The 139483-nt window shown below is 34.0% G+C and overlaps 2 protein-coding genes and 1 long non-coding RNA gene across 13 annotated transcripts; 1 reads left to right on the plus strand and 2 right to left on the minus strand.

Moving 5' to 3' along the window:
* Positions 1-257: 257 nt before the first annotated feature.
* On the minus strand, positions 258-46170 carry LOC143230542 (receptor-transporting protein 3-like). Of its 6 annotated transcripts, none has more exons than XR_013016498.1 (6): positions 46007-46170; positions 25268-25456; positions 15585-15732; positions 8968-9138; positions 4523-7271; positions 258-1145 (listed from the first exon to the last, which is right to left on the minus strand). XR_013016498.1 is itself a non-coding variant. In XM_076464292.1 (5 exons), the coding sequence occupies exons 2-5, from the start codon at positions 25411-25413 to the stop codon at positions 7116-7118; spliced, it is 621 nt and encodes a 206-aa protein (XP_076320407.1). In that variant the 5' UTR covers positions 25414-25456; positions 46007-46170; the 3' UTR covers positions 258-7115. The 6 variants fall into 6 exon arrangements, 3 of the variants coding, with proteins under 3 accessions (XP_076320407.1, XP_076320409.1, XP_076320410.1); XR_013016497.1 differs by having other exon boundaries at positions 258-3036; XR_013016496.1 differs by having other exon boundaries at positions 2880-7271.
* On the plus strand, positions 21994-79618 carry LOC143230543 (uncharacterized). The gene is made up of 2 exons (XM_076464296.1): positions 21994-24275; positions 77586-79618. Exons 1-2 carry the CDS (start codon positions 24176-24178, stop codon positions 77840-77842), a joined length of 357 nt encoding a protein of 118 aa, XP_076320411.1. The 5' UTR covers positions 21994-24175; the 3' UTR covers positions 77843-79618.
* Positions 79619-86426: 6808 nt separating this feature from the next.
* Positions 86427-97102, minus strand: LOC143230544 (uncharacterized). Of its 6 annotated transcripts, none has more exons than XR_013016500.1 (3): positions 97040-97102; positions 90727-90872; positions 86427-86700 (listed from the first exon to the last, which is right to left on the minus strand). It is a non-coding gene; the product is annotated as an uncharacterized LOC143230544 (long non-coding RNA). The 6 variants fall into 6 exon arrangements; XR_013016504.1 differs by lacking the exon at positions 97040-97102 and adding an exon at positions 92259-92274; XR_013016503.1 differs by lacking the exon at positions 97040-97102 and adding an exon at positions 91736-91753.
* Between the last annotated feature and the right edge of the window lie 42381 nt (positions 97103-139483).

Here is a 139483-nt window from a genome sequence, read left to right on the forward strand (position 1 = left end):
TTTTGAAAACGTTTCGCGTATTTTAGTTCAAAGCTGTAAGTTAGTCTTAACTGTTTTAAATACAAAATTAGGTTATAGATATAAATAAGTGTTTATTAATAGAAACTTATTTCTTAATAATATCCATTGTCGCTCCCAGGTGTCACTTATAACACTCTTTACTTGTAACACGAAATGTTACAAAAGCTATTTTCATATTTCTATAAGACATTACTTTTTTTTAATTTATAACAATAGAGAATCAAATCCCACGAAGAAAACAGTAAAGAAATAAATCTTTATTATATACAATAAATACAAAACCTGACGTCATAAGTTGCATTATATATCAATAAAATGTTTTCTATCTTTCGTTGCATTGAAGATAGTGGTTGATATCAAGACATAGGAGGAGATTGTTACGACACCTTATCTCAAAATTAGATTGAAAACAAGTAACGATCCAGTCTTTTATAACTGACTTTCCTCCAGTTTTTCACTGATAAATTAGGGACAGACAGCTCTCGGATAGCTTAGTGTAAAATTTAAAACACACTAAACCGAACATAAAAAAATCCAAGTTTTTAAAAACGTAACACTCTGTTATGTAGAACTAATTTCATGATCACCGGAACTGCCGAGGAAGAAGATAATCTTAGAAACAGAATGTGTTTTCTATCAAAATAGAATGACAGGAAAACCAACAACAACAAACTTTATTTATTTTCATTGTTGTAGCTACTCAGGCTGAGAATATAAAACAATGCTTCATTCTCAGATTATAAACAGAATCAAAAACTTTCACTATTCGTTGTTAGTTACTCTAAGAACATAGAAATTATTTGTTCTCAGATTACAAATAAAAACAAAACAAAACACTAACCGTTCTTATAATTTCACATTTATAACTATTTATTTGCAAGTAGACTAAAAACAAGGAAAAATTACAAACTAAACAAACACTTCCAACGAATACTCATCACTTATATATACATAAAAAAATTAAAGAACAAAAGATAATTTCCAGAAAGCTGGAGTACAGTTACTAATGAAGCATCTTTCAAAAAATCTCTTTGTGCATTTAAAATAAAAGGAAGGTTTTATTTTTCTCTTTTCATCAGCTCCGCTCCAGGTTGTAGTTTCATTTTTTTTTCGAGGGTAGGGAACTAAGTGGGAAGATGAGAGAGTGTTTGGTCATTTAAATAACGTGAATTGTAGTAATATAAACAGTATATTGTAATAGTATCAACAATAGATTGTAGTATTATAAACAGTATATTGTAGTAATATAAACAGTAGATTGTAATAGTATCAACAATAGATTGTAGTATTATAAACAGTATATTGTAGTAATATAAACAGTAGATTGTAATAGTATCAACAATAGATTGTAGTATTATAAACAGTATATTGTAGTAATATAAACAGTAGATTGTAATAGTATCAACAATAGATTGTAGTATTATAAACAGTAGATTATAGTAATATAAACAGTACATTATAGTAATATAAGCAGTACATTGTAGTAGTGGGATCAGTGGATTATAGTAATATAAACAGTACATTGTAGTAGTGTGATCAGTGGATTGTAGTAATATAAACAGTACATTGTAGTAGTGTGATCAGTGGATTGTAGTAATATAAACAGTACATTGTAGTAGTGTGATCAGTGGATTGTAGTAATATAAGCAGTACATTGTAGTAGTGGGATCAGTGGATTATAGTAATATAAGCAGTACATTGTAGTAGTGGGATCAGTGGATTATAGTAATATAAACAGTACATTGTAGTAGTGTGATCAGTGGATTGTAGTAATATAAACAGTACATTGTAGTAGTGTGATCAGTGGATTGTAGTAATATAAACAGTACATTGTTAAGTGTATTAACTTTCCGTGAAACAGGCGGAAATCTTGGAATTATCTTACATTAAACTGTTCAAATGTTTGTAATGTAATTTTCGCGCAAACCTACTCGTGACGTTGTTTGTTATTAAGCACAAAGCGACACCACAACAGGTATATACTATGTCGTTGAGGGGCGTAACTCATGGGCTACATGTGCATTACTATATCTAATATGAAACTGACGGACTAAAGAGAACGCAACTAGTCTATGGCACCTACCGCCAACACTTTTGATACTATTGCTCAATCGAGAAGTGAAATTTGACCTTCACCTTTAGCTATAGAGTATGCTACAACGGGACGCGAACAGTAAACCATCGGATTCAAAATCCGGCACGTTAAGCTCCAGGCCACATTCCGTCCTCGTTCGAAAAACCCTTTAGATTACAGTTACATCGATTAGTACTATCACTTTTCAAACGTCTGTTGTAGAATTATTTATCAACTTCACCATTCAGAGTGAGAAACGTACAAGAAAATAGTACAAAAAACATATTTGCTGTTTATTAGACTATACACTCGAATAGTTTGGCCAACGAGGACAGCAATATTTTAATGTTGCTTCAGGTTTCTTAGTCGTGTTGTTTTCTGACAACACAGTTACTGCCATTATCTGAATTCGAACCAGCCATGAATGATAATTTAACAGATTATGTCTGTAACAATATATTCTACCAAAGGGCGTATGGCTAAGATAAAACAGGAGAATCATCGTTTACAAAGTGTCAAAATACCCTGTCTAGCTTGTCCTCACGTAATCAGGCCCTGCCAAGATACAGAGATCAAAGCTGTTAATAAAATATATTAATATGGCTAATTAAGTGTTTATCTTTTAAGCTGTATTATCCAATCGAAAAGCACCAGACTTAAGACCATATGATCACGTTAACACTATTATCGATATATTAGGTGAGTAATGAGTATCGGAATTTTCAACCTCACTACAAGTCAGAGACACTTAGAATACAGGTATACCTTACTTATAACTAGTTACCTAAGGAAAGACGGACAACCAGCAACACGAGGACTTTGTCCAGTCGTAACAGAACCAATATGGTCAGGTGTCCATTAACAGTACGGAGACAGTTTAAAGGCCGGTACTTTGGACCTTTCGTACGTCATTTATAACGTCAACTTATGGCTTGCTTAATCTACAGATGGAAATATTAATAATTATTTAAAGTGTTTCGCAGTTCTAGTGCTATGGAATGAAACTGATACAGTATATCTGTCTATTCTAAGGCATAATTTAGCCAAAATTAGCTTTAAGTACTCACAATTTCACACTTTTTTGTCACATTCTTATTTCTACATATTATTCTGTACACCTAAAACTTAAGGACTAATTCCCACATTTTTCAGTGTTAAGCTTCCAAAAACAAAAGGTCCACTTCAGTGGCGCACAAGGCATATTATGGGCCTCACAGTAAAATATTAATATAGTACGCCACCTAGTTTATTTTGATTTTTATAGCTTCCATAAGATACAACACACGTTCTAAACGAACAATAGTTTATAAGCAAATATAAATCTATGTTTAGGAACGAATGGAAATGTTTAAAAAATAACATCAGGACACCTTGAAATGAATTGTTCGAAAAGTTCTATTTTTTTCTTTTATTTTTACTTTACTGATTACACTAAACACGTTACTACAAAATTATAAAGAAAAATCTGCAATGTTTTTGGGATAAAAATTGTTGAAAGGGAGTTAGAATTATTTTTCTACCTATATTTTAATATCTAATATGTAGGTGTGCATTCAATACCTGAAATATTTTGGCTAGTCGTAATAAAATTAAGAGGCTTAACTCTATTGTGTTGTGAAGGTATGTACGCCACTGGTTCTCTTAAAATGATCGTTTTCAGTGCATCATAGTGACTTTGCGACTTCAGTTAAACCGACTACAATTTTCTAAACGAGTAGACGCTTGCAGTATACTACGTTCTTTACAACCGAGTAAGAAAAATTTATCCGTTCTAAAGTCTGACATAAACACGTACACAAAGTCTCTCAACAAAATGTTTCAGTGTACAAGCTGGCTCCTTCATATACGCCTCCCTTTCTGGTGGCATAGCGGGCTAAAACGGTAGAATCCGGATTTCACTCGAGTAGTTTGGTCAAGGAAAAACGGTAATATTTGTACTTATCTTTAAACAAAATGTCGTATACTGCAAGCAGAGAAGAACGAGGTTTAAGTTATTTTGGTAAATTAAAATATCAGACCACTTTTAGCTACTGGGATAAAGTTTGAAAAAAAACATTTCACGTACAATATTCACAATGATTCGTTTGTTTTTGTTTGAATTTCCCGCAAAGCTACACGAGGGCTATCTGCGCTAGCCGTCCCTAATTTTACCAACGAATAGTGGGATTGACCGTCACATTATAACGTTCCCACGGCTGAAAGGGCAAACATGTTTGGTGCGACGGAGCTCGAATCCGCAACCCTCGGATTACGAGTCGAACGCCCTAACCCACCTGGCCATGCAGGGGCCTTTCACAATGAAAAGACATTAAATACTAAAAAGAACTAAAAAGAAATTGAGCAAAATAATTAATTTCAAATACATTTTAATACACTGTATTTCTATAAAATACACCACATTTAAAACTCGGGTAATTATAAACATACCTAGTTTATTTCGGAACTTTCCACAACAACAACAACAAAAAAAAACCTACACGCGGGTCACCCGCAAACAACGATCACAAAATTTAAAGTGAGACGACTGGAAAGGCAGCTAGTTAATAGTTCCCTCCACCAACTCTTGGGCGAACTGCGGAATTTAACTGCCACTCTGATAATACACTTACGTGCCCAAACTACGGAAATCGTTTTAGCAGAAAAGTGGTGTGAACCGCGGAGTCGCGGATTTACAAAGCGGGTTCCCAAACTATTCAGCCACGCGTGATTCTAGCTGGTTGGAAACAGATGCACAAAAAGGATATGAAATGGCATACTCGAGTTAACCACTGAACTACAACCACAGTTTCCTTACATATTTTAAAGGCTTAATTACGAACGTTTTGTTCAATGACACCAAGGTCGCACTTCAAAATTAAATAGAAAGATTTGTTTGAAGTTAAGCACAAAGTAACACAATGGGCTGTCTGTAATTTACTCACCACGGGCATTAGAACCCAGATTCTAGCGTTTTAAGTCCGCAGCCATGCCGCTGTTCCACTGGGGAGCAAATTGAGAGATAAAAGAAATATTGATAACCAATTAATATTTTAGGTACTAAGACTGTTTGTTTGGTTTGAAGTTTGCGTAAAGCTACACGAGGGCTTTACTGCGCTAGCAATCCCTAATTTAACACTGTAAGACTAGAGGGAAGGCAACTAGTTATCACCACCATCTGCTAATTCTTGGGACGCTCTTTACGAATGAATAGTGAGACCGACTCGTTACACTATAATGCCCTCACGACTGAAAGGGTGAGCATGTTTGGTGTGATGAGGATTCGAATCTGCAACCTTCAGATTACGAGTCAATTACGCTCTTAACCACGAAGGTTTCTAGAAGTATATGTCCGCAGACGTACTGTAGTGGTAGTAGGAGGTAGCCAAAAGGAATAACTAGTAGTGTTAGTACGATCGTAAAGGAAAAGACGAAACATGTCCTAGACTGAATTTTCTGAACGAAGAAAACTGGAAAAACACCTTGGAACGAAAACACCATCAACAATAGTTTCAGTTGTGCGGTTTTACTATCTAAGTATTGTTACTGTGAATTACGTAATGTTTCTTCTGGATTATTAGCGTCAGTGGTTAACTGCTGGTTATCATAAAACTTAAAACTGATTGAACGTTTTATATATATAAACTTAAATTTAAATTTAGTTAAGATAAACCTTGCGAGATACAGGGGCATAAAAGTGATTTGAGTAACACGATTGTGAAATTGTGTATTCTTTTTCTGAAAGCAGCTTACGTATCCCAGCAGGATTACGCACATTATAGCCGTGACGAAGCAATTTTAACAAACAAGGCCTTTGATAACAGTCTTACATTTTATGCAGAATTATGTTTTTTTTGCACCGAAAGATGAGTTAACATTATTCCTCGAAAATTTTAATGAGCGATGACGTTGGTGTGAGAATTTAGTTTTAAGTAGCAATGAAATTGCCGACACAAAATATATGGATTAAATTTCTCATTATGAAAGACTAAGACTATGTAATGCCATCTAATAGCAAATTTTAGTACTAGAATTGTCTGCCCAGACAAAGTGGGAAAAAGAGGATTACCGGAAGTAGTTTCCTTTTTCTCTCTTTTTTTTTTTAAATTATGTATTATTTTATATTTATTACCATTTATAATTTACTATATTTTCATTCCATTCTTTCGTTTCAATTTTAAGTGGTATATAATTAAGTGAAAAACAGAAAATTCTGTACATATAATGAGGTTTATACATTTTCAAAAATGATCAATTTAGGTTACATTAAGATAAATAAAGAGTGTAGAAGTTCAATGGTTGTTTAATTAAACTATGCAATACATTTAATTTAATAACCAAGTTAAATATGAAATTAAAAGAAAAGCGAAACACTATTTTCTTTAATTGCTTCCGATTAATCAAGCCATGCGAATATATGTATATTAAGTTACAATTTATTTAGTAATGATTAATATCAATGAGCAAATATCACAAACTACATGCACTTTCTACATAATTGTCACTCACCGTTCACTGCATACACTTATCTTTTTCTATGTTTAAACAATCATCAGTGGTTCACTAACAATTGTCTTTTTTTCCTTCAATAACTTGCCTATCGAAGTGCATGCTGGTTAATGCAGCACTTATAACAGTGAACACATCGTCGCACATTTTCTGTTTGTCAAAAACAGAATAACGCATCTTCGAGTTAGAATTGTGGATCGCTTTATCCCACTCTAGTAAATAGTAATGATGAATCAAAATAAGTTTAATAAAAATAAAAGCTATATATTTCTGTCAACAATAAACCCAAAACAATCACTGTACATGCTATGTATGTATATATATATATCAAAATAGTTATAAAACTAAAAGCATTTGAAAAATATATTCAGTACTTTTTTAACCACAGAACTAGAGGCACACGTGAAACATAACCCTAACGTGATCAATATGGCTGCCGGTTTAGAAGAGAAATTATTACTCAAAGATTTCGTTGTTGAAAGATAGTTTTACACTTTTGTTGTTGAACAGGTGACAAATGACATTTTTTTAAAGATCATCTACGTTCAGTACAGACTCCATCTTTACAAGCTTGGCAGAGGTCGCTGTTGTGTGGGGTGCGAGGTTTTCCTTGCCGGCGGCTTCTGTGGATTGGAGGTTGATAAAAGCCATAGTAAACCTGCCCAATTCTGTTGTAAACATTTGCCAAAACCTGTGAAAATATATATATTCTCATAAGTAAGTGGATAAGTTATACAAATAAAAAAGCATTTGAGTGAGGACTATTTTTTGTATGTTTATTGTTGTTAAGTGCAAGGCTACACAATAGACTATCTGTGCTGTATCTCCACCACAAGTATCAAAAGCTGACTTCAAACTTATCACTGAGCTACGTGGAAGAAGGGGGTATTTTTGTTAAGCCGTGAACTTTACAAGACATTTTGTTTGTGCGATTACTGTTATGGGCAATATTGACCATGAAAAGTGGATCTAAAAGCTTCTTAGCCTTTCTTTCCAGGCATTTGGGATTTATTAATGTATAACTTCATACTGGATCTCTAACCGAATTCTACTTCCGCTAAGACTAGTTTTTCTCATTACAACAAAGCTAGGTTGACTTGCATCATTGGAGAAATTTCGACAGACATATAACCCGTTCTTTACAAAGCGGAATTCTTCTACAACTTGGAAGGATGCCCAGTATCAGTTTTTAGCTTCATTCCCTGCTCAAAATACGCGTACAATTTCAGGTTTATTCATGTAGGTCATACGTAAACAATATATACAATGACATCAGTAAATTTCAAGTTAAAAATACCTTTTTTTTAATAAATTGATATCACCAAAGCAAAATTTTTGGTGTTAAAACGTCCTCTTAAAGCAAGCAGATTACATGCAATTAACTACACGTTTATTCATAAAAACTGAAACACAACGTCATAATCACCGATTTACATTTTCTAAAATTGTACACATCTAACCAACGTAAGTAGAGAACCACAAGAAGAGTCTGAATTTGAAAACTCTCCTATAAGGGCACATGTGGTGTTTTTGACTTTTCCAACACGACGACGCTCATGTTTACGGAACTACAGCAGTGCCAACTAATTATCGAACCCGACATGGCCAGGTGGTTAAGGCACTAGACTCATAATCTGAGGGTCGCGGGTGTGAATCCCCGCCACACCAAACATACTCGCCCTTTCAGCCGTGAGAGCGTTATAATTGACAATCCATTCCACTATTCATTAATAATAGAGTAGCTCAAGAATTTGTGGTAGATGGTGATGACTTGTTGCCTTCACTCTAACCTTACACTGTTAAATTATGGACGTATAGTGCAGATAGCCGTGGTGTAGTTTTGCGCGAAATTAAAAACAAAAAACAAACCAAATTAATTGTTATTTTGTTGTTGTTTCTTTAATTTCGCGCAAAGCTACAAGGGAGCTATCTGCGCTAGACGTCCTTAACTTAGTAGCAATAGATAGAGAGCTAGTCAACATCATTCACCGCCAATTCTTAGGCTACTTTCTTACCAACTAATAATGGAATTAGCTGCACATTATAACGCCCCCACAGCTGAAAGGGCGAGGATGTTCAGTAGGATTCGAACCTGCTATCCGCCCTAATCACCAACACATGCCAGGCCCAGAAAATAATGTGACTCTTCGTAAGGAAAATTTGTTAAGCTAGCTTATAGTTTGTAACTTTGAATAATAATAATTATAACTTAGGAACTTCCAGTACGCATATCGTACCCTGGTTCTAACCTTTTATTTTAATATATTTTGTTTTGTTAATTTATGGTTCAATTAAAAGACACGAGATAAAAGTTGATGGGTTCTTAGGGTGACCTTGATGTGACACAGTTGGTAAAATTGTAGAAATAGCAATTTTTAAAATCTGACCTTTATGACCTCCTCTGGGTACCACATAGCGGGTTCGTAGCGATCAAGCTTACATCGGTCACACTGTTGGCCAAAAAGTTTAAAAAGCACGAAACCCTCACCGACCATAAGGTTCAGAGTGAACCAAAAGGCCACTCTTCCCTTCATAGAAGTCCATCCGTGGCCACATTCCTGAAATAAAGAAAATAAAAAACGAATGAGAGTTGTATTCTTTTAAAACTAACTGGAACAAATTAAACACCAATCATCAACAACTGCTTCAACTACTCCAATAACTTGTTTGTTTTAGATTTTCGCTCAAGCTAACTCAGGCCATCTGCGCTAACCGAACCTAAGTTAGTGGTGTAAGAATAGAAGGAAGACATCAAGTCATCACCACTCTCAGCCAACGCTTGTCTTTAAGGGTGGATATTATTTACGGAACATCCCACAGGGCTACTATCAACAAAGTAGTAATTAACAGCAAATGACAATGTGGCCTAAATTAAATATTTAACGGTTTCAAAGGATGGTTTGTTTGTTTGTTTGTTTGTTTGTTTTAAATTTCGCGCAAAGGTATACGAGAAATATCTGCGCTAACCGTCCCTAATTTAGTAGTGTAAGACAAGAGAGAAGGTAGCAAGTCATGACCACCCACCGTCAACTCTTGGGCTACTCTTTTACCAACGAATAGTGGGATTGATCATCACATTATAACGCCCTCACGGCTGAAAGGGCGAGCATGTTTAGTGTGACGGGGATTCGAATCTGTGACCCTCAGATTACGAGTAGAGTGCCTTAACCACCGGGTCATCCCGGGCCAGTAAGAGGGTTTCAATACCCATGATGGCCAGAGCACAGATAGCCCATTGTGTAGCTTTGTGCTTAATTCAAAACAAACAAATAAAATCCTTGGCGTCGAATTGATGAACATACTTTTCTTTTTTCTTTGTTTTTGAATTTCGCGCAAAGCTACACGAGGGCTATCTGTGCTAGCCGTCCCTAATTTAGCAGTGTAAGACTAGAGGAAAGGCAGCTAGTCATCACCACCCACCGCCAACTCTTGGGCTACTCTTTTACCAACGAATAGTGGGATTGACTGTCACATTATAGCGCCCCCACGGCTGAAACGGCGAGCATGTTTGGTGCGTCCAGGATACGCACCCGCGATCATCAGATTACGAGTCGAACGCCTTAACCCACCTGGCCATGCCGGGCCTCTTTCCTTTTTTAGCAGATCAATATTGGGATCTAGCAATATCTGTAGTTACCTATTTCGTTGTTGTAGAGATTCGTCATGTTGCATTTGTTTTTTTATAATTTAGTTCAACGTTAGATTTTTTTTAAAAAATGAACAGCTTAAGAAATAAATCACTGTAATTAATGTACTTCGTGTCTCCGCGCTTGCTGGTAATCCATAACGCAACGTTCATGGTTCCCAATCTACTATCAGCCCCTCTGATAATCCATACCGCAACCGATTCCATTAAAGCCCCCTCTGTGTACCTCCTTAGCTTTTGAATTTGAGTACTTTGGAAATTTAGTGTGACGTTTGTGTTTGCTAGCGCATTTCAGTGGGAAATTAGCGAACAATTTCTCATGCTAGTTCGAGTTTTGATGGTAAGGAATGTATCTACTTCGATAAAATATGGAATATTTAATTTTTAAAAGCCAACAATAAAATTCTAATAAAAAATAAATTAAATAAAAACTTGGACACTTTCTTGTAAAGGACGATCTCTTCTTAATAAAAGTCTTTTTTGTCTTAAATCGTGTTAATTTTCAATGTTACTATTTTATTTTTGGAACTACTTAAACTAGTATTTCATAGACTAAGTAACTAAATTTTGCAAGTGCTTGATAGGTTAAATGGTAACATCTTAAAATATTGGCTCGGCATGGCCAGGTGGTTAAGGCACTCGTTTCGCAATCCGAGGGTTCGAATCCCCGTCACACCAAACATGTTCGCCCTTTCAGCCATGGGAGCGTTATAATGTTATGGTCAATCCGACTATTTGATGGCAAAAGTCGTAGTCCAAGAGTTGGCGATGGGTGGTTATAAATAGCTGCCTTCATTTTAATCTTACACTACTAAATTAGTGATGGCTAGCGCAGATAGCCCTCGTGTAGCTTTGCGCGAAATTCAAACCAATCGTAAAATAGTAACGTACACGTTTTTTTTAGTGTTAGTGTAAGTCTAAGAAAGTCAAAGATTTAAAAGATAAACGATATTTTCATTGATCCTACATCATTTTTGACTTTCATGGTAACTAGAAAACAGACACCAACAGTAATAATTCTTTATACGGATGAAACTTGACGAAACAAACGTATTATTAAAATTCGACATATTTTCTCTAGTTAGTGTAGACAAACTTAAACGAAACGTACTATAGGTACGAGAAGATAATAGCAGTTTCTGGAGTAGAAAACTGACAACGAACTACTATAACCCAGTTGTCTATGTAAGCAACTATGAAGATGATTGATTATGCAATCAGTAGCAATATGTTCCGGTTAACCCAGGCGAGAAGAGAATTCGAAGAAAACTCCCCAGTAATAAGATAGCTGACCCATGTGTCTTCATTGTGGCGACTGTCTTCATCTTTAAAATCTCACGCTGTTTTGTATGAAATAGGTGGCATTGCATATGGCTTTCAGAAAATTTAAACTAATTTTACGCTAATATGAGTCGACGACAGTGAGTACAATTATTCAATGACGTAATATAAGTTATTTACCACTGCTGAAATTTTAATTACACTAATCACCAAAATCAACTTAATATGCTCCAAATGACATTTAAATACTCTACAAATACCTAAAGTTTCGTGATTAGTTAAGTAACTCTAGGCCCGGCATGGCCAGATGGTTAAGGCACTCGACTCGTACTCTGAGGGTCTCGGGTTTGAATCCCCGTTACACCAAACATACCTGCCCTTTCAGCAGTGGAGACGTTATAATGTTACGGTCAATCCGATTGGTAAAAGAGTAGCCCAAGAGTTGGTGGTAGGTGGTGATGACTAGCTGCCTTCCTTCTAGTCTTACACTATTTTGTTTTGTCACGACCAATGACGCTAAATTCAAGATGGTGACTATTTTTTTCTGAATTAGCCATAAACATAGAGTTAAAGAAAAACAACTATATAACTGATCAGATTCCACATGTTCAGCGGTAGGAACTGTAATCCGAAAAGATGACGTCACTTGACCGTCATTGATTCCTTGGAACTAAACTGTCTTTCAAATTTTTTATTTAGTACTTAGAGATTTGGTAATCCAGTCGTTAAGCGAAAGAGCCGCTGGTTTTCCTTTTCTGCTTTACCGTTGGATGTCTAGAATTTGGCAAGACATATCGCGTAACGCAAACAAGTATAATATGTACTTATATATTTCAAATGATTTGAAAATATTTCTAACTCAAAAGAATAACTCATATTCTTTTTGTATCCACCATTGCAGATCCTGGTGACCTGACTCATACATTTTTGTATCCACTATTACAGTTCCTGATGACCTGACTCGTACACTTTGTCTATTCACCATTACAGTTCCTAGTAACCTGACCCGTACACTTTGTGTATCTACCATTACAGTTCCTGATGACCTGACTCGTACACTTTGTGTATCCATCATTACAGTTCCTGATATCCGGACTAGTACACTTTGTGTATCAATCATTACAGTTCCTGATATCCGGACTAGTACACTTTGTGTATCAATCATTACAGTTCCTGATGTCCGGACTAGTACACTTTGTGTATCCACCATTACAGTTCCTGATATCCGGACTAGTACACTTTGTGTATCCACCATTACAGTTCCTGATATCCGGACTAGTACACTTTGTGTATCCACCATTACAGTTCCTGATGTCCGGAAGTACACTTTGTGTATCCACCATTACAGTTCCCGATGACTTGACTTCCCTTGCGTTTTAGATGCCTTTTTTTTTCTTTGCTGAAAAATTATTTGACACTTTGGGACTACAAAATATAGTTAAATATATTTGTGTGTGTAACTTAATAAACAAATAATCTTTGTCAAGTGACAAAGATTTCCACAAGGTACCGAATATTGTCGCACAAGAATGGTCATTTTTACTTATGAAATAAACAGTACAAGCTATTATGAATACCACACACATCTAAAACGGAATGGCCCACAGGGAATCTGAAGATTCAAGGTTCGCGCCCGTTGCTGTTTTTTTTTTTTTAAGGATCATAGCTGTGCTATGGGAATGGCCGTCAAACCCACGTGATCAAACTTAGAAGTTGGCGGCGGTTGCTGCTGGCTCGCTGCCTCGTTCTAGTCCTTCATTTCAAAACTGTAGACGGTTATGCTCAGATAGCCCCCGTGTAGCTTTGCGCGAAAATTCTAAACAAGTTGACGTAGTGATTTTATGCTGATATCGCAGATTATTGGACCAAGACTGTGCAACGTCATTGCTTTAATTAAAACACCACGCAGACAGAGCTCGTATAAAACGTATTTGTGTGTGTGTGTGGGGGGGGAAAATCTCAAAAAAATCCGATTGAAAAAATAAGTGTTTGATCTTGAAACAAATTCAAAATAGTGTTCGATTTTCGATACGACTGATTAGAGTTACTTGATTGGTTTGTTTTGAATTTCGCGCAAAGCTACACGAGGGATATCTGCTCTAGTCGTCCCTAATTTGGCAGTGTAAGATTAGAGGGAAGGCAGCTAGTCATCACCACCTACCACCAACTCTTGGGCTACTCTTTTACTAACCGGATTGACCGTAACATTATAACGTCTCCACGGCTGAAAGGGCAGGTATGTTTGGTGTAACGGGGACTCAAACCCGAGACCCTCAGAGTACGAGTTGAATGCCTTAAGCACCTGGCCATGCCGGGCCTAGAGTTACTTTACAAATACCTAAAGTTTGGTGATTAGTTGAGTATTTAAATGTCATTAGGAGTATATTAAGTTGATTATGGTGATTAGTATAATTAAAATTCCAGCAGTGGTAAATAACTTATATTACGTTATTGAATAATTGTACTCACTATCGTCGACTCATATTAGCGTAAAATTAGTTTAAATTTTCTGAAAATCATATGCAATGCCACCTATTTCATACAAAACAGCGTGAGATTTTAAAGATGAAGAATGTCGGCACAATGAAGACATGGGTCAGCGATCTTATTACTGGGGTGTTTTCTTCGAATTCTCTTCTCGCCTGGGTTAACCGGAACTTATCTTTAACTCTATATTTAGGGCTAATTCAGAAAAAAATAGTCATAATGTTGAACACAGCGCCATTGGTCGTGAAAAATCTATATATTTATATTTTGCTTCTTTATTTGTACTTTAGAAGGTTTGTTTGTTTTGAATTTCGAGCAACGCTACACAAGCTATCTGCGCTAGCTCTCCATAATTTAGCAGTGTAAGACTAGAGGGAATACAGCTAGTCATCACCATCCACCGCTAACTCTTAGGCAATGAATTTTGGGATTGACCGTCACACTATATTGCCATCACGGCTGAAAGGGCGAGCATGTCTGTTGTGACGGACGGGGATTCTTTAGAAAGTAGCAAATCATCTTGTTGAGCATACAAAAGATAAAAGCTTTTATGACATGTTTTCATTTAATAAAAATAAAAAGAGAGAGGGAACCTACTTATACACAAAACAACTTCTTAAAAGAAGGTAACGTTTAAAAACCGCTCGGAGGCCCGGCAATTGGGCCATGGCCAGGTGGTGAGGCATTCGACTCGTAATCTGAATGTCGCGGGTTCGAATCCTCTTCATACCAAACACGATTGTCCGTTTCAGCCGTGATGTCGATATAATGTGACGGTTAATCCCACAATTCGTTGGTAAAAAAAGTAGTCCAAGAGTTGATTGTGTGTGGTGATGACTAGCTGCCTTCCCTCTGGTTCTTCACTTCTAAATTAGGGATGGCTAGCGCAGATAACCTTCGTGTAGCTTTGTACGAAATTCAAACAACTTGTTCCCCAACCATACAGAAATAACCTTTTTAATTACAAAGCCTCTTATGTCAAATATTTTCTGAAACTCCAGATACACCAAATCCATAGCATTGTATAGAATTTCAGAAACTGTGTTGATGGAGAGAAATCAATATATTGCAAATAATGCAAAGACATTTATGAGGCATGTAGATAGATGTACTACTTACGTAACGTATTTTTTACCTCCAAATATCGTAAACTGAGGGCCGTTTCACACATAATTCTACGTTTCGCGACACCTAGCGACAAACGCATTTACTATGATCGATATTCAGGCAGTCAAAAATGATGAAGTTAACCAATAATAACTTTTAAAATTCCTTATTCTTTTTATTCCAAATCCCACTCTATTATTAGATATTATACAAATGATCCAGGGTTGTTAAATTAGCCCTTTGTTTTAAAGAAGCTCTTATTACGAGATAATGACAAAAAATGAAAAGATAATCCAACAGCAAAATAATTGCGTTTGTTGTTACTAGTTCGATAGAGATGGCTCTTATTTCAAATTCAAAAACAAACAAAAACTTATTTCAAATTCTATTTTTAAAGAATCTGTTTCGAAACTTGCTCTTCCTGTCGCTGAACATATAAAACTTGACGAGTGATAACTGAGAGATTCTTCAAGGTGAACTTACCTCGCAACAAAACCGGACCTTGGCTGAATCTACAAAAACAGACCATGCTCCGGGCGGCCTTTCTTCTACTACCGATAAGAACCATAAGTGCGGAAGGTATTGGGTAAACAGTCTTTGGAACTCCACCTGCCACATCTGTTCCATTCCGCTGGTAATTCAAAAGAAATGAAACCATAAAATTCTGTCGTCTATTATATTTTCTACATAAGTGCAGGAATTTATACAAGTTCCAAGACTTGTTTCTAAATTTAAATTTGGGCTTCATATAGAAGTCCTAATAACTGTTGCCAGGACAATGTCTTTATTATCTCTAAAGGGGGTACTGTTCTCTTTCTGTTATGTGAGTGTATAAAACATAACTCAAAATTTTTAACTGATATTGATCAAATTTTGTACTAAGGTGGAGTACCTTCGAAGTAACGACTGATCTTTGGGTGAACGTACGTTAAAGTTCAAGGTCACATTTGGAATTCAATAAGGTTTGAAGAACGGCCAGAATTTGGAAAAAGAATAAATTGAAATAGAGAAAGGATTTTGGCACTTAGACCTACATCATTACTGAGGTTGATGATGAGGTAGGTAGACATCTTATTAGAATGTTCACTGTAAAACTGAAAAAATACTTGGGGCGGGGGCTTGCATTTTTGGTATACCTTTCTACATTATCTTTTTAGATGCCAACAGATATTTACATGCAGATATAAGATAATTCAAGAAAGAAAATCAAAACGAAAAATTCAGGCTTATTGCATATTGTACTGCTTACTCGTCGTTGTTTTGTTACTGGGTACAATAACTGGGTTGATTTACGGTCTATATTGTGGATGCAATAAAATGTAATTTGAGATATTGAGGTAGACTTACAAGCTGGGTGAAATAAATGTAGCAGAATACCCCCCTCACATACATATATACAAGGTAGACTCCCAAGATGGGTGAAATAAATGTAGCAGAATACCCCCCTCACATACATATATACAAGGTAGACTCCCAAGATGGGTGAAATAAATGTAGCAGAATACCCCCTCACATACATATATACAAGGTAGACTCACAAGATGGGTGAAATAAATGTAGTAGAATATCCCCCTCACATACATATATACAAAGTAGACTCACAAGAATGGTGAAATAAATGTAGCAGAATACCCCCCTCACATACATATAAACGTATATAATCTTGAGTATATGCTTTTGGTTCCCATTTTGTTTTCAAGTACTTAAGCCCACGTCCTAAATAACATGATAGAACGAAAGATTGTTTTAACACTATAACTTTTACTAATATGTGGCAAGTGATCCTACTCTTTATGCAGATGGCGCTCAAACAAAATTAAATAAATAATAATAAACAATAATGTTTCTTTTTATGGTAAGGGACTAAGTTAAATTTGTGTGCTACCTTAAATCTTCATTAACACGGTGTGACCACTTAACCTTCAACCTCTATTCTAACCTGTTCTCAAATTTATTTTTCATGTATTATTATTTATATATTATGCAACGTAATACATGCGACATTGACTTTTCTAAACTAACTTACTGTGGCATTATTTCCCAAGCGCCAAGTCGTTAACAATTGTGTGACTTTCTAAACAAATATTTTATAGTTATCGTAACGAAAAATCTTAAAAAACATATTACAATCGAGAGTTAAATTACTTTGATTGCATTGACAAAAGCTCTTTAAACTTAGAATGTCTCGAAAATGTGAAGTTGAGTATATAAGGAGAGACCTCTGGCGTGAAATTTGATTTAATATAGTCTTTCTATAAATGCTTTTAAGAGGATACTTTAAAATACAGTATCATAAAGCTGTTGTTTCCCTCTTTCAAAAAAACGAGAGAGGCCCGTAGAATGTAATTTTCATTTTCTTTCTTATATAATTTTTATTTCATATCATCTATAGACTGAATTTACGTAGAAGTAAATGTCCAAGTACGACATCTATTTTGTGTCTGTTCTGTATAAGATTACAGGTCCTTAAAAAAGACAAAAAAAATCGTTGTTGGTGAGGTAATCATTATATTTAATATTTGTAAATTGCCTCTTATGAGAGGCATAAGCTGATTAATTTAAGGGTGCACCCTCTTTGTAAAAAAACAACAACAAACTTTCTGATCTCTATTAATTACATCAGTTTGTAATGCCTGAAATGTGTGTGTGTGTGTTTCTGGCGACCATCCCATTTTATCCTATGTATGTCTCTTTACTCGTTCATTTAATTTACTTATGAACGGTCCCCCTAGATTTTTTGTTTCTTTTTCCGGTAAACATGTGCCTCTTCCAGCACGTGGTGATTGCCGCTCAATAGGAAAATCAGTTTTTCAACAGTCATGGTTTTGTGCTTCTGTGCATAAAAAGGTAACGGATATTTTTAGATCTAATCACCTTTAAGCGGTCCTAAGTGAACACCGTTTATGTTAATAAAAATAATTCATGCCTCTATAAGAGTGTCATTTAACTTTTTCTCGGAACCCGAGCTCCTTCACGCGCCATGTATGTGTAACGTAATATGTTCTATTTGTCCAATCATGTAAAATGTTGTATTTCAAGATTTATATATCAGCAGATTACATCAAAACCAATTCCGTATTTTTATGTTAAGAATTACATAATCTATATTGAAACAAGAAGGGTTATTTTTAATAACCATAATAATATAAAGGTTTGGTAGTATTGAAATAAATACTGGCGCCTATTTGCCAGGCGAAGATTAACTACATCAGATCACGTGACGTCTGGCTCTATTCCAGAGTGAGAAGAAAAGCATTTGAAGTTTAATCGTTTCGTAAAGTTAAAGTTAAAGATAAATTTACTTTTTTTATTCTTTTCTTGTGTCAACTCTTGTTACATCCCTAACTTTGCACTTGCCTTAATTTATTGAAAATTACACTTTAAAATCAGAATACAAAATAAATTACTATTTTATGCTTGAAATTCCCAAACTTTAAGATATATATATTTTTTACAATACCTGCCTCAAACAGTTTGTTAATAAGTTATTTCTTGCAACTAATTTTGTATTCCAATCAAAATGCCCCTCGCTAGAACAGCGGTAAGTCTACGGATTTACAACGCTAAAATCAGGGGTTCGATTCCCCTCGGTGGGCTCAGCAGATAGCTCGATGTGGCTTTGCTATAAGAAAACACACACACTCAAAATTAACATGGCTACAAGCCGGTGTGTAGTACAAAAACTACGAACTTGAATTAACTGACTTAATAATGGTCAGTTGGTGTGTAGGGCTGCGTCTCGGAAGGGCTAAAGTTCAAGCCTATGATCTACCGCAAAAACGTTCCGCACTTTAAATTTGGTTTCTCTTCTTTAGCCGTTTATCCCAAGTATAACAACTTATTTTTCCTTACACGATTGACTTCGTCATTAACAGTGAAAATTCGTTTTCTTGTTGTGGGTTATTCCTGTGTAATTAACACCTTCTATATGTTATATATTAAAGCACGTATGTTAACTACTTCCTTAAAACTAATTGTGTGAAATCACTTGACATACACTATCCTCATAAACTCTTCCAACATCCTCAATCTGATAATCCGAAGACAATTCTACTTCTCATCATAGAAGTATTCTGAACTAATCCTGACAAAATTCTGAGCTACTGTTTCTAATTTTGACAGTACTAAGAATTTATTACTCTAATCCTGATATCATTCTAAGTTTCTTTTTTGAATTTCAACAAATTATAATTTCGTTTTACTAATCCCAATAATATCTCCAGTTTGTTCGCTTAATCTCAACAATATACTTGGCCAATATTTATCTAAACAACATACCAACTATGTTTTTTTTAATCCAAGCAATATCCTAGGCTTGTTCTCACAACAGTTTAATCTTTGTCTATTAATGAGCTTTTTCTTCAATTTTCTGAGCTATTATTCTAATCCTAGTGGTATTTTACATTTCGTCTACGTAATCCAAAACGGTATCGTAGAGTCTAGGACTCTATTCTTGCTTATTCTATTAGCAAAGATGTAATTAAGGGGGTAGCAATTGAATCCCTACTTGTTATTCGACTTGTCGATAAAACGTAACCCTAATTTTTGATAGTATGTTTCCCAGTTATTAGCAAAGCTTGTAGTTATTAGATGTTTTCACAAACGACACACACGCAGTAATTTTGTATCACAAAATTGTTGTAATCTACTACAACGATTTAGTACTGTTCTACTTTTTTCTTCAGGCAGTAAAAGTTAAATATCAGTGAACCGCTACAATGACTGAAACTGCTGGTAAATCTGACATAAGTTTAGTCTTTTTTTGTGCGTGTGACACCCCTTCCAACACTAGGTAGAAAATCCTGCTCATGTCTTTCATTTTTTTCACATTCTCAACATTGATTATTTCGAAGTTCATAAGTACACTAAAATAATAAATAATAGTAATACAACTAGTGACGTGATTATTCTATACTGTAAGATATTTTAACAAACATGTAAAGCTTTAGTTCTTATACTAACCTCCACTCTAACAATACATATACTTAAGTTTATTTTTAATATAAATTATAAATACGATGCTTAAACTTATATTCACTTAACTACCACAACCCAAAGTCTTAGTAAAAATAATAGCTTATGAGAAACAGCTTTACTGGGTCGAAAAACAATTAATGTTAATGTTGATTTAATAATTTGGAGCTAGTGGTATACAAGGCATGTTTTTTTTTTCAATTGTTTAAGCTATCCTTAAAACAATTGAAAATACTAAATGTACTTTTGAGTGAATGGTGGATTGAGTAAATTAATAATCAAGGCCCTGGCATGGCCAAGTGGTTAAGGCACTCGACTCGTAATCTGAGGGTCGCGGATTCGAATCCCCGTCACACCAAGCATGCTCACTCTTTCAGTGTGGGGGCGTTATAATGTGACGGTCAGTCCCACTATTCGTTGGTAAAAGAGTAGACCAAGAGTTGGCGGTGGATGGTGATGACTAGCTACATTTCCTCTAGTCTTACACTGCTAAATTAGGGACGGCTAGCGCAGATAGCCCTCGTGTAGCTTTGCGTGAAATTCAAAACAAACAAACAATTAATAAATACAACATAGCAACACATGGCTTCACATTAATACAAGCGGTAAATTTCGTCAAATTTCCCACCCCCTACCCTCACATTGATTTAATATCAGCTTCAATTTCTAAAATAATAAATGTTGTATAAAACTGAGAGCAACATTCTCATTAGGTCTCCTGTTTTTTTACCGTTAAGTTTACACTAAAATCTGGGAGCTGATTCTTCAAGATGGAAAGAGCACAGATAGTTCATTTCATTTTGTTGCTTTGCAATGATACGGCAAAAAAGAAAAACTGTGTTCACGTTCCCCCACTATATAAGTGAGGCCTGCTTTATCTATTGCTTCACCCTTCCAAACAGCACTGTTAAGCCTTGAATGCAGCGAAACTAATCTGTAGAGGCAGCAGTAGCGAATCCACAATATTTAACTTGTACGTTTTCGTGAAATCCAATGTATTGGTGAAGCAAAGGAATTAACCAGTCAACAACAATCTCCTAACCGGTTTCTCACCGAAACGAACTCGTAATTAGTCACCAGGTCAAGTGACTGACTGAAAACTTTCTTCAAAGTGACATGGTAATTACACGCTAGATTATATGACTTGTATGTGACTTTCGTCCCTATATCCCCCTGGTGAGCCAGTGCTAAAATCTACATACCGTATTTTCCGCCTAATAAGCCGAATTTCTGGCCCTAAATTTTGGACCTGATTTTTGGGGGTCGGCTTATTGGCCGATCACTCCTTTCTGAAATTTCCTTTTCTTAGGAAATGTTTTTCTTTTGAAAATTACCATAGGCGGTAATTTTGTCCCATCAGCAAAGCACGTTAAGACTACAGTGAAACGTTGTTTCTGGAATTTCATTGGTTACCTAATTACAGTGAGTGGAGCCAATAACGAATGACATATTGATTCCATCTCTGTCTCAATACGACACGTTCTGCTTTACTACAGAACGCCAATGATCACACACAACATGCATGCTGACGCTGAAACGAGACTAAGAAATCATTTTGAAGAAACTTGTCACTTCTTAAAAATGGCTTCGGCTTTTTGGGCGGTAATAAGCAAAAACCTTCATTTTCAGAGTTGAAAATTGGCCTCGGCTTATTCGGCGATTCGGCTTATTAACCGGAAAATACGGTACTTAACAATGCAAAAGCTGGGTAAGGTGTACCTAGCCCATTGTGTAGCTTTGCATTAAGAACAAGCAAGTCTTTATCACTCAGATTTTCCATCCACAAATCTCTAATTCAAAGCTTGAGAATTTGGAGACGAATGTGGCTATTCTTTAACATCTTTCTACATCCATCTGTTAGATTTAGCTTTGGAAGATATACAACTGAAGAGCAACTAGTCTGACTGATGAACTAATAGACTTAAGAAGTACAAGGTGGACACAACACTAAGATAAAAACACAAAATAAAAACTGAATACGAGTTACCATGACAAACAACGTTTCTTATGTTTTTGCATTATTGATATCTGATGCGAAACATTTAAACAGTTATCTTTGTTATGTAAACATTGTTCAAATGTTTTTTTTAAGTTCTGCCTTAACATTTTAGTATTATTTCTTGATGTCAAAGCCTTAGTCTACTAATAATTTTCTCAAGTAATGTGTAAGATGTGTGTGAATAATGGTTACTCCAAGTTTATTAAAATATATTTTAGAAAGTATTTTTAAGTGTGTGTGAAAAAATTGCAGGTTTACGACGGAACAGATTATCTTATATATAAATTTGCAATTGATTAATTTTATGTTTTTGATACCAAATGTGCTGTCTACTCTCAGTCCTCTGCAGGGAGGATCGAACCATGAAGTTTAACGCTAAAGTCCTGAAGTTGATATGTGAACCACTAAGGGGGGTGGGGATTATCACAAAAATGATTGAAATGTTTTTACTCATTCACTGCAAACGTTTATGATTCACACTGCTCAGCTGTCTTGTTTGTGTAGTTTTTCTTGTTAGTGTTTCTGTCCTGAGTCTGAGGTGTTAGTGCTGAATGGAATGAATCCTTCGAAATGTTTAAGATTTCTAACTGAGTTTCACATATTTTATGTTTCTCTATTAATAATGTTTTCATCTGTGCATATTTAATTTAAATTTAAATTTACGTGCTTATTAAAACACCGTATTGTCTGATTTTGTTTGACACTTTTGTTTTCCGTGAATAAAAAAGTAAACTTGAAAGTGGTGACAACCTATCAGGCCCCTCTCGCTCACAAGAAACGCATTTGTAATTCGGTATATTTCTTTAAAGCCAACTTTTCCGTTAGGATAATACCACAGAGGTTAATTATCACTGTTAATATTGTCATTGCGATATCTTATGTTCGAAATTTATCTGTTTATCTACATAACCTTCCTGCTTGTAGATTTGACTAGGAAATTCCAAACGTGACCCAAAAGTCTTTTATGCGTTATGTATTTATTGAAAGAGAGGTGGAAAAGCAACATACAAACACTGACCCATATGTAGTATCATCTAACACGCCCTCTATAAACAAATTTGACGTTCCAGCTCAGTAACTTCAATTTTCCATGGCTTTATAACAGCGTTGTCACGCCCTCTACATAAACAGCACAGGCGGGCCTGTCTTTGATATTATTCTAAGCGCTTTAAATTCACAACACTGGCTTGTCGTCTTTATTACGTTAAACCATGATATTAACACACATCACACCTACCAAAAGATAATACAGTAAAAGTGACAAACATTTACTTTGTTGCGTATAACAATAGCTTCCTCATTTAACGAATATTCATATTCCAGTAAGGTCACACACGTATGACAAGACCAAATATATGTACATTTCTAACGATAAATTTTACGAGTCTATCTCATCTAACTTATATATGATAAACGATTAAATACACTAAAGACTTGGAAAACATTATTATTTTTTGTTTGCTTCATCTTCATTCCCAGGCTTTATCCAAGGTCGAGAACGAGCAAAGTTGGAAAATAGCCAATCAAACGTGTTGTGAAAACGTACTTCCGGTAGTGTATAAAAAAATAGTAATTCCAATGGTTCTTAATGAAATGTTTGATGTCACGAGGATGGAATGCTTGAAGCGTTTCGTGTGTACATAGTGAACCCTCTAGTGGGCAAACGTGGAAATATTACTTTCAGTCTCGTGTAGTGTTCACTGCAAATGCTGAATATATAGATAATTTAGAAAGTATTTCCTATCGTGTTAGTTTCTTCTGTGACCAATGTGTGTTTTTGTGCTAAAACAGAAAAACGTAATAAAAAATAATACTATGTATTACGGCGGCATCTATTGACTTTCTCGTGTGATTTTTAAAATGCATTTTAAGGAGAAAACCCGAATCACGTGACTGTTTACACAAAAGGAAATAAAAAGCTATCAAAGCCAGTTTGGTTGCAAGTAAAATAAATACAATAGTCCTAGAAAATAATATCAAACATAATATTTTAAAATTAATATTTATTTTCGAATAGAAAGAACGTTTATATTAAATATAAACATAGTAAATTGTTTGTTTAATACAAGCGGCTTGCTTCAAAGCGTTTAAAATAAGTATTATGTCAACGACCAATGCCGTTGTTAGGAGGCACTGGACAACAAGTCCTGGCATTCAGGTGTCGTGGACAACAGTGGCTACTCTACGCTTACGCCTGAGTGGTAAGTAAACCTTGACAATCCTATTTCTTTTGAACTTTTCCAACAGTGCACTGTTCAGAGGCTACACGATGATATTAATAATACATTTACTGTAGATAGCTCGGAGGCCCCTGATAAAAACTTTGAATTGAAATTTATGTGGACGGGGACCAAACAAAAGGGTTCCTTTCTAACCTGAAACCAAGGCAGCAATGGTCACAACAAAATATTTTTCACAGTGTTAGATACCTTAAGTTTGCAATTTTGTAGTATTTTATACCTTAAGATTGGCATATTTGGCAAGGTTTTATACCTCAAGGTCGAGATATTTGATAGTATTTGACACCTTGAGATTGATATATCTAGCAGTATTTGATATTTTAAGGTGACATATTTTACAGTATTTGACACCTTAAGATTGGCATATTTGGTAGTATTTGACACTTTAAGGCAAGGTTTGAAAACCCACTAAGAAAGACCTTGAGGTTTCAAGATATTGGAGACTTTAACGACTTAATCATGTCTTATACATAAAAGAGACAAGTTTCAAACGAAGGAGTTAACACTTGTTTCTTAATTTGATGTTTAATTTCGAAACAGAAAATCACAGATAATTTCAACTGGAAGTGAGATGAATCATGTACCATACAAGTTAATAACGAACAAAATAATAATTACATAAAACATGTGATAATATTAATGAATAATAAAATATGTTCAATTTTAGACACACCTATATATATATATATATATAACAGAACCGCTTCACGTGCAATTATTTACGTTAAAATATAACGCATGCTCAGTTGTATGGCAGTAGATCTCATTTAATTCTTAGAATAATATATAAAAATGCTAAAAGGTTACTCCCAGAAACAGTTAAAGGAGGGGACATTACGTGATATTTTCAACGCTGTAAAATATCAAGATTCTATTAGATGTACGTGTACATTTTTTATATACATACACACACACAAAATAAAAAAGGTTTATGGGTCGAGAGACGTACTTACAATGACTGCTTCCATGTTGGTGAAGCCACAAGCGGAATGGCTGTCGTTCCGGAAAAAAGCTGTGATTGACAGGAAGTTGGATACATAGTGGGAGGCGTTGCCGGACACGATAGAACCGGCATTAGCGGCGAGGCACAGAGAACCATTGCACAAGTGGCACACTTGGTTGATGTCGCCGTCTTTAAATCCCTAAAATTCGAAAACAAGTATATATATTACACTGAGAACGTTGCACATACGTATATGCGCACTTATCCTCTTGCGTGCCCACTACCTAGTTTTCTTGCACAAGCGTTTGTGTATCTACAACCTTTGTGGGTAAGAGAACAAGAAACACAAAGGACATCTGACATTTTTTAAATATATAATACACACTAGAGAATAAAATCGTGCTATCCGATCCAGAAATACTAATGACTTTCACCTGTAGGTTTTTATCTTTTTAAACAGGAACGTTTTCAGTATATTGATATTTTATCTGCTAGACCTTAATAAAAAGAAGGCGCACACAAATATATGAATTAACTTTATGAAAGCGTCTATTGGTGTTTTAATGTAAGTTGTTTTTAAAGAAACCGGCTATTGGATGTCTTACTACAAGTTTTTTTTAAGAAAGCGTCTATTGGGTGTTTTACTGTAAGTTGTTTTTTAAGAAAGCGTCTGTTGGATGTTTTACTATAAGTTGTTTTAAAGATGAGCGTTAATATATTATTTGACTACAAAGAATGTATTTTCCACAATTCGCCAGTTAATTTCTTCAACGAAGCACCTTTATATACGACCTGGTTACGGATGAATAATTTTCTGATTTTCGACGATTTGTCCACTGTAGATAAACCTAAGACTGAAGAACAGTAGATGAAAACAGTCTCAGTGAGAGAACAATATAAAGAAATTTATTATTTAAACTTTTTTTGTAGCACACAACTTAATAATAATAAATAGAACAAAAAGTCTCAAGAACTGCCCTCTATTAAACCCGAATATTAGTTAATATCCTTCCAGCAGTTTTAAAATCCATAGCTTTGTACTCATACAGCGTTAATATCACCACAAATACTTTGTACTAACCAGTTGAAGAATAGCTGGATTCTACATTATTGTAGCTATGATTTCGAACTGTTGTAAAATAGTGTAAATCATTCCTTTGATTAATTTTCATACAGTTAAGAGACCTGATAGCCTATCAGTGTATGATCTGCAGTGGAAATGATGGGCCAATCTGTAATGGAAATGATGGTCCAGTCTGCTTACGTATGCAAATTAACATAAGGTGTGGTTTTACATTTGAAGTGTTAACGATATTTCATTCAAACATAACGAAAAGCTCAAGTTGTGTAGATTGAAATACTCTGGAAATGTTCTAAGAATGAAAGAGAACAGACTGTCAAGAAAGAAATGGCTGGAGGCCAACTGGAAGAAGAGTCAGAAGAAGACCGATATATATATATACTTGGAGTGAAACAATAGAGAGGAATGTGAAAAATAAAGACTTGGACAAAACAGAGGTGGAATAAGTGGCAGAATAGTGGACACAGTTGAAAGCTTTCCTTCTTAGCTTCACTTTGAACCGCTAGAGGTCTGGAAAGGGCTGATGGTGTTGAAGATGAACCGCCACTACGACCAGCAAGGACTGTTTAGCACTGATGTTAAATTCATAGTGAGTAAGAAATCCTGACATATTCTCAACCATTTCTGTGAAAAAAATTCCAAAATTACGAAGCACTTCAAACTTCATAGTTCACTGCACACAGTTGATAGGATAGGACTGAATTATATATGTTACATAAACTGATTGACCAATCATTTAACATCAAATGACTAATAATTTGTTCCTAATTCATATAACAATAAAAAGGGGGTGGATAGAATGCCAACGAACATTTTAGAAACAGCAAACAGATAATCAGTTTGTTACTTTTATTTAATGTTGTCTTTAAACGTTACCATGAGATGGATAGTTTCTAGTATGCCGAACGTTTTGTATTAGTCCTTGGACGGTGTTATCCCAAAATATTTTACCTATTAAGAAATCTAATGATTTTTGTGCAATTATTAAAAACTTTAAAAAAAACAAAACAGAACAGGTGTTGTTTAGAACCGATGTTGCCTGAGAAAGAGAAGGAAACTAGTGGCAGAACGAAATGTGTTCATCAGCATTAAGAACCTGATCTCGACCATATATTCTGCTGTTTATAAAGATTCTAATCAGTTTGGTATATATATATGCAGACTAGAAATTGTATTATTTGTTATTGGCAGTTAATATTGGTAAAATAAATTACTTTCAACTCATAAAAGGGAAATAAAATTATTGTACAGTTAACTTTGGCGGAATATTTCTCTTTCACAAAACAATGATAATTTAAAGTCGTCCTAACTGGAAGTGACTAGATCTTCGTATCTTCCTGTGTTGCTTCTACATCCTTCAATTTTTTTTCTATTTTTGTTTCTCTTTTTTTTGTTTCTGTATTTATCCTCTTGACTTCTCAAACAATGCTAGCGAGAAACCGGAAACAATTTTAAAACAATACAATACTGGGCAGGACAGCTTCAAACATTCGTTTTGTTTGATACAGCTCGTGACACGCTAGAGTAGCCACCTGACAGTTACGTAATAATAAACCTAGATCTCGAAATACCACAAAGAATTTTTGTGTAGTACCAACTAGTATGTACAGGTTTCGTGTTAACAGTTCTTACATTACACGTACTGAGTTGATGAAACGAAACGTTCTTACACTACAGGCCCTGAGCTGACGAACCGTTCTTAGACTAAAAGCTCTGAGCTGTTGAACAGTCCTTACATCAGAGGCCCTGAGATGTCAAACGGTTCTTACATTACAGGCTCTGAGCTGTTGAGCAGTTTTGATATTACAGGCCCTAAGCTGTCGAACAGTCCTTACACTACAGGCCCTGAGCTGTCAAACAGTTCTTACACTATAGACACTTAGCTGTCGAACAGTCCTTACACTCAAGACACTGAGCAGTCGAACAGTCCTTACACTACAGGCCCTGAGCTGTCCTACAGTTCTTACACTAGAGGTCCTGAGCTGACGAACAGTGCTTACACTACACATCCTGAGTTGTCGAACAGTTCTTACACCAAAGGCCCTGAGTTGTCAAACGGTTCTTACATTACAGGCCCTGAGCTATCATCAAACGGTTCTTACACTACAGGCTCTGAACTTTGGACAAGTTCCTACACCACAGGCATGAGCTGTCGAACAGTTCTTACACCAAAGGCCCTGAGCTATCAAACGGTTCTTACACTACAGGTCCTGAGCTATCAAACGGTTGTTACACTACATTTCCTGAGCTGACGAACAGTTCTTACACCAAAGGCCCTGAGCTATCAAACGGTTCTTACACTACAGGTCCTGAGCTATCAAACGGTTGTTACACTACATTTCCTGAACTGTCGAAAAGTTCTTACACTACAGGTCCTGAGCTATCAAACGGTTGTTACACCACATTTCCTGAGCTGACGAACAGTTCTTACACTAAAGTTATGAGTTAAACTGTTCTTACGTTACACGTCCTGAGTTGAAGAGGCGTTTGAACGAATTATCAACATTTACATATTTTCACCATAGGCACAAACATGCAAGTATACACCAGTTCTTAAACCTCAAAAGTCGGGTTGTACGTACAAAACCCGCCACTGAGGACCCTCAGTGTGAACATTCCCAGCTGCCCTTGAGCCATTTATTAGTCACCACACATACAAATTCTCTATATTTAGAGTGATCATTAGTGTCCATCTATACAAACTTACAGCTAGCAACATTAAAGAGCGCACTCTGTGATCCACAAATACGGTTTACGTCAACCTTGAGGGAACTTTATATCAACTACATCAAATTTCTTAACCTCAAAATTACAAGAACTGACACACAATTCAAAACAGAAATCCACCGAAAAACAACCCATACTGGACTATACATTCCTTGGGACTCAGCACATGAAACAAAACAAAAACTCAACATACCAAGAAACCAAAGATAAAATTAACGACGAATTAGACAAAATAAAACAATACTTCATCAACAACAAGTTTCCTCCACAAACCGTAGAAAACATTATACGTACACACCTAGACAGAAAGCAAAATCAACTAACAAAAGTAAATATATCTCACAAATCAAAAAATCACGAAACTATATACTGCTGTATATCATATATTCCCGACATCAACAGAAAAACAATCAGCATTTCGCAAAAACTAAAAACAAAATATGACATTCCAGTTAATACCAGATTTATTCAAAAACCAGGCACAAAACTGAGGTCTATACTATGTAAAAACTACACTGACAAACACCACACCAACATTATTTATAAAATACAATGTGATAACTGCCACGACTTCTATATTGGAGAAACAAGTAGAAAAATGGAAACCAGATTCAAAGAACATAAAAAGTCACCTTCACATGTTTTCGAACACTACAAGTCAAATAAACACAACATAACCAAAGAAAACACTCAAATACTAAATCAAGAAACAAACATAAATAAACGCAAAATTAAAGAAGCCTTACTTATACAACAACTTAAACCCAAAATAAACCAATATAAAGGAACGCCTTTATACCTATATTAAATATAATAAAATAAATAACATAAAATTATATATTCAAACATCTAACACCGCCCTCTACATTCCGACACTCAGTTACACAACCCCTTCCAAACATGTGGTCAACATCCAGTCAGTTACCTCTTTCTTTCTTTGTAAACCTGACGATGACCGAAGAAGGTCGAAACGTTGTTCGCTCTTCTACGTAAAATATTTTTTCAACCCAAACGAGCCGTTTTTGCATATATACTTCAAATTCCTATTTTGAAATTTTGTTTAGAACTTTGACCATCATTAAAAGAGAAAGTAACCAATTGTTACTGACTTTTATCAAGGGGTCCGGCATGGTCAAGCGCGTTAAGGCGTGCGACTCGTAATCTGAAGGTCGCGGGTTCGAAACCCGGTCGCACCAAACATGCTCGCCCTTTAAGCCGTGGGGGCGTTATAATGTTACGGTCAACCCCACTATTCGTTGGTAAAAGAGTAGCCTAAGAGTTGGCGGTGGGTGGTGATGACTAGCTGCCTTCCCTCTAGTCTTACACTGCTAAATTAGGGACGGCTAGCACAGATAGCCCTCGAGTAGCTTTGTGCGAAATTCAAAAACAAACAAACAGACTTTTATCAAGACCAACACTAAGCCTTTCTATAATAGACTTTTTCTTCTAAGGTACCAGGTTTTTCATTTTGAGAGTAAGAAATATTTTGGACACACTTATAAATTGTAAATAACAACACTAGGGATATGTGTGATTTTCTTACAGTATAGTCACATTGAGCAGCTAAGTGCTATGCCCAGCGAGGAAGAATGAACCCCTGATTTAGCGTTGTAAACCAATAGACTTACCGCTATTCCAGCGAGGGACCACTAGGGATATATCAAAATAACACTAAAAGCTTTAATATAAAACAGACGAAAATCTATCCAAATTTTGGCTGCACGTCAAACGTGCTCGCCCTTTCAGCCGTGGGGGCGTTATAACTATTTGTTGGTAAAAAGGTAGCCCAAGAGTGGGCGGTGAGTGGTGATGACTAGCTGCTAAATTAGGGAAGGTTATCGCAGATAACCCTTGTGTAGCTATGCGCGAAAAACAACAACAACAAACAAACCATCCAAATCTCCATTCATTTTTTTTAATATGGATTAGAAATAGACATTTTTTTCGTATTTAAAATCTGGAAGATTTCTACCGTTTTAAAGTATTTTATACTTTGTAAAACAAGGTTTGTTTGAAACTATGAATAAAAAATCGAGCAAAATAAAGTAACGTATGGTTGATGGTGTTTTTGTTTTTCTTTTTGAAAGCACAAATGACCATAGTGAACTATCTGCAATCTGCCTACTGCAGGAACCGAATCCAAAATTTTTAGCACTGTAAGTCCCGAGATTTATCTCTGACAGATAGGAAGGCAAAATAGAATAGTAAGATGGATGACTCGAATATCGGAACATTTTGCAAACGCCATAAAATTTTATGACGGGGAACCCACTTATAGAAAAGTTTGGAGACAGCTTGAATAAGCAGCGAAAGAAATCGATTACGAAGTTACAACGTTTTCACAAGCTTATATCGTCATCACGTGTGGTAATGATGTAAGCTTGTCGAAGCGTTGTTTGTATCGTCATCACGTGTGGTAATGATGTAACCTTGTCGAAGCGTTGTTTGTTTGTTTTTTGAATTTCACGCAAAGCTACACGAGGGCTATCTGTGCTAACTGTCCCTAATTTAGCAGTGTAAGACTAGAGGAAAGGCAGCTGCTAGTCATCACCACCCATCGCCAACTCTTGGTCTACTCTTTTACCAACGAATAGTGGGATTGACCATGACATAATAACGTCCTTATGGCTGAAAGGGGCAAGCATGTTTGGTGTGATGGAGATCCGAACCCGCGACCCTCAGATTAAGAGTTGATCGCTCTAACCACCTGGCCGTGCCGAGCCTTCGAAGCGTTGTACGTTTGTAATAAAATTCTTTCGCTAATTCAAGCCGTTTCCAAACTTTGTTCGCAAATGTCTGTTTGTAACTGGTAACCACAAGTACCCAAGAAATTAAGAAGCGGTCTTTTTTTAGTGGACTAGATGTTAAACTTGCTATTTGTCATTGAATACTTTCATAATTTGATTGTTTTCAATTACACATACGTCACAGCCTTTACCTTATTTTAATACGTTCAGTTATTGGTTTGTTAGTATGAAAGCTATAGTGTATCAATCTGCCGAATTATGTGTATTATGTATTATGTGTATGATGTATTATGTATTATGTGTATGATGTATTATGTATTATGTGTATGATGTATTATGTATTATGCAGAGCACTCTGTCAGACATAAACACGTGCAGCTATTATTCAGCCCAGGGCATTTTCTCATGTTGGAAGACTATAAACCTTAGTAGAATATTTAAGGATCAGTATTTTAGCCTAAACACATCTAGCCCAACTGAGAATTAGTATACGCACGAGACGTGAAGCATATTTTAATAGCTAAACAAATATGACTAGGCAAGAGAAACGTCTCTTCTTATAGTACCAATATTAACCACCAGTGGCAAATAAATCTGATAGACACAGATATGCTGTTCGTATTTATGTTCACTAAACAACCAAACCTTTTTAAAATATATCACAAGATGGCGCTTGAAAACCCGCCACTGTATATTCACGCGAAGTATAATAATATTGGAGGAAAGTTTCCAATTAAAGTTTAAATAAAATCGCCAGTTTTTAGATCTTAAGTTTTAGCTTTCAAGTTGAATGTTGTAATCAATTATTCGCTGGCTTGTAAAAGGCGTACACTCTAAACAACTATTATTGAGTGTTGTTTACTTTTCTGTTTTGGTGACAGTTGAGAATGAATAAGATATATAGATTGTCAGCTTTTTATCTTCACACTTCTAACGACGGTCGGGTGAAAGAAGTAATAAACATGTTATCTTTCGTTCTAGCAAAAGAAATCGTGTTTTTAGCTTTTAACATACAAACACCTTTAGAATACTCAAGAACCCATGAAGATTCTTGAACCACAGATTGAGGACCACCGAGTTACAGTCAACAGCTATGTTCTTGGAGTACCATTTTAACAGGTGATAAAAATTATATTAAACGGTCAATCATTCTGACTCATGAAAACAGAAATTATTTCAAGTCGTAGTTAACCCTAATGTTTCTAGGGGTTTCGTAACTGTAATAAAACATATGTAAGATCTGAAGGGCAGAATTATCTTTAAATATTTCGCTTTGTCCAAGTGATTAAAGTAGAGTAGCCCAAGAGTTGGCAGTAAGTGGTGTTTATTAGCTGCCTTTTCTCTAGTCTATTATCTCAAAACGAAGCACGAAAATTAACAAAGTGTTCACGTGTACTTTTCATTCCGCTATTCACTAAATAATGTAAGTCTTTCTTAAAATGGCCCGCATGGCCAGGTGAGTTAAGGTAGTTACTTAACAGCACCTACCACCACCCTTATGCTATTCTTATTTGCTCGAATCATGGAGTTTGACTCTAATCTTTGTAGTGTACCCACGGCCCCAAGTATGGAGTGCATCTATTACGGCGACGGGCCACGAACCTTAAATCCTCGGATTCGCAGTCCGGACATTTTAATTACTAAATCACACCTAGCTAGTTGTAAATGTAATGATTTCAACTAGAGATTTCAGAGTGCTTTTCAATGAGTTTCAATAATTTCTAATAATACAGATTAAAAGGTTTTGGTTTCTTTTGAATTTCGTGCAAAGCTACACGAGCGCTATTTCCGCTAGTCGTCTCTAATTTAGCAGTGATAGAACAGAAGGAAGGCATCTAGTCAATACCATCCATCACCAAATATTGGTTTACTCTTTTACGAACGAATAGTGTTATTTATCGTAATATTTTAATGCTCTCACGGCCGAAAAGGCGAGCAGGTTGGGTGTGACGGGGATTCGAACCCGTTCGTTACCTTCAGAATACAAGTCGAATGCCCTAATCACCAGGCTGGCTAGATTAAAAGTAATTGTTAATTTCGATATGATTCGCATACTTAAGAGTAATTGTGGCGGTTTTCCAGAACGTTCTATGAATTCTTTGTGGTGAGAATGCCACGCAATTACACTTGGAAATCAGGGAAAAACTATCAATTTATGCACGTATCTTTTTGTACCTACAATGATATTAGATTAGCAAATTTTTCCTACTTGGTACAAAAAAATCTTGACCATTTCCTATAAGTATGTAAGATTTCTTGGAATTAAGCCACTGCATTCTATTTCTTCTATGTCAATAATTAACCACACGTTCAAGTGTTTTGACCGCACAGTAACTGGATAGCTGACAATTTTCGTTGCCGAATCAATATGGTCGGTCTTGTTGAGTGAAACACGTGTTTGATTTTTATAATTACAGTCATTTTGACTAATACTGACCATCTACTACAAAAATACGTTTCGTTCACAACAGAGTACTGTAACAACCAATTATGAGGAAATATAGAGATAACGTTAAACTTAATCTGTATTCCTCCACCAAAGTAAATAATTCACTTGCAAGAAAAAATAACGGTGGAAGTAAAGCTAACCTTAAACCAGATATTCCTTCGCTTAGTCACTCATATTCATAGATCTGGATGATATAAACACCAAGGCCTAAACTAATCACCTGGGTTGTTGCGAATATGACTTACAGGTGCTTGCATTATTACTTTTATGGTAAGGTTTGATTGAATTGTGAAGACAATTATATATTATTTGATATTTAAAACGAACTACGAAAACATTCTTTGTTATTTTTAAGTATTAACTAAAAATTACAGAAAATAACATTACTTATTCTAATCTAGTGTTTCTCGATGGGTTTCGTTTTGAATTTCGCTCGCAAAGCCACACGACGGCTGCCTGCACCATCCGTCTCTAATTTAGCAGTGTAAGACTATATGGAAGGCAACTAGTCATCACCACCCACCACCAACTCTTGGGCTACTCTTTTACCAACGAATGGTGGGATTGACCGACACATTATAAAGCACCCATGGCTGAAAGGGGAAGCATGTTTGGTGTGACGGGATTCGAGCGCCCTAACCACATGGCCATGCCGGGCTGGGTCAGCAGTAAGTTGATCCGCTTACAACAACGCAATAATCAGAGGTTTTGCGATGGAGAAAGCGCAGACAAAAAAAAAAAAGCGATGTCCGTGAATCTTTACGCTGAAACTAAAACAATGACAGATAGCGGTAAGCTTGAGGGTTTTTACGCTAAAATTTGGGGTTCAATCCGTGCTATAGGCCCATTGTGCAGCTTTGCACTTAAAACAAACGACTAAACAAATTTTACACTCAAAGTCTGTATACTAACAGAATATAAAATGCTTTTAGCATTAACGGGATCAAAATAAGATTTTAAGAGTTATTAATAACAACATTTTCCGAAGGTTAGAATTAAATATTTTTCTTTTTTTTCACTTTTATTTTAGTGTTCAAGATTTTCCCTCTTAAACCAAATCATAGTAAAAACATAAATAGTATGTTGAGAAACATTACTTATCAGTACCACAAAAATATAAACGAAACTAGAGGGCCCTGAATAGAACTCATAATAGCGCTTATCATACTCATTGCTAGAACAGCGGTGAGTCCACGGACTTACAACTCTAAAATCAGAGGGTCGATTTCCCTCGGTGGACACATCAGATAACCTGATGTGGCTGTGCTATAAAAAATCGCACACACACACACATAAAGAATTTGAAAATGTGTTCGTATGTGCGTCGTTTCGTCAGGGTAATGAGAAGTAACATTAAATACATGTCCAACAAGTTTGTTTAATATCTGATCTTTTTTTAACTGAGTTATAGAGCCAAAAATAGCGTGAGGAATCGGCCCCAATGCTAAAAGATACAGATTGTTTGTGGCCTTGACTTTCAGCCTTGATCCTCCAAAAACATAACTTCTAAGTTGGGTCATGATCCAAATGTGAATCACTTTTTGCCCACATCTGTTCACCTGTTTTCGACAAATCTTTACTGACAGATAGACAAACAGAAAGGTGAAAATATTACCGTCGGTGGCGCGGGTCATGAATAACTTGTTTAGATTAATAATATAAGAGTGAACTTTCAGAAATATATCTGACACTAGATGTCGCATGAACAGTGTTTTCAGAGGAAAGTATTACCTCATATACAAATGGAAAACCAGAGTGAACGACATTCTTAGAAGTAACTCATTGCGGAAGACAAAAAAGTTTGTTTGTGTGTTTCTTGAATTGCACGTAAAGCTATCCAAGGACTATCTGTGCTAACCATCCCTTGTTATGAAATGATAGGCTAGAGAGAAGGAAGCTTGTCAAAACCATTTACCGTTAGCTCTTGGGCTACTCTTTTAACAACGAACAGTGAGATTGATGTACATTATAACGTCCCTATGGCTGAAAGGACGCGGATGTTCGGTGCAACGGGAACACCCTAACTACCAAGTCATGCCACACCAAAAGCAAATTTTAAATTTCATTTCAAATATCTCGCTTCAAAGTTAAAGAGATGGGATTATAAAACACATTATTTCTTCTTAGTAATCTAACAAGTTAACAAATAAACCGTAAATAGGTGAACTCCACGTTTATATTATTAAATTATTTTACAAACTTTCGGCTTCTGCGCCGCAACCGTCGTCAAGCAAAACTGGAAACTTACCAAATATGAAATAAAAGTGAGAATTTAAAACTTTTATTACAGTATCTCAGTATGAAATCAGTTAACGTTTATTAATAAACTAAGAAACAACACGATAAAATCATAGCGATTTTGCAGATGAACACATCTTCATCAGGTGTTTATCTATTTATTCTCTGTGTGTGTTTTCTCATAACAAAACCACATCGAGTAAAATCGAACCCCTGATTTTAGCGTTATAAATCCGTAGACTTACAGCTGTACCAGCTGTTTATTGTGTACTTATTAACTCTAGCTGCGAATTTGATAGTTTACCAAATACTTAATCAAAAAGTGGCAGCACTTTTATATTTTTAAATGTTAATTATTTCCACAGCGAATGTTCCAGAACGAAATAAAGTAAAAAAAACAAAAACAGTTGGTTTGTTACATTACACCCAGTTTGCTATTGATCGTTTGATTCAGACTGGTGATGACAAACATATGTACAAATATGAACAATATTTAAAATCAAAATTACTATTTGGAATCACGTTAGATGAAGATCATTTTCATTTCTCAAAATATATTTTTTGTCAACTAAAAAAAAAAAGATCTGTGTAGTATGAGTTGAAATATGAATCAATAAATAATCCCAACCAGTCGAAAACTGGTAGACATTTAGGTTTCGTAACATAAGAGTGGTAAACTTGTCTTTGTCCCTCGCTTGACTTGTAGATACTTGTAAAGATGGCTCGGCATGGCCAAGTGGGTTAAGGTGTTCGACTCGTTATCTGAGGGTCACGGGTTTGAATCCCCGTCGCACCAAACATGCTCGCCCTTTCAGCCGTGGGGGCGTTATAATGTCACGGTCAATCCCACTATTCGTTGGTAAAAGAGTAGACCAAGAGTTGGCGGTTGGTGGTGATGAATAGCTACCTTCCTTCTAGTCTTACACTACTAAATTAGGAACGGCTAGCGCAGATAGCCCTCGTGTAGCTTTGCAAGAAAATAACAAACAAACAAACTTGTAAAGATGATGGTGTGTAAAGTTCTAGGAATGAGCTATGACTTTATTACACTTTCATTATTGGCTGTGGTCAAACGGGAGGAAATGACGAAAAGACGACGACCGGAAGTGCATTTGCTTTCTTGTTGATGTAGTGCAATGGGAGTGAAGCTCCAAGCCTGACATACAAGAAAACATATACCAACGAAATGCGCTTCTTTCTTCTGTATAAATACTGTCCTCTAGAGGATTTATCGGTAAACCTCAGGACGGTAGCCGGAGCACAGATAGCCCATGAAGTAACTGTGTGCTAAAAAAAAATCAAACTAAAATTCGTCCATTCTGAACATTTTTAATTTTTCATGAACCATTGTAGGTTGCTGTGAATGAAGAATAAATCTACAAACAATAGACGTTTTAATCAAAACTTCATAAGAATGTCTATTCCTTTAATGGTGGCTACTTAGGTTTTATTTATCATGTAGGATATCAAATAAAAGTTCCCCGCGAAGACCCCGTGACGTCACAACACAAATACCACACTTGTGCAGACCAAATAAAGTCACGTTATGAAGATTCTCATTTATCAACAATGTTCCCCCACCACAATAAAACAATAAGCTACAGACGACTTGATAAGATTAATAACATTTTTAGAACCTTCTAGAAGTATACTTATTGTCTGTTTGAGTCACTTTAAATCTCATGACGTCTGGTCTACAGTTTTACTGGACTTGAAATTATTGCCTTTGTCTTGTTTCCGTACTATTTATTAGTCCTAACGTATTTCAAAGGGCCAGGTGTGGACTGGAGGTTATCGAACTAAAATTGTGAATCCGACAGTTCGCGGTTTGCAACTGACCCCAAAACGCTTTCAGTATTTTCAAACTTTGAATATGATATAAGAAAGACGGTCAAATCCTAGTATTTGATGAGATGAGAGAGTAGCTCAAACGTTAGCGGTAGGTGTTCCCGATTAGATGTCTTCACTGCAGGCTAGTAGTTCTCAAACTACAGAAATATTTTCTTTTTTTAAAATATCTTTGACACCGTATTCACAAAATATTTTAATGGCAATTATATATATTGCTAAAGATATAGTTTCACGACATTATTTATGCTTGTTTAATTGCTTTCAAAGAACAAATTTTAATGAATTTAAGGAACATAAACATTAAACCTCAGTTCTTAGATGGCCTCGAGGTAAAACATTAGAAACCTCTACTCTCGCCTATCAGCTCGAAATTTAAGACGACTGTGCACAAATAGCTACGTGTCATTTTGTACAATATTTTGAAACAGCTTAAGATAATAAGATAATAAACATAAGATATTGTTGATACTAGAACACTAATATCACATTGTCACGAGCCGACACCTAGATATGTTGTACATAAGATAATTAAAGGTTGATACTAGAACACTAATATCACCGTTTCTTCAACATTCATAATAACCGTAAACTAAACAGTTTTCAGAAGATAGAAACTGAAAAAAAAGAAGACGCCAGACGTGTCGGTGTCATGTTTTAATTTTAAATTGTGTAGAATTTAGTAATCAAAATACCTACCGCTAGCAGAATTCTGTCACTTGATAAAGGAATTAATTACACTATCTTGTCCGGTACAGTGAGGGCGAAATTGTACGTTTTAAAAATTCTCAGATAACTAATAACATATCAGTCACCGTTTACACTACATTGTCTCCACCTGTGGCCGTAATACACTCGTCATTCCAGACCACACATGTTCGATCGTTGCGGCCGTCAGCTTTATGTCATTAACAGTATACTTGACTAAACCAGTTGTGGAAGCGTGCCCATAATTGAACAAGGACTGTAGCTGTGGTTATCGAAACATCCCACGCAAGCGGTAGAATTTTACTTATCTGACAAGAGGTGAATTAGCGGTAAGGGTACTCGTCTCTTAACCAGCTGATCGCGAGATCGAAACCCGTCGTCATACATACTAACTAGGTTTTTCAGTCGCAAGCATTGTAATGTAATGACAAATTCCAATATTTGTTAGTAAAGAGTAGCCCAGGATTTCGTAGGGAATGTCGTAAATAAGGATCCTTCACTCTGGCGTACTGCTGCGGAATTGTAGGCGACTACAGCCCGCCCTCGTGTGGCTTTGTGCAAAACGTAACAAACAAATAGGTATGATATTATTAGATTTGGAATCAGATATTGAATCCGTTAAAATAAAATGAATAGAATATTAATCCTACTTAAATTCTGACAAAAATAAATTAGTGTTTAGCAATAACTTTTCTGAGAAAACAGGTAAAGAAAAATTACATTGTTTTAACAGTAAAGTTTCCAATTAGTTCGTGTGTTTCATGGGGGCGGCCTGGCATGGCCGAGCGCGTAAGGCGTGCGACTCGTAATCCGAAGGTCGCGGGTTCGCGCCCGCGCCGCGCTAAACATGCTCGCCCTCCCATCCGTGGGGACGTTATAATGTAACGATCAATCCCACTATTCGTTGGTAAAAGAGTAGCCCAAGAGTTGGCGGTGGGTGGTGATGACTAGCTGTCTTTCCTCTAGTCTTACACTGCTAAATTAGGGACGGCTAGCACAGATAGCCCTCGATTAGCTTTGTGCGAAATTCCAAAACAAACAAAACAAGTGTTTCATGGGTATTTACCGGATTATTCTAATTGTTCCAGGGAACATTTTCCCAGGAAAAAGAATGTTAAAGAGATTTGTCTGTAAATGGATTTATTTCATCAAAGACACGGAATTCTCTTTGCCTCAACACCGCCTTTTGTTTTCTACAAGGTGCTTTTATACTTTAGTTTTTACGCTATTGATTGATTTAGAAATACGCAGTGGTATAAATGAACAAACTAATACGTGCGCGTAAACAATATCGATTGGTTTAAGTTCATAATCTTGAAAACATAAGAGAAAAAGGAGTTCACTCAAAGACGTCCTTCCGGGGATTCGGTCATGAGCTTAAATACCTATAATGTTCAAGTTACGGGTTCGATTCCTGCGTACAATTCACCGCTTAACTTCAAATTTTCCCTTTTCAGAGCCCCTCGGGTTTGTGTGTGTTTTCTTATAGCAAAGCCACATCGGGCTATCTGCTGAGTCCACCGAGAGGAATCGAATTCATGATTTTAGCGTTGTAAGTTCGTAAGCTTACCGCCGTACAAGCGGGGTGGCCCCTCGAGTTCATGACGTTGTTAAGCCTACTACACAATTTATGCTTGGAGAAACATATACATGTGTCTAATAATACAGGCCTACGAATTTTAACTTAAAAGTTGTTTTGGTTTCAGTAACAGATTTTCCCTAATTCAGCTACAGAGATTTCGAAAATATTCATTTTTTCTATCATGTATATATTTTTTTACAAATTGGGAAGAGAAAAACTTTTAGTGAGACCAAATCATTTTTTCATTTACCACAATTAATATTTTTTGTATTATGTTTGGATTCTAGAACGATCAATAAGGCTCTCACGTCGCGATTGGTTCAGAGAAATCTATAGGCAATAGGATCCGGCAGGGCCAGGTGTTTAAGGCACTCGACTCGTAATCTGGGAGTTACGGGTTCGAATCCCAGTCACACCAAAGATGCTCGCCCTTTCAGCCGTAGGAGCGTTATAGTTTAACGATCAATCCCACTATTCGTTGGTAAAAGAGTAACCCAAGAGTTGGTGGTGGGTAGTGATGATTACCTGCCTTCCCTCTAGTCTTACACTGCTAAATTAAGGACGGCTAGCGCAGATAGCCCTCGTGTAGCTTTGCGTGAAATTCAAAAACAAACAAACTATAACCAATGGTTGTCAACATTTAAAGTACGACAAAATGTGACCATGATGAGAATTAATTTAATGATAATTACTCACTTATGTAAAAGAACATACGACTTTTGTGAAAAATCTGTACGTGATAGAGAAAAATGGATATCATTTTCAGATTCAGGATACAAGAAATACTGTGGAACATGTAAACATTTCAAGGTGATAAAACCATCGCGGGCCTTATCAACATAGCAGTAAACAAATTATTTGGAAATTATTAAAAATCCATTTGAAGAGAGTTTCTTTTACACGAAAAAATACTCAAGTAAAGTTTCAGTTACCAATAACGTATCAACGTACTACATGAAGCATGTTTATTTTTATGTTAAGCACTAAGCTACACAATGGGATATCTGTGCTGCGACCACCACGGGAATATAAAACAGACTTTTTTGCGATATAGGTTCGCGGCCTTACCGTTGAGCCACTAGGGGGCTCTCGAAACAACTTAAACAACGAGTCACCCAAAATTTAGCCACTAGGATCTCACAAAAAGTTCAATAAAACTTGAGTCTCCCAAAAAGTGTCAAAATTAAAGTTTTTTAAAAAGAATCCATTCATCTTCTACATATGTAAAAACACGGAGAAAGACTTTAGGCTAAAAAAATACCAATTATCTAATTTTCCAGACCTTATAGGATACGTAAACTTATATCCGTTCTGAAATGGAATTTGTTTACGAATAGTAATAATAATAAAAAGGCCTAATAGCCCCACCGGATTTACTAGCATCTTCTTACACTTTATCACTCATCCAGTCAAGTAGGTAAAAACTGTAAACGTAACTAAGTCCAAGAACATTGGAAATATTCTTGTATATACATGCACTCATGTCTGAATCTGGTAATGAAAGAGATGGTCGATATGGAAATAGCTCAAATATGTATAAGCAAAGATTTGTTTGGTTTGTTTTGAATTTCGCGCAAAGCTACACGAAGGCTATCTGCGCCAGCCGTCCCTACTTTAGCTGTGTAAGACAAGAGGGAAAGCAGCTAGTCACCACCATTCACCACTAACTCTTGGGTGACTTTTTTACCAATGAACAGTGGGATTGACTGTTACATTATAACGGACCCACGGCTGAAAGGGCGAGCATGTTTGGTTTGGTGGGGATGCAAACCCGCGACCCTCGGATTACGAGTCGAGTGCCTTAAACACCTGGCCATGTCGGGCCTTATAAGCAAAGAAAATAACGTGAATTTTAAAGAAGTCAGTTTTCAATTTCAATGACACAGACTTTAAAAAGAAATGCTAATTCACTCTTTCATATTCGTGGGTATCACCATCACTCATATTTCATGTGCAACTATATAAATTTTGCATTAGAGACTATATTACTGACTGGTTATATTGAATCCTAGCGGAATTTTCAGTAACCAAGCACATATTTAGAAGTCGTCGGTATGTTCTAGCAGAGCATATAAAAACCACCATCGTATGTCCTCGCTTTAGAAATCACTAATATTATATGTACTTGAAGTTGTGGATGCGATATAAAAATGACAGTCAATCGCTGTATATGTTTGGTGGTAGGATAGTGTTGACTGGGTCAGTAGTTCTAAGGACGGAGGTTTGTTTTGAATTTTGTGCAAAAATACAAGAGGGCTGTTTGCGCTAGCCGTCTCTAATTTAGCAGTATAAGACTGGATAGAAGGCAGGTAGTCATCGCCACTCACCATCAATACTTGGGCTATTATTTTACCAACGAAGAGTGGGAGTGACCATCAAATTATAACGCCTCCACAACTGAAAGGGCGAGCACATTTTGTTCGAACCCGTGACCTTCAGTTTGCGAGTCGAATGCCTTAACCACTTGGCCATGCAGGGCCTAAGAATGGAGGTAGATAATCTTAACAACTTTACTGTGAACACAATGAGCTCGCGAGTATCGAAACCCAAATTGGAGCGTGTAAGCTGTGAAGATTACCACTGAATATAAATATATACATACACTTGAGTTTGTTAATAAAAAAATGTTATCGAAAATAAACACTTAAATTCGTTCACTTTACCAAATCCATAAACAACGATTAGACGATGGAAAAAATGTGTCCTTTGTATTGACTCCTTTAATGTGGACATGCTTATGGTCACTTCAATAAGTGTTTCATTCACGACTTCATTGAACTAGCCAGAAGGTCTTCTATTTTCAACCACATTGTGCTCGTATAATCATGATTTTTATGTTACATTTATTCTTGTTTACTAGAAGATATTGAGTGAATTATTAACCAATTTGAAGAGGTGTTTAATTCATGCGTGGAACGTAAGGAAAGATAAGTCGTCATATCCTGGAGTTATTTAATTTTACAGTTTTTAACTTACATGCCCTATCCTCTTTCAAGTTGAGCATCTTTTCCGGAATTCATGTATTTGCTGACAACCTTTTCTTCTTAATTTATATCACACTGCCAATGCGCATGCGTACAAACAAGGAAGAGTTATTTCTACCATAAGCACGTTTGACTGGTTTTATTTTTCGTATTATTTACATATTTATTTTAACAGAAATGTTTTTTGTTTTTTTCCAAATTTATAGATTTCAAACCCGCACAGGATGCATTCCTGTCACCCAAGCCTGCTAGGTTTTCAGATCGATCGAAATTGATTTGTGTTTGAAATTTTCCGTTAAGGTAATTTAAAAAGAAACTAACAAAAACATTGTAACATCGTTAAATACATATAAACAATTAAACTATAAATATTTATAAGGGAACAACTAAACTAAAAAAAAACGGTAGGTGGAGTTCTCTGTAGTTTTAAGAAAACTGAATTTCGGACTTTAGACTTAAGTTACTTCAACTGCTGTTTTTGCATCTCTAGTGCAGGAAAAAGGATTAGTTTATTTCTTCATCTCAAGGCTAAGGTATAACTTTGTATCTTCTAGTTGTAGGTCAGGGATAAGTTTCTGAGCTCACAGTACTAAAATAAGGAGTTCGAACCTCTGCGGTGAAAGCCCACTGTGTAGCTTTGTGCAAGAAATGGCAGCGACAACAACTATAGAAATATTTATTACAGGAATTAAAGTGACCCACACACAGTCGTACATCTTAGAGTGTGTTAATAAATGAAATGATAACAGTGTCTGAGATTTATGACCAGAGCAACAGTACTTATTACTTTGTCTGGTGCTCAGTGGTTGCTCAGCAATAAACAGTATTATTGATAATGATAACAGCCGTTATTAAAGTTTAAACTAGCACATCTATCCTGATATTAAGAAACTAAGAAACGATTTGGTTTCTATGGAATTTCGCGCAAAGCTACAAGAAAGCTATCTGCGCTAGCCATCCCGAATTCAGCAGTGAAAGACTGGAGGGAAAATTGCTACTGTGATGTTACTGGTCCAGATTGAGTAAAAGAAAAACTTTTGTGATATTACTAGTCCAGACTAAGGAAAAAAGAAAACTGTTGTGACGTCACTCGTCTATAATGGGTAAAAGGAAAACAGTATTGTGATGTTTTAAGGCCATTGTATTCAGTCTTGGATTCCTTACTTTGACAAACACATTAAATTGTTGGAAAGGGTTCAGAGGAGGGTCACTAGAATGGCGCCTGGGATGAAAGGGTTGTCATGTGTAGAGAGGTTGAAATGTCTCAAACTGTTTTCTCTTGAACAAATAAGAATGAGAGAGGAACTGATTGAAGTGTTTAAGATTGTAATAGGTATTGATAACCTTCATGCATTAATATTTTTCGTACTTAACACAAATGTAGAATTGTGTAAGGTAGAAACCGTCTACAAAGAGGATGGTTGGCCTATGGGAAGGGTTGCCTTGTAATGTTGTGAAGGCAGCAAATCTGAGTGTGTTTAACTTGATAGTATATGAATGATAAGGGTTGGCCTTAAATTATTATTATTTTAGTTTGGCCTAAAGGATGGAATAGCCGAGATGGGCCAACAGGTCCCTTGCTCTCATTAAACATTATGCTGTGTTAATGGTCTAGACTGCAAAAACAAACAAACGGTATTATATGGCTGGTTTAAATTGAAGAATCAATAAAGTGTTGCAATGTTAATGGTTTTCTTAAATTATTTGTTGTTCTCTCATTGGTAATGTTCAGTCAACGTTTACAGGTCGTTTTTATGAAATATAAACAAGTTAATAAACAGAACCACAGGCATAAATAAAGTAAACATTTGCAGCAGTTCGTGAGTTTATTGATGTGTACAGATTACATAGGATGCTATTTATTTTTACTAAATAATATTTAGCCATGTGAAGCGTTGTGCGCATGTGCAGACGTTATAAAATTTGTAAGTGTACTCATTTATTTTCTTAGTTTATATAAACACTTTCTTTTGAATTAAAGAAAAATTAGGCTTAAAAGAATAGCTGAAGCTTAGTGCACGAAAAGGCATTACGAGCACACGTATAGCCCGAAAAATAGATAAACAGCGCACTTTAATTTTAAAATTTTGAAACTGAATATTACATGAACTGTAAACCAAAATAATTAATGAAAGATTACATCTCTATGGATACCATTCAGTCATTTATACAGACTTTTATATGTTACTGTATCATCGCTTAAATTATACACATATAACAAGACAGCAACAATTAGTTGCACTTGATTAGTTTAAGAAACCCAATTCCAAAAATCTCCAAAAAGGAAAAACGCAATGAAACAAAATTATAAACATATATATATATATATATATATAATTATTACTTAGGGAATACGAATGGCAACAGAAATATATTTCAGCTTACTTTCGGGGAAGTATTGTAGCTCTCAAGATTTGTTTTGCTCTCACCAGAGGTTCGGGTTTGGTGCGATTTCGTGAACTATGAGTCAAAAAGACTTTTGTTTCAACTGAAAACCACCGAGCTATGGTCCAGACTCGATTCCCTGCTTATTGCGTGACAAACAGGCAACTTAACTTTTAACGACATGTGTATTTTTTCCGGGTTGGCGCGGTCCTAGATTTGTTGAGCTCCTCTCAGCTCATTGGTCGTTAGTCGACGTGACGTCATCGATTGTAGTGATCATTACGTTACGCAGCCTTATGACATCAGTCCATGTGATGAGAATTTATTTCGGTTAGGTTTAAATAGCGCTTTTTATTAGTTTTATTGTGGTGAAATAATATCAACATTAAAGTATTTAGATCAATCGTTTAAATTAAAGACTATGTTGTAAGTATAATACGTTATTAATATAAACAGTGTTATGTGTGATCCTTTTCACACAACTTGTTTTGTTTTAGAGGTTAATTATAATTCGAAAAGTATAGAACCGAACCAACGTCTTTTCAATTCACAAGAAATCGTGCACACAAACAGCACCGTAGGTCATGCTCTATCTCTTGGCTCTAGGACCACACTTTTGTGATTTATTTGTTGATTTTCAAATAAAATTACTTAACGGCTATCAGCGTTAGCGGACCCCAATTGTAAAGCTATAAATTAGATGGAATAATCTAATTAAAACAACCCACCGCCAACTTTTGGAGTATCCTTTACTAACAAATAGTGGGATTTGTCATAACATTATAACATCCCTACGACCTGGCGAATGTTTGGTAACATTAGAAACCGGGACGCGCTGATTGCGAGTCGTGTTTGCTAATCACTAGACCATAACAGTCCTGCCTCTCGTGAGTAGTTAATTTTTACGTTTCACCGAGTAACTAAAAGTATATAAAAAGGAAAACAAGCGTTTAGGTCCAGCTGGATCACTCACTGGGCCTGTTATTAGCATATACATATAAAATACAATGCAACAAAACAAACATGAAACTGATAAGACTATCGAATGAAATAGAAGATAAAACATGTTACTCTAACCACACATACCCCTACGAATGAAATACACCTACATACACTTATGAAAGAAAGTAGAAGTGATTTTGCTGTAATCCTACTTGTGGTTTATTTGAAGTTGTATGTATTCTTATAACAAACCCCCATCAGGCTATGTGCTGAGCCCACCGCGGGGAATCAGGCCCTTGAATTTAGCGTTGTAAATCACAACGCAGAGCTTCACAAATGGCTATCTGTGCTCTCTCCACTACGAGTATCGAAACTCAGCTTCTAGCGTCGTAAGTCTGTGGATATACTGCTGTGCCACTAGGAGACACCACGTATAGTATTAGGGTATTAGGTATTCAGCAGTCTTCACACATGTCATATACCCAGATGACTGAGAGGACTGGCTACAGATTGATAAAAATATTGTTCATTTGAGGCATCATGGAACAGCCTTCAATATTCCCTTGCTGTTTGATTTCAATAAATATTACATAAGCAATATTGGGAGGTTAATAATAGAAGGTTGTAGAGTCCATTTAAAAAAGTTTCCTAAATCTCTCAATCGCTTCAGCGAGCTTACGTGTGTCCTGGTTTTAAACTTGCCGTCAGAGGTCAATCAATCACAAAATAGATTTAACCAAATCAGCTGATATATATATATTTTTCTTTTTACTTACTGTATCCTAAGCGATTAAATTCGTACAAAGAAAACCATTTTATGGCATTCGTGATATTATATACTTGTTATTTTTAATTCGTTGTCTGGGAATTTTTACTTCTCCAAAATAAATAAAATAATACTAATATTTATACAGTAAACCTTGCCAGAAAATGAGCTTCAAATAATTATATAGAATGATTAAAGCTACTTATCAGACTTATTCAAAATTATTTTACACTACTTCATTTCATGTTTATATTTCTAAACATTAGCTTTTGTGGCGGTTGGGGGAGCCACTGTAAAACTATCGTTTGTCGTCTTTCTTTTCCAAAAATAAAACACGAAATCATTATTTGTCGCAAATATCAGAGTTAAAATTTCAAAAATGTTTTCTAATTGATTATTCTAATGTAATAGTGATTGAGTAAGTTTGTGGTGTTTTTCAATACCCCGAATTAAAATAAAGTGCGGTTGTAATTAACCCTAAACTAACCACATCTAAACCCGGTCAGTTGCGAGGTATTTTGTTGACTTGAATTTAGATATTAAGCTGTCCTTTCTAATGTCATTCCTCTCACGTTTTGATGCCCATTTATAAATCACGAAACAACCTCGATAAAACACCACCACTGTGCTCGTGCAGAAAATGTGGAAACTCATAATGAGAAAGCAAGAACTGTTTACTTCGCACATTTCAAAAATATTTGATGACCTTCTTTGAATTTCTGCTGACATCACCTCTGTTCATCCTCTCAAGACCCGAGGACATGTACCTTTCCAACCAGACACTGAAGATGTTAAAAATCCAAACCCAATAACACAAAACACAAAACTGTCGAGAAGACAAAACATTTCAGTCAGACTTGAAAAAACAAGCAAACAAATAACAAATACAGAAGCGGAAAATTATTATTGTCAGATTTAGCTTGTATATTTCGAAGTCATATCGTACTGTTTTTGTTTTAGTTATTTGTTGCTAAGCGCAGTTATACATTGGGTGCCGTGGTGTCAATTGCTGGTATTAAAACCCGATTTTAGCGACATATTTCCTTAGACTAAGCGCTGAGTTACTGTATGGTAGAGATGGTTTATGTATCTTGGAGCTCGAAAAAAATTTTCTATTAATTAATAAAACAAAAGATATTTGGATTACCTGGTGATAATTTGTCCGTTAAAAGAAATTTGTGTAAATTAGTTCAAATCGACAATTTTTAAAATTTATATGTGATCTGATTTCACTGACTGGTAATATTCTTTCAGAGTTCAAAATGTTTTTAACAACAGTAAAAAACCAGCAGAAATTCATCATGATGAAACTAGACAGTTAAGGAATTTGAAAAGTTCTGAGAGAAATGTAACATCCTTACTGGCCGTAAACTGTTAGAGTTTTGTTTACGATTTCTTAGTTTCATTAAAGAAATTATTATTAAGTCAAAATTGAACAAAATTCTGACCTCTTTAAGTTGAATCATTATGGTAGAGATAGGTTGAGGTAGACGATACCTATAAAACTATTAGAAACAAACACGTGAGGAAACGCAGCATGGTATGTACAGTACTGGACCTATTGACTGTAAACTTATTGGTATGTGCAGTACTGAACCTATTGACTGTAAACTTACTGGTATGTACAGTACTGGACTTATTGACTGTAAACTTACTGGTATGTACAGTACTGGACTAATTGACTGTAAACTTACTGGTATGTGTAGCACTGGATCTATTGACTGTAAACTTATTGGTATGTGTAGCACTAGCTCCAAGATACGCCTCTGTTGATTTCTGATTGCATAACGTTGGTTAACGACTGGACTTACAAAAAATTCATTGTATAAAAATTCGAATAAAACTGTTGCAACACGAGTTGATGAATTACTACTCGTCAGTCGTACGCTAGAGAAGGACCTGTGGTCAGTTTCATTAAGGAAAAAGATGTCGAAGAGGATAAGGAATGTGGCTATCAGTGGCCGGTACGACCTTGTTTATTTTTATTATTTCATGTATCACGAGCTCCAGGCACATGCCAGAGTAAAGTTGATTCTTGCGGCCAATTTGTTGGGAAAATCCCAGAAAGGTTTTTACCCGATTGTTACGGAACCCAACTCAAATAATTCTACTTCTTGGTTTGTAACTGGAGGCGGAGTAACATTTCTTACAGTACAGGTGTACTAACTGTTTAATTGCGCTTAAAGAATCTTATCAAGGTAAGTTCTAACAACCAAAACCTAAACCTAAACATGTGCAGGTAAACATGAACTGTAAATACACAGCGAAAACAAAGCATGCGCTAACTTTTTACTGCTGTATAGTCAAAATAAATTAATTAGCAATGCTAATGTTGTTTTGAAAGTTCGGATATTATGAACCAACGTTTTCTGAGGTATTAACGCTGGTGATATAATTTAAGGAAATTCGAAAACGTTCGTATTAAAGGCGTTTATTTGGTAATTCCGCATTTTTAATATTTATTATATACATATATACGTATGTAAAGACAATATGTATATATATATAAGCAAAACAAATGAATAAATTTGTACAAATAACAACAACAAACCGCAGATAAATTGCCATCTTTACGGTGATAATCGTATAAAGTGGAAATTTAAGTTCTCAGATACACCACTGTTTATTTCTGATTCCATAAAGTTTGATAACGATTCGACTTACATAAAAATTATATTTGAAAGGAATATCACTTGCCAAGTTAAGTCTAAGAAACTACATTAATTTGAAGAACCAACGTTACAAAGTTTTGTAACACTGTGGCAACGCGGGAAATAAGCTGGAAAAGTTTGGTATTATGTGCTATGAAAGGAGGCGTTAAGCTTCTGAACTGTTATACACGGAGATACAGATCTTTGATTTTTTTCTTATGGATACAGCGTTGACCAGTGGCTATCATGCCGAATTATGTCTTTTACGCTCTATGTTTCGCAAACATAAGAAAAAAGTAAACCGTAATCTTCATTTTGGGCGGTGAGTGTGTTATAAGAGTGAAAATCAAATCCCTCTATTCGATCCTGTATGAATAGTGTAATGATTGGCTGTGGACTAGGTTACATAGCTGCTTTGTCTCTAGTCTTTCACATCAAAATTAGATGCGGCTAACGCGAGATTCCAGACTTACTTAATATTTCGTCCGTCCCGAGATTAAATAATTTAGGGATTAGAACCCAGAATGTTACAATGCAGACCATTTAATATCTTATAGTTTTATCTTATTTTTATTTCATTTACTGCCACGACCTCCATGCTTTCATTTCCTCTTGCTTGTCTGTTTAACGTTTAAAACGTTTAACGTAAGCTGACTGAAACCTGAGACTAAAAAAATGTTTAAACAGCTGTTATAGCATAAAACTCTGCTCCTTCCAACGCGAGTAATCGAACCACGGATTCTAGCGGTTTAAGCCCGTAAACTTAACACTGATCTACTAAGAGATATATGAAAGCACTTTGTGACATATATATTTGTTAAATACATAAGACAATAACGTGTCGTGAAAATAAAGTAGAACGTAATACGAAGAAAAGGTGTGAGGATCGAAGAATGTTTCGTACATTCGGAAATTTTAGAAATCTAATTATTTTGAAAAAAAAAAAAATCCTTTGCTTATCGTTCATACATAGTTATTAATTCTGTTGAAAGTAAACGCTTATCCCAGTTGGAAATAATTCTACTTCAATCACCTGTAACATTTACCGTTTTACTTTCTGAATTTCGACTTCAAAGTAACCACTGGTCAACGCAATTTGAACCGTTTCCAGGGAAACTAAACGAATCTCAACATAGACAAATCAACGCAAAAACTGAGTTTATATTCCGAAAGAGTCTACGTTATACGTTCAATTTTGATTCCTTTACCTGTTTTGTTCCCCAGTGGATCAGCGATACATTTACGGACTTTCGCTAAAATCTGGGATTCAAGTCCTTGAGTTAAACAAGACATAGACAGCTAATCGTGTAGCTTTGCCCTAAAAAAAACAACTATTTTTTATCGTAACTTAACATTCTAAACCCATTTAACCTTTCAGATTTAGAAATGTAGAAACCCGCTAACTTCTAAACCACTCAAAATATCAAAATGGTAATAAAAGGGGAGGAGGCTACCTGTCAAAATTACCATCCTGACAAACTTTACGTTTCTTTTATACTTCATTCAAAACAATGTTTTATTTATTTTGCTTCTTTTTTTTGTCCACAGATAAGAGGGATCTACTATCTAATTAGTGAGTTAAATATCCATCTGATGCTTCCTTGTGGCAGAGCTTTGAATTTAGAAAGTGGTGGAGACGGGTTCGAATCTCTGCAATACACAAAATATTCTCCGCGTTTCAAGCTGTGAGTGCGTTGTAGAAGTGACAATCTTTTTTAGGTTGTACTTGATGTTGACTGACATGCTGCCTTTCCTTTGGTCAGTGATTCAAAATTAGGAAGGACGACAGATAGACTTAATAGGCTTACCATAAATACTAACACACTGTATCGATTTAAACTAACCTTTTCTCTCCGTGATGACGAGAAAACCCACTTGTACAGAAAATTATATATGTAAAAACGGTTGGTATGGATAGAGAAAGCACTATGTAGAGGAGCGAACAACGTGAACCTGACGATGACTGAAGAAGGTCAAAACGTTGTTCGCTCCTCTACACAGTGCTTTCTCTATCCATGCCAGCCGTTTTTAAATATATAACTTTTTTTTCTGTCTCCTGTTGGGTCAGCAGTAAGTTTATGATAAATCCCAGGGTTCGATTCCCGAAGATGACACAACTTAGATAGCTCGTTTTGAAGCTTTTCGCTATAAGCAAAAACAACTGACTAACATACAGCTAATAGATGCGTGTATGTGCAACCAATTTTAAAGTAGGGGCCTGTAAAGTAGAAACCGAAATTGAAGTCCCAGTTGTAACTGGTCCTGATATGACCAAAAAATTATGGCGCTCGAATCGTAAACTGTGGGTCGCAGGTTCGAATCGCTGTCCCATCAAACATGCTCGCTCGTTTAACCGTGAGGACGTCATAATGTAACGGTCATTTCCATTATTAATTGGTGAAAGAGTAGTCCAAGCCCAAGAGTTGGCAGTATGTGGTGATAAATTACTGTTTTATCTCTAGGCTTTCACTGCTAAATTTGGGACAGCTAGTGCATGTAGCCCTCGTACAGTTTTGCACGAACTTTCACACATACAAACAAACAATTATAATTATTCAATAACTGATCCACCGTGAGCAAAACTGATTGTAAGTTCTTATTTTCTTACGAGTAGAGTATGCGAATTTGTATAAGAATTCAGTAGCTTATTAACTAGGGTTAAAAGCGATTGTTTAGTTTGATGTGAATTACTTGTTAGTAGTGACCTATTCTATTTTAATTCACTAGTGTAGCAAACAAAATTGTTTGTTTTTAAAAATATTAAGTTACAACTCCGTATTGTTCCAGTGCAAAGCCACAGAATGGGCTGTCTATTTCTGTCCATTGCTAGCAATTGAAATCCCTTGACTTTTATATTGTACTTACAGCTGACCCATGGCTGGGCTAAATCATAAAAAGATAACATTTTCTTAGAGTTGCCAATTACATATTTCTGAGTGTATATTCGACTGAAAAACTAGGTTTTTTGTGTTATTTTAGCGAGTTACGTGTACTGGTTATCAGAACTGTGAATAATGTTTTTTTTTTCTTGCTTGTTCTTATTTAAGCTGAAAGATATACAAGGGTTTATCGTGCTCTGTCAACTGCGGGTATCGAAATACGATTTTTTTTTTTACTGTTACAAATTATTAAATTCACCTGACCCGATATGGTCAGGTGGGTTAAGGCGTTCTACTCTTAATTTGAGGGTCGCGCGTTCGAAGCCCAGGCGGGTGGGCGTTATAATGCTACATTCAATTCCACTATTCGTTGGTAAAAAAGTAGCCCGAGGTGTTGGTAGGTGGTGATGACTAGTTGCCTTCCTTCTAGCCTTACACTGCTAACTTAGGGACGGCTAGCACAGGTAGTCCTCGTGTAACTTTACGTGAAATTCAAGACCAAACAAACTTTAACTTACCAATGATCCACGGGGCGTAAGCAGTTTTCGTAGAGCTAAGATATTGCCCACCACTCTACTTTATAAATACAGTAACCCACATGGAAAATGTTTCTAAGACATTAAGTTTGAGGTACAAAAAAAATCGTCTGGTTCCTCAGTAGTATGTTCGAGGGCTTATATCGCCAAAAATATAGGTATGTACTTGATGTGGATACTCCCCTGGTTGCACCTTGTTTAGCTGTGCGCTTAGCAAATAACAAACAATACAATAAAAATGTTTCATGGAATATAAAAAAATTTTACGCATAAAATGGGCTTTTTTACTCTAAAGTTATTTTGAAATTTGACTCAATATAAGTTGATCTTATTATCTACTGCAGTACTAACTAAATAAAAATGCTCTAGTGTAACTTTGTATATATATATGTATGTATAAGTCTATATAATATAATATAATATAATATTTGCAGCAGAATAAAAATAAAGGGCATATTTATTATTCTTTGATATTAATTATTCTTCCAAGTGTATATTTACATTGCCTTGAATAAAGAGGTTTAAATTTTGTATCTGTTACCATCTATAAAGATATAGTAAATTGTTATACACTTCCATCCACCTGTTTATTCGTATTTTATGTACAGAGTTAAAAGCGAAACGACAGTGAAATGTCTGGAAGACACCTGATTGATTAAAGACACTTATGAAGAGCTGCTACAAATGGTCTAAACGTTTTAGAAATGCCCAAACTAAAACAACAGATAACCAAAAGTAAAAATCTATGAAAGGATTGATCCATCTATTTCAAGCCATATAATGGATTTCATTGCATCAGGGAAAGTAAACAGACTTTAAGGATAATGTAGATATGGACTTTATCAATGACATATGCCATTTTCTTAATCGTGTCAAATGGTGGAGATGAGAGTATAACAAGTCACGTGAGTTTTGGCTAGAAACACAACTTGATGGTCAGAAAGGCGTGATGCATGTAACCATTTTTGCATTACTTATGCATGTTTTTCTGTGTCACTAAGATGAATCGATTGGATTTTTAGGTACTCTGACAAAGGTCTTCCAATCGTTTGAGTTAATGGTTCGAGAAGATCCTACCGTCTTGCTTCACTTCTTTTCAACTCTGTTGACATCTTGAAAGCCACAACTTCCATCATTGAAAGCCTGAGTCTTCGCTTGCCACGAAGCTTGGCCCGGCATGGCCAGGTGGGTTAAGGCGTTCGACTCGTAATCTGAGGGTCGCGGGTTTGAATTTCAAACGCACTAAATATGCTCGTCCTTTCAGTCGTGGAGGCGTTATAATGTAACGGTCAATCTCACTATTCGTTGATAAAAGAGTAACCCAAGAGTTGGCAGTGGATGATGATGACTAGCTGCTTTCTTTCTAGTCTTACAATGCTAAATTATGGATGGTTAGCGCAGATAGCCCTCGTGTAGCTTTGCGCGAAATAAAAAAAAAGCCTCGAAGACTTTCAGACATTCACTAAATCTTATCAAATCTTACAATTGGCACTAACAGAACTTTATATGGTCTCCAAAAGAAGAATTGTTTAGGTTTTTTTAAACATTTATTAGCGAGCAGGGCGAAGGGGGATAATCTGTATCCCTGAATACTCCAGTTGGGAAAGTGGAAAATATCTTTCCTCAAAACTAAATACCTGCCATAGTTTGTTTATAAGAGCAATCGTAGCTTGAATTCAAACCGATCCACTGTATGTATGTTGACGATACGTTTGTTATATTTTGTTCTATACTCGTTCTTATTGCAACTACTTTACACTGATTTACCTGAGTGACCTAGCAGTTGATATGACTAGACTGTTAATCATAGTCCATGACCTGTTGCTGTGAAAACGAGGTCTGAAGCTTATAGCTGTGGACATTGTTAGAGTGACATTTAAATCCCGCTATTCCACAAGACAAAAGTAGCTCAAGCGTTGGCGGTGGATGCCTTTTCTTTAATATATTAGCACAAAATTAGAGACAGCTCTTTTGCATAGGTTTACTAGAAATTCTAAAATAAAGATACACCTATGCGATTATTTAAAAATGTTATGGGATATGGAGAAAACCAGATTTACATTTTGACATGTGTCTGGTGTGCACGGATTTGATTCTTGTTTAATACAATTTTACAGTAACTTTATATATACCAAAAACAAAGTAGTTTTGGTTTGCCTACGATGCTGAAATCAAACGGTATTATAATTCTGCACCTTGTTTACAGTTAAGCCTAAAAAAATTACAATTAAAACATTATTGAAGGCAATTATTTTCAGAATTAATTGTCTAACAACTTTATTTTAATATGATTAAACTTAAAACTGGTTTAACAAATAGTGACCTTTATAGAGCAGCGACTGGTCAGGTGAAAAGCGGTCAGTCCTCGTGACTAAAATGTTTGGCGCTCTCCTCTCAACATGGGGATCGAGGGTTCGAATCCTCTTGATCAAATATGCTTTGCCCTTTCAGCCTTAGGACCTTAAAACGTAACGGCCAGTCCCATTATTCGTTGATAAAAGAGTAGTCTAAGAGTTGGCGATGTGTTTTGTTGACTAACTCCTTTTCTCTAGTTTATCACTACTAAATTCGTGACGACTAGAATAGATAGCCCTCTTTTAACTTTGCGCGAAGTTCAAAATAAATCAAACTAGACGGAAAATAGACTATTTTTAAGCATCTCTTTCAGTCTATTTCTATATTTATACTGGTGTAAGAAACTTAAAAGTGTCCACGCCATGCACGAGACTATATACATGTATAATACAGCTTCAGATAGTTACAGTTTTCACGGTAGGAGCCATTTTAGGTCCATGGAGCTCTTCATTCAAGCAGGTTCAACTGGTTTGAGTTTCCGACTCAAATAAAGTAATTAGCTATAAATGGGAGAGGCCATAACGAGTAGACTGGCCACTTGAACCAATTAGAAATACAAAACGTCGTATACAGCCCAAGAAAGAACCAGTCTGAACTTAAGGACACTTGTGTTATTATTGGTAATCTGTCTTTTATAACACATTCTCTGCTAATTCACCACTATCACTTCAAAAGCCCTAAACAGTGCCCGTGCCTTCCCTGTGGGCAACTATATGGTTCAAGGTCAATACCGTTCAGTTTACGGTACATCAGAGAAACAGCGGACAAAGCTCTAATCTGTAGATTGTACTTCAAAATGACGTATTTTCGATACTCGCATCAATTTGTTTACAACCCTTAATATCTCCTTTTCGAAAGTTTATAAAATTAGCGTTCGGTTTCTTTTTCTTTATTGGACTATCCACCTATGACACCAAATGTTTAACAGCAAACAGGTTGAGCTTTTAGAAGGCCAATTAACGTAACTTTAAGTTGTTTTCTAACATGAGTAAACTAGGCAGACAAAATGCGAAAGGCTGGCAAGTTTTAACTTGGAACCAAATTCTTCGCTATAGCTGTATGTAAGAAATTTAATTTTATCAAAACAAACAAAACTAAAACACTCAGTTTGAAGCGCTTGGAAATCAAAGTTTTATATGTATTTTATTCAAAATTGAGTCGGTAACTTATTATTTTTCAGTTGAAAATTACCAACCATTTGAATGTCTATTAATAAATTTCAAGTTTCGCAGTTGTTTACAAACTTAGTACTAGATACAGAATAAACGGTGAATATTTTTATTTAAGACCTAAAACACAGTTGTTTTTTTAATTAATTAATCATGCGGAAATCCTCTAATTATACCTCTTACCCTTGTAACTATTTAATCTTAACAAAATTAAATTCACAAGTAAAAAAATTGGGAAGCAATTCGTCTGTACTGTAATTTAAGTTTCTTTTCGTCTTTTTATTGATAAAACTAACAATTTGAAAGAAGACCTAATCTTACGGATGTTTCAGATAAAGCAAAAATCACGTGTAAAAACCTGCTTGTTTGTACTTTTGTATAAAAGACGAAATTCGAACATCGTTCCATAAACTAATGAAGGATAAGGTATTATGTAGGGTTCAGAACTGTTTGTTGTACTTGATTGTGGACTTTAATGGTTTAGCTGTTTTATAAATTTCGTCCAAAGCTATACGACGGCCATCTACGCTAGTCGTCCTTAATTTAGTAGTGTAAGACTAGAGGGAAGGCAGCTAGTTATCACCACCCACCGCCAACTCTTGGGCTAGGGTTACTCTTTTAACAACGAATAATGGGATTGACTGTCACGTTATAACGTCTCCACGGCTGGGAGGGCGAGCATGCATGGTGTGACGGGGAATCGAACACGCAACCCACAGATTACGAGTCGAATGCCTTAGCTACCTGGAGTTTAAGGAAACAACAACCAAAATTCAGCCACAAAATACAGACTCGTATTAATGATATGGATTTCCATAAGTTTTACTTATACACCGTTCTGAACTGTTTAGCAAACAAATTAAACCTTATAACTATTTATATTCATTTCGTTTTTGCTAATTGAATACATACGTACACATACGTTGTTAATAAAATAGAGCAAATTTCTTTTCTCTATACCAAGAACTGTCTTGAAAACAATACACTTTAAACATTTTTTTATAGCACACACTGTCAGTTGGTTAGGGTACGGGCTCGAATCTCCGTCCCACCAAACATGCTCGCCCATTCAGTCATGTAGGCTCTATAACGTGATAGACAATCCCACTATTCTTTCACCAACGAATTCACAAGTAAAAACCTCAGATTGCAAGTTCGAATTTTCGTCTAACCAAACATGCTCGCTCTTGCATCCGTGAGAGTGTCATGCTGTTATGGTCAATCCCATTATTCGTTGGTAAAAGAGTAGCCTAAGAGTTGGCGGTGGATTGTAAGGACGAGCTGCCTTCCCTCCAGTCTACCTCTTCTAAATTAAGAATGGTTCGCGCAGTTAGCCCTCGCGTAGCTACATACGAAATGCAAACAAAATTCTTTAGCATGCATCATGAAGAGAACTACTGAAATTAAAACAGCTTTTTGTTCTGATAATTGTAATATATTTCAGATAGTATCGAATACGTTTCAAACGTTTTCTGATTCTATGCAGGTTTCGTATGATACATTAAATTGAGAAAATGGACCTAAATGCATTTTGTCTAAGAGTTTTGCGTGACAACAATTTTGTTTTTCGAAGTTAGTTTGTATCTAAATTGAAAAGTACGCTTGCAAAAGAATAAGTTATAAATGGTAACGTTAAAAATTTAGAAACTTATCCGAAATGTGAGCCTCATATCTGACTTCTGACCATTACGAATATTTAACAAAATAGGGAAAACTTCGCGCATTTTAAAAGTCTTGTTTTAAGAGAAACTTCTTCCAATGGTAGAGCGGTAAGTCTACAGGCTTTTAACACTGGAAACCGGTTTTCGATGCTCATTGTGAGAACAGCATAGGTAGCTCATTGCGAAGTTTTGGGCTAAACAAAAACAAAGCAAACAAACCAACAGACAACAATTTGAGTAAAATTTAAATAACTTTTTGGTCCTTTCCAGAATAAAAAGTGCTTTTGATTTTAGGGATGTCACAAATAGTTATTTTGGTCGTATATCAGATTTTTGAATGTTCCTTTCATGATATCCGACCGAATATTTTCTAACCGCATAGCAATATATTGAAAATGCGTCGCAAATGTGAGTTAAAGTTTGTTATAGCATCGTGCACTAATTTCCGTTAATTATTTATTAAGGTTTAACAAGGAAGTGCATGGGTGCACTTCAGATAAATAAGTAGCCATTGCAGACTCTTTAAAGGAATGCGGCACGTGTTTCCTTGAGACAATGCTTTGCTACCTTGGTTCTTCCGCTGAGACAACTGTTTGGATTGTATGTTGGCTACTACTACCATGGTATACAGCAACAACATAAGATGAGCGTGATGTTCACTCAAAGACCGTAATGACTAACTATTTCATACCACAGCGGCCACCTGGTGTATGTGATACACTTTCAAGTAGTGTCACGTCTCCATAATAGTTGAACATTGGATCGAATCGAACATAGGATTGGATATTTGTCACGTATCTATCTTAGTTTGAAGAAAAGAATGTTTCTCTCATTGTGGGCTTGAGGTATAGCTGTAAAACCAAGGGTTGATCTCTGAGAAAATGATAGAACAGAGACCATTAGGTAGTGTTTACACTTAACAACAATGGCAACAAAACCCAAACCATAACGTAAGGAGAAAGTTGCAGAGTCAACGTAAATATACAAACTAAAATAATAGAATAATTAATTATGTGAGTTTTTCTCATTAGTAAATATACGCATTCTATAGAGGATCTCATCGTGTCTGGTGTTACAAAGTTCGATATTTATTCAGCTAGATTTATGTATCAGCTTAATTAGGTTATATCACACACCACTTTCAGATGGCATTTATTTGCATATACGTATGCGACTGCACACTTTTAGGATCGTTTGTTTGTTTGTTTTTGAATTTCGCTCAAAGCTACTCGAGGGCTATCTGTGCTATCCGTCCCCAATTTAATAGTGTAAGACTAGAGGGAAGGCAGCTAGTCATCACCACCCACCGCTAACTCTTGGGTAACTCTTTTACCAACAAATAGTGGGATTGACCGTCATATTATAACGCCCCCACGGCTGAAAGGGCGAGCTTTAACACGCTTGGCCATGCCGGGCCTTCTTTTAGGATCACTCAACAGAAGTTGTGTGCTTGTTTATTTGTTTGCAGTCAAACACAAAGCAACATAAACATCTATGCTTTGCACAACACAGTTATCTAAACCAGGTTTCTAGCGTTGTTAGTCTGCAGATACACCAATGTGCCACTAGGGGCCACTAAAAACAGTAATAAACTTCCCATCTATCCACCTATCATAGTGAATAATATGGGTAGAAAAGTAAATGAGAGATTTAATTGATATATAGGGCCAGATGTGGTTAGCCTGCTCACACTGTGAATCCTGGGATACATGATTTTTGTCCCGTTACTGAAAAAAAAAAGTACTTTACACGGTTAGAAGAAATCAAGACTTAATTTTGGGTGTTGTTAACTAGCTGTCTTTCTTCCGTTCTGAGCCTGGCATGCCAGATGGTTAGGGTACTTGATGGCAATCTGAGGGTCACGAGTTCGACTCACCGTCCAATCAATCATGATCGCTCTTGCTTTATAGTCAATCCCACTACTTGTTGCGTAAAAGAGTATCCTAAGAATTGGCAGTGGGTGGTAGTGACTAGTTAGTTCTCGTGTAGCTTTGCCCTGAAATTAAAAAAAAAAAAACCAATTATCGAAATACTGAAATTTAGAAGTTTGCTTTTTATTTTAATTTAAAGCCCCGTTTTGAACCGAAATATCTTTTTGTAGGTTTGGTTTGCTTTGAATTTTGCGCAAAGCTACACGAGGGCTATCCACACTAGCCGTTCCTAATTTAGCAGTGTAAGACTACAAGGAAGGCAGCTAGTCATCACAACCCACTTACCGCTAAGTGTTCCTAGGCTGGACAGCGGTAAATTTATACGGACTTACGACGCTACAATCCGAGATTCGACTCCATGCCGTGAACACAGCAGATAATACAATAGGAATTTGGTCTGAAATAAACAAATAAAGTTAACGCAGAGCTGCTTGGATGTGGATAACGTTGTGATAGAATCACTATTTAAAGATTAATACAGTAAAACCATATACAAACAGTATTTATTAGTGTGCTAATACAAGTTGAAACACCGCCCTACAGCTTACTGTTTGTGCTAGTAATTGCTAATAGTAGTATTCATACCTCGTTGAAAAAAATTAGAAAAAGTGAACACTTTGCAAAAAAAGATTTTCGGGGAAGTACTGCACAGGAAGAGTGTTCAGATGGTGTTGATATAAAGTGTGATGTTATTATTCATTAAAAGTAGTACCATTTATTGCAAAAATAACATTTTTAAGAATTACATTTTTAGTACTATATTTCCAAGTTACTCGAAACCCTTACGCACAGTCCTAATGAAAATCGTGTTCTTTTTGAGAGGAAGGTACTTCTATATAAACTTGTGTTCTGTGATAAAGAAATGGTTGTTGTACATATCGTAATTATTTTTCTGTCTGATTCTTCAATACTCAAAGTTTGAAATTTTTTACGGATTGTTGTTGTTGATGTTTTTCAAATTAAACGGCTTAATTTATTCAACAAAAGCAGCTTTATTTTTATTGTACTGTCTATTTAGAATCATTTGAAAAGCATTTGAAATATAACGAATAATTAAGTTTCAATTTTTAAAATAATTACTTCTCAATACTTTCTTAGCCCTAAAATGCTCGGTCTCTCAGCCTTGTGTGTGTTATAAGAGTCAGTCAATTCCACTATTCATTGGTAAAAGAAAATGTAATCCAGGAGTTAGCGGTGGTAGGTGTTGGCTAATTGCCTTCCTTCTTGTCTATCACTGATGAATTCCGAATGGCTAGCGCAGATATTCTTTGTGTAGTTTTGCGCGAAATTCAAAACAAACTAAGCCATCGGGTATCGAAATTTGGTTTTAGCGTTGCAAACTTTCATATTTATCGCTTAGTCACGAAATAATGCTATCAGTAACGACAGCAAGCTAAGCCCAAGTTTATTAATGCAAAGAAATGCAATAGTTGACATTGATTATTTAATTTATATGTATACCTTATTTTAAAGGTCGTCGATAGAAGGAGCTATTACAATTATATAATTCATTTTGCGCTCACTTTAAAAACAACAACATATGTATATATCACGATTTGTTGATGATTTGCGAAATGCGTTTGAGAGCCGCAGGTGTGGCCCAGAAATTAATATAGATTACCCGATTCATGTAAAGAAATTGTGGGACTGACTGTCTCACTAATAACTTCTTGATAGCTGAAAGTACTAAACGTGTTTAGGAGGATCGTGGTTTGAACTTAGGACGTTTGATCTGCAATTATATATGCTAGGCCACTTATAACGGTGTTAATACAATATAAATATCTAATGAAATTAATTTTTAAAACAATATAATAAATTAAATGAAGTATATTTGTTGTACAACGAAAATACAATTATTATTTGTAAGAAATCAGTTTCTTTACGTTTTCTCTCCTTTATTACGGGCCTGTCTTTGTGAAATCCTGGTTTTATTTAATAAAACTAACTGCTCTCCGTTTAATGAAATTCGATTTAGAGTAGTTGAATCTCAGTTGAATAAGAAAGACCTTAAAGTAACATAATTCCTTGTTTTCCGATCATCAACTGAATCACGTAGACCGTAAAATAAAATAAAAATCATTGCTTTGCATTTATCAACTTATCAACTTCTACAAAAGTAAATAAAATACGACACATGTCTCCAGAATGTAACTTTATTAGCTTAATGTTTCTCTATTGCAACTTCGTCAAAAGTTATTGATATCCTACACCTTTCCTAATCCTGTGGATTTAACTGGATTAAGGAACTTGAAGGACATCGAGAGCTCCTTTAATAGCGAAATGCCCCCCAATGGCACAATTGAATGTCTGAGGACTCACACTGCTATAAACCGGGTTTCGATACCCATGATGAGCATAGCACAAATAGCCCATTGTGTAGCTTCGTGCTTAATTCCAACCAACCAAACAATAGCGAAATACTGAGCTAATAAAGATACATTTTGGAGATATATATAGTGATTTTATTTACGTTTATTGAAATGTCTTCTAATAAACTGTATCAAGTGAATCATGCAGACCTTAAAGTAACAGAAGGGAATTACTTGTTCTCCAATGGCCAAGTTTTGGTTCTCCAACTGAAACACTTTTGCCATATTGCCTACAGGCTTTTGTGCACTGACACTAGGTTCTCACGTGATACGAATTATGCAGAAAGCACGGCTACCGAGTTGCGTATTTCCATTTGAATAACATAATAATAAATTATTTATTATGTTATAGAACCACCTGGAATATCTTTAAATAAAATTCATATTGTGTGGCAAATTACAGCACCTCTTAGGCAGATAAACATCGTGATTTACGACTGTTTTTCTTTGTTTGTTTTTCACGCGTCATGAAAGGCCCGAATCATGCTGACAAAGCCTGGTGTAACCAAGATGACAAATAGCTTAACAGTGATTATTAACATTAGAAATTAGTTAAGCATTCCACAGACTTATACACCATTTCGAGAGTCTTTCATTTATAGCCGCTTGGTTCATTAAAAACGCCATATCTAAATAAAATCTGACTTTGATTGTTATAAGCTACATGTGTTTTTAAAATATTATCTGTAGCAAACGAAAGAATCGTGTTAACACGGCAGGCCAGACATGGCCAGATGGTTGGGGCGCTCGACTCGATATCTGAGAGAGATCGAATCCCTGTCATCACACCCAACATTCTCGCCCTTAAAGCCGTGGGGGCATTATAATGTAACCATCAATCCTCCTAAAGAGTAGCTCAAGAGTTGGCGGTCGGTGCTGATGTCTAGCTTCCTTTCCTCTAATGTTGCAACACTAAATTAGGAACAGCTAGCACAGATAGCCCTTGTGTAGCTTTAAGCGAGATTAAGAAACAAACAAACTTGCTTACACTGTCTTCGTCTATATCCTTTTCAAAGTGAGTCTGTGTAAAAATATAATTTACACATTTATTCTTTTCGCTTTAAAAGTTGGATTCCACGAGTTTGTATTTCTATATAAAAGACAATTATAGAGAAATATTCAGTTGCGTCCTGTTTTGTTCACTGAATCAGAAACGCCATATTTGATTATTATCTAAATTGTATTGATTTCTTTCGATATATTTCGTGTCGTTACATAAAACAACTGTTGTAAAATATTTTGGTTAATGTTACTAACAACTGTTTTTGGCCAGGTGGTTAAAACACTCGACTCGTAACCTAAGGGTCGCGAGTTCGAATCCTTATCCCCCCAAACATGCTCGCCCTTTCAGCCGTGAGGGCGTTATAATGTTCCGGTAAATCCAACTATGAGCATGTTTGGTTGGACAGGGATTCGAATCCGCGACTTTCGGATTATGAGTCAAGTGCCTTAACCACCTGGCCATGCCGGGTTATAATTATTAATATTCGAGAAACCTTCTTTAGTTCTGACACAGAATGTTCACAACACTGCGGGCGTTTTTATTCAATACATCTTCTGTTAACCTCTGGACTACAATGGTAATTCTATTTCTGTATATTTTATCTTCTCGCTAAAATGAACAATTAAAAAAATCTAATTTTGAGGCTTTATAAGCTCAAGTTACATTAGACTAAACTTAGAATTATTTTAATGCCGTATGCTTGATTAGCTTGTGAGTCCGAGACTTCGAGGCTCGCATCTCGTTGCTTTTAAAACGTACCTTAGTAGTTGGAGACTGTGATTACGTTCTAAAATTGGTGACCAAATTCCACTGTTCGGTCAAATTAAAAGAGTAACCTAAGAGTTGACGGTGGATGTCTTCGACTGTCTTCACTTTAGTCTATAAGTTAAAAAATTATAGCAGCTATTCGTAAACAGGTCTTGTAAGAAAATTATAAAACTAAAACGCACGAACAACCATTTTCTTTATTAACAAAACAATGCGCACTTTTAATGTTGAAAACCTTGACCATAAGGAGTTTTCCTTCGAAACAGGATAACAAAAGAAACCACGTTACCTAGCAACTGTGCAATCAAACTGTGAGGATACAGACCAATTGCAAATTCTAAAAAAATGACCTTTCAGACATAACTGATGACTCAATAAATTATATTTACTCAAGACTTGTTTGTTTATTTAAGCCCAATGCTACAACTATAAACTATCTGCGCTATGCCCACTCCTGAGGAACCAAATCCCAGATTTTAGAACTGACCCACTGAGAAACTTTATTAAAGTTTTATTAATCAGCTGTTGTTGTTGTTTTTTTTTTTTTGCATTTTCTTCTTGTAAACTTTGATTAAGGAACCTGTTGATATGGTTTCGGTTTCTAGTTTTTATTTTGAATATAATAAAGATCCCTGAATACTTTGAAAGCTGCCAAATATTTAATCAATATATATATATATATTTACAGTCTACTAAAATAAAGACTTTTACACGCTTCCAACAATTACTTTTGGACCTCAGATATTCGTTCAGTTTTCTGCGCTAATGTTCACTCTTTCTTAATAGGAGTCTGTATAACATTGTGACAGATTATTAACAGTGGGTGAATAATTAATTATGTAGAAAGGGCCTATAGCAAGACTTTTACCCTTTTTCTTCTTATTTGTTAGTACACAAAATATTTGCAAATAATATTATAGAAAATAGCTATTATCATATTAAAGGATAAAATAATTATTAACTCATATCCATCTTTTATATAAAATTTGACATTATGTATTATTATACCTATTTATCTTAGTTTGTTTTGGAATTTCGCACAAAGCTACTCGAGGGCTATCTGTGCTAGCCCTCCCTAATTTAGCAGTGTAATACTAGAGGGAAGGCAGCTAGTCATCACCACCCACCGCCCACTCTTGGGCTACTCTTTTACCAACGAATAGTGGGATTGACCGTAACATTATAACGCCCCCACGCCTGAAAGGGCGAGCATGTTTGGCGCGACCGGGATGCGAACCCGCGACCCTCAGATTACGAGTCGCACGCCTTAACGTGCTTGGCCATGCCGGGCCGTTTATCTTACTAGAAACACTACCTTTGTCTCTAAAGAAATAGCATGATAAACCACAGACACTTCCTTTCGTAAAAGAAAAATATATTATTTACATAAAGAAATATTTTCATGGCAAAATTCTATTAGCGTGCAATTATTTAATTGATTATTGAGTAACCTTCATTTCTTCTCATTTTGACTTCTATTATATTATTGTTAATCAGCATTTTGAGTATTTACCACTAGATGTCGCTAAGGTGTGAAAAAGTATTTTCGTGAATTTGGTGTTCTTTTCAAGAAATAACTAGTTCTTTAAACCAATTTTAATTTGACATATTTTAGTTCTCATTTTTACAACGAAATTAATAAAAATAAACTTTACTTTGAAAAGTATGAACACTACCTTCGTACGTATGTTATTTTTTTCATTCTAGCCAACGATGTCTCTCTTGAATTGGTCAACACTTAGAATGTTAAGAATTTTTAAATCAGTTTTTACACCTCAGGCTCTTGCCTTTACGATAATTACGTACCTGCGCTCATTTACCATTAATCTTAAATCTTAATATTTTGAAAGTTGTGGTCAGTTACAGAATTGGACTATAACTGAATTCTTTTCTTTTATCTGTGAATAATGATAATAAAAGCCTGTGACAAAGCTACTTAAGTGACGGATGAAAACCATATTTATAAACATTTTGCCACTTTGACTGAGAACTCAAAATATGCAGTCTTCTGTTCTTTTAAATATCTCTGTAAATAATCAGCAAACATTACATAGTATTGCAGCGTTTAGCTTAAATCAAAAATAATTTTGGTCAAAATAGTTTAAAATATTAACCTAAATGGCAGCAAAAACTATTTAGAAATGACTGAATATCATTTAGACTTGTATATAATATAAGAATTTTAATTCATACTGCTGTTACGAAAGCTTTCAACAAAGCACTTAGTGAAATAATTTACACTTAAGAACATTGTCTATGAAACGCTATGCACACAGTACACAGTCTTGCACTACATCAACTCTTCAAAGAACATTTCACGTCACTACTGATCTTGATAATTAAGAAACCACCGCTAAATGGCGTGATTTACGAGAAACTTTATCATACCAAAAATTAAAAAAAAAAAAACTGTAATAATTTTATTGAAAATGTTCTTGAATATTTCACTTTGTGTCAAAGCCTGCATTAAGATTATGCAGACCACGCCGTGTTTTTATCTTAACACAACTCTAACCTAATCGCTGCAGTTTTCCATCTCAGTGTTTAACATAACATAATGTTTCAAGATAGCAGTTCAAGCGTGCGTCTCGTAATCTGAGGGGCGCGGGTTCGCATCCCGGTCGCGCCAAACATGCTCACCCTTTCAGCCGTGGGGGCGTTATAATGTGACGGTCAATCCCTTGAGTAGCTTTGTGCGAAATTAAAAAAAAACAATTATTTTAAAGCTAACCCTTATCATTCATATACTTATAAAGCTTTTTCTTAAAGTCACTTAAATATTTAAATTTACTGTTTCTACAATGTTTGCAGAAAACCCATTTCAAAGGCTAACCATCCTATTAGAAAAATGAAACTGTCTTAGCTGGAAATGACCCCTACCCGAGGAACATTTATATTTGTGTTCCATTGGCCTACTATTCTCACTGTTAAATGTGAAAAAAAAAGATGACGTATCAATATTGTCAATTAATTCCCTTTGCAATACTAATGATAAACAAGAAACATAATTTACTTTAATTTCCTGGTTTTTCCATCAAGTGACTTTCTTATTTGCTGATTTAACAATATCTTCTGGCCATAATAATTTGGATGTCGTCGTTGGTGTCCCTGTCGATAATCGGAGCAGATACACTGCTTTTCTATTAACCCTTCCTCAACAGATTACTCACAAACAGCCAAAAGTGTGCCGCCAGATGTTCCTCCTCATCAATTGAGTTGAAATTACATGACACAATAATTCCATTATCGGAAATTACTAGCTCAGACTCATTTGATTTCTAGAGTAATCAGTTTTCTAGGGGCTCATGAATGATTTCTAGTTTCAGCTTATTTATATTTTTGGTGCACGCACAGAAGCAGTACAATTGATGAAAATTGTAATTCTATGCATTAAATTGTTGACCAAGAAGACATGTAACGCTTCAGCCAAAAGAAAGTTGTTTTTAATTAAAAGCACGTACCACAACTATACCCAGTCACTAGGCTTGAAATTTTTTTTAATAACTGTTTTTTATAGCATCTGGTTTTAGAGGAAGGATTTTTATCCATCTTCTGCTGTGTAAACTTATCCATGTAAGATATTCCACACTGTTCTGTTGATACTTCTGTACTTGTGAATGGTCGAAAGACCACACAATAAATTCACTGGGTTCTCTACTTCTCGTCCAAACACCAGTAAATCAAGAGAACAATCACTTGACTGTTGTTCAGTTATATTTTATTCTGTTATGAAATATAATAGATGATTTTTATCAATCAGTTCAGTCAAGGTTAACAAACATTACAAGCATATGCTTAAGTATCTGCATGGCCCTTTTATTCAAACCATCAAATTGAAGATGATATGGTGAAGTGCATGCTTTAGACACTCCCAACACTACACAGCCCTACAAATAACTAGTTGTTGAAGCTTTCACCTTGATCAATGTAGATTTCTTCAGGTGTTCTAAAGCATAAATCTATTGTTCATAAATAAATCTGTACTAATGTTTCAGTCAATAGAAAAAATTCAACTCACCTAATGAAGTAATTCATAATTACAATTACGTTTTGATATTATAGAAGTTACTATTGTATACTTCACGTAGAACACCAACTATTTCCAGGGGGATTCTCTTCCTAACACGTAACATACAACTCATTAATTTTTCCTTGGTGTGACAAATTTCTTTTCCACTGAGCAACAAAATAAATGACAATAGGTTGTGACGTATCCTAGTTTACTCCTTATATCATGCAAAACCTGAAGTATTTTCTGTCTTAAAGCCCTGAGGACCAGTAGCTGTAGCACAGGCTGTAAATTTATCTTAGTGCCTACGTTTGTTTCAGTATAGTTTTTATTTTAATGCATGTGAGGTATATTGTTTGCTGTGTATTGAGCAAGTCCCGCTTCTTCTCTGAATTTATAGAAGATTCTTGAGGGTAAGAATCAGCAATATTTGTTTTACGAAAACAAGTTAGCATATTCGAACATCGTTGAAATTTTGAGAAACTCTGGTAATTCTTATAAAAGGAGCTAACAGAGAGACAGTAATAGAAGATTATTATTAGTCAGCTACTGTCAGCGTGCTATAAGCTTCGTAAGCTATAATCCGAAAACTACATAATTTGCATAGAAAGATGTTTATAATTATATCAGTCATTATCAACCTCATAAATCAACATTTCTTCTCTTATATCACGAACTACAAACGAAAGTTACAATTAGAACAAGAAAAGCCTGTTTATGTGATCTATTAGCTTCTCAATCACATCCTTGTTGGCAATCGAGATTTAGATTTTTTTTTTGTAGAAATAGATATTGTACTTGTACCAAGTTTATTGTGTTTTCGAATTTTGCCCAAAGCTACACGAAAGCTATCTGCGCTGAGTGTCCCTAATTTAGCAGTTTAAGACCAGAAGGAAAGCAGGTAGTCGTCACCACCCACAGCCAAATCTTGGGCTACTCTTTTACAAACAAATAGTTGGATTGACCATCACTTTAATGCGCCATCACGGCTGAAAAGACAATCATGCTTGGTATGACGGGAATTCGAACCCGCAAGTCTCAGATTACGAGTCAAGCTCCCTAACCACCTAGCCATGTCGAATCGTTTGTATCACATACTGAGGTATGTTATGTGTTAAAATATCTTATATAAAAAAAAAACATGACTTATGATAGTACGTGAGGTTAAATGAAGCTACTGATGCACTTGCAAATAAGGTCGATTAAGGTCTGTCTCTGTTATACGGAAATACGTCATCAGGGTTACATAAATAACTCGAACGTCAGTGTTCGGTTTTATTTCACATTATTACTTTTTTAATAAACTTCTGCTGTAGTATACTTAGATCAACCCAGACACCTTAAATCGCGTCTTTGAGGAGTTCTATTTCAGCACCGGAAGTTATAAAGTTCATATTGATGACGTACTTCCGCGTAGCATCAGATAAAATTTCAAAGCAGTGTACTACTTTTTGGTAGTGTTAGAATTTTATCTCAAAGCCACACAATTTCTATCTAAACATAGCCATCATTGATTTTGAACTGCAAAACTAAAGAGAAGGCAACTACTATGCAGTCAACAACACGCACCGTCAACATTTGGGCTACTCTTCTCTAATTGAATAGTACACCTACGGCCTAAGTGTAAAACGCGATTTTGCGGAGCCGTGGGATTCACAGTACATAGTAATATTGTAAGGCACTAAGATCCATAGGAAAAAAATATAACTATAGAGTAGTTTCTGTTTAGGATTTCTGATTTTGAACTCCATTGCAACAGAGATACATATCTACGAAATGGGCAAAACATGTTTATTTTATCCATCTTTATAAAATATGTGAGAACGCTATGTGTTAGAAATCAGTGATGACGAGAAAACCAACGTATAGAGAAAAATATATATGTTAAAAATATATACCAAAAAACGACTGGTTTGGGTTGAGAAAATTGTTATGTAAAGGACCGAACAACGTTTCGACCTTCTTCGGTCATCGTCAGCTTCCTGAATCATCAAACCAACCATCCAGAAAATAAAATTCTCCTTCTCAGTTTTAACTAAATTAAAATAAAATATATTCAACAGCTACAACTCTAAACCAAATATAATTTTGTAAAAGAAAGAGACTCCAGCTAAACTTCCAAAGCTTAAACTAATTATATTATAGTCATTCAACTTTGTATTTCCAACATTATACAACTGCTAAAATATAAAAGCTCATATAAAAATCATCTACTAACCTAACATTTTTGAACATCAGAATGAAGTCTCTTCATGTACTGCAGTACTTCAAGTAAGAATTAGCTTGACTGCTACATATTTAAAATAAATTTATTTTTTGGATTAAAAATTCCTAAAAGCAAAACCAGGAACCCTATGCTTTTCACTACAGTTAATAATTTCACCAGCAATAGATTCTTGTATCAAAATGTATCTTACTTTTCACAAAACTAATGAGGCTATAACAAATTTCCATAACCAAGTTCAATAATTTTATACTACTCAATGTAAAAACTAGTCTTCGATGTTATGCTTTAAGAAATGTCAAGGTTCTGATAGATGAATGAAAACACATTCAGAAAATGTAGGGTTTTCATAGTAAATTTAAACATATTAGTGCACAAAACTCCATCCAAATCATTAACAAACAAACAAATGTCATCAATAATAAATACCAGCAGGACTCATTAGTCATATTAACTCACTTGGAAAATTTCACATTGATCATTGTGGCTATTTGTTCTCAATGATCATTGTGGCTATTTATTGAATAGTGACTGACGTAATACAGTCACTTTTCTCTTTACTTTCACTTGTAAGTTCTTAGAAATGCTATCATTTCCAAACTTGAAGACTCCTGAACAAAAAACGATAAAATCTGTGCCATCACTTATCATGTCACACAGTGGTGCAGTGTAGGAACATCTTAAACTGGTTTCTTTTTATCACCAAACTCATGAGGTATTAATGGGATATTTAATGAGCTCTGAGCTTAGCTAATGTTTTCCTGTGTTGTCATGAAAAATTGTAGTTACACCTGTCTTAATCATTTCAAATCAGTTCTTTATAGAAAATGTAAATAGATATTTTTGTACCCTTCAAAAATTAATGACACATTCAAAATTGTTTATCATATCTGAATTAAAGACAACAGAACATAAAGTTCAATACTGAAGAAGGAACGTTCTCGCATTAACTTTATTACATCTACAAGTTTTGAGAAGAAGAAGACATTACCTGTATCACGTAATCTTAAACCAAATTTGTCAGTTTTATATTTCAATTACTGCAGCTTTATTACTCATGTCTTCAAAAAATCATTTTTACTGCCTTACAGAGCCGATTCCATAATAAAGCTCATTAATAAAATCCTGAACAAATGTTTGCTGATGGTGAACAACTTGATATTGCAGTTCACTGAAAGTGGTATTGGATTTTCAAGTGTATATAACATCTTCAAAATAAATTGTATTAAAATAATTTAATAAAAGATTCAATTTTAACACTGGGAATCGCACGTTTAGAAATTCACTTGTACTCGTTGCAAACAGGTTTATGTTGGATCTATGATATTTGAGCAAGGAACACAAATTGAAGAACATCTTAATGTAAATAAAGGAAATAGTTTGACATTTACCTATACATCTACTGTTACAAGATGTGAATGAAAAGTCTTAAACATTTTTTGGATAAAGGATTCTTCACTGTTCAGACAATTAAAACCAAAACTAAGTGAAACTTCTCTTATTCTATACGTAATGTATTGCGAGACATTAGTAGTTATAGTATTAATACTACAAATAAACACTAATCAGAACAATAACCAAGTAATATAACCTATCTGATTTTGATCACAGAACATTTCAGGATACACAAAACAGGTTACACAACGAAAATACGGACGATTACTACATATTACAGAATCTCCGACAGGACCTTGATGATTTAAGCCTAAACTCTGATGCACTGCTGATCAAATAGGACCATAGGATATTTGTTTTATTTTATTTTAAATAATAAAACTGTTTATTTAGATGTTGTTGTGGGTTGAAGCGAATCAGTTTACATCCTATGATATGATACAAATCAACATTTGTTAAGATCAATCAGATTTTGTATTTATTTTCAAGTGTAAGAAGTTGGAAGTGTAACAACTGATTTTTTCTTTATTTTACATCGGTTAAAAAAAGACAAGCTTCTTCAATAAAAATGTCAATCGAAACAGAATGTGGCGGTAGTGGAAATTTTCATTTTTCGAAAGTATTTGGATAAAATAAATTGAAAAGTTCCCAGGTACGACAGTAACATACATAGTAAAATAATAAATTCGTAAAAACAAATATCATGCTTTTAAATACTGTCCACTCATTTCTGGAGAAAAACGCCGGCAATTCAAAATCCATCCAGTTTCTGTGATCAGCTAACGCATTACGTTACTCGAAATTACAATCGTACAGTCAGCATCAAAAGTTCTCATGAAACTTTCTCACTAAAATTAGTTGCATTCAGCCATAACCTCTTTCTATAATCATGTATGCTCCTATTCTGTGTTTATAAGTTATAAATTACTATAACGAACTAATATGTTCATATATTTATTTGTATATCGAGTTAGTGTTTATATTAAAATCTTAATTATAAACGTATAGATCAATATTTGTTTCAACCAAAAGAGCAGGAACATGTCAGGAGGAGGTATACCTAACGTCCTTGAGGCCAATTTAACCACTGTACATTTCCCTTACCTTCACTACAACTACTATAGTAGTGAGCAAGATATTGTGCAATTAATAATTTTCAGCATAGCCGTGATGATAAATAAAATTACAAAAAATGTTCCGGAACATGTGAGTTTATTCTTTATTTCTAACCTCTAGTCCGTTCTTCCGACGAATTTTCCCACTTAACGTTACAAAAGCTGTAATTTGTGTCTGAAAGTGACAATATATATAAAATGTTGGTAGCCAACGTTTGTTCTCAATTTCCAAAATTCTCCTGATTAAGGATTTGTTATGTTAAACTTGTTATGTATTTTAACCCCCCTCACAGGCAAAGTCATTTTCCCCTTTTACTTGATTATAACGCCTTTCAGGAAATTTAAAAACTTCTAGTCTTGTTGGGCGAGAGTATCTAAACATGCTTTATAGATCACTTAACTTAGTTATTGAAAAATTAACTGGTTTAATTAAAAGCAACACCCCTACTTTGGGCTTTTGTGATATTGTGTAAAAAATGTTTCTTTTTTCATTTGAGCATTTCAAAGCCTGTTTTATGGATCCAAAAAGTACATTTGTATTTTCCTTGAAATCTTGAACTAACTATGTACAACTTTTTCTTTCTTTTTTAATGATATGTTTGTGATGCCTAAACCTGCAAAGTATGATCTGTACTCTGTAAATTCTTACATTTGTGAATTTTCATAATAATAATATTGATAATATTTGATTTCAAAATTTTCTTTGCTAATTATATACGAATTTAATGTAGGAAAAATTAACACCTTTTCGCATACCTTACGTGCTGCATATGATGTTTTTGCTTAGTAGCAGAACTTATCAAGACAACTGGGTTTACAGCACACTAAACCTCAGTTAAAACGATCTTTAGTCATTTAAAATATATAAATTGTTGTGGTATATGAGGGTATTTATATCAACTCTGGAACAGGATGAAAGGCATTGTGACCTGCAGTGAGTATGGTCTTAACGCTCTATATAGTTCTCATTAGAGACCTGAATAGAGCCAGTAAAGATATACTTGATAAAAAGTATTATCATTTTTATTATACATATCACTTTTTTACATAGATTAAACCAGTAGAATTTTATTTCAGATAATTGTTTAAACTTAAAACATTTTAGCTATAGATCTTTGGAGTAATAGTACTTACTACTTTCGAGTGCATGATTTCATAAACACACACAAACCATATAATATTGTATAAGAAATACGTGAACGGTAAACAGCACAAATGATAAATAAAAAGAAATTCAAATAAACAAAGGTGTGTGTGTTTTTCTTACAGCAAAGCCACGTCGGGCTATGGCCTACGGGCCCGGCATGGCCAAGCGCGTAAGACGCGCGACTCGTAATCCGAGGGTCGCGGGTTCGCGCCCGCGTCGGGCTAAACATGCTCGCCCTCCCAGCCGTGGGGGCGTTATAATGTGACGGTCAATCCCACTTTTCGTTGGTAAAATAGTAGCCCAAGAGTTGTCGGTGAGTGGTGATGACTAGCTGCCTTCCCTCTAGTCTTACACTACTAAATTATGGACGGCTAGCACAGATAGCCCTCGAGTAGCTTTGTGCGAAATACAAAATCAAACTTCGTAGGGTGTGGATATACGAGTGTTTGTTTTGTTTACCACTACTTTGCCTCTTTTGATGGATCTTCACCAAATTCAACATGAAGATTCTTGTTTCCATGAAGAGATACATGTAAATTTACAGTTTCATATTTTGTGTTTTGCCTTTTCTATGAGAGTTTTCGGTTTTAAAAGAATATATATGTAACTTATAAATATAAATAACTTTCATGTCCTAAGATAACCTTTTATTAATCATGAATTTACATAACTTCCATCCAGCTCGTTTCATTAAATGGATAGGTTGGTTCTTTGTTTTTAATTTTGTGCAAAGCTACAAGAGGGCTATCCGCGCTAGCCGTCTGTAATTTAGCAGTGTAAGACAAAAAGGAAGGCAGATAGTCATCAACACCCACCGTCAACTCTTGGGCTACTCTTTTATCAACGAATAGTGAGATAAACCGTAACTTTATAACGACCCGACGGCTGAAAGGGAGAACAAGTTTTTTGAGAAAGAGATTCGAATCCATCATCCTGAAATTACGAGTAATAAGTATCATAAATTTCATACATATTAACATTTAATTAAATCCTAAATTAAAATTTCCCATTATTTCAAATTATAATACGTAACAATATATCACATGTTAGTATCGCTATAGAAGTTAGCATAAATTTTAATCCATAAAATGAGAACAACAATTGTAATTTATACATTGTTAGACGCACGTTACCACAGACTCGAGAGATAGAACATTACAGGTAATGAATATTCTAATATCATACAGTTGTGTATATTAACCCTAATGAAGCAGTAAATGCGAAAGGTTTGTTAAATCTTAAAATACCTTCATATGTGTGTACTTATATATATATAGTTACATCTCTAATATATAGGTCGTTTTATTTTCTAAAGTTAAATAAATTCAAAGTTACTGCTGTTCGCTTATTTGAAATTGGTAAAATCAGTTTACTAATATTGTTTAGATATAAAAGCACTATCATAGCATATTATTGCAATAAATATTGTCTAACCCACAACAATACTCTCTTATTATCCGTTAGTAACGGATTTGTGCAGAATGAGTTCAATTTAAAATAGTTCGAAAGCCAGAGAGAAACACTTGACATGTTGAAAAACGTTCATACGAAATCTAACATCTTTTTCGGAGTTCTTCTGGTGTGTCTGTTTGTTGTTATTAAAACAGACACCCAGGAGATTATATTTCGAAAAAAAGGTTCAACAAAAGGAAAAATCTATGATTTAGATAAAAAGAACAACACTTATACTTTGATGTCTAATCCCCAATGGCGGGTCTTCATACGGAAACTAACCAACACAGGTAAAAAAACCAATTCTTCCTATATTAAATCTATTAGGAACCAGCAGTGTTTTAGCCAACCTGACAATCAATAATGATTATATTCTTTAACTCTCACATGATTTCAGTTTGGTCTGATTGTGCGTCCCGTTATAATATACATATGTACCGGCCCCAGTGGAACACAAAGTAATTTATTTAACACGTCAATGTTACTGTTTCGTTGGTGATAGCATGAACTTTCACTATTTTTGTCAGTGAATTGAAAAATATTAACTTATAAGATTTTAAAATATATTACACTGATCATTGTTTGAGCGTTTTAATTATATATCGATATACTGAATAACTCAACTTCATTCGTACTAAATTAGGTAATTCGTAACCAAGACCGCATTATCATGGTTTATAACAAAGTTGGTTTATCAGGTAAACATTCTTCTAAGGATGATACGATACCTTCCTACTGTAGATGTTGAATAAATTATGATACAAGAACCAATACATATTCTTGTTTTGATCTGTTCTGAAATGAAAAGCCGGGGGACTAACGTGGAACTTCAATAGAAATGATTGTGAGAAATATATCAGTATATGTTGGCCAATGATCTGTGCAAAAATAAAGAAAATTTAATAATCTTCAAATATCCTGTCGTTAACCGTTTTCTTGTCTTCTCTATTATAATAAGCCTTAAACTCATTTATTTTCACCAACAATTATTAGTAGCTTGTGCAGTAGTTAATTTAGCTGATTTCTACGCAATATAGTTTAGATGCTTTTCTGGATATGATTAAATCATTCAAGTGGAAAAGTTTAGATGATTTCAACAGTACAAAACTAACTTTTTAGAGATGATGCAGTTGAAGATATTTTTTATAATAGCTTTCACATATACTTTCTCTTTGATTTATTCGATGCATGTTTTTTTTTACAGAACGTGGTAGTTCGATGACAAAAACAACACTGTCATCTCGTGGAAGAGATTTCAACATAACAACATACGAAGAGGAACTACCAACGCTGAAGGAAGAAGACAAGAACAGTGAATACGAAAGAGAAAATAATAGAAGGAACATTATTCGTTTATTTGAAAATGCATCATTATTTAAATTTATAATTTTTTTTATTGCTTTTATGTTTGTGATGATTCTAATAAATGCATGTTTTAAGTATTATCGCTTCGTATTTTAAATGTTGTTATTTTTATCACTTTCTGTTTTAAATGTTGTGTTATTTTTAGCATGTTATGAGTGTATTTTATATGTTGTTTTTTTATCCCAATAAACTTTTAGGTGCACGAAAATTGTATATAATGTAGAAGAACGTCACAAAGTGAATGGTCTCTCACACCTACATAGATATGAAGATCTAATGATTTATACTAAAGAATGAACTATCCAATCATGTCCTACTGTTGATGTTGAATAAATTATTAGTAGCTCGTGCAGTAGTTAATTTAGCTGATTTGTACGCAATATAGTTCAGATGCTTTTCTGGATATGATTAAATCATTCAAGTGGAAAAGTCTAGATGATTTCAACAGTACAAAACTAACTTTTTAGAGATGATGCAGTTGAAGATATATTTTATAATAGCTTTCACATGTACTTATTTCATTAATTCGATGCGTTTTTTTTTTACAGAATGTGGTAGTTTCTCTTTGCGATTGTACTTTTTTTCAAGGACTCTTTGTAACCATCCTTTATAAAATTTCAGTCTTTATATATAATATTATTTAACTAATTTGCTTGTATTAAAACTGAACATATTTGTATATTAAAAATATTATTCTCATAAATCACAGAGAAACCTTCAGCTATAACACCCCTTGAAACATTTCATGAAGCCAAGGATAACAAAGAATTATTCTCGAAAGAAGAAAGACACATCACAACAAAAAAAACCATAACTTCATATGAAGACATTTATCGTGCGATGACAAACACAAAACTGTTATCTCCTGGAAGAAAAATCAACATGACAATATACGAAAAGGAACTGCCAATGGAGAAGGAAGATCGGAACAGTGAAGACGAAATAGAAAATTATATGTTCAACAATACAAGCAGCATATTTCATATATTTGAAAATGCATCCTTCTTTAAATTTCTAATCCTTTTAATTGCTTTTCTGTTTATCATGATTCTGATAAATGCATGTTTCAAGTATTATCACTTTGTATTTTAAATGTTATTGTGTTATTTTTATCATTTTATCACTTTGTATTTTAAATGTTGTGTTATTTTTATCATTTTATCACTTTGTATTTTAAATGTTGTTGTGTTATTTTTATCATTTTACCACTTTGTATTTTAAATGTTATTGTGTTATTTTTATCATTTTATCACTTTGTATTTTAAATGTTGTTGTGTTATTTTTATCATTTTATCACTTTGTATTTTAAATGTTGTGTTATTTTTATCATTTTACCACTTTGTATTTTAAATGTTATTGTGTTATTTTTATCATTTTATCACTTTGTATTTTAAATGTTGTTGTGTTATTTTTATCACTTTGTATTTTAAATCTTGTTGTGTTATTTTTATCACTTTGTATTTTAAATGTTGTTGTGTTATTTTTATCATTTTATCACTTTGTATTTTAAATTTTCTTGTGTTATTTTTATCCTAATAAACGTTTGTGAAAATCATCATACAGTTAAAGTGCACGAAAATTGTATATAATGTAGAAGAACGTCACAAAGTGAATGGTCTCTCACACCCACATAGATATGAAGATCTAATGATTTACACTAAAGAATGAACTATCCAATCATGTCCTTTAAAGATAAATACAAAAATATATTTAGTCTAAAATGAACCACAAATAAGATCTGACATCTAATGAAGTGAATTTTAAATATAAAATTATTTTTGAGGTGTATTATGTTAAGTTGATTGTTTTTCAGTTTTTAAATGATATACTTCACCTTTAACAATTTTCAAAGTGTTCTATATGTAAAGCATGCATATTACTTACTACACTAACAAAACCAAAGTATTTTTGATATGAGCAGAAAAGCTATGTCTGTTCAAAGTGGGAGGGTATCGAACTTTAACTCTTAGGCAGCATTTTTTTTTGTAAATTATGTAACCACATGTCAGTATAACTTACAGATCAGGTAACCGTTATGTGACTTTAATTTCCGGTCATCTGGTGTCCTATAACTCATACGATATACCTTAGGCACGATAACTACTGTTGTGTCTTTGAGCATAACATTTTACTCAAATTGTTTTTGTTTATCCAGCTGAAATTTCAGCACTGACTCCAATGAACGGTATGGGCAAACGATGTATATTTCACATGTGGCATATATCCCAAACTAGAATACAAACCTGTGTACATTATATGCGTGGTCTGTATCCAAAATTAATATACATGCCTATGTAAATTAAATACACATTTACTAAATGTCTTCACATTTGAAAATTTCAGGTCAACATGAAATGTACACTAGACTAAAGTATAAAAAACAGGGGAAACTAGCCTACTGTAGATATTACATCAATAAAACTTGGTAATAAATTGTACTAATCATTACTCTTGATCACGTGTGTTTCAGTAGTAAACTCTGGGCCTTAAAATGTTACAAGCTACTGATTGGGCACAGAAAAGGTTACTCACAGTGTAGATCTGTGCTTCAACATGAACAAGTAAACTTATGTGGGACAAGTGTGATCTTGTTCTTCCCACTGAACGGTCAGGTTTCCTTTAAATGTGTTGTTGTGTCCTTTACCATAATACTTTCTGATAAAATAAGTCCTTTGAATCCAAAATTCAGCCAAAGTATTCCATCAATTGTAACACAGTGGTTCCGTAAGTTCACATTTGAAACTGAAAACATCTAGTTTGAGAGTGACGAAAGAAATAGTGTATGTAAAGCATGCATACAGCATTACAAAACAAAGGAAGTGACTACAAACTCAACAATACAAGCAGGTAAAGATACTCCTGCAACAGAAATTAGCAAGAAGCAGGATATCTACTATACACAACCATAGTTGTTGGTGAGCTATTCCAAATCCACAAGAATATCAGACATATTTTTGTAAGAAAGGAGTGAGCCACAATAAAAAGAAGCAAAAAAAACAGGAATATAAGAATGAGAGAGTGTAGAGCACAAAATTCCCAAGAAACTGGAAAACATTAACTGAAAGGTTACAAATAAATCACTGCAAGTGGAGTTGAATAATGATAATCTATGGATATCAAAATACCTTGTGAAGGATTAGAGAACAGTGGTTCTAGTAGAGTGAAAAGATGATTTTGGTTATTAACCAAAGAGTTATTGATTGAAAATTATGTAGCAGTGTAGTGTCAGTGTTTGTTCTCTTTCATTTTTAAAAAGTTATATCAATAACACTGGTTATTTTTCTCATTTGTTGTTACCTTCAAAAATAGATATTATTGTGCTTTTAATTTTCACAATAGCAAAGTATCTCAATAAATTACATTTCCAACTATTCTGTGTCACAATTTTAAATTTTAAGCAGCTTTGTTAACAAAAAATAATTTTATTCCAAATATCTAGTGAACAACAGGACAATAAAAACTTTACCATACTCCATTCTTGGATTTCTGTTTGATTACACAAAAATGTATATTAACAAGTGTATTCTATGAAAAAATTTTCTGTATTTGTTGTTAAGAGTATCAACTGTTTAGGTGGAGAAAATTTTGATCAAGCATAACTTTTGCATAAATAAATTAAACATTTTATACAAACTTGAAATATATCTCAAACATAATTTTTAATAAAACATAACATAATATAGTAGTTTGGAACAACATGAAACCTACTGATCCATCTTGTTTGTCTCATCCTCTAAATTAAACTAAAACTATTTATAAATAAATTTTTAAAAAATCTTAAAGCTAGCCCTTATCATTCATATACTTTTCAAAATTTCTCTTAAAATCACTTTAAATTACTGCTTCCACGTCATCAGGCAACTCTTCCAAATAACTACTACATTAAGAAAGTGAAAACGACTCCCATCCTGCAGAAATTTACATTTACGTCTCTCAGTCCCACCATTCTCACCATGAAGTACAAAACAGATGTTGCATCAACACTATCAATTTCATTAGTAGTCTTGAACATTTCAATCAGATTCCCTCTTACTATTCTCTTTTTCAAGACAACAATTGTATCAAGTGGCTCACATATTCAATTTCTAACCTCCATCATATTCCTTGGCTAAATATGTCCTATATTAAGATCAAGAAAGTTGATGAAACAGGAGATTAAGACGTTGAAAAGGATGAATGCAGAAGATTGGCTGAAAATATAAAAATAACAGTTTGGATTTCTTTAAATATATAAAGTGTAAACAAAATGCCAGGATGCAGTGGAACCCTCAAGGGGTGAAAAGAAAGGTTTGTATATGATGATTACAAGATGAATGGGTTGTTAATTGTTTTTGCTTTTTATTCTCTTTCTACTATTGAAGATTTAAGCAGTATTCTACATTTTGAAGATGGAAACAAAGATGGCTGCATTAATTCTGAGCTAGTCAAGGCAAAATTTCAAAGTTTAAAGGAAAATAAATCTATTGGCTAAATAATATTTTCCCGAGGGTTTTGAAAGTGGTTATAAACTGGATATGTCAGACACTTGCAACTATTTTTTGTCAGTCCTTCAACATTGACCATGTACTAGAAAGTTGGAAGTTAGCTCATGATGCTCCTCTTTTTAAAGGAAGTGAAGAATATTGTTTCAGTTATTATAGGTCCATTAGTCTTAAGTCAGTTATGTACAACTTTTTGGTAAGTTGCACAAAAGAAGCTTTGCAAAACCATTTAACAAAGTTTAGAGTTTCATTGGATTGTCAACATGATTTCACTAAGGGAAAGTACTGACTTACAAATCTTTTAACATTCTTGAAAAAAGGTTACTGTTGTAGAAGGGGACTCTTAACATTCTTTGAAATATATAGAGTGCAAATCATTTTCAATTCCTTAGGGAAACTTGCAGGCATCTATTGATAATGCATTTCAGGTCAGGTACCTACTTGTCTTCTTATAAGACGTGGATAATAATGCTATAATGAATCTCGGAAGAAAGCCCTCATAATTTCAAATGTTACAATATCATATTTCTTGGCAGTCAACATGAATGGAATGTAGATTCACAAATGTCCTTAATATCAGATACAGATGACTATTTGTATTCACAAAGCTATGAAGCATTATTCAGATGAATGGGAAAACAATTTTAAGATCAAGAAATTGTTACAAATCACAATGAATACTCAAGAGCATAAACATTCTTTCTTTTTGGTCTTACACTGGATCTATCCATTGATTTGCTCTTTCTCTTGGTGAAACAGGGAAATTTATGAGTTCATATAATATTTGGTGAGACGTTAATAACACTATAAACATTCTTGCCATGCAGATTTTTGGTCAATTTTAGAAATTTATCAGTCTAGAAACATCATCACTGATATATGAAAAGCAATGAACATTATACATATTTATTCTCTACTCTCAGAAGATTTGGGTTCGCAAAATATGCTGGGAATTGTGTTTGCCAGTAATCAGTTACTTAACTATATAGACATCAACAATTTGTATCTAAATTATAAATGTCGAAGTCACTGGATCTGCATCTACTTTGTCCAAATAAAATAAAGAATATTCTGATTTCCTTACTCGGCTTCCACGTAAAAATTAACCAAATAGAACTATCTAAAATGGACTTACAATATGAAGTTTGAGGACATTATTAGACAATGTGTGGCGAATATTGCATATGACATGGCTATTAAAGACGTAGACATATATCCAAACAAAATCTGTTATCAGAATTTGAATTTCATAAAGATATTGATATGTTTGTTCATAATTTTGTTACAAGGTGATTTAGTGTAAAAATGTTTTTCTAGATATGCCTTTTCACATAGATCAAATATCCAACTGATTTTTAAATGAAGATTAATAAAGGGTTTTAAAATGAAAATACTATCAGAAAGCATTACATTAATCTGTTTTATATAGCAGGTATGAATCTTAAATCATGATAGCCTTAGTTATAGATCATGTGATGATTTATACTCTAATTACCTAGAGTTACTGCTAATAAATGGCTTCACATCATAAGATGCTGTCACTACATAACATAATTAGATTTGATTTATTCATGCAAACCTGTAATTATTGTCAATGATTCACATCACTTCCTCTGATTATCTGTCATTTCATTTTAGCAAGTTAAATTTAATATCTAATTAATCAGATTAATTAACTGTTTCAGCCATTATGCCCCAGTGGGACTTCAGAGTTCAATGACTCTTGTGTCTAATTAAAGAGTGATTAATTAATTGGGTGGTTAATGTATACAAGATATGCAAATTGAGATAAATAACTGTTCCATTCTTTACACCTTTATGTCCTTGGGTGATGTGAACTTACTTCTGTCTCCAGAATCCCATACTAACCATTCCACTGGAAATCTGGTCTCGATAATTGTGGTGGGCAGAGCACACATAGCCCATTTTGAGCTTTACTTCAAACATACAAAGAGTCACAGACTAGATATTAAAGTATTGTCAATATTATAGCCTCATTGTCATTGGGTGGTCTTATAAACCTCATTTATTATGTGTAATAAAAAAACAACGTATTTCATAAAGAAAAGCAAATTATTGATGATTTTTTATTTTGGTGGTTCTTAGGCCTTCTATAATTCACGAGATGTATCAGGACAACAACTTCCTAGCCTCAATTTCTATAGGCGACTTTACTAGTGTGTCCTCATATTGAGTAGCGTGATATCCACATAGTTGTCCAGCTGCTTCAGGTATCAGAGTGCTGAAATCACATAATGTGGAATCAACTTGTGTACATGCAACTTGTGTCTCTTTACTTGGTATCATGTTACACGTGACTGGGACACGTGGATAGATTTTGCCACTAACATTTGTGTTTGTAAATTATTCTTATCACCACATATTCTTACCATGGTTGAGACACAACTTATTGCAGGTGTCTTTCTGGATGGTCCTGGTTACCCAATTTCATCAAAATTTCCCTGTTTTCCGTGTTGTCCAATACCGTAAACTATAAGTTAAATATTGGACTTGGAAATTCCAAATTCTTGATCTGAATAAATTTTATGATTTGATGTGGGAATATACTGTGCAGGATAAGACTGTTACATACTCTTCTCAAAAGTGATCATTTTAAATGACATCACATTACCTACGCACCACCAAGCAATTTTACAAAGTAGTTTTGATGCATTCCGTTCGAATGCAACTTCATACGGGCTGAAACTGTCAAATGGCTGGCTGAGTTGCATATTCAAATTGTTTTAATACAATGTACTTAACATTATATTGTTACTCTTATGCAATATTGTGAAGTATATGTATAAAAAATTAACATTTACAGACAAATCAATGGACTTGACAAGAATAATTATTACACTCTCATACATTTCTGGTAAAAAGGTGTGTCATAACAAATCGTAGTGCCTTATTCACTTATGCAAACGATGGTTATTTGCACCTTGCAAGAATGATACATGTTATGTCATGTTTTCCTCTTGAAATTACTTCCTTTGTCATTTACTGTGCTCACCAATAATTAACCTATACTGTAACAACTTTATGTAAAAGGCTTGAAGTTGATTTTAGATTTCACATGTTAACAAATTTATCCCAAACTTGGCCTTCATGCAAATGGAAGACTACACAAAATCCACTTACATTGCACTAGGGCATTTGAAGGGCTTGTGGACAAATAGAATGGCTTTGATTGTCTCATCTTTCATGTCCGTTCTCATGAAAACTGATGTTTATATGGAGGTGTGACTAGAAACTTATGATCTTTCACCACCTTCATATTCTTCACAACCAGAAGATGTAACCATATGAGACATCCCAGCAGCTTTTTATGTCACAAAGTTATATTTTGAAACTTTATTTTCTTTTTGTTGCTCCGTATTAACTCGAATGACATTTTGTGATATTTTATTGTTCTTAACATTCTATTGTACAAGTTTCTTCTTCTGTGTAGAGCATTGCAACATCTAGTTTTCAGACTGCTGTGGTTTTGGCTCTGTATAATTTATCAATCTCTCTATGCTTATATCTTTCTTGGGAAATGGTTGTGACATATTCCCCTATCCATAACAATACCAGTAGCATTACATTTATACTGAATATGACATATATGCTAAATAGATTGCTAATAGAGTATCAGTTCCTATCTGCACAAAAGTCAATGTATTAATATATGCAAATCGTTCTTGTAAATTGCAGTTATTTTTCTATATTATTGTCATAAATAAGCTGCATTTATATATTAAAGTTTCATGTCTATTAAATGTTACAGGTAATTTTTGAAAGTAGACTAAAACTTGCATTTACCAAAATATGTTAACTTCTTTCCATAGCAATAAGTAGTTTTCTACAGAACATGATCATAATTCATAGAACTATCTTGAGTAATTCGATAATAAAAGACCCAGCATGGCCTGGTGGTTAAAGCACTTGACTCATATTCTGAGGGTTGCAGGTTTGAATCCCCTTCGCACCAAACACGCTCGCCCTTTCAGCCATAGGGGTGTTATAAAGTTACAGTCAATCCCACTCTTCATGTGTAATATAGTAGTCCAGGAGTTGATGGTGGCTGTTGATGACCAGTTGTCTTCCCTCTAGTCTTACACTGCTAAATTAAAGACGGCTAGCGCAGATAGCCCTAGAGTAGCTTTACGTGAAATTCAAAACAAAACAAACAGTCAATCGAAAACAAGAACATGCAATACAATCCTGCATATTTATTTTGGGTAATTATTTTAACTACCACCAGGTGAAGATGAGATAAAAGTATGAGGGGAAAAGTGCAGTAAACAATGGCAACAATGTTTATTTTAATTCTTTCTACACACACATATGTACACACTAATTGTTCAGGTAGTAGGATCTATGCAGTAGGTTTGTTTCTTTGTGTTGTAACTCCACAATCCAACTGCTGTGTCACTGGAAGGTCTAAGCAGAAGCAAAACAAGAAACTGAGAGACAGGATGTATGTTATTGCTGCAGAAATGAAAAAATATTCATATATATTTAATCAGATAACACTTAAATAGCCTGAGTAAAGACACTGAAGAAACATAAACATGAATGCTCTTACGAGTACAAAAAAGTGGTAATGAACATTGACAAAACATAAATCCTAATGAGTTACATGTTAAGAAGTCATAAAGAACTTGAAAACAGTATGTTTTATGTTGACAAGGAGTAAGAACCAGAACTAAACCTTAATAAGGATGTGTTTGGGGCAAGGAATAACTCACAAAGATTATACTTAACTTCTACGTATAAAATGTAATGAACGAGAAACAGGAATAAAAGATCTTACTCTAAAAGACAGAGTGTATGTCAATATCTATGTATGTCACCAAAACTGCTATGTCATCTCGTTAATGGCATCACAGACAAAAATGAATTCACATTTTGGATGTTCAAGATTCATGCAATTAGAAAATAACTGTGGTATGTTCAACAACCATTTCTTTATGATAGAACACAATTTTCAATACCCGGATTTTCCTCAACAAGAATGTAACTTTCACTACGACTGTACTTGATGGTTTAACTGGATTTATTAACATAATTTTTAATGCAGTACTGAGAACCTGGAATTCTTTAAAAGCTTATTATTCTTCATTAAATATGATAGTATCACTTTTAATTCATGAAATTATTACAGTTAATGTCAGTAAGACTTAAAAAATGTGAGCAGTACACATTGAATCATTTTCATGCAGTGAATTACATATGACTAAAAAGCATAATTGAAACACATTTTCCATGCAGTACTTCCTGGAAAAGAAAATAGTTTTTTAAAAAATATTCACTTTTAATAAATTATTTCAATGAGACACGAATTCTGTAATTAGACAAACAGCTGACTGTAGGACAGCATTTCTGAGAGTTAATATATATACACACAAGGTTTCATCAGTTAAGACTAAGCTAACCTATCAAACATACATGTGAAGAAACAATGAACAATATATGAACATTACCTCCTAGTTGGACATATTTATGAGTAATAAACCAGAATAAAATATCAACAATAATGCATTTTAATTCAAAGAGCAATAACAAGTAACTAAACATTAATTTCTAAGTATACATGTGGCAGACATGTAAATTATAACCAACCATAATATAAGTAAATGTCATATGTTAAGGGGCAAGTAACCATTATTAAACATTATTGTCTAAGTACTAAAACTTAAGGAATAACAAACTAGTTCTAAATAATATATCGTATGCAGACATGTGCAGGAGTAATACACAACGTCAAAACTGCAAGTCCTCTGAGTTACAAATTCAGTAAGAACAAACTATATCTAAACAATAACTTTTACATGTTAACTGAGAAGGACAAGGTATAAAGCAGCTAGAGCAAAGTAAAATGTGAAGTAAATGCCAGGTGCAGCATCAACAAGGGAGAAGAAAAGAAACAATGGATAGAAAGCATATGACAGGCAGGAAAGTTGAGAGATAATTAGTAGGTAGACAAGTATTATGAAGCAAGGTTGCTCCATTTCATTCTCTTTAACTTCAACTTCAAAATCTGTAAAAGAAAATGTGTGACAAAGACAGAAGAACAAGGTCCAGCTGGCAACATGGACTCCATCAAGTGGTAGACTATTTTATATTGCTCTTCTTCTTACTGTATTTTCATCTTGAACATAAGAAATAGTTAGTAACTGGGTGTCACATGTAATCACATCAGTAGAAAAAACAATTCACATTACCCTGTTAATTCATACTGGAAGATTGAAAGTATGAAATAAAGTAAATATTTCAAGAAGTCTTAGCAAATATATAGATGTCTAAGTGAAACTGTGTTGAGGAGAAAGATTTCAATTGTGAATGTAGTGGGAACATCTCAGCAAGAAGGTTTATTGCACTCTTACTGGTGGAGGGTTTTGCTGAATGATACATCATCAGTAGTGGAAATTCATATGTTCCACATGAATTTTAGATGGGTCTTTCAAAATACTGGTGGCATTCAAATCTCAAAGACAAAAAGTACAACTTTAAGACAAAAATAGCTAATATGTGCATGAAGGTGAGTCATCATATCAGAATTTTATGGTTTCACTGCTCTTATAACCATGTCTAACTAATTCTTGTACCATAAAAGTTGTAACTCACCGAACAAATGTGTATCTCACAATGATCATAAGAGCAACTTATGAGCTGCTCGTGAGTGTACCTCACCTGACCTTATCCAAACTATTAACTTTTGAATTTTAGATACTTTATAACAACAAATAAAACACATGAAGAGCAAGAGATATAGCACTTACCTGTTCTTTCCTTATTATGTCGATTGTCAATGAAACCTAAGCCTATTCATTTACACTGTGTGTTTGTGTGTATTTCTTTACAATAAAGCCACATAGGGCTATCTACTGAGTCCACTGAGGATAATCTTTTACACTAATAATTAAATACTTTTTGATATATAATGCTCTTAAGAACATTGAATAATAACAAGAAAAAGTCAACAATATCCTATATCTATTATGTTGTTTTTTTCAGCATTCTAATTATAAAATAAAAGACTAAATATTCAGCAAAGCTAGTCAGTATGATTTCTGTAAAAGCAAATTAGAAAGTGAACAAAGAAGTAGACCATATGTTATACTGAAAACAATGTAATATAATATGTAATTTATTAAATTAAAACTCTGGCTTTCTATTGGTCATAAATAATATACTACAAAATATATGAGAAAACTGCTGGCAATTTGTAAAAGAGAGAATATTACAGGGGGTGTGGTAAGTGAGTCTGATTTTCTTGTTCGTGGTTCATTAAACAAATAAAATTTAATGGTTTGTTTCTGTTTCCTTATAGCAAAGCCACATTGTGCTATCTGCTGAGCCCACAAAGGGGAATCGAACCCCTGATTGTAGTGTTGTAAATCCGTAGACTTACCGCTGTACTAGCAGGGGACAATTTTTTTTAATGATATAAAATTTGTACTTTGTCTCAAAAATATTTAAACAATAACATACAATTTAAGGCTAATTTTCAGAAGAGTGGAAAATAAATTAGTGAAGAGGGAAAACCAAGAAAACATTTTTCATACATGAGGAGAGTGAGAATTTTCCATATATTTCCTTATAAAATTAAGTTAGATTTAAATATAATTCTTTAAAAGTCGTGACACATGCAGTTTGACCAATCTATAGCAAGAGGGTTAAATCTATGAATTTTAAATTATTTTCTCTACCCTAACACTAAACAGCCTCATTTAATTTGATCAACCACGTAACCATTAACTACTACAATAAAATCAGACAAAATATTTAAAAATTACTCTTTCTTCTTTCTAGAAAGACTGCAGATAACAGAAAAATACATTTATCTATCCTAACCTGATTCAGACTCACAGCAATATGCATCTGTTTTTATTTAATTTTATCGTTTTATTGATCTATGAACTGTGTCTAACTGTGAACCATTCAAGAAGCCATAAAAACTTAAAACAATACAGCAAACAGCTAAACAGTATTAACTTGTCTAATACAGTTGCACGAAGACCTTACCAATAAATTTTACTTACGTTTTGTATCTAATCCAATAATGAAATAAATTTTAGATTTTATTTAATTTTTACAATGGTAAATGAAAAACGTAAAAAAAAATTAATATCTACATCTGGCCTCACTTTTTTGCTCTCTTAACCCTACTTTTCTGTAACAATGGTTGGAGTCTATAAAATTTTTATTTTGTATAACTAATGCGAAATAATAACATTCACATACCATGCAATCTCCTTTATTATAATTTAGCTGCTTTCTAACTTAAAAATATGTGCCTTAAGATTATTCATTTACATGGCCAATGCGAATTTTGCAATATCTAAAATCAATCTGAAAGTCAAATCAAACACTGTCGTCAAAACGAGTTAACCACATACAGTACCAATAGAAAATATTTTGATCTTCTTGGTACTGTACATGGTTAACTCGTTTTGCACAAAATTAAAAAACAAACAATCGTTTTATTTTTAAGAGATATTCAAAAACTACCTTTCCAATCAGCCAAGAATATAAGTACGGGGAGGAAGAAGAGGTCATAGAGAACCTGACCCTCCAGGGTATGTACCCATACACCGACGACATTCATTCATTTAAGAGTTGCCCTGTAGTAGATTATGCAGCTCCAGCATGGATAACTGTAAGCAATAAAATAATTAAAACCAAACTACAAACAATCCAAAACACACTCCTCACAACTGTATACAGAGTCCCATGAACTATATCAGCTCAATTCATTCACAAATACTCGTACATACCAACCATACCAGATAGACTCCTACATATTACAATAATGTACTTCAATAAGAATTGGATGAAAAACGAATTACTATGCGAACTAGACAGGTACCTCATACATGATGAAGCTAGTCCTAAATATCTCTCCCCAGTTAACTTATATTTTAAATATAAAAATAAATAAAAAAGAAAAATATATATATAAATTTTAAATAATAATTAAAAAATAAAATAAAAATAATATATATATATGTATTAAACAATAAAAAAATGCCATCAACAAACTTGACATTCTGCTGATAAAATAAAATAATCACTGTATACGAACCACAATACATGGACATTGCCCTGAAAAGGATCAAAATGTTTCGTTTATTTTTGAATTTCCCACAAAGCTACTCGAGGGCTATCTGTGCAAGCCGTCCCTAATTTAGCAGTGTAAGACTAGAGGGAAGGCAACTAGTCATCACCATCCACCGCCAACTTTTGGGCTACTCTTTTACCAACGAGTAGTGGGATTGACCGTAACATTATAACGCCCCCTCGGCTGAAAGGGCGAGCATGTTTGGCGCGACGGGGATGCGAACCCGCAACCCTCAGATTACGAGTCGCATGCCTTAACACGCTTGGCCATGCCGGGCCAGGGGGATCAAAATAATATTCAGTTCTACAGTTATAAATACCAATCCGTCAAGAACATAAGTACGGGGAGGAGGAAGAGGTCACAGAGAACCTGACCCTCCAGGGTATGGACTTTTCTTACCCAAACACCAACGACATTCTTCTTCTTTAAGAGATAAATTTGTGTTTCATTTGATTTCCTTGCTTTTAGATTTTAGTTTGCACATCTATTTATTTTAAAAGCTATAAACTAAAATAAAAAATACTTTTCATAAGTTTCAAGTATTAATTAATTCCAGTATTCGAGTCAACATCCTGAAGCACCATCTAAACTTTAAAAGTACACGCTATAAATATATCGAGATATTTCTGTTAACTATACAATATATTATGGAATTAATTTATTTTTCAGAGTGAATTAAAAACACTTAAACAACATAACTTATAAATTAAAACTTTTAGCTTTTATTTTTATGTACCTTAGATACTTTTCAAAATTTCACCACAGATATAGAATTCACAGTTGACAAATAATCAAAGCTAACAGAAGGTTCTCGCGCTTTCGTAAAGTGCATTTTTTAGCTGACTAATAAAGACCAAAAGTTCGGTCCCTAAATTTATTGTTTCATTTTCCACTGAGAGGGCACGTCCTGGGGTTATCGTACCTGAAAGGTTCAAAGTTCGCGTCCCGTTGTCATAAAAACTTGCTCACAACTTAGGAAAGTGGACCTGCTATAAGCTCCCATGTGCGTCAAACAGTTGACTATGGATTCTTTTGATTTGCTGCCTTTCCTCTAGTTCAAATTCAAAGACTACTGTGCTCAGAAAGTCCAAACTTAGATTTACGTTAAAATTCTGAAACAAATACCTTCACTATGTTTTTTCCATGTATTAAAACAGACACGTAAGAGTATTTGTTATAATAGTTTTCATGGTGTCACGTTAAGCTACTGGATGAGGATGGGGGAGATGCGTTATTAACAGAAAAAAAGTATCTTTGGAAGAACTCTTTCATGCGCTGGACGAAATAAAACCTGTATATGACGGACCTGCTGAAAATAAGACAATCTCAATGATACAAAATGGTAAATTGCATGAACTTAATTCAGTTTATATACATAAATTTAGATATGAGAAAGTTACAAACAATAAATATCAGTCAGAATATTCGTCTATTTATCCATTGCTTTTGGTTTGTAGTTACATGATAGAGAAATAGAATTAATAGCCTTTCCTGGTACAATTAAACCCTCTCTTACTATCACTTTCGAACTACAATAAACTTGAACGATTTATCTAATAAAAGAATCAACATGTGTTATATTGACTTATATCTCGAATGAAAACTACTTAGCTACCTTTTGTTTTCGTCTCGGTACAGACTGGTATTAAAATTGCCCATAACTGATACTTCCAAAAGCTCCTTTTATGTGACCATCTAGAGATAAAGTTTTGTAATTTGTGATATCTAATATCACATTTCCGACATCATTTTGTATGAAAATGTGGCAATATGAGTTTTTAAATGTAATTATTCTGGTTTACTTCAGATAAAAACTTTATGAATCAATTATTGCATAATAAGAGCGAAAAAAAAGAAACTTTGATTGAACTTTGGTCGTTTGATGTATTCTGTTCCTTGACAAATGTATACTGACTTTTTTATAGACTAAAATCTATCACGTAGAACAGACCAATGCAAACTAACGATTTAAAAATCGTTATAACATCATAACTTTATCAACATGAATGTCTGTAAATAACCGTTGCAATCTAAGCACATTAAGCCTGAATAAGATACGAACAAACAAAAATGTAAATAAAAGAACTGACTTGGATTCTAATTTATAACAAGTTCTACAATTTTTTTGCATATATTTTACTTTCTTAGAATCGATATCTGAATGTCTTTTTATCTTATGCTAAAAAGCAAAATGAAAGCATTCACATGTCAGTTAGATTCAATTAATAAAATTCAATTGTAGCAGGTGAAGATTTGAAACAAATATACACCGGGACAATTTTACTAAACATTTACTATTATTTTTTAGTTATGCACACGAAAGTATTAAAAATGATATTTAGTTAATATTGTACCCAGCAATCAGACAACAAAAAACGTTAAAGAACAATCGCGAGCTTCTCAAGATGATTTAATGAAGTACTTTATTGTTCATTTAAAATTCGTTCAAAAAAACACGGACAAGAAAAATAAAATAATTTTAAACCTTAATTTATTATTCTTGCTTATACCTGTCCCGATAAAAAGGTTGAGCGTGAAAACGTGATTCATCAACAGTATGTATTTGACAATGATCATTTGATTGTTTTGTGTTCATCACAAAGTTACGTAACGGGCTAGCCGAAATTTGGGTACTGAAAAAGAGCCTTTTTAGTGTTATAAGCTTACTCCCAGTTTTATCATTAACCCGCCGGTGCATTTGATGCAATCATTATTGAGAAAAGTTCCAGTAGAATAATCAGTTAAGTGTTTCGAAAATACACTATTATAAAACAAAACCTCAGGAAATGAAAGTATAAACAATTAATACAACAAAACTATGTGTAAGAAAAACTTTTTTTTTCAGGTTCTTATAAACAAAATGAAGGGTTAGCAATAGAATTCACACTTTCACCATTGTTATGTGACATATATATGGATGCATTTGAAACAAAATCTATAAATGGTGCCAGATCTTAGTGTCATATTTGGATAAGGTTTGTATACATCAGTTCACAGGGAACGTAAAAAAACTGTGAGTACAGATGTCACAGATAATACAAATGCCAGTTAGAAAATAAACTGAAGTTCAACATGGACAATATGCACTGATAAATGAAAATAATAAAAAAACAAAATTACAATTTAATATCCTTAAAATGACCGGATAGGTTGTTTCGACCAGCAGACCTGGCATGGTCAAGCGTGCGATTCGTAGTCTGAGGGTCACGGGTTCGCATCCCCGTCGCGCCAAACATGCTCGCCCTCCCAGCCGTGGGGTCGTTATAATGTTATAGTCAATCCCACTATTCGTTGGTAAAAGAGTAGCCCAAGAGTTGGCGGTGGGTGGTGATGACTAGCTGCCTTCCCTCTAGTCTTACCCCACTAAATGAGGGACGGCTAGTGCAGATAGCCCTCGAGTAGCTTTGTGCAAAATTTCAAAACAAACAAACAAGTATACTCATGAACAGTACGTGGAAATACTTATACTTGCAGAGTGAATCTTATATAAAGTTGGATACACTTTAATTCATTGGTGGACTTCTATTCAACAAGTTTCCGGAAATTTCAGTTACTTTATTGACTTCCTGCTTTGCTTCACCTCTGAGCGTGACATCGAGTTTCAACTCGTGAAAATCTTTAATAATTATTCATGTAAATATTTACTGAACATTTATTTGACAAGAAATCCTGAAGTACGTAATACAAAATATGGTAATGTAACATTTTCTTGTTGGACCCAAATTTTTATATTTCATATATTAGGCACTTAAACAATAAAGCAATCAAATAACTTCTATTATTTACATCGTTAATACATATGTGCTTTCGTCATGAAAGAAAAATGAATTCTTGAAAGAATTATTACTACTGTTATCATAAGTTTTATATGCAGTATCTCATCCAATTATATCAAAGGCCTGGCATGGCCAAACGCGTAAGGCGTGCGACTCGTAATTTGAGGGTCGCGGGTTTGCGCCAAACATGCGCCGTGGCGATGTTATAATGTTACACTCAATCCCACTATTCGTTGGTAAAAGAGTAGCCCAAGAGTTGGCAGTGGGTGGTGATGACTAGCTACCTTGCCTCTAGTCTTACCCTGCTAAATTAGGGACGGCTAGCAGAGATAGCTCTTAACTAGCTTTGTGCGAAATTCCAAAACAAACAAAATTATATCGAACTACAACAAAGGAATTGTCAAGAGCACAAGAAAAACTAATATTTACAGATCGTTATTACTATTTGCCCATTAAATCTATATGAAAAGTTAAGTGTAAAAATATCACATTATAAAGTCAAATCCGTACTTCAAAAAGCCCAAAGATTTTCTATGGGATAGAAAAACCAATAAACCTCTGGTTCCAGTTAATGCCCTACATGAATAAGTTTCAACATACATTACAAATAGTCTTATAACGTTGTTTTTCATCTATTTACGTTTGTTTACATTTTATCCTGACAGAATGACCTCTAATACCAAATCAGACTTTCTCATCTTTAACTGTATGATGGTACATTTTGGTCTACATATTTTTACGCCTCAAGATTATGAAAATACTTATCGTTGTCGCAAAATAGCTCTATTTAAAAAATGTTACTGTTATTCTACATTAGTTTTCTAATTCTGCGACATGTTAGCAAAGCAGCTTTCCACGTGTTTCAGAAAAACCACGGCATCTTCTGGAGAAGCATTTCAAATTGTTTGATATCTGTGGCTGCTGCTTTTACTTTGAACATTTTTGTGTCTCGTGAAAAAGAAATTACCGAACTGTTGAAACTATTAAACAAGTCTTAGTTGTCCATTGTCAGAAGGTTATAAAATCCTTGGGTAAAACATACAAGTTTATAACTGTAGTCTTTTTCATTTATCTTCTCACTTTTCTTATTATAGTTATTATTAAACTTTAATTTATAAAATCATCAAAGATGTGTTTTACAATACTTATTATTTAAAAGCTAATGAAATACCAAATGTTCTGATATATATATTTGTTGCTTTCGACTATAACCTGTACTTGGTCAGCAGGTATAGTGTACTAATGGTTATTACAGGGGTCTATCTTTCAGTGGTGATGATACTGGAACAGAGACTGAAAGTGTGATATAATGAGTCGGCTTATTCTTTCGGTCATTTTGTTTGTTCTGAAAAGTTTACTGTACAAATAATAATGTTCATCTGGATTGTTTGGTTTGTACTTCTTGCTCTTTCAGAAATAACTTTTCGAATGTTTACTGATCTAAAAGGTGTTTCGTGGGTTTTGTCTGCTGTTATTTCGTTAATAGCTCTCGCTATTCCAGTTGTGTTAATCTTTTTCTCATATGTTGGTATCAGCTTCACAGAACGTCACAAGAAGTATCTAAAAAGGTTAAGATTCTTGTTTATAAAACGGAATGATAAGTTAGGATTAAAAAACCAGCTGCAAGTCAAAGCTTTAATCCTAGAAATGTTGGGAACTGATATCAGTTTAAGTGCATGGGGATTTTTTACGCTAGGAAAACCACTTCTACTTACTGTAAAAATTAGCTTGTTCTCGTATGGTATTACTTTGTGTCAATTGGCTGAGGCTGTCAAGTAGAAATATTACTAAATTAAATGTTTTGTTTAGATTTATAGTTGTGTATTCAATGTTAACAACCCTGAAAAAAGGGGAATTAGTGTAAAACACATAGTGCTGCATGCATTAAATTAAAGAGAAAAAACATTTTGAGACAAAATATACGTACAAAGAAGAAGAAACTCCTTCCGACATTTTCATGTCCTCTTATTTTTACCGTGTATGAGTTAGGAGGACACCTAACGGCAACAAAGAGAGTTTCTTACTCTTTATATTAATATTTTGTACAAAGTATGTATTATTAATTTAAAATAGTAATTACTTCATTATACACCCTACATATAGTAAGTTATTTAAAATTTTAGACAGTTGCAATGTTTATTTGTGGGTATGATTACATACTCTATATTTAAATTTACTGCTCATTACATATGTGTAAGAACAGTATTCTGTGGAACGCACAGTGAAATGAGTTTGTAGACTCACAGGAATGACACCTGTTATGAGCCGTACTGGTAGTTCTTTTACAAAATTATAAAATGTTCATTATGTTGGTGATGTAGAATATCTAAAAACTATAATATTTTGTTTCAAGTTTATTAAAATTTCTCCTGTCAATTGACATGAATGTGAATGCTTATATATACTATTACTTGAGCAGTATCCTTGAATACTTTTATATGTTCTGTCATAGCAGTGCATTACATTTCAGCTATTCAATTTTCCGATTTCATCAAAAATGTTTAAATATGTGCCTATTTATATCCCGATAATCAAAACACAATTTTCTCTTTCATTGTATATTAAACCATTGAGGTTCCTAATGAACCCTTTAGTCAGTATTAACACACGTTTAAAGAACAGTGAATGCTCGCACAGTTCGAACTTGAAACAATTATATACGTAATTAACTATATGTGGATTATTAGTCAATATCTTAAATATCTGTTACATCTCACTGATATTTGTATTAGTGTAAATTCTTATAGTGGATTAAACTTTGTTACAGACTTAACGTGAGCAATATTCTATATTTTTAACAACCTCTTCTATTAAATAAAACATTTTGTGTTAAAAACTAAGAACTCGTAATTTATCAATTTTTCTTGTTCAATAAAAATTTTAATACACGTAATGCTGTTTCTGTAATAAATAATTTTGTTAAAATTGTGTTATAAAAATAAAGTGATTCGTTTGACTGTCACATTTATCAAAAACAGCGGATTCACAAAGTTTTAGGTTTTTATGACATATACATGCGAAAAACTCATGCTACCGCTATGAGCTGCGACTAGCAAAGTTTTCGGTCACGCACGAACAAAATACAACTTTCAACTCGTGAGTTACAATTAATATAGATTTCGCTTCATAAGGATATTTACATATGGAAAATTGTAACTTAAAGCCATGAAGTACAAGTAAAAGGTTTCAGTGACACATACTTCAGAAAACCAAGGCTTGAAAGCAATGTACTGCTACTAATGTGTAATGTTACAGTGACATCAGGGTATAGAAAACTCAAATCTTACAAGCCATGAACTACGATTACTAGGTTTTTGTGTTATATTGATATATACACGAAGAAAAGTGTAACTACGATTAGCAAAGGCTTAGTCATATTGTCATTCAGATGTACAAAATGAAGGCTTACACGTTATAAACTAAAAATTCATAAAATGTTTTGTGCCTAAAAATTCTTTCAGATATACAGTTCGTTTTGACACATTATGTTATAGCTTTATTTATGGGCATAATTGCAAAACAGTTTGTTATAGCATCTCATAAGAATGACATGAAACAGGTGTGATGAGAAGAACCCTTACGATTGTGTATACAAACCCATGAAATATTTCAAGTAAAGTAGTTTCGTGTGACGATTTATTAGGTTATGTGCTTTATTTATTACATTTTCCAATAGCCGAAAATTTGGATTTAAAAGTTAACTGAATTTCAATATGTAGTAACTTGATATTTATCCACAAGATTTATACACATAATTTTCTTTCTTTAGAGAAATATATTTTAATATGCAAAAAAATTACAAATTTAGAAAGTTCTTATTACTCTATGGTTAAAGTAAAGTGGCGTTGTTTTCTAATATATATTAATCTTGAGTCATGGAAAGGTAATTTTTTTTTTATGAAAGGCTTATTATTTAATGAAAAATTATTGTTGTGTTCTCATATAATATACATTTATATTGAATCATGGAACAATTTAATGTTTCATTACTTGCTTACTGCTTGAAGGTTAAATTACTGTTGTGTTCCTATGCAATATACATTGATCTTCAATCATGGAAATGATGTAATTTTTTATCAGATGTTTACTCCTAGATGGTTAAATTACTGTTCTTATGCAATATACATTGATCTTCAATGATGGAAGTAATTTAATGTTTTATTAGTTGCTCACCACTTGATGTATAAAGTACAGTTGTGCTGTTATACAATATACATTGATCTTGAATCACGGAAACAATATAATTTCTTAATAGTATGTTACTACTTAATGGTTAATGTACTATTTTGTTGTTACATAAAAATATTAATCTTGAATCATGTAAATAATTGTATTTTTTATTTGGTGCCTGCTACTTCATGGTTAAATTACTACTGTGTTATAATATAATATACATTAATCTTTAATCATGGAAAGGTAATTTTTAGTAGGTGCTTACTTCTTCATGACTCAAGTGCTGTTATATTGTTATACAATGCATTAATCTTGAATCATAGAAACAATGTAATTTTTTAATAAATGCTTACTACTTGATTGTTAAAGTACCAATTCGTTATTATATAATATATATTAATATTGAATAATGGAAACAATGTGATTTTTAGTAGGTGCTTAGTACTTGATGGTTAAAGTAGAGTTGTGTTGTTATATAATATAAATTAATATTGAGTCATGGAAATAATATAAAGCTTTATTCGATGCTACCTGCTTGAAGGTTAAATTACAGTTGTATTCATATGTAATATACATTTATCTTCAGTATCATAGAAATGTAATTTTTAGAAGGTACTTTCTACATGATCGTTAAAGCAGTGTTCTGTTGTTATCTAATACACATTACTCTTGAATCGTGGATATAATGTAATTTTTACTAGGTACTTTCTACATGATACTTAAAGTACTATTGTGTTCTTATACAAAAATATTAATCTTAATTCATGGAAATAATTTCATTTCTATTAGGTGTTTACTACTTGATAGTTAAGTTACTGTTTAGTTAATCTTCACTCATGAAAATAATGTAATTTTTATCAGATGTTTATTGTTAGATCATTAAATTACTGTTGAGGCATTATGTAATATACATTAATTGTGAATCATGGATATAATTTTATGTTTTATTAGGTGCTTACTACTTGATATTTAAAGCACAGTTGTGTTATTATACAATTCACATTGATATTGAATAATGGAAATAATATAATTTCTTTGTAGGATGTTATTTCTTGATGGTTAAAATACTGTTGTGTTCTTGCATAGTATCCTTTAATCTTGAATCAAGGAAATGTAATTTTTTAGAAGTGCTTACTACACTATGGTTAAAGTAAAGTGGCATTGTTATACAATATACATTAATGTGGAGTCATGGAAGTAATTTAATGTTGTATTAGATGCTCACTCTTTCAAAGTTAAATTACTGTTGTGTTCATATGTAATATATATTTATCTTCATTGAAGGAAATAATTTAATATTTTATTAGGTGCTTACTACTTAAATCATGTCAATAATTTTATTTTTTATTTGGTGCTTGATAGTTAAATTACTGTTATTATATAATATATATTAATGGTTGAACTAGAGATGTTTTGTTGTCTATTATACATTGATCTTGAATCATGGAAATAATGTAATTTTCATTGGGTGCTTTCAACATCATAGTCAAACAACTGTTGTGCTTTTATACTAAAATATTAATCATGAATCGTGTAAATATTTTCATTTTTATTAAGCGTTTACTACTTGATATTTAAATTATTGTTGTTATATAATACAGATCAATCTTGAGTAATGGAAATATATTTTTTTATTTAAAGCTTACTACTTCATGGTAAAATTATTGTTGTATAATATACAATAATCTTGAGTAATGGAAATAATGCAATTATTATTAGGTCCATATTACTTGGTAATTAAAGTACTGTTGGGTTGTAATATAATATACATTATTATTGAGTAATAGAAATAATTTAATGTTTTATTACATGCTCATTGCTTGAAGATTAAATTACTGGTGCTCTTATATAATATATATTTATCTTCAATGATGAAAATAATTTAATGTTTTATTAGGTGCTTACTACTTGATGTTTAAAGTACAGTTGTGTTATTATATAATATACATTGATCATGAATCATGAAAATAATATAATTTTTAATTGGATGTTACCTCTTAATGGTTAAAGTACTGTTTTGCTATTATATAAAAATATTAATCTTCAATCATGTAAATAATATTATTTTTTCTTAGGTGCTTACTGTTTACTCCTAGATGGTTAAATTACTGTTGTATTCTTTTATAATATATATTAATGGTGAATCATGGATATAATTTAATATTGTATTAGGTGCTTACTACTTGATGGTTAGAGTACTGTTGTGTGGTTATATAATATATATTGATCTTGAATCATGGAAATAATATAATTTCTTAAAAGGATGTTACTACTTGATGGTTAAAGTACTGTTTTGATGTGATATAAAAATATTAATCTTGAATTTAATACCAACATACAGGGTACAGTGTTTAGTATAAATACTAACATACAGTGTACAGTGTTTAGGAAGTTAAAATTTTAATTTACAAAGAAGGAAATGAAAGGGGAATGAGTTTGAATATCTAATGAGAGTTGAACTTTCATTTATAATATGTAAACTTTCTTTTATCATCAGTTTGTGATCATTACATCCACAAGTTATAACAGGAATCGTATCAAGAAATGGGGTATGATGATGGCATTTCATTGTAAAATATATAGGAAAGTTAGATGTAGTTTGAATATTAACTTCAGTTCTGCTAGAAACTTTCATGTGTTCCAAGGTATGTAATTAATAAGTGAGGGGAAGTCTTGTCTATGTAGGGAGTTTTACAGGTACCATCTCAGTTGTTAGTGGTAGGTTAAATAGGATTTAAGGTTATATCTACAGATATTTGCTAGAAATAATTTAGTCCTTTATAAGATCAAATTAAACATCACAGAACTTCATCACTTTATTTGATGGTGTAGTTTATAACTTTGATAAACTTATACTAACACTGCACTTAAAATTATAAAGTATGAGGTCTGTACTGTGCATTAAAAGCTGTGCCAACAACTTATTGTTTTTCTTCAATTATTGCAACTAATCTATTATTAACATGTATGCATATGGAATTACTAGCCACACACACAAATATTTTTGATGTATCATAATGGTTAATGCATACTGTTATGGGAATACACTGCTATATTAGAATGTTTTATGTTCATTACTCACTCAGGAAACACATCACTTGAATACTTACATTAAACATTTTCAATGATGTGAATATTTTGAATCATGTTAAAAGCTATAGATCCATACTTTGAGAAAGTGTTACTCAGAACAGAGATAGATTCAAGATGTTGTAAGGTTACAACTAGACATATACGAACACTATTAATAAATTTATATTATTTTCATGATTTAAGTTACTTATAACTAAATTCACTAGTAAATTTAGTAACAAAATTAATTAGAAAGCCTATAAAAAACACTTTGAGTATCTCACAGAAGTTACGATCAAGTGGTTTCAAACTCTGTCCTTATTTCTGGTAACGTGATTCATATGAAAGTAACAGTTAAAGATAAACGTTTACAATATTATATTTACAAAACAATGATAAACTGTAAACCTAAATTCATGATTTAATGTTTATAAACAAAATGCCTGTTTTCAAGTATTAATGTTGTCACTTAAAGTTCCAAGTTTCACTGTGTCGGTATTTGGGTATTAATGTTAAATACCCAGGAGGGTCAGGTACATTTGACCTCTTCCTCCCTCCCAAACGATTATAGCGTTTGTCATTAGGTTTTTTTTTTTGTTTTTTTTAGCTTTGGGCCAGAGTAAAAGTATAACATCATACTCAGGCCCATTTCAAGGCACAGTCCATGCATGGACGAACAAGAAGTTTTTTTTGTCTTTTTTCCTTTTATTATTTCTCTTGTGTTTTTTTCTTCATTTTTTATTTTTTTTGTATTTTCATATATATATTTTTTTGTATATTTCTCCTTTTTCTTCATAGAGAGAATGCTACTACTACTTGTAGTAACACACACACACACAAAAAAAAGAAAGTAATAATAATAATTATTTAATACTTGAATAATAATTCAATAAGAGAGAAAAAAAGTAATAATGATTAAAAAAAGAAAAATGATAATTATAATAATAAAAAAAGAAACAAGGACTAAGTGTAGTGCATAGTGGCCAGCTTGTGTTACATTTCTTAAATATATGTTAAAAGGGGAGAGGTATTTAGGACTATTTACATCATGTACGTGATATCTGTCGAGATCACACATTAAGTCATTTTTATGCCAATTCTTATTGAAATATTTTAGAGAATTATGCAAGAGTCTTTCAGATAGTGTCTATGTTTGCATACTTGTGCATGAATGTGGTTGAGGTGCTACGTGGTACTTTATATGCTGAAGTTAGTACTGAATTTTGTATACGTTGAAGTTATGTAAATGTGTGGGTGCTATGTTAATCCAGGCAGGTGATGCATATTCTATTGTTGGTCTAATGTACGTTTTGTAGATTTTAAGTATGTTGTCTGGTGATGTTCCTTGGATTTTACCTGAAAGACTTCTTGCATAGTTTACTCTTTTCCAGATTCGTATCAGTATATTCTTAATATGTGGTAACCACGTTAATTTTGAATCATAGGTTAGACCTAGAAATTTAGCAGAAATAGCAGTCAGTAAAAGTGATCCATTCATATAGAGTTTTGGTGGATCTTTTTCAGCTTATTCAGTCTGCTAAATAATATGACTTGGGTTTTTGGAATATTGATTTTGATTCTGTATTTCTGGCAGTATTCTTCGATGTTACTTAGGACTGGTTGTAGGTTCGTTGCTGCTATTGACGGAGTGGGGGCACTTTTCCAGACTGCTACATCGTCAGCGAACTGTGATGCATAACCTAAATTTAGGTCTGACAGAGGCATATTACTCAAGTACATTATAAATAATATAGGGCTAACAACCCCTCCCTGCGGGACTCCTGCTTCGGGTGAAAAGGACCCTGAGTGGGCCCCATTTACATTTACTTTACACATTCTGTTTTCCAGGAAGTTGGACAGCCAGCGAATAGTTTCCTGGGGTAATGCCATTTCAAGTAATCTATGACGTAAGCCATTATGTCACCTTGTGTCAAAAGCTTTCTCAATGTCGAGAAAGCCAGCTACAGTGCATTCGTTTTTGTTGAAACTGTCGGTAATTGATTCTGTAAGTCGAATCAGGTGGTCTGTAGTTTGGCGCTTTTTTCGAAATCCGTTTTGAATTTCTGGTAATTTTGAATTTTCTTCTAAGTAAACTGACAGACGATTACTAATTATCCTCTCTAATACTTTGTCAATACAACTGGTTAAGCTAATCGGGCGGTAGTTGTTTGGTTTATTCGCTGGCTTTCCTTCTTTCTGGAACATTAATATTATTGCTTCCTTCCAAGAAACGGGGATATATCCTGCTGATAATGAGAGATTAAATAAAGCTGTTAGGTGTTCATATAATCTCTGAGTGTCTTGTTTTAGGAGGATAGCTTGAATACCATCTTCTCCAGGGGCTTTGTTTTTTGTGTTGTTAATAGCAGTTACGACTTCTGTTACAGTGATATGTTTTATCAGTTGATGAGTGCTCCAGTCTTTTGTTTTTTCTTGGTGTGTAATAGTGTTGACTGGAAATTTAGGTGTAAAAATGCTTCTGTTTTGATCAATAAAGTTGGTAACTGTATTATAAAAGTATCTGTTCATGTCTGGTTCATGATGTGTCTTGAACGTGTTTTCTAGGTGTTTTTTAAATATCTCGGCTTTTTCTGTGTTAGTGTATGCTGTTTCTCCATCCAGTTACAGTGGTGGATGTACTGTGTTTGTTGTTCCTGTATTTGTAAATCTTTTCAAATGTGTCCAGAATTGTTTAGGATCAGTTTTGTGATTTAGATCGGAACAGAAGGTGTCCTAGTTTTCTTGTTTTTGTTGTCTGATTAAGTTTCGTATTTTATTCCTTATTGTGTTTATCTGTGTTTTAAGTGTGGGGTTGCGATTTTGAATTACTGTCTGCGGAGTATACGTCTGTCTTTAATTAAGTGTATTATGTCTTTATGTGGTTGCCATGAATGAGTTGTTGTGAAGTGTTTTTGTTTCGGTATCGAACTGTTGGCTGCATGTTTTAGACACTCAGAGATGATATGACAGTATGCATCTATATCTGATGCGTCCGCGGCAATATGTAGTACTTCGGGAGGTAAGGTTTCATTTAATATAGTTTGAAAAACTGGCCAATTAGCTTTTTTGTAGTTCAGTTGGTCTTTAACTATGATTTTATTTAAGTGGGGGGTGAGATTGAAGATACACCAAACTGGAAGGTGGTCACTATCCAAATCGTGACCAACATGAAAATTTACGAATTTGCGACTCATATTTGACGAACACAGGCATAGGTCCAGTATTTCACTGGTGCCGTGTGCGTACGAGATATGTGTCGGTGTTGCATCGTTTAATAAAGTCAGGTTTGATTCATCCAGAAATTGAAAAAGTAAATTGCCATTTGCGTTTGTACTACGACAGTTGAATGCTATATGTTTACTGTTTAGGTCGCCGAGAATAATAATAAGATTAGAATTGCTATTATACAATATATTCAATAGATTTACATCTAACACTGTACTAGGCGAGCAGTAGATGCCCGCCACAGTAACGTCTGTATGATTTTGCGTTTTTACATTAATAATTATTGATTCATTGCTGGAAGGGATAGTAAGTTCCTGAACTATAAGTTCAGTCTTATACAATAATAAAATACCTCTGTTTGGATCTCTATTATCCTTCCTGTCACGTCTAATAATGGAGTAGCCGTTTGATTTGAATCGATGGTACTTATAAGGAGAGTTTCACTAATTATAATTACATCAGGTTTTATGGAGTTTGTTGTATCTTCAATCTCATGTTTCTTGGAAGCAAGAGCACCCTGGATATTGATGTGTAGAACTGTGAAGTTATCCATGTTTAGTAGAGTTTATGATGGAGGTTAAAATTTGCGGCAAGAACTTGTGTATGTTTTTCAATATGATTTTAACAATTATGTCTGTGAGACTGTTGGTGTTTGTCGGGTTTGTATATTCTGCCATTATTTCCGAGAAGGTGGAAGTTATGGCAGATGTCAGTGTTGTTTCAATCGTTGTTGGTTGTGTGTTTTGGGTATTTCCTCTTCACATGGTGATGGTTTTTCCTGTCGGGATGATGAAGTTTTAACCACTGCGGGTGTTTGTTTGTGTAGTTGTGCTTTGTGGTGCTGGAGTGGTAGGTGTGGGTTCCTTAATTGTTCGTGGTGGTGGTGGCGGCTTGTTCGTGTTGGGATTTTTAATTTCGTACAAGTGTGTTTTAATGGATTTACATTTCTGACATCCTTTATAATTTGCCGTGTGTTCTTCCCCACAATTGCAGCATTTGGGTTTGGGGTTCTGTTTAGTACACTGTGTTGATTCTCCCCACAGCCCACACAACGCGCATTTGCTTGGCATGCTGCTGCTACATGTCCAAACCTTTGGCATCGGTAGCACTGTGTGACAACCACTGCTGGTGTTTTTGTTTGTTCTACTGTGTACTTTTGATACCACATAGTGATACCATTATTAATTAGTTGTGTAATATCCTGGCTGTTGTCTGCGACTACTTTGATTAGATTTGTGGGTTTTTTAGTAATGTTTGAAGTTATACGGTCTACTGAAATATGTTTTATGTGTTGTGTGCTTAACGCTTCCTTAATGTCTTCTGTCTATTGAATTATGTACACCTCGTGTTTGGGGTTCTGTTTAGTACACTGTGTAATGTGGTGATTCTCCCCACAGCCCACACAACGCGCATTTGCTTGGCATGCTGCTGATACATGTCCAAACCTTTGGCATCGGTAGCACTGTGTGACAACCACTGCTGGTGTTTTTGTTTGTTCTACTGTGTACTTTTGATACCACATAGTGATACCATTATTAATTAGTTGTGTAATATCCTGGCTGTTGTCTGCGACTACTTTGATTAGATTTGTGGGTTTTTTAGTAATGTTTGAAGTTATACGGTCTACTGAAATATGTTTTATGTGTTGTGTGCTTAACGCTTCCTTAATGTCTTCTGTCTATTGAATTATGTACACCTCGTGTCACAAAAGATTTAGGTGTTGGTTTAGTTCCTGGTAGGTGTATTGTAATATTTCCTGTTTTGAACGCGTCTGAAGGCCAAGCTTTCAGTAGACTGTTTAAGTCAGCGGGTTCCTGTCCTTGAACCAGAACACCGCCTCTAGGCAGACTCTTAACACTCCTACGAAAAGACGTTTCTAGTCCTGATTTCTCCAAGCCCGTTCCCCTGGCTGTGGTTTCGCTAGATAGTAGATATGGACAGTGGGAATCTCGTTAATCCATTCATTAATAGGTTTAAATGGCAATTTCATTTAAATACAAAATTATTAGCCTAATATTAATAATATTAATAACCTTTCAAGTTGCTCTGGGGCCTATTAGGCCCCACTTTTCTAGGAGTGTTAATGTTAGTTATCTTTGTGGTAGGTTTGCACCTGTATATTTCTTTAGCTAATTGTGGTTGGTTGAAACTACCAGGAACTCCTTGGATTATAATTGCGTGCTTAGGTAATTTTGGTACGAGTTGTGTATGTGTGTCTGTGGTGGTTGTTCTTTGTTTAATTTGTTTTTTCTGACTACGAGTCTGCACAAGTGTGAAGCCTTCGTCGTCAGAAAGAACTTCGTCTTTGTCTGAATTTGTTTGTTGTGGAATATCCAGGGTGGGGTTTGGGTTGCTTGAACTGCTAGTTGTTGGCATATTGTTGTCTATATCCGTAATCTTAGCTACATTATCTTCAGATGCTGAAAGTATAATATCCTTAACTAGTTTTCTTTTTTTTTTCTAGTCCTAACAGTATTTTCTTTAATAGGCGTTAACTTTGCTTTTAATTCTTTTTCTGCTATAAACATTAATGATTTTAATTTTACATTTTCGTTTTTTATTTGGGCACCGTCACTAGACTTACTTTTTGTCCCTGATATAGACGGGCTTGCTCCCTCAGTTTCAGACGCTATATCGTTTTCCCTGGTCTCCGACTCCCCGGCCGGCATGTCGCCTCGTTGTTTCGCGAAGTTGAACTTGCTGTCTCGGGCTAATTCAAAAGGTAAAAAGGTCTTCTGTCTTTGTATCTACTGGCGTGAAACTCGACAAAATATGAAGCGAAATATAGGTTGTATACACGTAGAATTCAAGAGCCTTTCAGAGGTATATCCTATCTTTACCCTCTCCAAGCGCAGAACTTAAACTGTTGTAGCACTTGTATTTTTGCTTATTTTGGACATCAATATGATAGAAGTCATCTGTGTCGAGTAGTTTAACTTCAGAACTAAGTAAGGTATATTCTGTAACAATATTACAAAAGCTGTGGGCATCCTAAGCAGTATTAATGAAGGAAAATTGTAAGTATCTTTAAAAAGTCAAGGCATGAAAGTTAGTACAGTAATGTCTAATCAAATTAAATGATGTATTTGTTTAGAAATAATTAGATTCAAGGGGGGGGGAGAACTTATTACAGATTTTTTAGTTGTGGCATTGTTTTTAAATGCACAAAGTTTGTGAAATATATATGTAGTACTGGTTAAAATGTGCAGTGATCCTTTTCTGCTTTATTCGTATTAGTCCATGAGTGTATAGTGAGGATGAATGTAATTATGATGCAATACTTCACAAAGTTGAATTTACAAGCAGTCCTGTAGAACATCCCATCTTGATGTTGTGTATTATAGAACTTACAATGAATGGTAGAAGAACTTCCTAATGCAGGACAAATGAACCATTTGTGGTACAACTTGCATTAGGTAGAGTTAATTTCACACATTGGTTGAGGAGCTCTGGCTTGCCAGGTATCAAACAATTGAATCTCAATCCCAGTGGTTCTGAGGATTTAATTGATTTTTCTGATTGCAGACTGGAGCTCCATCATCATGTTATGTGTGTTTCTCAATCTCATTGGTTGAGGATGCCATTCTTTTAGGACTAAAGTATCAACAATGGTTTAAACAGTTTGAAGTTATAATCGATCTCTCAGTTATGGACTGACATGCCTCAACCACACTATATCAATGGCAGGTCTAGCCACAATTAGTCAGTGACTTTCTTCTTCTGTGAACTGGATATATCATTCACAGTTACAGTGGTTTGAAAATGGAAATGTTAACACAGCTTTGAATGAACTTGCCCTATCTTTTAAAAGTCTCAAACACTTTCACTTTTTGCTGTTTATCATGCGTGTCTATTGTTTCTATTGTCCATTTAGTGATGCTGTTTTTCATCACAGGTGAAGAGTAGAACTGAGTCAGATCTATTGTTTGTCCATTTAGTGATGCTGTTTTTCATCACGGGTGAAGAGTAGAACTGAGTCAGATCTATTGTTTGTCCATTTAGTGATGCTGTTTTTCATCAGGGATGAAGAGTAGAACTGAGTCAGATGTTGTTCAGTGTGTTTTCTCTTTACACAAATGTTGATAAACTCCATGGTATCTTTTTAGATGTATTTTGAAAAGTAATAATATTGGCAATGTTAAACCACTTCCTTCACCAGGTCATGTGGGATTTCAGCTTTTATATCAGCAAAGGTGAGGTATCATATTGGAACTTATAATTTTCTTACTAAGAAAATGTATTTCTGATTGATACTTGCCTCTTTTCACATTTTCCACCCTTCTTTCCCACTTAGTGTTTTTGTTTCTAACATCTTATCTCCAAGTGAGATTAGACTATACATCAGGGAGATGTAGTTGCATGAGGAGGATATGTCACACTCCTGTCAGTAGAGGATTGTTGCATGATTGTTTATATACTACAGTACAGCTGAACCACATTAAACATGTGGGGGTAGATGAAAGTATTGAGACTAGTGGTGAGTGAAACATGTAAGTGTATAAAGGATATAATAATTGAGAAAAATTTTATGTGAGAGTTGGTAAGTATCTATTAGAAGAACTTTCTCTGTGCAGGAAAATTATAACACTAGACTGATGGAGAAAAGATACTTTAAAGGAACTTAAGTTTAACTTTCTTTAGTAATGTTTAGAGAAACTGCTCTTCTTTCAAGTCAGAAACAAACTTGTTGGTTAATGATAAACTACTGTAGGACATTCTGAAGTACAAAATAACAGAATATAACAGGCAGAAACACAATAAATAAACCATATAGTAATGAGAATATAACAGAGCTGAAGAAACTAGTGATGTTATTAGATTACTATTTATGCCATAAATCACAAAAGACTTCCTCCATCAGTTAACACCATTATTAACCTCTTCCTAAATAAATGTGTTTATACAGACTGAGCTATCTATACAATGAGAGGAAGAATATAAATTTGTTCATCTGGAGATGAGTGTTGATTTTAGTTCAATTTTTTATATTAGAAACATTAATTTCTCTTTAGTAGATTAACAGATGGCTAGGATTTTCATATTTAATAAATGAAGAAAGAGCATCCTTCTTTAACTTAGAAAGGAAACATTGGCCTTCAGAATTGTCCTGAAAAAATTGTGGGGTAATAAAGTGCTGGAAATAGTAAAATAAGGAACCAAATGTGATAGCTGTGGTATGTTTTAGAACAGACCTAGACACTCTTGAAAAATAGTCACTACCCTATAACAATATAATGTACAGGAGAATGTCCCTAACTATACCAATGACTTCATTAATTTGGTACTATAATAATTCAGTGGATAACATACTAAAACAAAGAATCTATTCACACCAGAATAATGTATAATACATAAACTAAATAACACATATACAGTTACCGAATTTGTTTGTATATAAAACTTTAGGTTCTGTAAGATCATCACAGATCAGGTATTAAACAAACAGTAACACTGAACAAGTAAAATGAAATGGATCTACATGAAAAAGATATTTATACCAACTTAAACAGTCATTCAGTGATACATACAAGTTATGGATCAGTTGTAATGTGATAACACAATAACTCAACATAAATTTGTCACAAATTGTAATTCTTGTTCCACAGTATAATAACAGTAGCAAGTGGCATATTTATCTGATATGAGGATACCACCCTTCCAGTGTCTGAAAGGACAATTGTGTTGTCAATATAGAGAGTCATTTCTGATGAGATAATAGTGTAGAATCCTAACTCAATAGAGAATGTTTATTTTGTAGCAAAAGTGATGGTGAGAATAAAAGAGAAAAAAACAATGTATCATTCTGCTTAGCTGTACAAGTTTTGTATATGAAGAGACAAGTATGAAAAAACCATTCCTGATAAGGGGAGTTCTGAAATATGAATTGCTTTCAAATCAGAACAACAAACACTAGAAGTAAAACAATATTCATGAAAAGACTAGTATGAATCAAAGACTAAAATGAAATGAACCAGAAGGTTGAAGATCCATTATACTTCCCTCTGTCAGAAATAGGTAACGAAGGCCACTGCACATAAAGGAACAATTTTAGCAGTTGAATATTGAAGAAAATAAAGTCTGAGTAAAGTTTAAAACTAATTTTTTCAAAGAATAGTCATTTGAAAGTACAAATTGTTAAAATAAAACAACCACAGAAATCATTATAGAACTGATAGATACACTACATGGCCAAAAGTATGTGGATACCTGACAATTGCAACTATATGTGCTTTGTTGAACATCTCATTCCAAAAGCATGAGCATGAATATGGAGTTGGGGTCCTGGGAAGGTTTTTTGCTAGATTTTACAACATGGCTGTGGGTATTCACTTCTATTTAGCCACAAGAGCATCAGAGCATATGAATTCTTTTATATTTATCATGTCAACCTCACCTTTGTGAGTGTGACAAACTGCTACATGGTTAAGGTGGCACTGAAACATAGTTGACCTTAACCACGTCTTCAACTGTCTTATTGCAGAAAAGCTGCATTCACATTCACAGCTGGATACTGGACATACAAGCAAAATATTCATGAGAAGAAACACTTCACTAAACATCTGCTGGCTTGTTTCATGCATTTTACAGTAAGCATCCTTTGCACCTTTCAGAGATACTGCTTTTGTTGTTCCTTTGAACATGAGCAACTGAAACTCGAGCCGTTACGCAGAGATTTCTGGATAGACTGAGTTATCAATCTTGCCAGATGTGATCATGTTCTCAAGTGCCAGATATTGCCTCAAGTCATTGTTGTCTGCATTGAATCTAGTGGTCAGATGTTCTATGACTGTGTCCATGAATTCAAAATATTGGCTTCTGTAATCTCTAGCTGTTGCAGAATGGTGTGCTGAGCCATCACCTGTGATCCTTCTGGGGGGTCTGCAAATGCGTGGTAGTTCAATAGGCACCAGATCTAGGGAAGTTACCTTTTTCTCAGCTTCATCAAATATCTTGTAATTTTCCTCTGTTTGCAATACCTCCAACTGCTCAACTGTCATTGCAGATGCTTCAATCATGCCAAATACTGTCGCTGATTTTGCTTGGAATACATGGTTTAGTTTCTCTAATGCAACTAATGTATGCTGAGCCATCAACAATCCTAAAACTGTCTTTCCTTTGTCAGATCTGTCCAGCAGACCTCATGCTTTCACTGCTACATCTGATTTTTCATTTGCTAATTCAGATAAAGAATCAACAATGTCACTGTAGTGATCATTAGCACATGTAATTGCAGACAGGTGGCACAACCAGCGTGTTGGACACAGTGGGCAGATGTATTTAACTGGACCATTGTGGCTGTCTGACAATACAATACTTTCAAAGATTGTCTTGTACTTGCCTGACCTCTGAAGCAAGACACCAAGTTCATGTACCCACTGGATAGAATCTCGAACACATTCACAAGCTTCAACTGCATGTTGCATTATTAAATTACCCTTGTGTGCTCCATAGTGAAAAAACAAAGCTGACGGTTGCTTCTCTTTTATTTTTGCCTGGCATTCACTGTACGCAACACTCATGTTAGCAGCTCCATCATAAGTTTGTGCTCTTAATCCTGACAGTGGTAAATTGAGTGTAGTCAGTACATCAAGCATAGTTGAGGATATTGTTTCACCAGTTGTATTGGAAACACTGTACAAACCAAGAAATATCTCATAGACGTCAAGGTTCTCATCTATGTATCATACACATATTGCTTCCTGTTCGTAACATCTTGAGTGCCATCAACCATTAATGCAAAGATTTTACTTTACTGCACTTCATGTGCTATGTTCCTCAGTATTTGATGGCTGAATATCTCCATTATTTCACTCTGAGTCTGGGGTGTGTGAATGTGGTTTTCTTTGACAAGTAGGTCATCAACTCAGGATGTTCCTCTTCCAGGAGCTTCATTAACTGCAGGAAGTTCCCCTCCATATCAGTATGTCCATGTAATGCTAAACCTTGATGTAGTAAGAAACATAAACTTCTGAATATTTTGGCTAGACTTCTTTTGCATTCTTCCTGCTGCTTCCTTTTTCCATCATGTAGATGCACAGTCACTGGAGTTACATCAAGTGAACCTTCTGGAGATATAGCAAATCTGTGCTGATTGGGGTTCCTTGAATTTCTGTTTTGCCTTTTTCCAGTTGCAAAAACCAGTGGATATGTAGGTGTACTCCACTGGCCTCTCCAATTTCCATGTAAAAAGGCCTGTATTTTCTGCCTTGGCACTATGAAAGCATACAACTTTTTAAGTCTGATTGTCAAAGTGCAGCCATAGGAACTCATCAAACCACTTGCCCTGGAAGTTGATATTTTGAGATTTTGCTTTCTGTCATGGTATTAGTTGTGTGTCTGGATGATATGGCTTTCTACACTGTATCTGTGGAGTGTCAGATTTTTCATTACTGCACAAACTTGTTTCACAACTATCTGGTAGTTCATGATGTTCATAGTTGTACAAGCATTTTCAGACTCGTCCTCTGATGAACATGGTATTTCATCTGTATGGCAAGTTTCTATTCCTTTGCTTTAGGTTGTTGGATTATCTGCATCTGCATTGTCACTTGTAGTACTAGTAACTGGCTTGCAGAACTGTTTAATATTGGAAAGTTTCAGATGCTTGCTTGTCATAATTGGAATCTGTTTCCCAGATGACTCAACAGGCTAAAATACTGTCTTTATTGAAAAACTCTTAACGCACAACGAACGAAGATAGAACAGAATGGAAGTAGAACTGAACTGTACAATGTATTTAAGTCAAACGTGCGAACCTCACAGTGACTACCAAGCCGACTGACCACTTGGGCATTGCTGGGAGAATAATGTGTGCTAGTTACAACACAAGTAATTGCAAATTTCTCGAAAAAAACAATCACAAATATATTATAATCCTGTTAAAGCTCATCAAAAAGCAAACACATTGTGATATAATGTCTATAAGAATGTCTATTAAATAAAAACACCTAAACAAAAACTAGCAATACAATTCGAGTAGAGGCTTTAGGCCATTGAAATAGTTCCTTTTATGCTCTGATTATACAAAAAAATACAATATTTTTACAATCTATGATAAGAGAATATATTGTTCTTTTACCATAAAGCACCAGCACTTTATTAGAGAGCAGTGATAATCTGAAATTTCATGGATTAATGAGGGCCACAAACACAGGTCTAATGTGCCCTGTTGTAAAATCGAAGCTCAGACTAAAGGGAGCAGAGGGAGGTGGATGTAGGGCGCATCTTGATCCAAGCAGCCTGAACCTGTCATAAACCTAAACGTACACTATGGTCAGTGGCTTCGACAGCTAAGGAGAATAAGGCATTCAACAATAAAACTGGCTAGACATAAGAACAAATGGCTTAGATCGAAAAGCTTAGAAGCACGTCTATATCAAAGATGTACATTTCAGCTACTGAAAAACCCTACAACTAGACCTAATTATGTAATTCGATTGGTAAGAACACAAGAATCACAAGAACAAACAATAAAGCAATTCAACAGACCAAACTGTAGGGAGGATGATTGTATGCACCATACCCCCCATCTAAAATGAAGGGGGATGTATCCCACCCATCTTCCCCATGATCTACGTCCTTGTGAATGACTGCAGGTTATAACATGAAAACAAAAATGTTTACTGCAAGTGGCTTAAATCTCATAACGTTAATTACTTATATATAATTATTTTTATCATACTGACCTTCCAGTCATGTCTGGCTAACAGTACAAAAGCCATACGAACCTTATATTAGATGATAGTATGCAGTTAAGAGTAGAACACACAAGTCACTAACTCGAGGAAATTTACAGTTGCACTAAATAATGACTCCAAGACTGAGATTCCAGAAAAACATGTCAATTTTATTTATTTATAAAAATACAACATCTCATATGTTTTACTATTTCCTTTAATAATTATTCCACAGTACTCATTAAGTTTTCTATTATTCTCGGTACATTCTTGATCAACATACTATATAAATAATACTAAGACATATTATAATTACTAGTTTCTTTTATGCAATTCATCCTAATTCCTTAACTATATTAGTTAATTGAGAGCAATATCAACTTAACTTACATCAAAGTTGAGGAAGTGTTCTGGCCTTGGTATAAGTTGAACAACTTCAGTATTTTGAGCTTGAAGAAAATCTAATGAGAAGACTTTTCTTTGATTCTGGAGAACTTCAACTGCTGAAATATCATTTACTTTCAGCCCAGAGAGAGACTTCTATTTAGATCCAAACTTGGCACATTATTTGACTTGTTTAATATAATGAATTATAGCTAACAAAAGACAAAAGTGATGGCTGACAAAAAGAGAAAAGTAGCCCATAAAACACTGTTACTAAAGAGCATTGTAACTAAAAATAGCTCTGTGAAGAAGAACAATGTGAAAACTTTTACAAGGAAAAAGGAAATTATCTTATATGGAAATGTTACCATAAAGAATTAGAACTGGATGTGACACAGTGAAAAAAGAAAAACTGTAGAAAAGTTCACTGTACAGAATTACAGCAGGACATGGCTCAGTGATAAAAAGATATGAAGAGTGTAACAAAGTTTTAGGAGACAGAATTATAATTAGGTATTTCACACTTACCTCTCTGGTGGCCAAGTAATATATTGGCACACTTGCAATGCTAGAAGCTGGGATTCAATTCTTGTGGTGGGCAGAGCAAAGAAGATAAAAGCCATTTCTCAATTAAAAAGAAAATTAGACTGACATTGTATTTTACTAGATAGAATAACAAAGATATCTGTGGTCATCCCTTACTTTAAACTAGTGAACAGGGAGAAATCAGCCAGTCAGCAGAACATTGTTACCAAACTTATGGTTTGACCGTAATTTTATTACACACTTACAGTGCAAAGTATGAGGTTTCTTTTATGATATAATATAGATTTTAATGTAGTTGCTGACTCTAAAAATCAAGATTACTTCCACAGGGTCAGTCTACATATTTTATAACTGGAGGTGATCCTGGAAAAGAAAGGCAAACTGTACAAAGTTTGGTTATAGCACAGATAGCATGATGTATAGTTTAGTGATTATTTACAAACAACCAAGTTTTATATTTGTACTCCTAATCTTACTATTCTCACTATTAACTAGGAAAATAGTTGATACATTAACAATATCACTTTCCTCAATCTCAAATACCTTAGGCAGATCCCATCTAACTTTTCTTTTTTGTCAATAGAAAACAATTTGAGAGATTTCAGCCCCTCCTCACATGACAATCCTTCCATCCTTCTTTGAACCATTTCCTGAATTTGATGTCCTTCCTAGCATAAAGAATATTATATGGACAAAATATTCCAAATGTAGCCTAACTAGTGACATGTACAATGAAATTGTAATTTCTTTAGACTAACATTCAGTATTTCTGTACATATAACCCAAAATCCTATTGATCTAAAGTCTAAACTAATCGATCTTACATCAAGTAAACAAGTTAATTCTTAAAACACTAAAAGACAATAAAACTTTTAGTACAGGCTCGTTACAATTACTTGAATTCACTAATTTTTGCTATAATAATAAAAAACGTAGACAAAAACAGTTTTAGTAAACTATATTTTAGATTATATTTACTTAATAAAATATCAGAAACTCATCTCTAACGAAGCCTAAACTACTGTCACAGTTTTAAGTCTACTTAAACTCTGTAGTAAAATCGACACCTCTTAAATTTTAAGTTAAAACTGTGGCCTTCTTTTATCAACCAATCGTAGTATATCTACCTGTTATTTAACTCAAATGACCTCGAATTTTAATATTAAGATTAAATAACTCCCACAAATTCATAAGAACGACCACTCTACTCCTACATTTCAAAACTTACAGATTCGATCATCAGCGTTGACATCTAAAAAAAATGTTATTTGACAGCATTTGAACAAAAAAATCGTTTTTGTTTGAATTTCGCGCAAAGCTACACAAGGACTATCTGCGCTAGCCGTACCTAATTTTGCAGTGTAAGACTAGTCACTAGAGGGTAGGCAGCTAGCTAGTCATCACCACCCACCGCACACTTTTGGACTTCTCTTTTACGAATGAATAGTGGGATTGGCTGTCATTTATAATTCCCCCACGGCTGAAGGGGCGAGCATGTTTGGTGTGATGGAGATTCGAACCCGTGATCCTCAGTTTACAAGTCGAAGGCCTTAATCACCTGGCCACGTCTGGCTAACGATAAAAAGCAAACTTGAGCATCGAGAGAATTTTTGTTCAATCGGAAGTTTAGAATGACCAAATTTAAATAACAAATGCAATGGAATGTACAAAAGAACATCTGAAATTCACATAAATTTAACTGTTAAGAGAAACTACTGTAAAGAAAGGCTTATATATAATAATAAACCTTAAAATAGTGATAAATAACAAATATTATTATTTCATTTGCCTTCATGTCCGTTCCAACGATATTGTAAGTTACTTTTTCCAGACCGCGACATATATTTATTTCACAACATTATTAATATTCCCGAAACGAAAGGTTCACAAAATACAAGATACTCTACACCACATTGTCAAGTGGTGCAACACATGGCGCGTGCTACTTAAACTAAACAAAACTCAAGTCATTATATTCTGCTGCCAGCTTAAGTAAAACAATGATAAGATTAGAAATGTCAAACTCAGACACTGGGACACACAAATCAAAATCATAAACCAATTAAAATTTCTCAGTTTAACCTTCCGTAGAAAGTTAACCTGGAATACAAGTTTCTCAGAAATAACAATCAAGGCACAACAACGAATAAACTGTCTAAAAAACAAAACAATAATAAGCAGCTTTGTCAAAGGCTGCATCCCCAAGACGATAATGATAATATAAAACGCCTATATAAGACCTATTGTGGAATACGGATATCCAGTAACATGTAACATTCCTCAGCATCTCTGTAAAACTTGAGTTGAGATTGTTGTTTGTTATCACGCACAAACCTACACAAAGCGCTATCTATGTTCTGCCCACTACAGTTTCTACCATTGTAAGTACGCAGACACTTCACTGTGCCAATGGAAGTGGATGGGCTAAAACTTGAATATACCCAGTTAAAAGCAGTACGAATAGCCTACCGACTCCACGTCTATACAATCGGCTCTTACTTACAGAAAACAAGCATCTCAGTGTTGTCATAACGAACACGCTTACAAATACTAAAATGAGACCAAAACTAGAAATAACCTATTCAGTTTTGCACAAACACCCGCCTCATGGACCAAAATAATATCTCCCTTAAATCACATCAGTTACAAAACAAACAACACTCACTTCAATAACCAACTTGACAGTTCTAGCTTGTGGCTTTACCTTCCCTCTTTTTTTAGGTTAACGACTATAAGGAACGATGGACCAAATAATAATCATATGTATCATGTTTATATCATTCAGTGTGTTCTTATGTTCTCTATTTTACCAGTATATTCAATGTTTAGTAATTTTATAGTTTATGTTTTATACCTATGAACTATATAAACAAAATACATTGTAAATTCTGTTAAGTATAAAGTTAATTAACATGCATATGATTGTATGTGATATTGTAATATGTAACTGTCCTTTGTGATGCAATAAACTCTCGTTCTGGCTTTGCGTCTTCTCTTGGACGTGGTGCGCTGGACAACATGGGACAGATCTGCTGCTCGTGATTAGTTTATCAATTACAGACTATAAGCTTCAAAACACCCCTTGTCAAATCAACACTAACAAGACAACTGTTCTCCTTCATTGTTTTTCTTCACACATGAACTACAAAAAATCAAGTGTTCAGAGAAACAACTATTAATCCATCAAAATTACAATAGCCAGAAAAGAGAAGCGAATTGGAAATCATTCATTTCTGAGCACCTCCAGATTTTTTGATAAACCTAAAATAACTATCAAGTCTTTTAGCTTAGCTTAAACGAATAAAATCAAAAGTTGAAGCCAAACTGGTACCTACACTTACAGTATTGATAAGAATTTTATAGTAAATATTCACTGATTAACTAACTAACCCACGCATGGTGTGTTGTTGTTGTTTTATTCATTATCATGCTCTAAATTGAAAAACAAAACAAAACTGGTTAACAAATAAATGAATATTTGCTGTAAAATTCTTATCAACACTTCAAATGCAGCTAACAGTTTAGTTGGCAATTCTTATTTCATTTTCTCACACTCAAGGTGTTTTTTATTAGAAACTAATACAAAGAAAAGACCAAAATCTTTGAAGTAAAATTCATATAAACCTTAAGAATTCTTGAGCAACCCTAAAACCTCCTTTCTTAGAAATATTACCAATCTCTACAACAAAACTATTTTAATTGTATCAGTCTCTTAAGTAACTGGGATCAAGTAATAATCAGTTAATGATAGTTTACTTTAAAAGTACTTTAGTGTTAATTTCAAATATTAACAATATTTTATATCATTATCAATCTATTACGAATTTCTTTTCTAAACTCTTCAAACCAAAGATACAATAATTGTCATATTGTATTGTTGTATTTCACCACGTGCTCCACAGCGATTGCGAGTATTTCACAATTCAGTGATTAAAATAAATCACGGTTATCACCCTGATAACTGTGATAACAATAATCATTATACTAGTTATTTTTTTCTCTTTCAGTGTAATCTTCATTACAAATATTTTTCGTACCGGTCCTGTCAATTTTCTCCTTTTTAGATATCATAACATATATGATAGATGTCACATCATAGTTTTTTTTAACTCAACTAAAAACACTGTTAACACAAGCTTAACCATTCACCCAACATCCTCCATGCATCGGAGTTCATTGACTATTCTTTGAATAATATGTACTAAAACACAAAAACTTCCTTCAGATTTTTTCTCCCCTTCAAATAAGTTGTAAATATTTTACTGCAAATAAAAGAAATAAACGCAAAAAAGTACTTTTATTGTCATAATTACTTTAAAAACACTCTGGCTTTGAACACATAACAAAATTATTTATATTTTTTGAAATGCATAGCTGTTATTTAATGTTTTGTTACAAATTAACTTGTACTCACTCACTTTTTATTTCTTTATTCATTAAGCAACATAAACAAACATTTCTGCACAACTATGAATTACATAATTTGACAATTAGCCGTAACAATGGTGCCACACTTTATCGTCTAATAAATACTGATTGAATTACTTTATCTTGGTGTTTCTTAAGTTTATACAACGTTTAACATCATTCAGATAAAACAGGAATAGTTTGTTTATTTTGGAAGATTTTAGTTCATGAGCTCTTGAGATTTCATTTCCATGTTGTTCTATAACGTATGTGATACTTTTTATTTCTACTAAACACTCAAGTTTTCTGTCGTATGTCACTTATATACTAGTCAACTTGACTGATTACATTACAACAGTTTTGGCAATTATCAAACAATTTCTCTTCCATATATATGATAATTTAACAATTTTATTTTTCTCACTCTATATAGAATAACTTGTTCCTTGAGAATCATCATGACTGTGTAAATAAAAACTTAAAACCATCACGAATACGCTAAATTACTTGAGACAGTTATCATGTTTCTTCAATTCAAAATCGGAGTATAGTCATCATAATTACTTTAATCAGGTTCTCATAAGATGGTCATCATCATGTTTTTCAGTTTCGTATCGCACGATATCCGCCATTACCACTTTAGTCATTATTTGAGTGTTTTAGTGTAACTGTCATGATTGAGATAATTAAATAAATTACGAGAAGCACCACAGTTACGTTAATCAGGTATCTTGCGATATCCATCATGGATACGATAAGTAATTGCTTTAGGGCAACTATCACAACTACTTTAATCAGATGTATCAAGACATCCATAAAGATTTCTTTAATCACATATTTTAAAGCGTCTTTCATAACTTCCGTAGTTACACATTTACTGATAATCGTCATTACTTCTATAATTAAATGGCATATAGAAACCATTATTGATACTGCAATTAAAAACCTAAAGACAGCCAGGATGACTATATTAATCCAACAGTATATTACAGGCATCACAAATACATAAGTTACACACCCCGGAAAACATTGTTATTATGTCAGTTAAGTTCTTCCAGACAGCCATAGTAATTACTTTTTCGGGAACTTGTTGGAGATTTATGTCGTTATCAAATCACCAGCATTAAATGGGAATAAAGGTGACATATTTCTATTGATCATGACTTTTGTTGGTTAGGAAACTTGAGATCCATGACTGGAGTAGGTATTTTATAGTTACATAGTTTATATCTAAGAATGTTGTGCTAAATGTAGTCGAAAATCTTTTGGATGTCCAGTAAAACTCCGGTAATTGCGATTAAACCCTTTGTGTATTGACTGTTTATCTGGCTAAATGTCGTTGTTTGCGTGTTGCGTTTTGTGCATCGGAAAGGAACTTATTGAATTACAAGTTGGAAAGCAGTCTTGTTGTGATTTTTACCATGAGTTTGTGTATCATGTTTAACAGGCTTATTGGTTCTGTAACCAGTTGGATTACCCGGGTCGTCACTGTTTTGGGAGATGATGCTAATGGCTGTCAATTTCCATGTTGCTGGGTAATATCCTGATTTTAGGGATAGATTAAACATCTTTGCGATATAGGTGATAAGTACATCGGAAGTGCTTTTTTAAAATTATATTTTTAATGCTGTTCTCGCAAAGGACAGTGTATTTTAATTTCTTAATGTGAATTTTAATCTTCGCTCTGGTAAAATGTTCTGTAATGTTGTTGTCTATGTGTGTGTTATGAGGGTTGATGCTAACTGGAAAATTTGGGGGTAAACATGCCTTCATTTTTCTGTACATAATTATTATCCTTGGTGTAGTGATCCTTTTTTTTTTGTGCTAGGAGTTGTAAAGACTGTAGAATAATAATATATGGAAAGTTTGGCTTGGTCTTTGTCTGTAGTGTCGTTATATTTTATTGTTGTATATATTTAAGTAGATTTGTTATTGGAAATTATTTTGAATTTTTACAGAACTTTGTAAGATTCTGTCTATAATCATGATTGACTGGCAGAAAGAAGCTTTACTACTTTTCATAATGCTGGTTTGCGATTAAACTTTAATGCGATTGTTTGTATTATTTATTAAGGTTTGAAGGCCAGTGTTTCTTGTGAAAGGTGAATTTTCAACAAATTTAATAATTGCTTTAGAAACTGAACTTTGGTTAGGTATAATTGCTGTGTGGTTGCCATATTTTTAAACACTTTAGTTTTTGAGTAAAAAATGAAACAAAATATGCGGGTCCTCGAACTCAAGTTCCTCTCGGTCGTTCGGCTGTTTCCGTGACATTTTACAACTATGACGTAATAGTTGCCAAACACGCTTCGTTGCACGCCGATTATTGTGTTTCTTTCAGTGCTGGTATTTTATGTAAATCTATCGGTGCTTTTTTTCGGATTACATACTTTGTGATACTATTTTTTGTCTTGATATTGCTACTTTATGTTTGTTTCATGATAACATGGTTTACTGCGTTGCTTATGGTCGTAAAAACGGTTCGGCATCGGGCAAAAGTTTCTTTTCGTTTTCGTGCAAGGAAAAGGAACCGGTAAGGTGGCGACAGTGGGTGCAGATGGTCAACTGGACTCCTTCACACCATGCAAAGCTTTGTCAAGATCACTTTGAACGCTCATGTTTTGTGTCGGATCCCACTGTTTTGGATTCCGTGGGTTTCAAGCCAGGCAGGTTGAGACTGAAAAACCATCGGCAGTAGACAGGATCGTCCCCACCATCTATCCTCGTGTAGAGCTGAGGACTGATCTCAGCCTGCAGTGTACAGGTTCCATCCCTCTGAAGCCATCACGAAAAGAACAAACTTAAAGGTATGTGTGTAGTATAAAGCGATAAACAATAACTAGTATAATATAATAATTTAAAAAGTACAAGTTTTTGAAGAATGTAACTAGACATACACATTTCACATTCATGAGCATGTTTTGCATTTGTGGCACCTGAAAGTCAGTGAAACCTTGATTTAATTGTCTAGACAGTGAACAAATCTCTCCCAAATAGAGTATATTCCAAGTTTAAAAGCAGGTAGATCATTCTGTAGATGTTTTTGTATCATTTTTTAATATGGAAAAGTCTGAAGAATTCCATTTTTCAAATTTAACATTTCAAGATAAATTGAAATAAGACTATGTCTTGAACATGTTGAAGTAATCAAGTACATGTTATGTATTTAAAAGTAATTGTAGACTTGTAAAAAATCAAATTAAAACTCCATAAAAAATTTCCATAACTCATCATAATAAAATTAATTCTAACACAGTACTTTGACATTGTCATATTAAGTGTAAACCTCATAAAGCATGTTGTTTTAATACATAATCTTATTTCTTCAGCTTTTATAGGAAAGTGCTGCTGATGACACAGTGCCTACTTTTGTAGAGGAAGTTGTGATTCAGCCCACCTCTGATGATGACTGCCAAGACTCTAGAGCTGACTCATTTCAGAGTGTGTCTGTTCAGACTCTTGTATGATGCTTCCAAGACATCGATATTCAGGCAATTTCCATCAAAAAACTCGAGCCTGGGTAATGCACTCTTCATCTTTTAATCGGTTTGACACCTTGTCGTATAAGCGACAACAAACGCACTCTCTCCTGGTTGGCATCTGCTCGCATAAGCCACACCTACACCTTGCACAAACATACGGGATATGTCATATAAATTATACATTTATGGTAAATATTAAATTAACTATTCAGACTGCTAAATCTAGTTTGATTTTATAGACAGAATTATGACGTATAATTGAAATTCATTTTGTTACGAGTCATAAATACCTAGTACAATGATTCTGGAAGGGCCGAGTATTAGTTATCATAGTCGGCAAAGTATAAACAAATAAAACCCAGTCTGTAATATCAATAATTTATAAACACCAGACAGGTTTCGAGAAGCTTAAAATTGCATGTGAAATAATACAAACCATATTTGTTGTCATGACTTAGGCTTACCATTCTTCCACTGGAGGTATGACCGACTCTCAACTGGCCTGGGCGCTATCAGTATCACTCACAGTTCCGCTACTCTCGCTCGTGGAACTGTCCTCATCACTAAAACTTGTCAGATCTGTGTCAAAAGTAACTGTTTTAGGTTCGAATTGATATGGCGCTATTCAACACTGTTCAGAATACAAAGTCAAAACAGACTCCGCCTCTGTTTCTCCGTATGCACTGGCGTTGGCGGTTTGTTTGGCAACTATTACGTCACAATACTTTTCCTAGCGGCAAACGTGAAAACTAAAACTTTCGGATTGCCGCTCGAAAAGGGCTTTTCCTGCACCGAATTCTATGTTTCATTTATTAGCACATATTTTTATAAAAAATGTGAACCTGCAAAATTAATCAGCATGAGTAATTCTTTTGACTGCAAAGTTTTCTTTTTTCTGTAAAATTCACCTTTAAGTATTCGATTATTAAAAACACATCTCATACCAATGAACACTTTTTATTTTGTATTTAAAGGTGACAGTTTATTAAACTGAAAGAGTATATGATTGCCTTTTACCCTGCGTATAGGTATAAATCAGCCAACTATTCATTATCAATGAATGGGCTCAACATATTTCATCATAGATAAAGCAATAAATCAGGATACACGTGACGTAGAGCATGATGACATATAAAAGGGGTGTAGTAACTGTGGAAATACAGTCTATACCATCAGTTTGGTGGCTATGTTATTACTGTTTTAAGTACACAAACTGTGATATAGATATACATTTTAAGTGAAGAAGGACGAGCTACAATTGAGTTCCTGATTCACTTGAGTGAAAGTACCCACACAACGGTATTTCTTTCAAGTTGAAATGTCTACGAAGCATTGTGTTGACTTCAATGTGAATTGAATTTCCAAAGAAATGTAAAATACATTTATCCATTTTATGTTTTTTTTCTAATTTCTCGAAAAAGTTATGAAATCTGAAAAGAGTCGTTACAGACATACAAATAAGTACCTTTTTCCAGTACAATTTGTTTGTTTTAAAATTTCGCGCAAAGTTACACGAGAGCTACCCCTCCCTATTTTAGCAGTGTAAAACTAAAGGGAAGGCAGCTAGTCATCACCACTCACCACCAACTTTTGGGCTACTCTTTTACCAACGAATAGTGGGATTGATTGTCAAACCCTTGTGCAAATTAATTGAAACAAATGGTCATTTTACAATATTTTCAGCATGGCGGCCAGTGCAGGCTCGCTGGACCCGCTGATTTCCTTTAATAATCATTTTTTCACACAGCTGTGTTTTGCAGTACGGTCGATCTATTTTTGGGAAATATTACGAAATTTTGAGGAATATTACGTCATTCGAAATTGCGTTAGAAGGGCAAGGAGACCAGTCAAAAAACAACTTTTTACCAACTCAATGAAGAAAAAACGGTATCAATTGGGTCTGAAATACAAGAACTGGATGCAAGAATAACGGAGGAAAGTGACGAGACTCGTTTCTTCGTACAGGTTCAAAGAAATCTGCATGTTCACAGATCTCCAGGTGAGAAACTTCGAGAATCTCACATCAATGAGTTCGTAAAGCATCCCGTAAAGATGTTTTGGGTTTTTTTCAGCAACTATCACATCGGAGGCTTGCATATCGTAGAAGGTATGATGCGAGGACCACAGTACATCAAAGTTTTGCAGAGAAGGGTCGTTCCAGAATTGAAAAAGAGAATTCCAGAAGGATCTGGCATTTTTCAGCAGACATGGCTTCGTGCCACACATCGAAACTTGTGAAATATTTTATGACTACAACGCGAATAAAGCTGCTGGACTGGCCTGGAAACTCTCTGGACTTAAATCCTATTGAAAATCTTTGGGCGATTTGTAAAGAAAGACTTCCGGGAAAAGACTGTACTACGAAAGATAAGCTAATTGAGGTGTGATACCGCGATCCAAAAATTAGTAAAGATTCCTCCAGTACGCGCTGCAAATGTTGAAATATTGGAAACATCACTTTGCATAATTCTAACATATTCTGCCAGTTTATTTATAGCTAGGCTTACCATAATTTCTAAGCCTCAAACCTAAACAGTTTTCATTTTTTATGATAGGTACCGGCACTGGTATAAAAAAGAAGTGCTTTCATAATCTTACTCCCCTTAAGCTTTAATACTGCCACAAAAAGCAAGGAATACTGGTAGTTTATATCTCTAACATTTATTTAAATTCAGCAAGACAAGGAACATCAAAATTTCATTAATTTTTCACTGAACACTTCTTGTGACCATTCACATTTTTCACTTGAATCAACTTTCTTTAAAATTTTTTATTAGTTTCTATTTTTCAAAGAAGTCACCGCAACTCAAGTCAAAATTGAGCTTACAATGCAACAGTTCTTTTACTGTTCATTCATTCATTAGACCTATTTCTTGAGACCAAATGCTATTCATCTTTGAAAATACTCTTTCAACAGGGGCAGAAATGTCTGGTAAACAAAACATGTATTCCATAACTTTCCTGAGATAAGGTATAGAAATGCTTTGATCCTTGAAGTGAAGTTGAAAAGTTCTTCCCATTTTTCTTTACAACCTTTTTTTTTTTTGCTTTCCACTCGTCACATTTTGATTATCAAAATAATTTACCAGGAACAACTTCATCAAACTGATCATCAACATTAATTGCAGCATTTCCAAGCGTTTCATTAATTTTTTCAGCAGCTGCTTCTATGTCAGGCCACAAGAAACCACTGTTTTTTATCCAAACAAAGTATTCCCCAGTGATGTAAAAAAAAACAACTTGTAGAGAAATATATATGTAAAAAGGGCTCGTTTGGGTTGAGAAAATATTTTACGTAGAGGAGCGAACAACGTTTCGACCTTCTTCAATCATCCACAGATTCACAAAGAAAGAAAGAGGTAACTGACCGGAAGCTGACCACATGTTTGAAAGGGGTTGTGTAACTGAGTGTCGGAATATAGGGGCGGTGTTAGATGTTTGAATACGTAATTTTATATTATTTATTTTATTATTTTTAATATAGGTATAAAGGTATTCCTTTGTATTGGTTTATTTTGGGTTTAAGTTGTTGTATAAGTAAGGCTTCTTTAATTTTGCGTTTGTTTATGATTGTTTCTTTATTTACAAACGCAAAATTAAAGAAGCCTTACTTATACAACAACTTAAACCCAAAATAAACCAATACAAAGGAACACCTTTATACCGATATTAAAAATAATAAAATGAATAATATAAAATTATATATTCGATCATCTAACATCGCCTCTATATTCCGAAACTTAGTTACATAACCCCTTTCAAACATGTGGTCAGCTTTCGGTCAGTTACATCTTTCTTTTTTTGTGACTTTAATGATGACCGAAGAAGGTTGAAATATTGTTCGCTCCTCCACGTAAAATATTTATCAACCCAAACGAGCCGTTTTTTTTTGCTTTTTATTGTTATATACTGTACTCACAAATTTATTTATTTTTTGGTAAAATGGACTTGTAAATGATTAGCAGGATTTTAGAGAAATAAATTTATTTATTTATTTTCTTTAATTAAGGGAACTGAAAGAGTTGCTTGTAACTAACACTTTTTGTTAACTGTATAAAAGTCACCATAGAAAACATGGAAGTCTGACATTTTTCAGATATTTAAAAAGATAACTCAAAAACACCTTTTTTCCAGTTAGGTTTACTTTCATACTTACGGTAACATAAACTTTAAAACACAAATACATAGAGCTATAAATGTATTATAACATTTAAAATGCTAAGCCTAATCTAACGATTCTCATGTTCACAGCTTGAAAAGTATCATATGTGATACGTTAGGCTAAGTGTTCAACTTAGAGGCACCTTGGATTTAGTCATGGAATTACTAACTTTGAGCAGATGATTAGTCCAGCTATTTGTATTTTTTAAATGTTAAGCATATAGGACGCCTTCTTCTTTTACATAGAATGTGATTTATATGTATTAATATTTAGTCATCCTTAAAGGTTTTATTTAGTATTTACGTTAATTAGAAACTACTGCAACCAATAAGACCTGAAGTGAAACTTGTACCACATAATACAGATAAAGACCTATATTTATTTATCGTACAACAATAAATATTATTATTACTGAAAAATAAAAGACAGTGTTTCGTAACGCCCCGACGGTTTAGCAATAAGCTGCAAGACTTCTAATGTTAAAATCCAGGTTTCGAAACTAGCGATGGGCTGAGCATAAATAGTTCTACATGTAGCTTTGTGCTTAACAAGTGGAAAAATCCAACATTGAAGTAAACAAAAACGTTCGAAAAAAAAAAAAAGTACGATCACTAAGTCTTTCAGATATAAACTGCAATGTATCCTGTCAGAAAAAAGTATTTTAAAAAATTAATACCAATATTAATATAAAGCTTCTCCACTCTTACTGTCCAAATCACAGTTCTTTAGATAGCCTTTATACACACTATAGACTCGTATGTACATGGTGCATAATAAAGATGATAGACGAGTTGTATATATTGTGACGAGTTGTAAGGTCGATATGATTTTAGCATTGGTAGGGTTGGTAGGGTCGAATTATTTATTAGGCGCAGTGCCAAGGTCAGTGGTTCTTAACCTTGTTGGAGGTACTGAACTCCGGAAGTTTCGTACTTACATTCACTGAACTCTTCATAAATGGAAAAATAAAATATGATTTTTTTCAAATTCAAAACATAAGTATATATTTTATTAATGCACAAAATGAATCATGAATCAGTTGCATGCAATATCACTGTGTTCAAAGAACAAAACTAACAAAACATGAATTTCACACAAAAACATAAGTCAATGAATGTTTACTGTAAATCAATGTGACTTTTGCTGTTGCTTTTCAGAGACAAGTTCAGAAATGCGCGGCTTCACTTTGGAAAGTGCCACTCTCATATCATTTTCGCAACAAAGTCTGTTCCTTTTCTTCCTTTTTATGTCTACCATTCTCGAAAAGGATTGCTCGCAAAGATACGTTGTAACAAACGGTACGAGTATTTCAAGGGCTTTCTTAGCAATAAGAGGGTATGCTACGATTTGGTGACACCAAAACGTTGAGAACGTTGTTGTTCTGTAAAGTTGCTGTTGATCCTGGCTCTGCTGAAGTTCAAGGATTTCGTCGAGTTATTCATCATTGACATCTGCTGTCGCAACACTAAACGTGAATGGCTGTCTCACTCATGCTGGATATGACTCTCTAGTCGGGAAATGTCCGTTGAGATATTTTGCGAGCTCATCTAAGTCCATGGCAATTGCTTGCTTCAGTTCTTCGGGTACAGAAATGTCTCCGATTTCAGACACATCTTCAATCTTACTTACACAGTCGTCCAGCAGGGGAAAGTTTGCAAATAAATCATTTTCTGTTCGTCGTTTCCATAACGGTAGCTTTTTTGTGAAAGGCCTTCAGGTTTTCTTCTACTTTGATGATGTTGACTCCACCGCCCTGCATCTGTTTATTGAGATGGTTGCTCGACATAGTTAGTATGAAGGGATTGAAAGATGTGTGTGTGTATCTTGACCTCCGTCGAACCCCTGAGACTGACTAACCGAATCCCTAGGGTTCGAATGAACCCAGGTTAAGAACCATTGGTCTAGGTACTACGAAAAACTATGGGTCCAAGAAAATTTTCCTTAAAAGTTAATCTTAGAGGGCCAAAAAATAATAAACATGAAATACATGTTTTACTGTAAAAACTTTATTTCATCTTTAAGTTATACGATATATTTTTGTATATACACATTAGTTTCTGGACTCACATTCACATGAATATATTTCACTAAAAGGTTTTCTTATTTCATAAGTTATTTAGTACTAAGCAAATTTTAGTAGAATTCAATATATTACAAGGTATTAGTATTTTATTGATAAAGATGTTAATTCGCACAGCGTTTGCGCATCTATAGTGATGTATGCTTAAAACCTATATATTTATTTTTTTAATTTTGCGCAAAGCCACACGAGGCTTATCTGCGCTAGCCGTCCCTAATTTAGCATTGTAATACTAGTCATCACCACCCTCCGCCAACTCTTGGGCTACTCTTTTACCAACGAATAGCGGGATTAACCGTAACATTATAACGCCCTCACTACTGAAAGGGCGAGCATATTTGGTGCGACGGGGATTACGAGTCGAACGCCTTAACCTACCGGGCGATTTCAAAGTGTGCTTGAAAATTGTTTTTATGGTCTCAGTGTGTATTTGATTGTTTTTCTTTTATGATCAAAGGAAAATCTTTTGAGTAAATCTGATTGAAGGAAAGACGGGATCCTCCGTTTTTTAATTCACAGAACCCCAACCTGTAATACAGTACAAACTATTTACTCATATACACTCTAATAATCAAATAATAAATCTTCGAAATTATTTGAGAGATACCCTCAGATTATAAACAACAAACGTACAAAATTAAAAGTTATAGAACCGCTTAAGAAAGTCAGTAGATCAGAAACTGAAAATTTACAAAACCATACATTTCCCAGTTTCTCTGACTGACTGTGTTGAATGCTCCTAGCTGTGTGACAAACAGACTCACGAAAATGATAAGCATACCAAATAAAATAATACTACAGGAGTCAAGTGCTAGCGTAAAGTATATTCACACATCATCCATATTACATTTTACACAATGGTGTGCGCCAATATGTGCACAACACACTCGCGATGTTAATATAACGCACACACCATTATTTGCATATATCGTAATGTTGTGGTGCACATTAATGATAAACATGTAGGTTATCAACGTAAGTGATGCATAAGATCGCGTCGCCTTGTACAGAAAATTATATGAAGAAGTGAAAATGATTACAAAACTGATAATGTAGGAATGGATGCACCAAAAACTGAGAAAACGCGGTAGAAATGGGCACAGTGTAATAAAACCTCTCAAGAGCCTTGTCGTAACGCTCCATTTGTCTGTCTCTCTCAGTAACAAAATAATATCTGTTTTAAATATGGATATAATATTTCGTATGTTCACGATTATTGGCTTGGATTATACTTTATTGGATCGTTTGACATTTTTGTTTATTTACTGTTATTATAGTTATACACAATTATAGCTTCACGTAGACATTTCGAATTGTTTAACGATTTCTTGAAACTAAATTAGACGTTAGTGATCATAAATTATATTTTTTATTCCGTTTTCTTAAATTTTTCAGTTTTTTTGTTACTTTTGAGCATCTTTTTTCTTTCTCCCAAATGAATTACCATTAGTTATTTTTTATGGTATTTGAAATTCAGTTTTAGATTTAAATCTCATAAGAATTTTTATCATAAACCTTAGGTCGTATATCAGAGGATAGAGTGTCAGTCTTTCAGTGAAGTAATTGAATGGTGTAAATTATCACGAATTCAGTTATTCGATCGATTAGCCGTGAAACTTTAATAGTGTATTTGTACTGTTACGTATTATAATTTACCCCGGACAAGTCTCCGATTTATTATGTAACGTACGTTAATATTACGATATGGAATAGCCGGAAATTTCAATTCAGAAATTAATTAAATGTACACACGTACACTTCCTTCTCCTCATGAGAAAGCTAGCTAGATCTATTTTTGGCTGGCCTCATGCGATTTATAAGTTAACTTTTTACCGAGGAAGATACTTATGTCCTTATAGTAATACTAACATCCGAAGTTAATTCTCTTAAGTTGAATGATTTAAATTGTTCTTAATATATAAACGTGTCTAGTCAGATATCTGTAGGTTTCCGATTAATAAGCGTTTATCACAATTATAGTTTCCGAGATTTATAGTATACTGATTATAGCAGATACACAATATTATTAAACCGTCTCTTCGCGTTAGTTTATAAACTTCAGGCAAGATTCTCGAACGTTCAGATGGCTCAACAGTACTGGCATTTTTGCGCGCGCACGCGCACACACACACAAGATTGATTATTACGCTCGTGAATTTTCTACAAACTTAGAAAAGAGAAGTAACTTTCGTAATACATATTTAACAATATGTTACATAAATTTCAAAATATATATTTTACTAAAATAAATACATATTAATAAATCTGTTACAGTACTTTAGTTGTAGTACTATTGCTAGCAAGCTATTTCTGGTGAAACATCATTTGAAAACTTAGGTTTACAACTGTACGTATAAAACGACAGTAGCTTGAAATTTAAGGAAGAAATATTGTGATTTATCTTTTAAATGGACTTCACTTGGTTTTTCATTCTATCGTTTGAGAAAACCAGCCTAATGTAAACACAAGATTATAACCAAGGGGCAACCAGACATCAGTAAACAAATTTGTTGGAGCAAAGTGCAGATGATAATACTTCATTGCTCCAATAAGATAATAAGTTTATTATTTATAGAAATCAATCCACAGGTTTACTGATGAGAAGTCTTTGCAATATGTTGATCGATATTGGTTATACAGCTGATTTAATAATGAAAAGTGGGAAATTAATTCCAGAAATAAAGAAAGAATAAGTGAAGCAAACATCAAGTAGATATAAAGTGCCAGCAAGAAGAGAGTTATAACTCAACCCTTACTACATGAAACGTTTCTATATCTCATGACGTGTTGGTAATTAGTATCGAGGAAGAATGCATATTAGAAACTGACTTCATGTGGAAATATTGATGCAAGGTGACAATAGCTTCGAACAGCTACATAGTCTATGACTAGAAAATTCTCATGACAATAGAGAGAGAAGTCATTGTTCCACCACAAAGTGAAATACTCATGCCACGACTTGTTAAATATAAATTTACAGATAGTCGCTAGACTATAATAGAACTGAATACTTCATTGTTCCTGATGGGTGGAACTCTCGTGTATCTGAAGAATAAAGATGCCATTTTTAGGGCCATAACATTCGAATCAAATATGGATAGAATATTGCAGGTAGTACTTTAATACACTAAACGTATCAGAAATAGTCACATTTGAAGAAAGATGTAGGAGGTATTGACATAAAATCCTCATGTAAATGCAAATTACTACCTCATTTACAACTGGAACTATAGAAGTCACACAACTGATCAATGCCAGACATAACATGACTTTTTCATGGAATATTAAAACTCTTTCTGCACTGGATCTAATGAATTAGGATGAACAAATAAAATATAAAACGTACTGAAAATCCAGCCCCAATAAGCAAGGTAGCCAAATGGCTTTCATTTGCAAAACATACTAAGGTCTTCAAAGAGTAAAAGCCATGAATGAACAAGAAGTGATAGAACTGAGTAATATTTCATGGGTATCACCTATTGTACTTATGAAGAAAGGTAGGCCAACGTTTCAAAAGGGCTACCATAAAGAGAAAGAAGTGACATAGAAGAATTACTATCCAATATCAAATGTTCACTCTGCTTTGCATGATCAATTTGGTTCAAAATGGCATTCAACATTGAATCTTCTTTCATATTATATTTTTTCTCAGATGACTTTCCAATTTATTACGATACATATGTTAACATATTACAATTGCAGAAAGCTGCAAATTTTAATTTAGAAGTTAACTGAATGTCAACATATATTAAACTTATTATAGCATACTAACAATATTATGAAACTGTCTTCTTGCATTACATTGGTTACCTTTTATAAGCTTAAGAGAAGATTTTCCAGAAATTTTAGCTAAAGCAACAATACTATTGATTCATAGACTTGTGTATCTTCTACAAATCTATAGGAAAGGCAGGACTTTCACAATATACATTTAACAATATAAGTTGCATGCATTTCAAAATATATATATTAAACAAACATAGATATTAAAATAAATATATGACATTACATCCATTACAACCTTAAGACTGCAAGCATAAGTCAACCAAATGAGCAGAAAAAAAAAGTCTTTACTGCAGGAAATGGATTATGGCAATTTTTGCTATTACTTGGATTATGTAATGCATCTGTTACATTTCAAAGTTTAATGGAATGTACTCTATCTGAATTATCCTGGAACATCATTATGAACAAGTTAAAGAAAAAGAACTTTTAAGTTGAATCGTAAGAGGTGCAAATTTTCCATTAACAGATGGGCTTCCTGGGAGATATACTCAGCAGATAGAATGCATCCAAGGAACCACCATGATCCAGAATTAGCTAATGCCAAAAAACCTGAATGAGGTATATATCATTCATCTTCTACATTAGTTGAAAAACCAAATAAACTGAACTGCTTATTACAAACAAGCATTCAACATACTGAAGAAAGAATTGACCACTACTCCTGAATTAGCATAATGAACTCTTGAAGATACAGATATTAATGATTTTTCAGCAGAAGCACTGTTATAAGAAGTACAACACATTAAAGAATTTGTGATTATTTGCTACAGCAAGGCAATGACTGCTGCTGATAGGATACAATGTAAATTCCAAAAACGTTACTGGGCATTGTTAAAACCTTAAATGATTTCCATTATTATCTGTGTGGATAAAAGTTTACAAGTATTGAAGGTCAGAAAGCCATATAGCTAGATGGTTCCAAAATCCCAGGAGTTCAACTTTAGCACTATACATCACCCTGCATGGATGTATGAAAATTCCAAAATATTACTTCAAGAACCAAATTTTAATGAAAAATGGAAACTGTGAAAAGGAAGCACAAGATATTAATGATTACCAACCTAAAGTATAATTGAATATAAAACTGATAATAATATCTGAATACTGTTACGTGTTTAGCCCTCTGCTGCAGAATAACTCTAGGAAAGAATACATTATGTTTGGGATGAACTGTTTCATAAAGTGGAAGAAAAAAGCATATACTGTTCATAATAATGAAGCAGAAGTCATGAAAAAAACTTGTTAATGAACTTGTTTCAAGATTTGGTATGCCCTTGAAAGTTCACTTAGATCAGGGATGGAACTTTGAATTAGACTTGTTTATGGAACTGTGTAACATCATTGGGATAAAAAAAAGGCCATGACATCTGTGTTTCATTTATCATCTGATGGCACAGTAGAGAGACAAATGTACATGTGGATGAAAATAAGAAAATGTGGGATCTTGATCTTTCACTATTAGTGATAAGTTATCATAGAACAGTAAATTAAGCTGAGGCAACAATCCGTCATCACTGATATTTAGAAAAGTGCCATTGGAACTTAAGTACTCTCATCCAGAGAACAGCCTCTCAAACGTGTTACACATAATATGTAGAGTGCTTAAGAAAACTATTAATGTTATCCATGATTTTAACCATGAAAAACTTAAATCAGCTGGTAATAAAATGGAAAATTGCTATGATATTAACCCTTATAAGACTGAATTCCACTGAGATGATATGGTCTGATTGTACAATCTCCACTGTAAGAAATGACAAACTCTAAAGTTAAGCAGGTGCTTCTATGGGCCACACGTTGTAATGAAGAGAATTATGTAGCTTACATTGTCAATAAAAAATAGGCAATCCAAGATAAAGGTAATCCATGGTGAACGTCTCTTAAAGTACACTGGTTAGAGACTGGCCAGCTGAGCAACCTAAAAAGGAATTTGTCAGTGGAAACTGAATCTGCTAAGGAGTCCAGGGTTACTGCCAAGACCATTTTTAGAAGATTAATGAGAATAGAGCTGCCAATGGTTTAACTTTACAATCTATCTGGGAAGAACTCCTCCAGTAGAGGACTGCTAATGATGACAAGAGACCATCCAATCTGTATGCCATAGCCCTGAAAAGGTAAAATTAAGACAAAGATTGGGTGAATGAACAGTTTAGTATGCTGTTTTATCATAATATTAAAATTCTTTAGGTACTTCATAATCCAGAAGGGGAAACAATGCTGTTAGCTATATTTTTAGTTATTAGCTATAAGGCATACAAAGTTAAGATCTACTAAATTCAACCAAGGTCTATATAATAATAAATATATATAAACAGTTAGTAGTGAGTTGTTCTGTTTTCAGTTGGTAATGTGCCAATCATTCAGTGAAGAAAACAAACTGAACTTAGTTATCACATATGTTCAGTTACTCGATCAAATATACAAGTAGTTTATCTGTACATTAGTCATAGTACCATTAGTGTGATATTTTCATTAAAACAAATAAAACTGGGTACAATCCCATAAGTTAGGGAGCAAATACAGTACTTTGTTATCATTATCTGGACTGAACTTGGCCTTATTTTTACCAAATAATTTGAAAAAACTAGCCCATTAAAAAAACAATATTAGAACAGATCAACAGAAGGGTATTGACAAGAATTTGCAGTTATAACAGACTGACAGAAATTATTAACAGAGTGAGTTAAGTATTGACAAAATTTAACAATTTAAATGGTTTAGTTGCAGGGGTTAACAACTTGCACAGTTTGATGGCCAAGTATTGGCAATAATTAACAATTTAAATAGTTTGATAAACAAGTATTGATGACATAAAGAGACTTATGGTAATTTAAACAGGTAGAAGAATGTTTTTAAAAAACAAAATAATAGGAATGGGCTCACTAAAAAATGAGGAAACAATGAAGGAATGGGTATGGTGTAATAATATTTACTCTGTACAACCTCACAGGAAGTGCATCCAACTGCCAGCCCATGCCTACTTCAGTTATTCCTTCTATCCTATACATAATTAGCCAGGTGGACTAAACTTACCAAGCATACTTATGCTTATTATACAGTGACTAAAGGTTTCTGTACTGCCTCCAATACATGTACTGTAAACCCTGTTTATACATAAGAATAATTAGATATTTGTGAGGACCCATAACTTGTTTTTTCTTCTTTATAACATGTCTCTTTTGCAATTGCATGAGAAGGCAACAGAATTTCGAACATTAGATATATAGAAAGATAAAATACATAAGTAAAAAATCCTAAGAGGTGTCCAGGAACATTTTCAGTATGATTTATCAGCTATAATAAATAAATATTCTGAAACCTGTTTAATTTTGAGTCAACTTCAAAGGAGACCCAGTTCAATCTGCACTTTGATCAACATGCATTACTGGGTTATACCAGTTTTGAAGAATTCCACTCATGATCAGTAACTCTGAACACAAGTTAACAACAGAAAGAGATAAGTCTGTCATACTGAAAAGTATCAAACTTTTCAAATATTGCTTACTAGTTATCACTGCAAGTTAGTATATTCCACATAAAGTTAAACTAGTTAAGATACTTTAATTTAAAATATTCTTTGCAAAAAACTCCAATGAAAACAAATATGAAAGGTCAAGAACTTTAATTTCCATCACAAGTTATACTTCATAACAACACTGTTGATAAATATTTTATTACTATTATACCAGACTTTTAATTATAGCTTTTCAATAAGTCACACAAGAATTTCTGCTAAAACAAATGAACACAACTCATTAGAAGAGAAATACAGAGAAGAGTTTTAAATTGGTACTTGGCTAAATTAAAATAAACCCAAACTAACATTCCATAAAAAGCATGACAAAAATGAATTTGTTTACCTTATTGTTATACAACCATATAAGCCACTAAAAACGTTTAAAATGAGTGAAAATCAATTCAATGTTTTGATAAGGCATTAATATGGAAAATTAAATTTCCTTTAGAAAACCAACATGGTTATTGTTGGTTTGTCTTCCATATTAATGCAGCAATGTTATAAAGCTTATAATCTTCAAGTTTACTGCTCTTCAAGGTAAAACTGGTAGTATGAGACCAATTCAGGTAGTACATTTGTTTATTATTTCATTTAGTGAAGTTCATTGGCAATAAAATGATTCAAATTATCAGTTTAAAGAGACTATAATAATAACACATATTTAAAAACAGCATTAAATTCTCTTCCAGATTTTCAGAAAATACATAACAAATGGAATAGAAAAGCTGCCAATAAAGATCAAGAGATTTTGATAAATTTTAAATTCAAAATAAATATGGATGTTGGAATGGCTCAATCTATTAAACACTAATAACGTATAACATTTCACAAAGACTAATAATTTAGAGTAGGATTCTGAACATCTGCAGAAAAACTCTCACACTTTTTCCAAGATATCTTATATACCACAGGAGCTTAATTTTAAGTATCAGAACTTGTTTCTTTCAGAATCATTCCTTTCTTAGCAAGTTTGGCTTTCTAGAAGAAAAAAAAAATGACAAATTTTTAATTTCTTAATAACATTTTTTTGTTGTTGAAATGTTCATACTTCACAAAATTCAAACACAGGTAGTACATGAATTTTCATATAATAAAAATGTTTTTGCATTGAACATCAATATTTTATAACTTAATCAGTTAAGATACAAAGTACATGAGCTACATAGTGAATTTGACAAATTACAGTATTTCAGTAAAGGTACAAAATATGCAAACCACCTAGAAAACTTGACAAATCATAATGTTGATTAATTAAGATACATAATAAATAAGAAACCTAATAAATGTAACAAATCCTAATGTTGATCATTTAAAATGCAAAATAAATAATTCACATTGTGAATTTCACAAATAGTATTGATCAAGTAACATACAAAATGCACAAGCCAGCTTAGTGAGTTTCAGAAGTTCCACTCTTGATCAATTTAAATAGAAGATACAGAAGCTAGCTAATGAGCATGAGAAACTTACAGAATTGATCGATTAATGCAGAAAGTAGATAACATTTCAAAATAAGGCATGTAGTTAACTTGTTGAATTCTATGGTATTCATCAATCAAGACAGAGAATGTAGATCTTTTAAAGATGTTACCCAGTGAACTTGAAAAATCATAGTGTTGGTTAATTAAAGATGTATGTGTTTTAAACACAAGCTATGCAATGAACTTGAAAATTCTGGTGTTTACAATTTAAGATACAAAGAAAAAATATGTTTTAAACACTACTAACCAAACCAGTTGGAGAATGTTTCATTTTGTTTACTTTAGCTTTTCTTTCTTCTTTCATTTCTTTTACTTTTTGTCTTGCCTGTTTCAGTCTGGTGAAAAGAAAAAAGGTTAAATCTTTTGTCTACTCAATTTG

This window comes from Tachypleus tridentatus, chromosome 10, assembly GCF_004210375.1.
Source record: "Tachypleus tridentatus isolate NWPU-2018 chromosome 10, ASM421037v1, whole genome shotgun sequence".
NCBI classification, from domain to species: domain Eukaryota; kingdom Metazoa; phylum Arthropoda; class Merostomata; order Xiphosura; family Limulidae; genus Tachypleus; species Tachypleus tridentatus.

What these genes read in the sequence shown, in the direction of transcription:
- LOC143230543 (XM_076464296.1), top strand. Translation starts at nt 24,176, where the DNA reads ATGTCAACGACCAATGCCGTTGTTAGGAGGCACTGGACAACAAGTCCT. An exon ending in TCTACGCTTACGCCTGAGTG is followed by an intron (nt 24,276 to 77,585) that starts GTAAGTAAACCT and finishes TTTTTTTTACAG; the next exon opens with AACGTGGTAGTTCGATGACA.
- LOC143230542 (XM_076464292.1), bottom strand. Translation starts at nt 25,413, where the DNA reads ATGGTTCTCTGTGCCTCGCCGCTAATGCCGGTTCTATCGTGTCCGGCA. An exon ending in CCAACATGGAAGCAGTCATT is followed by an intron (nt 15,733 to 25,267) that starts GTAAGTACGTCT and finishes TTGAATTACCAG; the next exon opens with CGGAATGGAACAGATGTGGC. An exon ending in AGGTCCGGTTTTGTTGCGAG is followed by an intron (nt 9,139 to 15,584) that starts GTAAGTTCACCT and finishes TCTTTATTTCAG; the next exon opens with GAATGTGGCCACGGATGGAC.